This window comes from Pelodiscus sinensis, chromosome 26, assembly GCF_049634645.1.
Source record: "Pelodiscus sinensis isolate JC-2024 chromosome 26, ASM4963464v1, whole genome shotgun sequence".
Classification (NCBI taxonomy): domain Eukaryota; kingdom Metazoa; phylum Chordata; order Testudines; family Trionychidae; genus Pelodiscus; species Pelodiscus sinensis.
Window position 1 is genome coordinate 5,198,606 of NC_134736.1, and position 144,179 is coordinate 5,342,784.

At 48.6% G+C, this 144,179-nt stretch overlaps 1 protein-coding gene across 1 annotated transcript; it reads right to left on the reverse strand.

The window, feature by feature from the left end:
- Positions 1–48,160: 48,160 nt before the first annotated feature.
- LOC142820446 (uncharacterized) lies at positions 48,161–116,081 on the reverse strand. The gene is made up of 3 exons (XM_075909266.1): positions 115,668–116,081; positions 115,177–115,472; positions 48,161–48,238 (listed from the first exon to the last, which is right to left on the reverse strand). Exons 1-3 carry the CDS (start codon positions 116,011–116,013, stop codon positions 48,161–48,163), a joined length of 720 nt encoding a protein of 239 aa, XP_075765381.1. The 5' UTR covers positions 116,014–116,081.
- Positions 116,082–144,179: the final 28,098 nt, after the last annotated feature.

Genomic DNA, 144,179 nt, shown 5'->3' on the forward strand with positions numbered 1-144,179 from the left:
CCACAAAGATCTTGGGACCATGCATGGAAGGTCCTGTCTGTTTGCTGGATCAGGAAACAGCCTCAGAGTCAATATAAAACTCAGGCTAGTTATTGAAAAATTATTTTTTGTCAGTCTCTGGGGTATCTCCTTTGCAAGACTCTCTGGCTGATGCCACATCTCTGCAACTGCTACAATCCCAAGTGAATTTGCCTGTGCACCCCCTGCTTCTCTTAGCTCCCAAAGGAGCTGCATCACCAGCTCTCATAAAATTACACACAATCTCGGGCCTACAATGATACATACATTTAACACAATAAGATCTCCCAAAGACATAGCTGGACATGGCTGTATCTTCCACAGTGATGTCTGTTTCAGCTTGTGATGGCAAAATGCAGTAATATTAGGCTGGGTTTATAGATGGAAAACAGTGTTGCCTAGTGGACAGAGCACTGTGCTGGGACTCAGATCTGGGTTCTGCCAATGACCTACTGGAGCAAGTCATTCTGTACCTCAGTTTCCCAACCTTTTCAATGGGGATATTGACATTCATTTGGTAGAGAGCTTTGAGGTCTACTGGTGAAAAGAGCGATGTATTGTAATGTATTGCCTTTCAGCTCAAAGGATCTCAGAGTCCTTGACCAGTTGCTAATATACAAGGATCATTCCTGAATGTAACCACATCTGGGGTGGAACACAACAGCTGTTTAACAGCCCATGACAACACAATGGTTAGGACAAGGCAGAACAGAATGATCCATAGTGAAAACTCAGTTCTTAGAAAGGTGCCATGGGATCATGAATGGCAATAAGAAGTCAAGAGTTCAGTTTTACATACTCCCTCCTCCCTTCCAAAACAACACCTTCCAGCAGAACCGCACAGCCTGAGTCAGAGAAAAGAACACCAACTACTGAATGAGCATGAGGATGTCAAAGCCAGGGAAAAACAATCCAGGATAGTATGAACATTGGCCCGTGAACGTTTGACACTGTGCTGCATTTCAAGCCCACTTGGAACCTCACAGGAACAACAGATAGAATGCAGACCCACCTACTGCAAAAGAGCGCTTCCAGGAAAGGAGAATCTACTGTCACTATTTGCAATACAGGGCTTAGGACACATGGAGAATCAGTTCTGATTCCACAGACACACTAGCCAGTAAATTACAGTATTGAGAGTCTGTCTGTTACTGGCCTTGCACAGGGGAAGGGGAAGGGTGCAATTAAGAACATAAGAACGGCCATACTGGGTCAGATCAAAGACCTCTCTAGCCTAGTATCCTGTCTTCCAATAGTGGCCATTGTTAGGTGATCCAGAAGGAATGAATAGAACAGGTAATCATCAAATGATCCACCCCCGTTGCCCAATCCCACAGCGGCTAGGGACACCATCCCTGCCCATCCTGGCTAATAGCCATTGATGGACCTATCCGCCATGAATTTATCTAGCTCTTTTTTGAACCCTGTGAAAGTCTTGGCCTTCACAACATCCTCTGGCAAGGAGTTCCACAGGTTGACTGAAGAAATACGTCCTTCTGTTTGTTTTAAATCTGCTACCTTAAAGTTAGGGTCCCTCCTTCCCCATCAGTGTTGTTCCCCTATCACTCCTGAGTGCAATGCACTGTGTGGAAAGCCGCTCATGCAAACACTGGTGAAGCTGCAGGTAGAGTCTTCCCAGGTGGGCATGGAAGAATATAACTTCCCATCTAAAGCTGCAGCACATCTAACTTTAAGCAGAATTCCACTGATGTCAGTGGGACCACTCACCTATTTCCACCCACTACATTGTCTTGCTGGTTAACGTTCTAACTTTAAAAAGTTGCAAATTCTGGGTGCGGAACAACCTTACCTGGCCAATCAATGTTCACTCGACCGTATTCTGTGTTAATCCCATGCTAGCCCAAGGTATTAGAGGCAAGCACTGCTCTGCTTTATAGGTCACAGACACTACAAAATCTTTGCGAGGAGGGGCAGTAAATAAGCTCTGAGTGACACACTTGTTCACAACAATTTCATTCTATGAACTAGGTGCATAACGAGATCCTGTCAAAGCAACTTATGGAGGAATAATTTCCTAGTCCCCCTGAGCTCACTTCTGGTTCAATGGATGCTTTTTACTCCAAGGTGGTGGATTAATTTGAGCATCATGTCATCAGGGGGAGAAGGATGCTGGCTATAAAAGAGAAAATTTGAAACATTTGATGCCCCACACACCTTGTGCTTGGGAAACAAAGCGGGACAACATGACATGGCTGGTGGTACAAATCTCTGGAATATCCCCCAGCGCTTTCATAGCATGGGGTAGAGCTGCAAGAGACAGATAAACGCTGGGAACGTTACATGATGCAGGGTACAAAGAAGGCTCCCACATTACCAAAGAGGATTAAAGAAATGCCGAGGGTCCATGTGTCATGCTGCGTCTCCATATGCCATCGCTGTAAAGTGAAGGTACCAGCACCTGCAGCAGGAAAAAGGTCTACAGGGCTCATGCTGGGCTGTGCCACATTGCTGCCCTGACCCATTGGCTGTGTGCTGTGTCTTCATGCAGCACGTTAGCCTAACTGAGGGTACATCGTCCGAAAAAACGTCTTCCGAAAGGAAGTGACCACACTGCCAAAGTGCACCGAAAAAGCGATGTGCTTTTTCGAAAGATAGAGTCCACACTGAATGGACGCTATCTCACATGTAAGCTGTGATTCCTATGGATGGAGTGGCCACCAGAGCACCTGTGATTTTTCCTCTTTCCTCTTCTTTCGAAAAAACTCCCTCTTCCGCGTCCACACACGCCTTTTTCCAGAAGAGCTCTTTCGGAAAAGGCATTCTTCCTCGTAGAATGAGGTTTACCAATGTCGGGAAAACTCCTCTGTTCTTTCGATTTTCTTTTGAAAGAATGCAATAACAGTGTGGACGTAAGTGAAGTTTTTTCGGAAAAACGCATGTTTTTCCGAAAAAACCCTGCAGTCTAGACACATCCTAGGAAATAATTTCTCTGGAAAACCCCAAAGTGACAGTAAAATAAAAGGAAGGTTACATCTCCACTGCAGCGCTATTTTGGGATACTTCCGGTATCCCAAAATAGCTATTCTGCGTCTTTTGAGCATGCCCATTATTTCTAAATAGAACGTGCTCACTATTTCAATGTCCCTGTAAACATTGCTCAAGGAGTAAGAGATGTTTCGGAATAGCAATTTATTTCAAAATAAGTGCTGTGTAGACAGCGCCAAATTTCAAAATAAGCTATTTCGAAATTGACTCAAAATAAGCTCCTCAATATGCGTTGCTCAAATGGCGAAGTTTATTTTGAGCTATGGGTGCAGTGTAGATGCACTTGAGAAGAGTACAAGGACTGGAAAGAGTTCTGCCTTATGTGCTATTCACTGTACATCTAGCACGGACATACTCCAGTAATAAGTGCGAGATAGGTTTGCTGGCCGCATCTCTCTTTCTGTTGCATGTCCTTACCGTTCAGATCTGCTCTCGCTTTTGCCTATGTTCTATATCGAGTTCAATGACATTTTTCATCCCACTTCAAAGGAAAGTTTTGGTTTTAATTTTAAGCATTTTAAAAAGTTTGATATTTTAGGAAAAAGGCAAAGTAATTTTCACACTAAAAATAAGTTAACAGCAACACAAACCAGAATCTTTCTGATTTTCTCCACATTGTCTCCTCTAACTGAATAATTCAGTGACATCAACACAAACTGATGAAACATTTCAGCATTCCCAAGTCCTTTTTGCACACACACACACAATGTTCTGGTTGAAATGTTGTGCCCTTTGTGATGGCGTGTTGGGGTTTTCCTGTCTCCTGCACCCCCGTAATGGCATGGACAGACTCCACCAGCCAGTAGAATAGAGGGAGTTTATTGCTTCTCCAGGATACAGCACAGCACAGATGTAATCTAGTTACAGGGCAGGCCTAGGATGCCTCAGCCCCCCTTGAGATGGGGGACACTGGGCCCCTAAATTCCAACCCCTTTCCCTAGGCTGCTTCCTCCATGCTCCCAGACAGAAACTCTCACTTCCAGCCTTGCCCCCAGCCAGGGCTCCACTCCCTTTCTTCCCATTGTTCCGCTCCCTGGGAGATAACTGGTCAGACAGGTTCAAAGCCCCCTTGCATAACGACTCATCCCCTGCCCTGCTTGGCCATGCTGCAGACAGCAGCCAGTGGAGGTCACTCACAACCCAAGCCTAGCAACCAGCAAGGTACCCCCACTACGTCACACCCCTCCCTGCTTTTAAGGCCCTCACTTTATTGTGTGACCACAAAAGAGAGAAATAAAACCTACTTAAGCAGTGGTGGGCAGCTTGTGGGCTCTTTCGGCAGCCCATGAAACATTTTGTTTACCGCTGCCCACGTGCAGGGTTACCAGATTCCGCTGGTGCCATCTGTGTAGTTTTTTCCCCACACGTATTACTCAAGTGACACACCCGCAAAGCAAGGGCATGCGACGTGAGGTATGCGCTGATTGCACACAACATGGACTGAGAGACACGCGCTCCTTCTGAATCCACAGCACTGCTACTGTTCGGCTGGCACACCCTGCAAATTCCAGGTACGCAAGCGCAGATAGCAAAGCTACCCTACCCTGGGACATCCTCTTGCTTATGACAATCTTGCAGGCCACTGAAATGAAGGAGGCTGCTCATGTGGCCCACTCAGTTGCCTAGGTCACCCATCATAACCCTCTGACAAATGCTAGAGTCCCCAGAAGCGCTGTCCTTGTCTCCACCCACCAGGGGAAGATTGGTCACTACCTTGCTTTGAATTCAGGTTTTTCTTCCTTCTGTATCCAAGTCAGTCCTAGGTGAGGCAGGACTTCCCTTAGCCTTCTCCAGTCACCCTTATTTCTTGCCTTTATTCTACACGTCTCCCAGGAATCTCCCAAAGCCTCAGCAAATGACAAAGATGAGGCAGATTCTCAAAGGCTGCAGATCTCAGTGTTCTTTGAGTTTGAGTAATTTCTTCCTCTGGGACTCTCCATGTAGTCTTTCTCTATCTGTCTTCTAGACGGTGAGCTCTCTGTTCTCATGTCCTCTCTGGAACGCTTCCTGAAGAATACAACGGATCCAGCCTGCGAGGTTCGGCCCCACCTCTGCAACGGGAAGCTGGCGCTCCAACCTCACGGAGAGTGGGGGGCAGAGCGGGGCTGGGGTGCCAGCACAGGCTCCCTTCTGCAGTGGGCGGGGGGGGCGAGCCTCAAGCCCGCAGTCCCCCTGTAAGGCGGTCGCACTTTGAGAACCACTGTCCTAGTGCCATGCTGTGGTTAGGACCAGTGGAGTGTAACTAGCTACCAGTTCTTAGGAATGATTAGGTGGCATGCCCAGTATCCTCACTATCTTACACACCCTCTAGCTTAGTGATAGTTCTTGGGTCAGTCAGGAAGAAAGAAACCACTGCCCCAGGAACCAGTGGACTAAAAAAAACCAACCACTGAAACCTACACTGCTTGTGCTTTCTCTCACACACAGACACTCAAGGGCAACATCTAGATTGCATCCCTTTTTCGTAAAAGGGATGCAAATTAGACGTATCGCAAGTGCTAATGAAGCGGGGATTTAAATCTCCCCCGCTTCACTAGCATAAAAATGGCTGCCGCTTTTTTTTCGGCACGGAGCTTTGCCGGAAAAAAGCGCCAGTCTAGATGCGGATCTTGCGGAAAATAAAGCCTTTTCCGAAAGATCCCTTATCTACATCTAGACTGGCGCTTTTTTCTGGCAAAGCTCCGTGCCGAAAAAAAAGCGGCAGCCATTTTTATGCTAATGAAGCGGGGGAGATTTAAATCCCTGCTTTATTAGCAATTGCGATACGTCTAATTTGCATCCCTTTTACGAAAAAGGGATGTAGTCTAGACGTCCGTGCCAATGGTATTACCTGATATCACTTAATACTTCTGTACCATCATCCAGACACGGATAATAATATAATATATACTGATCTCATAGAGCTGGAAGGGACCTTGAGAGATCATCAAATCCAGTCCCCTGCCCGGACCAAGCACCATCCCTGACAGATTTGCCCCAGATCCTTAATTGGACCCCTTAAAGATTGAGCTTACAACACTGGGTTTAAGCAAGCCAATGCTCAAACCACTGGGCTATCCCTCCCCCAGGATGGTCCTGAGCCTAATAAATAGAGCTTTGCCCTCTGCTGGGTAAGGCTGTATTGTTTTCCTTATTTTACCGAGGTGACGTGACCTAGCCAAAGGGAAAGTGACAAAGAGTCAGGCATAGATCCAAGGAATCCTGACACCCTAATCCAGGGGTTCTCTAACTTTGTGATACCACGACTCCCTTCTAAGTTGCTGCAACTCCCCTCTAAGTTGCTCGTGACCCCGCAGGGGGTTGGAGCTCACAGTTTGAGAAACGTGGCCCTAATCGATAGAGTAGATATCTTCACAGCATGCTGCCAGTCCCCTGCTCTGCCCACTAGACACTCTCCCACCCAAACCAACAAAGGAAACCTGGAAAGTGATTTAGCCACCAAATAATGCTTCTTTCCAGACTGATGACAGAGAAAGCTACTCAGAGAACAATTTGGGCTGTGTGAACAGCCGGCAGGATAGGACAGGGCTTCTTAATTACCAGTAGTAAATAGCACAAAAAACAACCCAGTTTTGACCAGCTTCACAACTTCACTCTCTATTGCCAATAAAGTTGCCCAGGATGAAAATTCACTGGAAAGAATGACAAAACTTGGCTAGTATGGGGTGCTCATCAGTAACTCAGACGCTGAGTAATGAGCTCCTGACAAATGCTTCGGAGAGACTGAGAACAAAAAGCTACAAGGAAGAGACGGATACATAGTTTAAATGGTCCTCAGCAGCTGACGGTGGAAACCATGTCTTTGGGTGGTTATTACTACAGGCAGTCCCCGAGTTACGCGGATCCGACTTATGTCGGATCCGCACTTATGAACGGGGCTTTCTCGCCCCGGAGGTCGCAGGCAGCGGGACTGCCCAGAGCGCAGCGGTCCCGCCACCTCGACCTCCGGGGCGAGAAAAGCTGCTCCGGGTGCCCCTGGTCTGCTGGGGACCGTCTCCAGCAGACCAGGGACACCTGGAGCAAAGCTGGGGAGGCGGAGGGATCCCGCGCCTCTAAGGCTTTGCTGTGGCAAAGCCTCAGAGGCGCAGGACTCCGCCGCCGCTGCCGCTTTGCTCCTGGTGCCTCTGGTCTGCTGGGGACTGTCTCCAGCAGACCAGGGACACCAGGAGCAAAGCCGGGGAGGCGGAGGGGTCCCGCGCCTCTGAGGCTTTGCCAGAGCAAAGCCTCCTCAGAGGCACTGCACCCCGCCGCCGCTGCGGCTTTGCTCCCCGTGTCCCTGGTCTGCTGGGTGGGGGGGGGGGGGGGCGCAGCTAGTGCCCCCGCCCCCCAGCAGACCAGGGAGACGTGGAGCAAAGCCCCGGGCCTGTGGTAGAGCAGGTTGGGCGCTGCTGGTTGGTCCTGCAGCACCGCTCCTTGGCGCTACTGGACCAACCCGGCAGCACCCCAGCTGCTCTGCCCCAGGAGTCCTGATTCAGCCGCTGCTGAAACTGACCAGTGGCTGACTACAGGAAGCCCCTGCCCCGGGCTTCCTGGAATCAGCTGCTGATCAGTTTCAGCAGCAGCTGACTTGGGGACGCCTGGGGTTTTTAAGTTGAATCTGTATGTAAGTCAGAACTGGCGTCCAGATTCAGCCGCTGTTGAAACTGATCAGTTTCAGCAGCGGCTGAATCTGGACGCCAGTTCCGACTTACATACAGATTCAACTTAAGAACAAACCTACAGTCCCTATCTTGTACGTAACCCGGGGACTGCCTGTACTTCAGGCCTCTCATTCTCACACCTGTGGTCCTCAGTTTTGCTGGAGAAAGGTTCAGCCTGGTTCAGAGAAGAGTCTGAAAGCATCTCGTTCGCTCTCTGTTCCATTCCACCTCTTTCCATCATATTTTGGATTGTGCCAATCAGCACATCCTTTGTGCAACGTGGCTTTGTCTAGATCCTCTCTAGGTCTCCCCTTTAGGCCTCAGTGTCATTGTTTCATGGCTGCCACAATCCACGGCATTAGCTTAGCACTAGCTAAGTGGGTAGAACCTGTTTATTGCTTTTCATAGTGAGATGGGATAGAAATTATTGGCTAATTAAGTCACAGACAGATTCAACAGCATTTGGCTGGAATCATAAGTGCTATTATAACAGTAAAAGGCCAGATATGACAGATGGTGCTTATTCAAGATCATGTAGCACCAGCCCTTTCTTTACCTGTGATGGTCCCTTCTGTAGATTTCAGAGACAGTCACAATTAAATTCCTGCTGAGCGCCAAGAAAACTCATTGATACATTTCAAAAGAAAACATGTTTATAGGGACATGGCAAGATGCATAGACTCATCACATAGGTGTGATTAAAAATAAACAGATGAATGTGACTAGAAAGGAAGCGCCACAGTGCAAGACGTGAGATGCGAACAGTGATATGGACTTAGGGGCTCTTGGGACCATGCCCCCCTTAGGAAAGCAAGAAAATAAATTCAAGGGGGGGCATTTACCTCCAGCATAAACTAAGGGACCACGGGAGCAATAGCATACTCATAAACATCAATGTAGCTTCTAGGCACGAGAGGGAGACAAAATGCTACCTGGAATTAGATCCTGTGAGCATGTAAGAGGGGGTCGACTCATCACCGCGGTGCCTCCTGCTGGTCACACGGGGAATTAGCTCTGACCACTGAGTGCACTGCCTTGTGGCCAGTCGCCACTGTCTGCTCTGATGTTTCCACCATCTGGACCCATGTCACACCCTGGACTGCGGTGTCAGGACACTGCCCTCTGGCAGTGCCCACCAGTCTGTTCTGCCCCATCTGGGCGGTATCAGCACTCCTCAGCCCCACACCTGCCACCGTGGCCCACTGCAGCCAAGGTCTATCCCTGCATCTCAGGGGCAAGCCAAAGTCTATAAAGGCAACAGTTTGTGGTGGCGAGATGTGGTGCAAGGGGAAGGGGGAGGACCCCAGCCTTCCCACTACTGTGGGCCCTGAACCAGGGAACCTCCGGAAGCAGCCTTGCCCCGTCCTTCTTCACTCCCCCTTGGCTGCGCACGCTCCTGGACCACTTCCCCGTGAGTCTTGCACCTTCACGGCCCTTGTGACAAGGCGACAGCCTGGCAGGAATCAGATGGGAGCCCTTCTCTCTGCAACCGTGAGCCTGCCTAGCCTGCTCCACCTAAGGTGCTTCTCTCAGGGAGTCAGCCCTGCCCTCTGCCTGGTCAGGACCCAAATGCCCTCTGCTCTACTGAGCAGCTCCTTATAAACAGGGCTACCCCAGTAAGCCAGCCTCTGATTGGCTCCCTATGAACCTTTTCCTGATTGGCCGGGGCTCCGCACAGACGACTTTAACCTCTCTTGGCTGGAGTGGGGCAGCTGCCCCCATTACAGAATGTCTTAGGAAGTAAGCTACCACTCAGGGTGGGCAGAACTAGTTAGCTCTGCCAAATGCAGGATGCATGCTGCAAGGCAGCTGCGTACATATGCTGGACATGTGTCTTTGCCAGGCGGGCACTCCAGTATTGTCCATCTGCATCCAGGTGTTGTCTCTTGAGAGGATCAGCTCTTTGGGGCTCAGGGACCATCTCTGTGTGTACAGCGCCTAGAGCAATGGGGTATGGGGCTACATCTGGGCCTTCTAGGGCTGACAATAGTACAAACAACCAATGGTAATAACAACCATAATGGTGCCAACAGGCTGGGACCTGGGAGAGGCAATGGGAGCTCAGATGATGCCGGTGGGATACAGGCTAGTGAGAGAAGTTGCGGTGCAGAGTGTGGAATGGGGCCAGGCAGCCCGGGACCCTCAGGCTAGAACTTTGTTCTCTCCTTCCCCTTTGGCCCAATGACTTCCAAGGTCACCCCCCGGCACCTTCCAACACACGAGGCTCTGAAGTGATGTGACATGCCATGCCAATTGTCTCACCCACGCCAAGGACCAGCGGCACAGAGGAGCATCTGCCCCCGCGGCATGGGAAGACTAGTGAGGCAAGGAGCATTTGAATCACAGCAGTGACTCCGGGCCAACAAATGCCAACGCGATCAAGTTAAAAGGCTGCAGCACCAGAGGGGGAGTTACCCGCCACGGACCTGGGCGCCCTCAGAGGCCAGAGAGTTTATTGAGAATGAAACATTTAATCATTTCATTGAAAGAGTAACTTGAAACCCGATCCTTCAGCCCCCGCTCCGGGCAACGTCCGTGCGGCAGGCCAAGCCCACGGAGTCTGTTTCCAAACCTTCCTTGTTAACTCAACCCTTCATACCCAGAGCCTGAAGGTGGGTCCCCTGCATTTTTGCGCCAGTGTTTGAATACAGCAGAAGTCCTGCACTCCAGTGTGAGGGGATAGAGCATTCCCCCCCCTGCTCAGAGGGGAAGAAAAAAATCTCCCCAGAGACTCCCACACTGCAGGAGGAGTTAGCTGTCTCTGTCAGACCCAGCAACTCAGAAACACCTCCTGCTGATTAACTTGTGGTCCAGCTTCTAAAAGATGCAACAGGGAGCTGCAGCATTGGGGGATGTGTCCTGCTTCTGCCTCAGCATTGGGGGATGTGTCCTGCTTCTGCCTCATTCAGCAGAGGGCTCTCTCTTTATCCTCATTCACTTTCTTTCTTTCTTTCTTTCTTTCTTTCTTTCTTTCTTTCTTTCTTTCTTTCTTTCTTTCTTTCTTTCTTTCTTTCTTTCTTTCTTTCTTTCTATTCCTGCTCCACCTATATCAGTGGTCTCCAACTTTTTAAAGCATGAAAACACTTTTTGAATTTAAATACAGTCCAGGACCTACTTCAGACTCAAATACCCTGGCCCCGCCTCCTTCCTGCTCCTTCTCCGAGGCCCTGCCCTTGCTCACTCCTCCCTCCCACCCCATTGTCCCTCCCTTCCACCAGGCTGAGGCAGAGGGTTGCAGCACAGGCTCTGGTCTTTGGGTTTTGCAGTGTGAGGGGGCTCTGAGCTGAGCCTGGGGCAGGTGCTAGGGTGCAGGAGGGGGTTCATGACTGGGGCAGGAGATTGGAGCTGGTTCCAGCTGGACACTGCTTACCTCAGGTGGCTCCTGGGGGGCGGTGCAGTGGTGCTAAGGCATGCTCATCCCTGCCTAGCCATGCACCACTCTTGAAAGCAGCCAGCAAACTCCTTCCATCCCAAGCCCTATCGTACCCACCCCTCTGTTCTGTGGAGATAGAATACAGGCTGGGGGGGCACCCTGACATCAGCACCTTCCTCTCCCTCCCCTGATCTGCACAAGCAGGAGGCTCCCAGGGGGAGGGGCAGCTCCAAGGCAAAGGGCAGGAGGTGCACAGCAGTGGGAGCAGGGGCAGCTGCCATGCTGCACTTAATACCCTCTTGGCCAAACCAGTCAGGATCACCTTTTCAAAGGCTCCAAGATCGACCAAGAGATCCCGATTGACTGGTTGGTGACCACTGACCTATATTGAGAATGCTCTGAAAATGCTGCTAATGCATCACCACCCTCCCAGACATGCAAGTTGCGTTCATGCTATCTATCTATCTATCTATCTATCTATCTATCTATCTATCTATCTATCTATCTATCTATCTATCTATCTATCTATCTATCTATCTATCTATCTATCTATCTATCTATCTATCTATCTATCCATCCCCATACACCCCCCTCTATCTATCTATCTATCTATCTATCTATCTATCTATCTATCTATCTATCTATCTATCTATCTATCTATCTATCTATCTATCTATCTATCTATCTATCTATCTATCTATCTATCTATCTATCCATCCCCATACACCCCCCTCTATCTATCTATCTATCTATCTATCTATCTATCTATCTATCTATCTATCTATCTATCTATCTATCTATCTATCTATCTATCCCCATACACCCCCCTCTATCTATCTATCTATCTATCTATCTATCTATCTATCTATCTATCTATCTATCTATCTATCTATCTATCTATCTATCTATCTATCTATCTATCTATCTATCTATCTATCTATCCCCATACACCCCCCTCTATCTATCTATCTATCTATCTATCTATCTATCTATCTATCTATCTATCTATCTATCTATCTATCTATCTATCTATCTATCTATCTACGGGTGTGTCTAAACTACATGGCTCCGTCGATGGAGCCATGTAGATTAGGCTGATCGGCAGAGGGTAAACCTGGTTTCACGAGGCATACCTGCGCCGGTCGATAAAGGCTTCCTTGTCGACAGCGGCGCATCCAGATTGCCCCGATCTGCCGACAAACAGCTGATCATCAGCTGGTCGTCAGAGCGCGGCAGCCATTTAATTTTAAATGAAGCTGCGATTATTTAAATCGCGGCTTCATTTCCCTCTGCCGATCAGCCTAATCTACATGGCTCCATTGATGGAGCCATGTAGTTTAGACACACCCTATCTGTCTCCACACATACTTGTCTATCCATCAATCATCTCCATCCATACTCATCCTTCTGGTCTATATGTTATCTCTGAAGGCAATGCTTTTCCTTAGGAACAGGCTGAATTCCATTCCTTGAAACCCCTGCCCAGATTTGAAGTCATGCACCTGACAAAACTCCCTGGCACATGGTTGTTCTCTGCCTTCGAAGGCCCCCAGCGTCAAACCATCGGAGATTAAAATCTAATCCCCTTCCCCACCCCCACACTATCCCTTTCTGATCCCCGACTCTACGCTAAGTTCCTGTTAGAGTAAGCGGCTGCTTTTAATCAGCTGGCTCCCGGCAGCCTCCACCCACTGCCCCTCTCCTGTGAATGGGCTGTGTTTGGAGCTGCTTCGCTGTTAACCACTAACGTTGTGGAGCAAAAAGACACATCTCTATATTCCTCTCACCCCTGACACCTTTCTCCAGGGCATTCCCTGTGATAAGATCTCCACACACCCTAGAAACGCCTCTTAAGAGAATGGAACAGGCTGCTTGCGTCCATGCTCCGCTTGGTTTCTCTCCTTTCCCCCAACTCCGTTATTTTGCCGCTGCTCTGAAGGACACAGAAATCTAATTTGGTTCCGATAACTCCCAGTCACCCCTAGGGTCATTTCCCTCCTTGCTGTACCGGCCTTCCAAGAGACAATGGCACATAGGAGCCATTCTGCTCCCAGACGGGGAAGCAATACCATGCTCAGCCAGCTGCCCGCTGATCCATCTGCGAGCCGGTCGCTCCGTCCGCTGAGACGTGTCGGTCAGCGGCAGCACAATTCCCTGACTCCACAGCATGCAGGAACAAAACCTTGTGTGAGCATAGCAGGGCCCACCAGCTTCCTAGCTGGGTCTTGCTTTGATACAGCCCCATTCCCCTTACACTAACACAGAGATTGTAAGTTCTTCGGGGGCAAGGACGGTCTCTTCTTCTGTGTTTGTGTTGCACCTAACACACTGGGGCAGTTGGAGGGTTTTCCTGTAGAGCACCTCCCCTTTAGGCCTGGGCCAGAGCCCATTCCATTGTTCCTGCACCTCCCCTCAGCCCCAGGGGTTCTGACAGTCAGTCTGAAGGGTCACACACGTACCAAGGGAGTTCAGCTTTCCCCAATGGTCGTCCAAGTGAAAGGAGCAATGGGAGAACACTCTTGCAACCCCAAAGCTGTGCACACAGGGCCGGTCTTAACCAATTGGCAGCCTGGTTTAAAAAAAAATACTGGACAAAAATTTGTCAAGCCAAAAAAAACCCAAAAAACGCCAGGGAAAATGTGTAGAGCAAAATAACGGGTCAGGGAGTAACCAGGGAAACCTGGGGAGGATTCAGGAGGTCGGGCCGAAATGCGGTCATGGCCTGCCCCTAAGACCGGCTATGTCAGCAGCTAGGGTTGCCAGGTGTCCAGTATTGCTCCGGACAGTCCGGTATTTTTGCCTCCTGTCTGGTAAAAAATTCAGAAAATACCGGACACCAAAAATGTCTGGTATTTTCTGATTTTTTTTCCCTTCCAGGAGGCAAAAATACCAGACACCTGGCAACCGTATGACACACTTGGCAACTGGGCCCAGCTCCCGGCATGCCCCCCCTCTCCGGGGCCAGCCCCCGCCCCCCCAGGCTTACATGGTTCTGCAGGGAAGCTGTGTTCTGGCTCCATGAAGAAAACAAAATGGTTGCTGTCAAAAAGCCTAAAGAACTGAAGCCTTCCCTGGGTCTTAGTGCTCAACCTTTCCCCTCTTGCTATCCCTACTCTGACTCTGCAGGCATTTAAAGCTGTTTTAATGTTTTTGTGCGGTTTTTTTTGGTTTTTTGCTTAATAACTTTGGTCTCCCCCTGTTTTCCCTCAACAGAATATTTTCCCAGGTCTTTTTTTGGGGAAGGAGAGGGGTTGCCCTGAAGGAACGATGTGAGCATGTTTTAAACATGACTGAATAGATGAGGATTCTGAGAGCAGGTCCTGTTGAAGCAGAAGTGAACTGGAGTAATGTGTCTACACAGCACCGTTATTTCGGAATATCTAGCATTATTCTGAAATAACAATGCGAGCACCTATACAGCAATTCCATTATTTTGAAATAATACTGAAATAATGGGAGGCTTATTCCAACTTCTGTAAACCTCATTCCACAAGGACTAACTCCTCTTCCGAAATAGCTATTTTGAAATAGCAGTAGTGTGGACGCTCCAGTGCTGCTATTTCGAAATAGCTCCTCCCCAGGGCCATTCAGAGTTATTCCTCCCCAGTGCCTCCCTAGGCTCTAAATTGAGGTACCACATCCACATTACGGGAGCCTGCCTCGGACTAATTTTGAGGTTTCCCTGTAGTGTGGAGGCTCTATTTTGAAATAAGCTATTTTGGAAGATATCTTCCAGAATAGCTTATTCTGAAATAAGTGTGCAGTGTTCACGTACCCTTGGAGAGAACTGTTGAGGACTGTGGACAGCATGTGATCAACACTGGGCCTATTGCTCAGTAAATATGGGCCCATGCAAAAGTAAATCTCACATGAATAAAGTTCCAGCATGGAGGCCAAACTGACTGGTCAGAGGTCCCTCCTCACCTGGAAGCCAGAGTGAATGATTAACAAGTGTGTGGATGTGAGGTGATTTTGGGTACCTCTTCCTCTAGCTGCCACTGAAGTACTGACGAGGTGGGAGATTAGTAATTAGACACCCACTGGGCACGCTCTTAGACATGCGACTCGTGTAAGGAGTGAGAATATAAAACTATAACTAGATCCAATCAGTGGGGAGTTGGGATTCTTTAACTGTGATGCTTGAGGCACATATAACATTGTATCTATGGGCCTAAGCAGAGCGGTGGGAGGACATTCAAGACCTCACCTTGGGAGGACAGACCAGAAGGCTGAGAAGACCAGACCAGGAGAAGACACCCATGAATTGGTAACCTTCCCTGTTAGACAGTGTGGGGCCAGCACAGGTACTGTTTGTGTATGTTTGTGAAACACATTCGTGTGCAGTTTCTAATGTATCGCTGCGTCGAACACCGAATCTATGTGCTTGAGGTAACTCTTTGTTATATCATGCAAGCAAGGTACTAACAAACTTCAACAGGACTTTATTTACCAAAAGTGGAACCTCTTTACAAAGTTGCTGCATCCCTCTGTAGCTCTCACTCAGCCCCCTGCCTATCTTCTCCCCCCTCCTTCCTGTTTCCTGTGCTTCCAGACTTCCAACAGCCAATGCTCCCAGTTCTAATAATTACAAGCAGCATCTAAAACACCACGGCTACGTCTACACTGGCATGATTTTCCGGAAATGCTTTTAATGGAAAAGTTTTCCGTTAAAAGCATTTTCGGAAAAGCGCATCTAGATTGGCAGGATGCTTTTCCGGAAAAGCACTTTTTCCGGAAAAGCATCTGTGGCCCAATCTAGACGCACTTTTCCGCAAAAAAGCCCCAATCGTCATTTTCGCGATCGAGGCTCTTTTGCGGAAAACACTACTGTGCTGTCTACACTGGCCCTTTTCTGGAACAGTTTTCCGGAAAAAGACTTTTGCCTGAACGGGAGCAGCATAGTTTTTCCGAAAAAGCACTGATGATTTTACATTAGATCGTCAGTGCTTTTCCGGAAATTCAAGCGGCCAGTGTAGACAGCTGGCAAGTTTTTCCGGAAAAGCGGCTGATTTTCCGGAATAACTTACCAGTGTAGACACAGCCCACATTCCCTCCTCTCTTAAGAAGCGCTTTAATTATAAAATAAACATTGTTGTTCTAACCACTGTAACAAATATGGAACAAGCCACTATACTGTTGGCAGAAATATTACACTGTAAATGCTACATAACATAGTCTCTAGTCCAGACAGGTGGTCTCTCAAACCCCAGTTCTAGGGCAATGTCTTGTTTTGTTGGTACTATAATGAAATCATCCAACACGGGCTGGGTGTTGGCCTCATCTCCTCTTGGTGCATAGGCAGGTGCAAGATAAGAAGCATTCCATACACGCCCATCAGAAAGTCGATAGGTGCAAGGTTCCCTCTTCTCAATGATTTTAAGAGGCAATGTGAAATTTATAACCCCCTTTGCACAGAATTCCAGGTTTTCTTACTCTAAAGAAGGAACCACACTCAAAACTTCAGTTCCTTAGCACCCTGCTGTTTGTGAAAGCCTTATACTTTGCTTGTTTCAACTGTTTTTCTCACATCATCCTCTTTTGGTGCATCAGGTCTGGACTTTAACAATCCAGCAATGTTCAGTTTAGTTTTCATCTGTTTTCCATGCAGTAACTCTGCGGGTGATCTTTGCATTGTGGCATATCGTGTAGCCCTGTATGCTTGCAAGAAATCAGTAGTGAAGTTTAGCCACGATCACCCTTCCAGTTTAGCAGTTTGCAAACTCTTTTTCAAGCTTCTGTTAAACCTTTCAATTTCCCCATTGGCTTGAGGGTAATACAGGGATGATCTTCTATATAAAATGTTCCTCTCTGCTAGAAAAGTTTCAAATTCCAGGGAAGTAAATTGACTCCCACTATCCAAAACCAGTTCTTTGGAGTTACCTTCCCTGCTAAAAACTGTAGAGAGGAACTTAATTACTGTAGCAGAAGAGATTTGTGATGTAAATGCTACTTCAGGCCATTTACTGAAATAGTCTATTAAAGTAATGGCATAAAGACAGTCAATTGGTGACGTATCAAAGGGTCTTACGATGTCAATCACAACTTTTTCTCATGCAGAATTAAGAAGAGGAACAGGCTGTAATGGTGGGGTACATGTCACTGCTGTCTTATCATGCATTTGGAAAGTGACACAGGATTTTATGATTGCTTCAGTTTGGGAGTCCATCCCTGGCCTCCAATACAGATCCCGTAGTCGTTGTTTGGTTCTGACAATTCCTTGATGAGTATCATGTGCCAGGAGTATAAGTTTTGACTGTAATTCTTCTGGCACAAGTCGCCAGTGTGTACCTCGTAGTACACAGCCATCAATCAAAGAAAGTTCATCCCGAATTCTAAAATAAGGCAGCAAAACTGGATCAAGGTTTTTAGAGTTACTGGGCCTTCTCTTTGTCAGAAATTCCCATAGCTTTTGTTGAATTGGACATGCCAAACAAGCAGCTTGGAATTGCTCTCTTGTTATTGCAGTAAGAGTGTTTGTAATAAGAGCAACTACTTCATCCTCATCCTCCGGTGAACCATCTGGTGAAGACAAAGGCAGGTAAGAAAGGCAATCAGCTATCACATTTTGGTTTCCAGGCTTATATTCCAGTTCATAATTGAAAGAGAATAGTCTCGCAGACCAACTAGCAATACGATTTCCTACTCTTCCTAGGCATTTTGTGGTTAGCAATGTTGTCAAAGGGCTGTGGTCTGTGCGCAACTTGAACGTGCGGCCCTACAAGTAAGTTCTCCATTTTTCAGTAGTCCAGACACAAGGAAGTGCTTCTTTTTCAACTGTAGAATATTTTCTCTCAGCAACACTCAGTGTCCTTGAAACAAATGCAACAGTCCTCTCCGTGTTGTCCTCATGAAGTTGTGTGAGGACAGCCCCAAGTCCGTAATCGGAAGCATCAATAGTCACAATTGTGGGCAATGCAGGACTGAATAGTGCAAGTACTAGACTATGTACAATCAAGTCTTTCACAGTTTCCAAGCTAGCTTGTGCATCCATTGTCCACACCAAAGTTTTGCTGTGCTTTGCATTTGCCAATTCTGTGGGTTTTGATTAACTTCCTCCTTGTAATTGTTTGTCTTCAGTGACAGTGGACTTTTCTGCAAAGGAGTCACAGACTGGACAGGTCCTCCTGTATCCATGCTCATTATTTTGGCTTCTTCTATAGCTGACTCAATTTGGGTAGCAATGGTTATTGCTTTTTCCAGTGTAAGTTGTGGTTCTAGAAGCAAGCGTTCTCTTACACGAAGCATGGTAGTTTTCTCAATGAGCTGGTCTCTAACCATCTCATCTGCCATATTCCCAAAGTCACAAGTTACAATCAGAGAAGAAATATACTGCATTCTAGTCTCCCCTGGTTTTTGCTCACGCTGGCAAAATCTGTAGCGATTAGCTATTACATTCACTTTTGGCACAAAAAAGTTCTTTAATGCAGTGAGTGCAGTCTCATATTTATCGTCTGCAAGGGGAAAAGTGTAAAATATACACTGCCCTTCTGCTCCAACAAAAAGAAAAGCTATGTAGCACTTTAAAGACTAACAAGATGGTTTAATAGGTGATGAGCTTTCGTGGGCCAGACCCACTTCCTCAGATCATATTCTGGAAGAGAATTGGCATGACCATATATACCAAAGGAATACAATGAAAAAAGTGACACGTTATTAAACTGACAAATCAGATTTAGTATAGAAGGTGGGGTGAGGGAGAGCGAGGGAGGGAATAGCTATTTATGAGTCAATGAATGGCTAATCAGGGGTGATAAATGGGAAGCTATCTTTGTAATGGTTAAGATAATTAGCATCTTTGTTAAGGCTCTTTCATAAAGTGTCAAATTTAAGCATGAAAGGAAGTTCTGAAGTTTCCCTCTGTAATCTGGTGTTAAAGTCTCTTTGAATAAGATGCATGTAGTAAGGTCGTTAAGACTATGTCCAGGTAGGTTGAAATGAAAAGCAGCTGGTTTTTCCTTGTGAAGATTTCTGATGTCTGATTTGTGGGCATTAATTCTTTGGCGAAGTGTCTGAGAAATCTGTCCAATATACATAGCAGAAGGTCGCTGTTGGCACATGATGGCATAAATTATATTTCTGGATGGACAGGATCTGTGTTCTTGATCATACAACTGACATTGTTAGGTCCAGTGATGGTGTCACTAGAGTAAATATGTGGACAAAGTTGGCAACAAGGCCCTGGATTAGTAGAGCACGCTTTCTTATTTCAGAAATCTCTGTAGCTCTGATTGCAAGCAGATAAGTCTCTAAGGGTATGTCTACACTGCAAAGTTAATTCGAAATAACAGCCGTTATTTCAAATTAACTTTAATAGCGTCTATACATGCAAACTGCTATTTCGAATTTAATTTCTATGAGGAGTAATGCCAATTTCCAAATAGCTATTTCGAATTAAGTGTTGTGTAGATACTTAATTCGAAATAGGGGGCCTCCAGCCCTTCCCAGGGAGCCCTGGTGGCCACTCTGGGCACAACCAGGAAAACTTACTCTCTTCTCCTCCAGCCCCGGAGCCATTAAAGGGTTAGACTCTGGCCACAGTGCCTGTGCCAGCTACAAGCCTGCCATCCCAGAGCCAGCAGTCACTGCCCCTGACCCAATGGCCCCAAAACATGAGAAGCCACTGTCAGCCAGCCCTTCACCGCTCCCCAGGAGCAGTCTGCCAGCTCCCAGGAGCCCGACAGGGGCTGGAGAAGGTGGGTGCCTTCCTGGTCCAGGGTGGAGATCATGGACCTTCTTCAGGTTTGGGGGAGATGCCCCAATGTCCATGAGCTCGGCACTAGATGGAGGAATGCGGCCATCTATGGCAGGATAGCTGCCAGCCTGGCCACCAAAGGCCACATGCGAACCCAAGACCAGGTTTGCATGAAAATAAAATTGGTCCGGCGAGACCCCCCAACCCTAGGCCCTGAGCTTCCCCTCCTCCTTCTTCCCCTGGCTTCCCCCTTCCAGCTCCCTCCTCCCAGGTTTCCCCCTCCCCTCTCCCATGCTCTCTCTTCCCTTCTCCCACCTCCTTTTCCCAGTCTCCCCAGAGGTTCAATCCCCCCCTTGTTTTGTTCAATAAACCCAGTTTCTATTTTTGAACATACGTGTCTTTTGTTTGATATCAGGAAGGGGGCTAGGGAGGGGTAAGTGGAAGGACGTGAGGGAGGAATGGGGCACAAGTCCCCGGTGGGGAGGACTGGGGTGGCTCTGAGGGCTCCTCAGGGTGGACGCTCTCCCTCAGGGCCTCCTGAATCCTGACAGCCCCCCGATGGAGACCCCGGATGGCAGCCTGCAGCAAGTGCAGCCAGGCTGATGGCAACGACCCCACGAGACGCACCGGCATACCCAGGGGCAGCTCTGGCTCCATGTGGCCAAGTGCTGTGGTGTCCCAAGTGCAGGCACTCAGGGCACTCCAAGACAGGACTGCTTTGCTGTCCCTCATCGAGGTAGACAAGCAAGCGGGGAATCCTGAGAACTGTCTGTCCAGGGTAGGGGTAGGGTCACTTTAAACACGGAGCTCAGTTAGCCTCAGGCAGCAGCCCCACACACTAAGTCCTAACCTGATGCACTGGTTCCGGCCAGCCTTAACTTCAGTTCAGGGTCCACTCAGTGTGGACATGCTATTTCAAAATAGTTTTTTGTATAGATGGGTTATTTTGAATTAGCTTAATTCAAATTAACTATTTCAAATTAAGTTAATTTGAATTAATGCTGTGGTGTAGACATACCCAAACATATGAATCCAGGCAGTAAAAGCAATTGGAGACTCACCTGCAGGTGGATTCAGAGGCAGAAGATCCATCCTCGTTGCCAAAATGTTGTATCATGCAAGCAAGGTACTAACAAACTTCAACTGGCCTTTATTTACCAAAAGTGGAGCCTCTTTACAAAGCTGCTGCATTCCTCAGTAGCTCTCACTCAGCCCCCTGCCTATCTTCTCTCCCCTCCTTCCTGTTTCCTGTGCTTCCAGACTCCCAACAGCCAATGCTCCTAGCCAGGGCTGGACGAAGGGGTGGGCTAGCCGGGCAGCTGCCCAGAGCACCAACCTATACGGGGCGCCCAGGTCCCAGCAGGCTGCAGCAGCTGCCCGGGGCGGGGGCTGTGTTAACCCCCGCAGCACCGGCCAGCAGCGCCTTTCCCCCCACGGCTGCAGGGCCCTGCATGGCCAGGCGCAGCTCGCCCTGGGCGGTCCTGGGCTGCGCGCCATCGGCGGTGGCCAGGCCGACTGGACAGCGCATGCACCGTGCGTCAGCCCATGCACCCCGGAGGTGGGCCCGCGCATGCGTCGAGCACCCGGAGGCGGGGCTGTGTGTCCCGGGGGCGGGCCCATGTGCCCGGAGGTGGGGCCATGCGCCCTGGGGGCGGCGCCACACATCTGGGGCCCAGGGCACCAAAATGGCTCGGTCCGGCCCTACTCCCAGTTCTAATAATTACAAGCAGCATCTAAAACACCACACTCTTACCGCTTGTATAATCTTGTCTCAATAAACTGCCATAAAGGCTTGTCATTAATTCCTCTCTGGACTTTTTCACTGTCAGGAGCCATGAAAAAAAATCCAGTACAGGGGTGGGGGCGTAAAGCCCCGTACAGCCCAACCAAAGGCACCCCATGTGACCATGGGCAAGTCGCTGCCTCGTGCCATGTCTCTGTAAAACGTGGATAACGCTATTCTCCTACCTCCCTGAAGTGCTGTGAAGATCAATTCATTCATGTCTGTGAGCGGCTCGGAGACAGTGGTGATGGGAGCCATATCAGCAAGCAGATTGACTTCGGCCCAGGTGGCCAGTACATGATGCATTATTAACAGGGACAGGATGTATTAATTTTGGCAACGCCTGTGTGTTTTGTCATGCCAATAAAGTTATTGAGATGGAACTAAAAGTTGTTCTTGTCAGGCAGATGGCCTGGGCGCTGTGGGAAGGATGCCGGTTACCCTGTTACTGTTCTGTTGCCGTCTTGTCCAGAAGTCCACACAGAGTTCAAAGCTCTTTTGGACAAGGCACTGTACATGGACACAACATAGCGGCAATTGTTGCCTCATGGCACTGCGGTGCAGAATCTTCCAAGTTCTTTTTCTTCATGTGCAAGAAAATGATCCATCTTGGGGAGACGTGCTGTGTTCTTGTTAGTGTTGGGTACACAAGGTAGAGGCAGCGGTCCTGGGGGAGGAAGCTGGGGACGCAGCAAAAGCATTTCTCCTTGTCTTGGTTTCTGATTACAGCCAGTTCTTGAGGCAGGGTTACTTCTGGGGAACCGGGCATTGGGACGGAGCTGTAAGTGAGCTGTAAGAGATGAAGTGAGTTCCCCAAGGTCACACAGTGGGGGCAGTGGCAGAGTCAGGATCTAACTTTCATTCCAGTGTCTACCCGTTAGACTTTACTGCCTCCCAGCCCAATGCCTGACAGAGACATGCCTGCACAGCACATCCTCGCTGTCACAGAGACCAAACAACCCTCTTGTTACCTTCCTGACAGGGTCGAGACACATTTGTTCTCCAAGGCAGTATGTGGAAGAAGTTTAAAGTGTCTCCGCCCAGACGGCATGTAGGGAATAGAGAATCACTTCACCCATTGCTGAAAGGCAGCCATTTCTGGGGTGGAAACTGCTAGCGGTTTTACAGGACCGGGCAGCGCTGCCCAACCATGTAGAACAGAAAGCGTAAAGGAATCTTGTATCCGTTCCATGCTGGAGTGGGATGCCACTTAACTGCTTTTCCGGAGCACTCAACCTCACCTCACTTATGCGTGTGGTTGCGAGGAAAGACGTCGGCTTCTTCTTGATGGCTGGGCAGAACCTTGGTGTCTTGCCCCCCCGGGAGGTGTGAGCATAGATCCCAGATAACCTGATTCAGCATGCCCCGAGGAGAGAAATGAGGTTGAACTTTATATTTATTGATTACCGTTTCTCCAGACCTTTCCTGTCATCAGACCCTTACTTCACACCCAATCCCTTTATCTCTCCCTCCCTCTCTCTCTCTTTTTTTTAAAACTATGCTGCCAGGAATAATTTTTCTCGGCTTATAAACACATTTCCATTTAACAGAGGAAAGTAACCTTTGCTGCTAGGCCACTTCATTCTTCCCTCTGCGAGAGGTTTGCTTCCTTTGTCTGCACAGACAGGAGCATTCCAAGGGCAGGCAAGAAACAGGGATGAGGAAGGAGTTTGGGGCAGCCGGGAAACAGCTGCCTCTCCACAAAATAATTCTGATGCCCCAGTGTATCTTAAAGAATAATTCTGCAAAAGGAGATAATGATCAATCCTTATCCTTGCTCCTTAGGATCCCATTGCACTATGTATTGGAATAGGAAGAGACAGTCCCTGCCCCCAGAAAGCCTGATGAAGGGAGTTATATTACAGTAAAACCTATGTTATCCGGCACGTTCAGGGATTAGGGCATTCCGGTTATCTAAAATTCCGGTTATCTGAGAGTCCCATCAAACTAGGAAAAACCAGTGGACAATAATATTAAAACTCAAGTTTTTTTAATATTGGTAGTTTTGTAGTGTGAGGCAATTGGTCTCACATTTCTATTTTGTGTTAAAGATGATTAGTACTTCTTAAATAAAAAATTGTTAAGCCAATCTTGGTAAACCAAGCTATACCTGTGCGCCTGAAGAAGTGACAGTATTGTGGCTGGGGGCAATGCTGGTTAACAAGTTTTCTGGGTAACAGAGTGCTGGATAACAAAGGTTTCACTAGCTTCAGGGGGTAGCTGAATGAGTCTGTTACAGAAAAAAACAACAAATGGTCTGGTAGCACGCTATAGACTAACAAAACATCTAGGCTACGTCTACACTGGCACCCTTTTCTGGAAATGCTTAAAACGGAACAGTTTTTCTGTTATAAGTATTTCCGGAAAAGCGCGTCTACATTGGCAGGATGCTTTTCCGGAAAAGCATCCGTGCCAATGTAGACGCGCTTTTCCAGAAAAAAGCCCCAATCGTCATTTTCATGATCGGGGCTTTTTTTTGGAAAAGACTACTGTGCTGTCTACACTGTCCCTTTTCTGGAACAGTTTTTCCGGAAAAGGACTTTTGCCCAAACGGGAGCAGCATAGTTTTTCCGGAAAAACAATGACGATTTTACATTAGATCATCATTGCTTTTCCGGAAAAGCAAGCGGCCAGTGTAGACAGCTCGCAGCTTATTCCAGAAAAGCGGCTGCTTTTCCAGAATAAGTGGCCCAGTGTAGACACAGCCGTAGATGGTATCATGAGCTTTCGTGGGCACAGCCCACTTCTTCAGATGACCGGAGTTTTGAGTAGGGAATATGAAAACTGGAAAGGTTTCATTGTATCCCCATTTTAAAAATGGGAAATTGAAATACAACAGAATTAATAACAAGAAGTCCTGTGGCACCTTATAGACTAACAGATTTAGTGCTGCAGGTCTTCTCATTATTTACACAGATTCAGACGAACACAGCTACCCCTCTGATACTTAACAGAATTAACATGGCAGAGCTGGGATTCGAACTCAGCTCTCCAGAGTCCTATCAGACCAGCCTGGATTTAACAAAGCACTTTAGAGTTTTGCACACTGCAGAATTAATCCCACACAATGGTATCTAGTAAAGTGATGATGGAGTGACATAGGACATACTTTAAGGATGCCACCAATACCACTTCCACGGCTGAGGATAATACGGGCGCCATCTGGGAAGAGAAAAAGAGGGCAACCTAAAGAAACATTACATAGAACAACAAAGCAGCCAAACCTGCCCCCATGACACTAAGAAGCCTGAACAGACCAGCGCAAGATCAAAATAAACAGGCGGAGGCCCTCTGCCTGGGAGGATGTGGAAGGGCAATGAAAGAACAGTTCTAGGAAAGACGCTGCAATCAAGTATCAGAGCCAGACTGAAACATCCAGGGGAATTTTGGGGGTAGCTAGATGCTGATGCTGCTCCAGCCTCATGCACATCGGAGGACTGTGAGTTTGTGGGAAGAAAGAGATCTTGCAGCTGTCCATGCCTCAAACACCTCTTGCTGGAAGCAAGCATGACCATCCAAGGGAAGACTGAAAAACTGGGTTTGTTTAGTTTGAAAAAGAGATCACGGAGAGAGGACATGAGAGCAGCTTTCAAATACATGCAAGGGTGTCACAAGGAGGCCGGAGAAAATGATTTTCCGTAACCTCCGAGGACACGACAAGAAGCAATGGGCTTAAACTGCAGCAAGGGAGGTTTAGGTTGGACAGTAGGAAAAACTTCCTAACTGTCAGGGTGGTTAAACACTGGAATAAATTGCCTAGGGAGGCTGTGGAATCTCCATCACCAATTATCACCTCTAATATCATTAACTCACAGACATTTACCTTCCCCCCCTCCCTATCCCCCTTCTCTTCTGAAATTTGATTTGTCCTTTTCACATGCGTTCATTTTTTTTAAATTGTATCCTTTCGTATATATGGTTGTGACAATTTTCTTCCACTATTTGATCTGAGGAAGTGGGTCTGGCCCACGAAAGCTCATCACCTAATAAACCATCTTGTTAGTCTTTAAAGTGCTACATAGTCCTGTATTTTGTTTCAGCTGCACCAGACTAACACGGCTACATTTCTATCACCATCACTGTAGAAATTGAAGAGCAGGTTAGATAGTCCTCTATTAGAGATGATTTAGATCAAGGCTACTCAACTTTGGAATCCCGGGGGCCACAATGATACTCATAGCACATGCCGAGGGCTGCAACTTAAGTGTGGTTGCATAGACATGTACATATATATGCAAATATATGCAAATAGCTTCTTTCACTGATGGGCATGAATACAAAGATTAAGGCACGATTACACAACACACAGGCCCAATTTAAGTCAGTTCTGCTGATACTAATAAAATGCGATATTTACCCCATTTCCACGCATAGTACAGCACTTTTAATGAGCAATGACAGTCCAGGAATTTAACTACTAAAACACATGTCAACAGAAGACCATTCTATTGACTGGTTCTTTGTTTTGGCTCCCACCTATGGATCATGTTGAGTCCCATGTAAACCCAAACCGCACTGTGGGCCACAAACAAACGTGCCATTGGCTGCATGCGGCCTGTGGGCTGCATGTTGAGTAGCCCTGATCTAGATGGTGCTTGGCCCTGTTGTGAGGGCAGGGGACTGGACTTGATGACCTCTCGAGGTCCCTTCCAGATCTAAGATTCTATAATACGAGGTGTCCGATGAACTAGACTCCAGGCTGTTGGGTTCTTTCTTGTACCTGTCACTTAAACCCTGATTTCTCACGGGAGCTGAGCTCCTTCCATTCCAGCTGATGTCAAAGGGAATGTTACCCATTCTGGGTCTCTGTCAGATGAAGATCATAACTCTTGCCTCCCTTGTGGGGGATCGTGATGCTTAATCAGACTCAGATTCAGGTTCAGGTTCAGATTCAGGTTCATGCTTTGTTATAGACAGCTGAAAGATGCTGACAACGTGCAATGTATCAATGCCCCCAGCTTCTCTCCCCCAGATATCAGCTCTACTGGACCCCAGAAAGACTCCCTGCATCCCCTTTCTTGATGCCTTGCTCAATGCAGCAAGCTCTGAAAGCAACCAGGCCACTCTGGATTCTTTGTCTTGTGTTTAGAGACAGTGATGAAATGCATTCATTACCCCATCTACAAGGGGCTGAAAAGGAGGGGAAAGTGATTGTTTATTAGACAACAAGATACACCAAAATCTTTTTACTTTCACTAAAAAAAAATAAAAAGCAGGAAGGTAATTTGCCAGGAAGCTCCTGTCACCATTTGAAAAGGGGAAAAAAGGAGGCTGCTTTTATTATCTGCTTTATTTATGGATGCATCATAACGACACAGACAAGTACATTAGTTGTGCAGTGACTTCACTGCTGCCTGGGCAAAGACAAAGGAGCAATCAAATGGAGGCATGTTTGCTAAATGCCGAACTCAATAGTCAACTGGAAAAATCTTTTCATGTGTCTGAGTCCGGGAAGGGAAGCTGCATCCTCGGGAGTTAATACAGATCTACATGTCCCTTTCACGTTAGCAGCAGGGTTGCAGTGAGCATGCAGGCAAGAGAGCTTCCTGCAGAGAATAACAGAGAGGTATGGATTAAGGCAGTGTTTCAAAACCCTTTTTTATAAAGTACCCCCTTTATATATATATATATATATATATATATATATATATATATAAGTACCCCCAGTACTTACAGTTTTCAGACACACAAAATTTTTTCTACCATTGCAACACATTTGTTTAAACAACTTAATGGTAGCCGAGGGGGTGATGAAATTTGTGGGTGTAAAAAGTACAAAAATACTAAAGTGCTGTAAAACTTAAAACAAAAATTCAGTTTTCTCCAAATTTCAGTTGTGCCGACGTACCCCCCAGATTTCTCTCAAGGTCCCCTAAGGGGACTCGTACCACTGGTTGAGAAACACTGGATTAAGGGTCACCTGCCTCTGTTGATGCGGTTCTATTGCTGCCATGGCTATTGTTTCAGAGAGCCCACAGAAGTTATCTCACCCTGGCGAAGCGAGCTTACTATCTCCAGGTGAGGAACAAAGCATGGAGAGATTAAATGACTTCTCCAAGGTCACCCGGGGTCAGGGGCGGACTGGTCCAGCGGGATACCGGGAATTTCCCGGGGGTCCATCGTCCGGTGGGCTGTTGTGTCCTCACGCCGTTGCCCCTCACTCCGAGTGGCTCCACGTCTGCACTGTACGCGGCACGCAGAGCCCGATCTGCCGCCTGCACCGCATGCTGGACATGACGCAGGGGGCAGGGCTTCAGGGCCACGCATGGGTGACGTCATGAGGAGGGCCTTTCTCAACCCATTTCCCGGGCCTATTTTCATTGCCAGTACGCTCCTGCCCGGGGTTGTCTGTGGCAGACCAGGAAACTGAATCTAGATTCCCTGAGTCTCCCTATGAGGCCACACTGCCTTGGTGGTAAGGATTGGTTAGGCTTGTGGTCAGCACAGGATGGAGTGATTCAGAAGGGATCTGTCAGATGAGGCTGGGAAGTCGGATCAGAAATACACTAGGGGCCTTGGGTTCTGACAGGAAATGCCAGGCTACGGGAGAGTTGAAATCACGTGGTACCCACCCCAAGGCCGGGATTGTCTCTCCCTCTTGTAAGTCCCCAGAGATGGGCTAACGAGATGGAGTTCTGAGCTGGATCCAAAGGGGGAGCCAGGACTCAAGGTTCATGCTGCGGCAGGGTGGAGGTTTGGTTCCATTATTCTAGATGACAACCCAACAAGGACCAAGACATAAGCCCTCTTCATGGTCTGGAGCAGCCCTCAACTATAGAGATGGGATGGGGCTCTTTGCTCTGCACCATAAACCTGTGACTTTTCAGTGCCATCTCTCCATAGGCAAATACCAGGCCACAAGACACGTGAATGGGGGAGACAGCGACCCTACCCCTATCTTAGTCAGTGCTCTTCATGTTCCTGTCCACATATAAATCACCGGTGTGCAGTCCATGTCATAATCCGAGCAGAACCCAATTGCTGTGTTGGGCTGGGAAAAATCCCTCCTTCCCTCTCTTGCATCCACCTGGGTCCCAGATGGAGATGAAAGGACAGGTCTGCGTCTCATCAACATGTTTCCGCAGAGACAGGGCAGACATGAGGATGACCTTTAAGGCAGGACGGTGTTAACTGTAATCCTAACCTTTTGGTTTACCCTGGGTGGCACCCTGCCTCCAGCTGGGCCCAAGGAACTGATACTGCACGGAAGGGTAACAGTGTGTGTGGCCAGTTGGGCAAAGCTGCACCTGGAGAGGAAGAGGGAGGCTGTAATATTCCTTCCTGACCTCTACTGATGAGCAGCCAGGAACCTGAAACATGAGATTTGACACGGAGGCTTGGTAGCTGACACAGACTTTGGTGCACTCAGATACGGCGTAAGCCTTTTGCTGCTGAGCACAGATAGCTCTGAATTTAGCAGTGTATGCTCGGATTGCTGGCCCCAGCATTGTATCCGCTGGGTGCTGCTGGCCTTTTGCAGCAGGTCACTGAACCGATTTGAGCTCTTTGTTATCTTTGAGGCAGCAGTTTGAGCTGGATGGTCTATACATCCTAGGAGCCGTGGCGCATCTTAGCACTGAGGTGGGGGGGAATAGTGTCTATTAAATCCTCCAGAGTTTTAGTTATCACGGACTCAGAATGCCCCAAAGAATTCTCACTCCTGCCACAAGTCCAGAGTGTTAATCTGCTCTGATCCAGAGCACCGGGGAAGGATTGGGTTCAGAAACATAAGCAGAAAATGGAGGTTCATTTGGTTGTGATGGGTTCCTGTGAGTGTCGCCTGCCAGGAGAAAAGGGTAACAGGTTGTCACCGCTTTGGTCACCTGGTTAGCATCTCGCTTCCCACCACAATCTGTCTGACACTAATTTACTCAAGCACAATAAGAGCCAAGCTGTTGCCTCATAAGCTCCATCTGGCCTGACGTGGTTCAGACAGTTTACTGGGGAGGAAAAGGAGAAACGTCCTCTAGCAGCACGTAGGAAGCATGCTCCGCAACGACCTTCCTCGGGGCCAGTGACATGGAGGAGAAGGTAAAACCAGAGAGCTGGAAAAGAACAGGGTGAGAGGGGAAAGGGAACCCTGGTATTAGTGTCCCAGCCAGGTACACTCGGAGTGGAGATCAGTTCCTGCTGGGACTCTACCCAGGGTGACACAGTTCAGCCAGGGATGCTCTGGGTGTGAGGGATAGTCAGAGATGGAGGAAGTCGCTGGGAGTTTGTCCTTGGATGAGCCAGCCTGCTGTTTGTCTGCCTTAGATGAGATGGCTGGCCTGGTGGCTAAGGTGACTGGACAGGACCCTTCCTTTCAACTGCCCGGTTCGATGTTCGGGGCAGGGCATCATTCCGTGCTGTGTTTGTACAGCAGCTAGCCCAGTGGGGTTCTGTCTCGGAGTGGGGCCCCGTGTGTTACAAATAATAATTTAATCTCACGGTGCCTGCTTTCCCCAGCTTTACATTCAGAGTTGTCCTCCTTCCTTTGTCGGTCGTGTTTGTTTCAGTTGCAAGCACTTTGGACTGTCCCTCCCTATAGTATCCTTACTAACAGCACACAGCTCTTCTCCCACACTTTCCAGCCATAGATCTCAAAGCACTTTTGAAATGAGGACAGTATCATTATCCCCATTTTATAGGTGGGCAAACTGAGGCACAGAATGTTGAGGTGACTTGCCCAAGGTCACCCAGCAGTGGCAGAGCTTGGAGTAAAACTCAGCTTTTCTGAGTCCCTGTCCAGTGATCTTTTCCTGAGGATTTGCTGCCCTCCATGTAGGAGTAGACAAAGCACAATGAGGCCCCCATCTTTGTTGGGGGGGGGGCCAGGAATACAAAACATAACAACAGGCACACCCCCATGGCAGACCCACAATCGCCTGGCCAGGAGATACCTTTACCTGCAAAGCGATCGCTAGCACAGCAGGCACACTTGCACGGAGGGATGGAGCCGTGCATCAAACAAAGAATGTGTTGGAAAAAACGCTTCCCAGGTACCATGTCCCCCTGAGGGAATTAATGACGGCATGTTGTGGCATACATCCACCCGGGCCCACCGGGCTGCTGCTGATTACAGCAAATACACAGCTACCAACCAGCGAAACGGTGTTAGTACCACACAGAGCATTGCAGACAGCAGAGAGGCAGTAGCAAGAGAACAGTATCGTTAGGTGTAATATTGTAACTCCTGGAGCAGGGGTGGAGAACCTACAGACCGCGGGCTGGGCCCAGCCCCCAGGTGACCTTGATCTGGCCTGGAGCGGGACAAGCCGGCACTTGTGCTCCAGCCCTGTGGCAAATCTCCATGCCCCTGTGCCCTCTCCACCCCGCAGGGCTGCAATGGGAGCTCACCCCAGTGCCGGGGGAAGCCCTGACCCTCAGCGCCCTCGGGCTGGAGTGCGGGTGAAACCCCAGCACCCCGAGTTGAGTGTCTTTTTTGTGTTTGTTTGTGTGTGTGACAGTATGTGCCAAGCACCCTCACAAACTTCCCCAGAGCTACCTCAGAAAGGGGACAATCTTGAGAAAAACTGGATAGGGGACACCACTAGCCCCGTTGTGCCAGGCACTGCACACACACACACAAACACACACACACACACACGGCGGAGCTTACAAGCTCCACACACCTCGCGAGGGAGCGAGGCAGATTGACACATCTGTTTTAAAGATGAGGGAAACTGAGGCGCGGCACGCTGAAGAGACACCCTCACCAAACGGGTGTACTGTAACAGTCCTTTCTGATGGCCCAACGTCACCTCACAGGGCAATAGGTTCTCTGGGGAATGCCTTCCAGGTGTAGGTGGTAGGAATGCTCCCCAAATTCTCCCCTGCCTGTGTCAATCCTGACAGAGTGCCTTAGGCCTGCTCTCCTCGGCCTCCCTCACAGCCTTGCAGAGAGGGCCGCAGTCTTTGGGCAGACAATGGGCACATAATGGGCTGGAGACATGCTCCTCTTCTATGGCACTGCCCTGAGTGGGGTCTAGTATAGGAGGTGCAGGCCTCCTGCTCCTGGAATTCTAATGCCTTCTTTTAGCTGCCCTGTGTAACTTCATCCCGTTCTTTGCCAGCGCACAGAGCAACCCCTCCTGGTTTCCACAGCTGCGTTGTGTGAAGCAGCCTTCATTTGCCACAGCCTGTGGGTTCTGTTTGCAGGCTCTGAACATGGGGGATAAGGGGCTGGTGAGAGAGAAAAGCCACTTCTCAAAGGTTTCAAGTGGGCTGGCCTGCCCCAGAAAGCAGGGGGAGGGGGAAATGATGCAGGACTTGAGGAGAATGGTAAAAAAGTACATGTAGCTGAGAGTCCCTGCAAAGCACTGCAGACCCATCTGTCTCTGACAGGAGCGGGTACGTTAGGCACTAAGGAGTTTTTCCTCTGCTGATGGATAGTATTTCCAGAGGGTTATTAACTGTGCTGGACCTTAACACTTTTGGGTGATCTATGGACCAAGAACAGTTTCCAAGTATTTGGCACTCCAGCCATGGACTGTAAAAAAGAGAAAAAATGTGAAGCAGTCACTCACAACATCACCATCTGTCAAGGCACACACGTGTGTGTGGCGTGTGCGTGCGTGTGTGTGTGTGTGTGTGTGTGTTCCTCCGGTGGAATGATGGAGGAAGGCCAGCTGGCTGGCTCAACGCATCATTTCTCTTAGAAATGAAGACGCTTCAATTTGTTTCCACAAGCTCCAGCTGCTCAAAACAATTCAGAACAAGATGACCAGGTTTAGGAAACAGAAAAAAAAAAAAAAGGCACGGAAAGAGCAGCAGAGGTTTCCACGATAGAAATGTCAAAGAGTGGGATGCAATAAATTGGTTAGATATTGTCATTCGGTATGATCTGTACTTTGCCGGACTGAACTGTTTTCGGTCCATGTGAAAGCCAACAATCAGCAAGCGGCCAGTTCCTTTCCTTCATCTGTATGCCAAGCAGCTGTTTTCCTTGTGTCTCTGCCCTCCTGTGTTTCAAAGGCATAGCAAGAAATGATCAAGCCAGATTCTGATCTCAGTTACACCATGTTTCATTAGCAATATGCAATGTGGGAAGTAGGAAACAGAACTGAATGAGCATATTAAGAATCCTTGGTTACAATACTGCCTCTACAATTTTCCTCGCAGCAGTCAGCCCTTGCTTGCATTTCCAACCCCCTGATCTTTTGCAACCTAGATGTCCCCGGAAACCAGCTTTAGTATTGCTAATTTCACGTATTTCAAAATCAAGAAGCAGGTCCCAAATGACGATATTCTCTTTGGCTAGGTCTACACGACAGCTTTTTCGGATTTTTTTTTCTAAAGAGGCTTTTCTAAAATTTGGCCTGTCTAAACTGGGCCAAATTTCAGAACCGCCCCCCTCTTTCAGAAGATCCCTTCTTCCTCATAGAATGAGGAAGACAGGGCTTCTGAAAGAGCGCATTTGCACTTCCTCAAAAAAAAAAAAAAAGCAGGAAAGAAAACTCGTTCTCTGGATGCGGCAGAGTTTTTCCAGGATACCGGAAAACCCCCACAGGGTAGATGAACCATAAAACAAGATTTGGGGTTCTTTTTATTTGCATGCGGGGCACTGAAATGTTAGGGTTCACAAGTTTCATATTTCTGAGCTTGTATCTGAAACCAGGAGACTTAGAAACTTCCTTAAAAAAACAAAACAAAACAAAGCAACAAGGGATACTGAGATTTCCATATGTTCACCTGACTCCAGGAGCTGGGAGTTGAAGAAGCATGTTATATATTACAAGCCTCATCATGAGAGTTGGCAACACTGCTGACTTGCATGCTCCTTCCAGTCGGGTGTAAACCTTTCCAAAGGGCACTGAAATCAGTGCAGTTACTGCAGACTGGGCCCTGACATAATGCAGATCAGAATCTGGCCCACTTTCACAAAGCCAGCCTATCAATAGAGCCCTGCCAAGCTGCAGGTATCTGCAGCCATGGCTGTGAATATCCCCGGCTCATCTTTGCATATACAGATGCTGCCAATACAAATTTTGTACCTGTGCAGGGCTCTCTCTTGCCGCTGTCTTCTGTGAGCACACAAACCCACCACTAGGGAAAACAACAAATAGTCTGGTAGCACTTTATAGACAAACTAAACATGTAGATGGGATCAGAGGGGTTTGCTAGGACTGCCCTTGGACTAATGCATATCAGAGTCAGAATTCAATGAAGATGCAGAGTACGGAGTAGATGAAATGACTTGCTCCAGGTCATATAGGAAGTCTGTGGCTAAGCCAACAATTGCATGAAGATCTCCTGAGTCCCAAACTATTGCTGGGCCCATTAAACCATCCTTTGTACCCAGGAATTATGTCTCAGGTTACTGGAGATCTAGTTACGCCAAGATGTGGACATCTATCTGGTAATTACACTGAACTCCTCAATGCATCCCCTACTGACAGCTGGGAACCATTGCTGGATTCGAACCCAACACCTAGAGGTGAAAGGCTCAGTGCATCCTGAGGCCAGTCCCCTGAGGGCAATGCCCCCCTTTCCAAAGGGTTACTTTTGCCTGGAGAACTTCCTCAGCATCTTTTCTGTGTGGCATCTCTGGGCTCAGTGGAGCAGCTACAGATCCCCCTCGCCGAGACCTGTGAGCCGTGGAAAGAGCGGACCTGCTCCATAAAGGAAACCAGGGCTTTTTGCAGGGAAGCCGTGAAGTGATTTGATGGGAGCCCAAAGTAGCATTATGAAAGGCGACAGCTACTGCTGTTGGACAGCGTTTGAAAATGTGAGTGATAATCAAGGTGTCATTTGTATTCCCCTTTCTCCGATCAAAGCCAGAACCCAATGGACAGCAAAACATCGGCTTCTGGGGAGTGGGGGCGATGCAACACTGCCAGAGCACCCACTGGACTGTTAAAACCCACAGCACTTCCCAGCTGTCAAGAGAAATTTAACTGTTTATGGCCTTGCATTCCTTTGGGCCTTGAACAAACAAACAAACAAACACACACACAAACAAACAAACAGATGCTCCCTTCTGTTGCTTGGTATTTATTAGGATCCATTTTAGTCACAATTTGCCTTTTTATTTAGTGGTGCTGGTGGAAGTAGCAGCTGCAAGCCCCAGATACGGACCAGAGCACCATAGTGTGAAGCACCGTCTACACCCAAATTAAATAGACAGTCCCCAAATCAAAGACCTTACGCTCGAAGTAGACGTATGAGTATCTGCATTAATAATAATACCTTGCCCCTCGTGGGTCTCAACGCATTTTGCAAAGGAGTAGTACATAGCATATGCATGTTACAGCGGTAGAACAGAGCCCCCATTTCACAGATGGGGAAAGAGAGGCACAGAACAGCAAAGTGACTTGCCCAAGGTTACCCAATGGCAAAGCTAGGCCCAGAGCCAAGGCAGCTGAAGTTCCAAGCCAGTGTGCTATCCATCAGGCTACACGGCCTCCTACATGCTTCCCAGGCCTATTGGTACCAGTTGGTCTTTATGCTTTTCTCCCTCATGCTGGTGTAAATCAGCTGTCATGCTGGCAAGGACAAAGAAGTTATCCTGGCATAAGTGAGAGGACTCATTAGTGGTACTGCCAGAGCACCGCAGCATGCCATTGTGCTAGGCACTGTACAAGCACAGAGTAAAAAGGGGCCAGGATCGTGGAAGGGAGTAGCAGGGAGAGTGCGTTGGAGTGTATGAATGGCTTTGGATTTCTCAGCGATATTCCATGCAAAGAAAAAGCAGTGGGTGAGATTTTAGGCTGCACTTCTGAAGGACCTAAGGAGTCCACCCCTGCTGAGTTAAAAGCACCTATCGCCCTTATGCTCTTTGGAAAACGCCAGCCTCAGCCCCAGTGGGAAATATAAACCCCAGCCCAGCTGAGTTTCCAACACCCCAGTCTCAGGCTGGGGCCAAGCAAGCCAGCAGCCGCTTGTGCTGGTGAGTTAGTTTGGTGGAGGGCGAGTGGTTGAAACGGACTGATGGCTGGGCTAAATTTCCCATGTGCGGCTCCCTCCTGCTGGGACTCTGAAAGTAGGCGAGGGGTTTCTGCTTGCTCTCCAGGCATGCACATCCTGGGCCCCTCTGCTTTTCTCAATCAGAAGCATGAAATATTGAATCTGGGATTGCCTGAGACGGCTGCATCTCGCTCATCCCTGGCATGGGGAGTGCAGGCCAGGAAAGCGTAAGTCCTAATGCCAGGTGTGGGGGTGAGGGGAATTCCGGTTGCTGCCTAATCCAGGGGAAAAGGCTCCCCATTCACAAAGGCTCCCTGTGCCTAGTCTCCTTCACCTGGGTTTATATACCAGTGGGTGCAGGCGAAGGACTTGGAGAGCTTAGCCAGCGCTATGGGGATTCCTGGGCAGTGCAGAGGGAAGGAGTTAGATTCTCCGCTGGCTGGACTCTTGTGTTGTCATTTACACATCCAGGCAAAGCGGGTGTGAACCGCTACCCAGCATACGCTCTCCCCTCGGTCCAACCTCACCCCCCGCTTTGCCCAGGCAGGACACACAGCGCAAGGGAATCGGGTCTTTGCTGCAAAGAGCACCCTGATAACCAGCATAATGCCCTGAATGTGGACACCTGGACCCAGCTCCCGATTGTGCAGCCTGTGCCTAGCTGTGTAACAGGCTGACCTGTAGGATGTGAGCCGGTTCCAGCAGCAGCGAAGATGCTTGTCGTTTAGCTCCAGGTGTAGATGCTGGTGCTTTTAGCTCAAGCAGTCCCTGGTTCCATCCCCAGTACGAAGCAGGAAGGCAGCTGTGTGACAGCGCGTCGGGGACCCTCCGACCCTGCACCCCCGTCTGCAGCAAGATGTGACTCTGCCAGCCAGTAGAATAGAGAGGGTTTATTGCTTTTCTGAGGTACAGCACAGCCTGGGTTCGATGTGTGCATCTAAGTAGGGGGGCAGGCAGCCTCAGACCCTTCGGGGTAGGGGTCCACAGGCCCCTGAACCCCCAGTACTCAGCTTAGTCACTTCTCTCCATGATTGCCCAGCCAAGACTGCCTCGTCTCCAAAACCACCGAACGCACGTCCCCCAGATAGCCACACCCCTCCCTTTGTTTACACCCCTTCTCCTGGTCAGGCGAGAATCAGTTGGGCCATTGTCTAGACATGAGGGCCTGCAGGGCCCACCCCCCGCTGGGCAGTGCTTACAGACTGAGGCCAGTAGGGGTCACTCACAGCACACACAGCAACCAGTGTGTGCCCAACGGAGTGGGCTCAGGGCCGCTAGCGTAGACAGCCCCCCAGCTATTTCACAAACTGCCACAAAAATTAGGGTGTGCCTGGAACTAGAACTGTTGTGGACTGGACAGGGTGCATGGGCTTATTTTAAAATCACGCCATTCGGTGCCTCTCTGACACACAGCGGCAGCCACGCCCCTTCCAGAAGCAGATGCTGAAAAATAACAGCTTGGTCCAACTCCTCTTTCGCATCTCCCCCCCGCTTGGTGGAGTATCCGAGTCTTACTAAGTGCTCTCCACGTCTCCTCCTCTCCTTGACCCACCCCAGCTATGGCTGGGGGAGTTTCTCCACCACTTTCTTCTGAGTCAGTGAAAACAGTCTTGGGAATATCCATCATTCTGACACATTCCTTTCCCAGAGACTCCATATGAAGCAGCCATCCATCTTCCGTGCTCCACACAGATACCTTCCTTCAGGCCTGGGGTCTGGGCTTACCTTGGAGAAACAAGGCAGGGGCACAGTTCACCTTGATTTATCACCTGCGCAGGAGGATGGAAAGGGGGGGATGCTGAGTTCTTTCCTTCAGGATAGGTGCTGGGAGCGCTGTGGGGAGACGAGGACGAAGCCAGTCCGGCTCTAGCCTGACGGATCTGCATGTCGCTCCCTGCCCACGTGGAAGCAGATTCGGGTCTCTTTAAACAAAATTCCTTTTGCTGGTTAACTGCGTGCCTAATTTTTTTTATCACCTCATTTCCATTCTACCTGATCTTCTGTCTGTCCCATGGGGAAAGAGACATAAAGTGGCTTGATATAGAACATGAGGCATTTGACACTGTATTTCTTGTCCTGATGAAGGGCTATTAGAATAAGTAAAGAGGAGGCTGTTCTGCTCAAGAATGGCGCTAAATAGTAGAAAGAGGCCAGCCCCAGATTTTGCCAGTGCTCAGAATAAACTGATGCAACACCCCAAACTATGTTTGTTCCTACAAGAGGTGCAAACCCAGACTACTCTTGCCTGCGAATTTGCAAGCAGAGGCTATTCTAAAATACCTGCAGCGGGCTACAGACCTACAAATGTGACTTGTGCTAATCTCTAGCAGCATCAATAGCTAATACACCTGTGAGTGCACTATATTTCCTAATGCATGTGCAGAAGGGGCTGGATTTCAAAAGAGCTCAGAGTGAGACTTTCTAGGCCACAGCGCCTTCAAGAGAGCCTGATTTTTAAAAGTGCTCAGCCGTCCCTGGGACCCCAATGGACAAGCGCGCTTGAAAATCTGTCTCTATGGGTACGTCTACACGGCAACATTATTTTGAAATAATGAGAGTTATTTCGTAATTACTTAGTCCGCGTATACACAGCAGGCAGTAATTTTGAAATAATGTCGAAATACTGTCACGCTGGAGGCCTTCTTACTTCGACTCCTGTAACCCTCATTGTACGAGATGTAAGGGAAGTCAGAGGCAGAGTGCTCTATTTCAAAAGGAGTGCTGTGTAGAGGTTCCCAATTTCAATTTCAAAATAAGTTACACAATTGACGTAGCTCAGTTGGGGTAGCTTATTTCGAATTATGCCCTGCTGTGTAGATGCACCATGTGTTCAGGATTACTTCCCTGTCCTCGGCACCTGTCCTCCGAGTGCACTAACATAACCCAAATCAGCTGCAAATTGGCCTTCTCCATGGGAATGTAGCCAGGTGCAGTAGGAGTGGAGGGATCATGGAACATCCAGGCCCAACAGAGAGAGGATGGACAGCAAGCTCTGGAACAGCCAGTGAGTGATTATGTAGAGCATGGGTTCCCAAACTGGGGGGTATGAAGAAATTCCAGGGGGGGTGCGAGGCGACCCAGCCCTGCCCCCTCCCCCAAGCTTTGTTGCTATTTTTGTTTTTCGGCCCCATTCAGTTCCTCTTTTTTTTTGCTCAACAAGTTTTGCTGGGGTGGGGGTGGGGCATGAGGGTTTCTCAAAAATCAAAAAGGGGGGCGTGATGCCGAAAAGTTTGGGAAGCACTGATATAGAGCTTCTGCTCGGGAGCTGATTCTCACATTTTCCTCGGCTAAGGAGAAGGCTCTGCCCCAAACCAATGGATCTAGATTCAATCTGTATTTACACGTCTGTCTGTCTACACAGCATTGTCGGAGCACCGACGCTTAATGGCCTTTGGATCAAGGGTTTAAGATGAACCCGTCTTCTTCGGAAATATCTGGGACTGACCACGGTTAGAGAGAGGGATGCAGAATTAGTCCAGTCCTGCGTGTGATCTGGTTTGGAAATGGTGTGTGCCTAGATTCCATTCTCAAGGCAGGGGCTGCTTGAGGTGCTTAATTTTTAATAAAAGAGGGGCTGGATCGCAAGCAATTTTTTTTCTCTTTTCATGTTGGAAGCCCAGAGGTGCTGATGTTATGAAATGCCACCTAGAGGTGCAGGTTCAGTTCTTGCAAGCTCTGGCACAAATTAAGCCTTGGTGATTTGCATCTGGATCCTGGCTTGGAAGCCAATGGCCCATTTGTGAGTGCCCAGAGCTTAGTTTGAGTTTGGAGCCCAGCCTTGCAGCTGGGAGGAGAAAGGAACTGCAAGCTTACCCCCAAAATCACAGACAGGATGCTCTTCCCTTTTCCAGACTGCAGGATGTCACCCATTAGCTGTTCAGGAGGAAGCCACCAGGAAGCAGCATCCGAGGCTGGTGCGAACGGTTGCTCAGGGCTCTCTTCTCCGGCAGCTTGCCTTGGCCTCTTCAACAAGGTGGGATCAGTGAAGCGGAAGAGGGAAGATAACTCCAGAGACCCCCCAGCATGTTCTACTCGGCGGGGTGGAAAGTGACTGTCACCAAGACGTGCACTCACTCAGGTCCCAACTGCACTTCAGCTGGAAAGAGGGCAGAGGGAGGAGGAAGGAGTTAGACTCGGTGCGGAGCAGAGGGGAAAAGCAGCCAGCGCCAGCAGTAGCTGCAAAGCTCCCCCTGCGCACGTTAGAAAACGCAGGCGAGTTCAAGATTTGGGCCTCGCCCTGCTCTTGCTGAACAAAACTTGTGAACCAGCCCCTGGAATCCAGTCTGGGGGCTACCTTGGCTGTAACCAGGGCATGCTGGAAAGGGGCAGCGGCAGAGGCGTAGCGAGGGAGTTAGGCCCCTGGGGGCAAAGGAAAAATTGGTGCTCCCCCCGCCACCGCTGTGCGGTGGGGACCCGAATCTGGGAGGAGACGGGGAAGCTTGTACCCGCCCCCTCCAGTTTGAGGCCTGGCCCCCTCATGCACTAACCCGCCAGCGGAGATGGTGGAGGGTCGGGCTGGGGATGGAGGGTCAGGGAGGAGGCTCCAGCTGGTGGTGGCGGGCGGAGGAGGAGCAGGAGAGCCGAGGGATGACAGGGAGACAGGGGGGACTAAATTGGGGCTGCCCTACCCTGGTGCCCGGGGGCAACAGGCCTCCCCCGCCCCCTTGCTACGCCACTGGGCAGCTGCTGCTGTTCCTGCGAGGCACCAAAAGCGGCTCCCATCTCAGTAAAGGTCTTTCCCATGGGAGGCTCATGAGGCTTTCCTCTCAGCACCGGGGTGCCCGGGAACTCCCTTTGAAAGACCCACGGCTCATCCCCTGGTTCCGCTCTAAATTCTCCCTGGCAGGTGCACGCTCCCAACACCGTGTGTGCAGAACCCTGGAGAATGCCCCAGAGCTGCCCTGGAGTCGTTCCCAGTCAGAGCCAGGGTTACCCAGTTCCTTTCTACAGTCCCTCCCTCGCCACCATCAGCCGGCAGGGAAAACTCCTGAACAAAACATCACTTCTGTCCTAGTCACCACCAGTTTTGCTCCCCAGGCGCCACGTCCCAGCTAGATTCTCCAGTGGCTCATACAGCGCTGGTGCCCCCCCCTCCCCCCCCCCCCCGGGCTTGCCAAGAGGATCCCGTTATGCAGCACCGTGTGCCGCGGCCCAGGGTGCCTGCAGCTGGCCCAGCTGCCCAGTCTAGTTCTCCAGGCAGCCAAAAGGTCAGTGGGAGACTGGTTCGTCAGCGCCCTAGGAGCCATGGGATCATGGAGCTCTCCTTGTCACAGAGCTAGGGACTGGGAAGCAGAAGTTATGCACATTGCAAGCCAGAGCTCAGTGCAGGTTGGGAGCCTTTTGGCTCACTGAGCAAAGAGGCCAGTGGTTGGGTGGCCCGTGGAGACAGAAGTCCCTGCCATGGCGTCTTTCCGGGCTACATTGCGAGGGGGGTTTGCCATGGGAAGCAAAGGCACCAGATGCTGTCTCGTGTAGGTCGGAAGCAGTGAGAGGATAAGGCCTACGGGGTCCGAAACTCCAAGTATATCGGAGGGAAAGCTACATAAAGTAGGTGAGGAGCAGCCCGTGGGCTGGACGTGGAACACCAGGGTTAGCCCCTGGTGGGACAGCAGATGCTTTATTTACCTGAGTGTCAGCAGGTATGGCTGCTTGTAGCGCCCATTGGCCACGGATTCAAGGCCAATGGGAGCTGCAGAAAGCAGTGTCCTGGTCTGCACCACTTCCTACAGATGTTATTGGCTGGAAATGGTGAACCGTGGCCAACGAGAGGTGCAAGTGGCCATACCTAGGCACGTGCAGGCAAATAAAGCATCCAGTGGCCTGCCAGGAGCTAACAGTCCTTGGGCCACTTACTGGCTCACCCCTGAAGTAGACTGTCCCCGCAGTACAGAGACCAGGATTCACAGTAGACAGGGGATATGAGGTTTCAGGCTCCCCCAAACTCACAGCCCCTAGCTAAACCAACATCACCATGCCGGGTTTAAACCAACCTCAGAGCCTCCACCTGGCAGCTGTTTCGTTAAACCAGTTCAGCCTTTAAACTGGTGTCGCTCCTTTGCGTAGCCCAAAGCAGGGGACGAGGCTTTTGGTTTGGGCTGTCTGGCAGAACTGCTAATAGAAATCGCCTCCCTCCAGTAGCAATGAGACAGGAGAGCCAACGGGGCTGCTCCGTGCCTGCCCAGTGCTACGACTTTTCAGTCCTCACTGCCTTCCCTCTCCCTCGCTCCCAGCAATCAGCCCCCGAGGTTCCGGAGGTGAATGCTGGAGTTAAAACCCCTTGTGGGATCCCCTGTTGCATTGGATCTAGCAGGGCCCCCCTTGGACTGATGATCCCTCCAGCCTGCTCCTGTGCATCCCTCGCCCCAAACGGGATTTCACAGACAACTGGAGGAGGATGGATTTCCTCTCGACGTTCTCCCAAGTGGTGGCCATTAAAGGCATCTGTGCTTCTCTGAGTCTTTCTGCTCTCCATCGCCAGTGCCGTCTTCTCAAGACACCTCCTTTGATGTGCCTGCCAATTCCCAGCGACACAGTCAGAAAGGCACACATGCCCTACCTGCGCCTGTCAGTTTGAGAGCGTGTGTGACAGGCTGCACCTCTGTGATTTTACCCTACACATTATTGTCATCATGATGCCGTGTAAGGTATCATTTCAAAACTGATAATTTTCTGGTCAGTATTATCCTGGCAAAATGTGTGTCTGTGAAGTTATAAGAGTCCCTGCCTGTGGAGTTATTAACCCATTGTCCAAACCCACCATCTCTTCACGGACAGAAGCTGGTTAACAGGTATGTCCTAAGCAAAGGAATATGTGCTCTGCTTAATTTACATTTTAGTAGTAAACAGCAGGAAGGGAAGACAAATGAAGTTCAAAGAGGTGAAAAAACCATCAAGGAACCTCCTTCCACATAGACACGTTGGCTCCTGGTTCTCACCTGTGTACGTTTTTCAAGAGGAGGATTGAAACTAAGGCCAAGTCTACACTGGCACCTAACAGCACTGTAACTTCACTGCTCGGCGTTGTGTGAAACTGTCCCCCTTCGCCCAAGTGCAGCAAGTCACAGCACTGGAAAGCGGCGGTGTGAAATAATAAATTTTAAGAGGGATAAGGGATCTTTTGGAAAAGGCTTTATTTTCTGCAAGATCAGCGTCTAGACTGGCGCTTTTTTTCCGGCAAAGCTCCGTGCCGAAAAAAAGCGGCAGCCATTTTTATGCTAGTGAAGCGGGGGAGATATAAATCCCCACTTCATTAGCAATTGCGATACGTCTAATTTGCATCCCTTTTACGAAAAAGGGATGTAGTCTAGAGGTAGCCCTATAGTATAAGATCACTGGGAGTCCTGCAACTCTGTGACTTTCACCAGGAACCTAGACCTCGAAGGCACGTCCAGATCAGCTAGCCTCATCCTCCCCGATTGGATCCACCCCGTCATCTCTAACCTGATTCTGGCCGGCATATTTATACCTGCCTTTGGAAAGTTCCACTACCTGCATCTGACGAAGTGGGTCTTTGCCTACGAAAGCTTCTGCTCCGACACTTCTGTTAGTTTATAAGGTGCCACAGGACTCCTCGCCGCTTTTGTAGATTCAGACCTCGAAGGGTGTCCTGAATCCCCCCAGCTGGAGCCATGTCCGCTGCGGCCGGGTGCGAGGTGACCGGAATGGGACTTCCCGCAGACTAAACAGGCGCAAACATTTCCAAGTGCCGGTTACTCTTACGTGCTTTGCCTGTGCTGATTGTTGTATTACGTTGCAGTAGCTGTGTAACCATCTGGCAGGATTAAGCCTGTAATAGTAGTGACGTAGTGAGATTAATACAAGCAGCTGTCTATCCCTAATTGACTTTGTCTTGAAGCGAATCCACAACCCTGTTGGGCCCTGGCCTTGTGACTTGACAGTAGGAGCCAGGGGTGGGTGGGTGGCCACAGCGCACACAGACCTAGCTGGGAGTGACTGTGGTACTGGGAAATGTCTCTGAGCTGCAAAGGAGCATCCCACATTAGAGGGCAGAGGTGACCCGGCTACTCATTACGTCGGGCTGTCCCCCGGCACCCGACAGTGGATATAAAGGAAACCTCTGGCCAGAGGGTGAATCAACAAGGCTAGATCCTGCAAAGACTTGCCCTGCTGCACAGTCCTATTGAAAACCGTCGGGAGAGCGAGAACAAGGCTTCGATTTACTCATCCCTGGGCCACGTTACTTGCTGGCAATTTGGATCATCCATCCAGAAAGCCGGGGCCCTGATCACACGCTCTGCTGGAGTGAAAACAGCGGGGGGAGTCTCAGAAGAGCAGAGACTAAGGGGCAAAGAGGAGGGCGGAGCGGGAGGCTCAGGCAGGGTTTACAGCGCCGTGCTGCGTGCAGCCTACTCTGGTGAAAGCCTTGAACATGATGGCAACAGCCAGAAGAGACAAACCTTTGGCAATGGAGGAAAGAAAGCCAGATAGGGACTGGCCAAGTCTCTTACGAGGAGGAGATTATCATCCCAGTTGTGCAGAGAGGTGACTGCAAGGGAGATGCCCAAAGTCACCCCTGATTTTCCTGGGGCCTTTCCCCCCAGCTCTCCTGACCCCTGGTCTTGTGCTTTCACAGCTCAACATTTTGATGCCATGTAGAGCACAGAGCCGGGCACTATATTAGCTCAGGACGAAGAGCTGGCTCCTGCCCCAAGGAGCTTACAGTTCAAGGACGGCTCTGGAGCTGCCCTCGGAGGACGTCTCACCTGTAATTCCTCTCAAAGGGGAACACACCCAGTCCCTTTTCCCTGCCCCCGGTTCCTGCGAAAGCACCCCATTATCTGGGGAGAACGTGAGACGTCAATGCAAAAAGCGTCTCCACTGGGGAGGAGCAGCTGCGGCACAATCAGGCATAAAAAGCCAGCTCCCAAGGCCATTGCTGATGCGCTGGGCCCTGCCCGAACCTCCCTGGGATCGACCGATTTACCCTGTGTCACTGAATAGTCTTGCAGAGCAAATGGGCCCGGAGCTGGGAAAGGTATTTACATTGTCCCAAAAATACAGTCCGGAGCCCTGCAAATGCTCCTTGTTATTCCTCTCTCAGCAGGCTGGTTTTTTAGTGGAATGTGTTTCTTCCCTCCTTTATCCAGGGGCAGGTAAGATGCTGCTGCCCTACCCAGGAAACCATGCTGCCTCTCTGATGGACTAGGCCAGGAGCAAGCAAAATATGGCCTGTAGGTCAGATCTAGTCTGCCAAGCCATTGGATCTGTCCCACGGCCCAGCAGGAGCCTTGGACAGGTTCCCTGCCTCCCACACCCCACACACCACTCAGAGTAGCCGGCTGCTGGGACAATGTGTTCTCTGAACACTGCTTGCCGGCAGAAGGCTCTCCATGCACTGCACCCACCCCCAGCACAATCTCGCAGCTCCCATTGGCCGGAAACCATCCAATGGGAACTGCCTGGTGCTTGAGGTGCAGGCAGTATGTGAAGAATCCCCTCCAACGAGCTTGGAGTGGTCCCACATCAAAAATTACTGCCTACTCCTGGACGAGGCCTATTTTTTCCTATGTTGTTTTTTGTACTGGGCCCATCCCCCTGGTATCTCAGCAGCAAAACATGAACAGACCAAGGCCCAGGCAGGATCCATGCAGGTGAACAGTTGCACGAATGGAGAGTCCAAGTATCTAAGAAGGGACTTCTGTCCTTGCAAAGCCCCAGCAGGGACAACTAAAGGGTCCGGCAGAGACCCCACTACAGGAGCAAGGCCATAGCTGGGACCAGTCATTTGACGGATACAACATCTCCCATGGAGGTGCACCCTCAAAGAGGCAAAATTGGCTCCCAAACAAACATATTTGTCTGCAACCTGGGAGGACAAACCAGGAAGGAAATTCCAGAGAAAGCTTCACAGGGCAGGAAGAATGTTTTTTTTCCCCACCCTTCCTCTAAGTCTTTTACAAGCAAAGCAAGTTGAACTTCATCTATTGTCAATTCTCCTTGCCATCGTCAGCACTCGGGCAGTTCACATCCCTAACTCTCCTGCACACACTGTAGTAATGTCTGTTTTATCCTTTCTGTAATGACTCCCCTCTCCTGGGCTCCATCACGATCGATCCCATCCTGATACCTCGGTTTGTTTCCTGCTGGCTCAGACATTCACCCTGCATCTGGCCGGGAACTTTCCCCTCTCTTCTCTGTAATTTCTTCTCTCATTACTGTTGGATTCGTTCTCAGACTCAGTTTTGCCACCTGCCGAAATGACTCCAGGGTTTTTCTTTGTATTAACGCGGTGGTGCTCTCTTAGACACTGCCTGACGGGGTGAGCGATGAGCAGACCGTGATGGGATGAAGATGGACGAGGGTGTGAGGGAAGGCAAGGGACTGCTTTTCTCCCTTCTTGGACTCTTGCATTGCCTCGACTCCTCTTCGCTTGACACTATTTCACCAGTGCAAAGTGCGACTGGTGACTTGGTGATGCACGTACGTGAAAAGACTTTACACAATGCATTCACCTCCCTGGTGCATTGTTCCTAATGCGCAGCTTCCGGACCGTAACATGCTGCATAGCACAGTGTTGTGGCAGGGTATTAATTAAATATGAGACTGAGCAAGAACATGGTAGGGCCTGTGGGTACAACATACTCCCGAGTTTTGGGTGCATGAGAGAGACTCCAGTGCACACGCATTGTAGGAAGTGCGCACTCTAGGAGACTCATGCACATGGCCTTCGTGTTTCAAATTCACGTCTCTCACGCAAAATGCCCCCTTCCTGACGAAGGTTCAGAGGCCACTGGCTGTGCCAACTTCTCCTGCTCCTGGGAGGAGCCAGCTAGCTGGGATCAGAGACCTTTCCGGAGCTCACAGAGGGAACACACGGCTGCTGCACATCACCTTGTCGTATTACCTTCCACAGACGTTACAACAGGGGCACCGAGCTGAACGCACGTTCCGGGCAGCTCCCGCCCCTTCCTGCATCAAACCTGGGGAGGTTCATCTTGCAGTTCATTGCATTTAATTTGCAAAGCAGGGCTGAGGCGGGAGGCGGACGTTACAGCCATTCGACATGTCGAGGACAAGTAGCAGCGACGTGAGGCGACTCCCCGTGCTCTTCTCCAGTGTCCCCGTAAGTTCCTTGGCAGGGTTATTTGCCTGTGCCACTCTGCATTAGGGAAGCGCTCTCTGCAGAGTATTAGCCATCACTCCAGCTCTCCAGGACTCCCTCTGCACTGAATGTGCTAAAAGCAGAGCGGAGTGGGGAGAAGAGGGAGGATAGGGAGGGGGAGAGAGCAGAGAATCAAAAAGTCCCCCGCCCAAAAAATAAGAGGAAGTAGAGGTTTTTTGGGGTCAGACGAATAGTTTCAGCTGAAACATTTTGTTTCCATTCTGAGCATTTTTAAAAAGCTTTTACAAATTTTAAAACTAAAAGGAAAGGGTGCAGAAAAAATCGCAGTTTCCATGTGTTTGGATTTGGGGCCCCTCCCCTCCAGAATTGATGAACTCCACCCCAATTCAGACAATGTTTCGCTGTCACCAAATCTGAATTTTTCTTTGCAAAAAAAAGGTTTGTTGAAAAATATTCTGGCAGGTGGAATTACAGGCCCTCGTGCGTGTCTGATCCACCCATGGCGGGGAAAGGCTTCTGCAGAAGGATACTACAATGCTAAAAACGGGAGCATGGACATGGGAGGAGAGGCCCTGCTGGGGCGGGCAGAGAGCTGACTAATGTACATACCCTCAAGCTGGGATGTGTCTGCTCTCCTGAGTGATGCCTCGCTGCCATTTCTATCCAGACCAGGAGGACGTGTAGCGTCCACAATCCATATGCCACCATAGAGAAAACCAGGCTACGTCTACACTGCTGGTTTTGCCAGCAGTTGATATGCAAATGAGGTATGGATTAGCATATCGTCATACCCCATTTGCATAATTTATGCAAGCCTTTTTTTTGCACAAAGGGTTTTTGTGGGGGAAAAAGCAGTGTGGACGTTTTCTTTTTGTGCAAAAACCCCTTTTTCCGCCAGATCTTTATGCCCCAAAAGAGGAGGTTGATCAACCTGGTGGGAAAAGGATGTTTTGTGCGCAAAAACCCCAGCGAAAAAAGGGACTGGCAGAAAATATGCAAATCAGATCGCAACTCATGCAAATGAGTCCCTTATTAGCATATTTTTTGCTGAGAAAACTCGTAGTGTAGACGAAGACACATCCCCCCTTCAAACTCTTCAGTCTGGCTTTTCTCTGGCTTTTTGCATTGCCTGAAGGCTCCTTTCTTCCCCGGCAGACTCCATTATACACAGCACTGTCCCGTCCATGACAGAAGGCTCCAGTCAACTAACGCATGTTCTCGGGAGACCCAGATCGCATGGAAAGATCCATTGGTTTTGCCAGTCTCCTCCGATATACTTCGGGTTGAGCCTTCCCTCCAGCATTTAAAGCAACGGTGCTTTTTTGTTTGTCTCCCTTTTAGAGCTGTAGCATGAGAGACGATGGTGGCTCAGACACACAAGGCCTGATTCTGACCCCATTCACACTGGGATAATTCTAGGGCCATCACTGGAGTTACTCCCGATTGACTCAGGAATGAGTATGAACAGAAGCATGGCCCTGGAATTTCGCCTGGAAACATTCTTTGGGATCACTTAACCTCGGAGGCTTGCGATGAGCAATGAATGGCTTCTGCAAACACTCTCCTGACGCCAAGGGGACAAAAGCGGAAATGTAGCATCACGGTGGGGGAGAAGCCAGGCAGGGTCCCACTACAGACAGTGCGTTGACCGGAGAGTGAGCTCCCTGGAGAAGTGGCCTCATGCCTTTAGATCTGGACCTTGAATATTGAAGACAGTGTAAGGATATTCGTACACCGGCTTTCTGATGGCACCATTCTGAAGGGAGACATTGGGAGCAGGATTTGGGTTGGAGCCGATATCACCGTATCACAACCCACTGCTCCATACACTGAGAGGGACTGCAGCCACAGGGCTCTACCACTTAATCGAAAGGAATACGCCCTGAGTGTAAATAGCAGGCTGCCCTAGTCTGCATGGAAGTCTCCAGAGGGAGACAGCGTACACTGTAGACCAGTGGTCACCAACCAGTCCATCGGGATCTCCTGGTAGACCTTGGAGCCTTTGACAGGGGATCCTGACTGGTTTGGCCAGGAGGCTGTCAAGTGCCGGCACATCAGCTGCCCCTTCCCCCCATTGCTGCACATCTCCTGCCCTTTGCCTTGGAGCTGCCCCCACCCCGGGGGACCCTCCTACTTTCTGTGCAGGGCAGAGGAGGGAGAGGAAGGTGCTGATGTCAAGGCCCACTCTGTATCCTATCTCCACAGAGCAGAGAGGGGCCACAACAGGACTCAGGAGGGAGTCTGCTGGCTGCTTTAGGGAGTGGTGCAGGGCCAGGGTAGGGGTGAACCTGCCTTAACCCCACTGCCCCACCACCCAGGAGCCACCTGAAGTAAGCAGGGCCCAGCTGGAGCCTGCATTCTGAACTCCTACCCCAGTCATGAACCCCCTCCTGGACCCCAAGCCTCTGCCCTAGCCCCAAGCACCCCTGCATCCAAACACCTCCCAGAGCCTGCACCTAGAACCTCCTCCCCCTAAAGCAGCTCAGAGCCCCTCTACACTCCAGATCCCTTAATCCAAGACCAGAGCCTGCACTCCAACCCTCTGCCCCAGCCTGGTGAAAGTGATGAGGATGGGCAAGAGAGAGAGGATGGATGGCGTGAGCAGGGGCAGGGCCTCAGAGAAGGGGTGGGAAGGAGGTGGGGCAAGGGCATTTATATTTAAGGTAGATCCTGGACTGCACTTAAATTCAAAAAGTGATCTCATGCTTAAAAAGGTCAGAGACCGCTGCTGTAGATTTACCCAGTGTTGCACAAATTGGGTCAGGATTCTCTGGCTAGTTCGCAGTGACCCCCTTTTATCTCCCCAACTACCACCTGCAGTACATAGGCTACATCTTCACTAAATGGGAGATTGAAATTGCTATGATTGATCATCTGGAGTTTGATTTAGCGAGTCTAGTTAAGACTCGCTAAATCAAACTCAGAGAGTACTCCCACCAGAGGCCGGTACTCTTGCTTCTGCTCCCATCGGCCTCCCTTTGTGGAGAAAGTAGGGAAACTTGAAACAAGGTACGGCAACTCCAGCTACATAATTAATGTAGCTGGAGTTGCATATCTCGATTCGAGCTTCCTTTTAGTGTAGACCTGGCCTAAGTGTCAATTTATCGGTCGTTTCTGCAAGCCCAGGTTGGATCAAAGAGCCATGGAATGGACTGTGCATCAGGACACAGCACACATTCCAGCTTCCATGGGGCACTCCAACACCTCCTTTAAGCACAACAATTCAGGATCCTCCCACATACCAACCCAGTACAGGTTGCTAGGCCCTGTGTCTGAACTTTTAGGATGCTTCCTGTGAGCCCTTTTGTGATGTAGCGGGGGTGCTGTCTACTTTGCAACCCAGTGTTCCCTCCTGGCTGTGTTGTTTGATTCACTCCCCATGTTGTATTGGCCCAGACAACTGGTCCCAGCCTGAGCAGTTAAGAAAGGAGAGGAAGAGACAAAGGAAGGGAGGCAAAGACGGCCACCTGGCTGGTGGGGTAGGGCCTGGGGGCTGGGCAGACTTGGCTGGGGGAAGCATGAAGAAAGCAGACTAAGTCCAGTACAGGGGGGTTCAGGAGCCTGTGAACCCCTTCCCCCCAAGAGGTCTAAGGGGTATGTCTAGACTACAGGCTTTTGTCAACAAAAGTGGACTTTTGTCGACAAAACTATACCTGGGCCTACACTACCACCGAGTTCTGTTGACATAACGTCGACAGAACGCGGCAGTTTTGTCGACAGCGGTAAACCTCATTCTACGAGGAATAACACCTTTTGTCGACAGAGTTATGTCACCAGAAGGCGCTATTGCATCTACACTGTCCTTTGCGTCTACACTCTCATGTTGACAAAGAACTGGCTGTTGTCTAGACGCTCTTTGTTGACAGAGGCTTTGTTGACAGTATCCATTGACAAAGCCTCTGTTAACAAAAGCCTGTAGTCTAGACGTCTGCTGTCTGCCCTGGCTCCTATGTCAACATCAAGCCTACACTGAACTGTATATCTGAGAACCAATACAATCTCCTATTCTACTGGCTGACTGAGAGCCACATCTGGCTGCGGACGGGGGCGCAGGGTTGGGGGGCGTTGTCAGGCCTTTATCCTGGCATCCCAATGGAAATGGAGTATTCAGCCGCAGGGTTATTGCCTTGATAGTCCCCTCGAGTTATGCACCTTCTATTCCCCCACAAATGGACATTAAGCCAACACGCAGTAACGCACAATGTGAGTATCTTCAACTCCCCTACGCGAAGCTCTAGTATTTTCATGCCAAGATTCATTTCTCTATGTGTTCTTCTTGCCATTCCAAGCACACACCGTACACACAGGAGAGTGAACGATAGGCTTGTGCTTAACGCACTGGGCTATTCCCAGCGCTGCTGTATACTTGGTGTGTGATCCTGGGCAAGTCATTTCATCTCTCTGCCTCTCATTTTTTTTTATATCATCATTTATTTGTATTACAGTTGCAGCGAGAAGCCTTGATCCGGGATCAGAGCTTTATGTATATGGTCCAAAGACAGGCCGTGCCCTAGAGAGCATGTGATTTGGTTAACGACCAGATGCAAGAGGTAGATTTGGATAATTGACTTTCTATAGTCTACCGCCAACTCACCTTGGGGTTATTTATCAATGTTCTATCTAAAGTTTTAGGCATCCGCTAACACATTGGATATTTCTAGGCTAAGAGGGACTATGTATTCTACTCTGTTTGCCACCCTTCCCTTAAACACAAGGAAAAACAAGGCCTGGGTCTTGCTAAATAAGGACACAGTAACAGATGTGCCTCTGACAACATAACAGGTTAAAGTTGCAAGCAGGTAATTTTCTGTCACTTCAGATTCCCCATCCAGTCCACCCTTATCAGTCACTCTACATGAAGGTGTTCAATTGACTGGGGAGAAGAGAGCCTACTGCTAAATCTTCAATTCCTACAGCTGCTTCTCAAATCACGGTAGAGGTTGTTTTTTTTTTAAGTCACATAAAGCGTACAAGCCCCACTTTGATTCTTTTGAGAGTAAATTAGACTCATTATCTGTTAAAGTGGCTGACTTGGAGAGAAAATCCAAATTGGCTGAAAAAACATTAATGAGATCCAAGAAATATTAGCAACTCAAGAAACTAAGGCGGAGGGGACATGGGAGTGTTAATTAAAGACACTGAGCTCTTCCGTAGGACGATTTCTTTCCGATGCAGAAATTAGACTATTTCTCTCCAATGCAGAATGCGTGAGGTTCGGGTTCTCCTGAGGATTGTGAAAAGGGAAGGATTTGTACAATACTGGGATCATTTTGCAAAAATCTTGTCAGTAATTTGAATCCTCCCCTTGCAAATATTTAAATGTTCCAGGGTTGCTCGAACACGTGTCCAGTTGAGGGATATTCTCTTAAGATGAGGATTGCTGGAGAACAGACCTCCCCCCACACCTCGTGCTCTGTAAATAAAAAAAAAAGAATCAGAATGACAAAAATGTAGCTCTTCTCTGCTGCTTCACCTCTAGATATACAAAGGTGGGGGGAGGGCAGAATCATTGGCCTTATTTTACAGGTTGGGAAACTGAGGCACGGAGCAGGGATATGACTAAGCATTGTTATGTGGGGTGATAGTCATTGGAAAAGGAGAGGAAATGGGCCAATTTTCCCCCGAGTGAGTCTGTGTTTTGGGTTCAGTTTAGTCATGGCTAAGAGTTCTAAAATCTCCCCGACTTATTTGGTCACCCCTACTCCTAAGCTAAAAAGATGCTCAGCCCATGCGTCTCAACCCACGTGCTGGGATGTGCCAGAACGTATCTCTCAGGAGTTATCAAGTGCATCAACTTCCTCACCCAACCTCCACCACACACACCCTTGGCCCTCCTCGAGGATAAATCCGGATGGGCTGAAACATTAAACAAAAAAATGTTACCGTAAAGCCCACTGAGATTAAAGAAGAGACTGTGTAATTCCAGAAATGTGAAGAGCAAAAATCCATAAAGGTTACATTTAATGTCAAGGAGATGAAATTTCATCTCACTAGAGCTGCCTATCATCTGAAGGCCAGGAGAATTCTTCAAGGAAACCGAAAACACAAATGCCTGCTTCTTGCTTCAGTGCAATGGATCGCCCTTGCCGCTTGCCATCGGGCGACTGCGCTTGCCCTTTTCATGCCAGCACAAGAACCAGCTGATTCAAGACATGAGCTGGCTGCAGACACCTTGAAATGTGCTTAAGCAGCGAGCCCAGAAAGGATTAAAGCCACGTTCTCTAGCTGTGAAACTGATGAGAAATGGGACGATTGTTCAAAGCAATTATCTCTGGATGGGCCCAACCCCAGATATCACAGCCTGGATGGGCTGATGCAAGACAAAGGTTCCCACCTTTGCGGAAATGTATTTGACACTGGAATCTGAAATCCTGTCAGTTTAGATGAACATAAGAACATAAGAACGGCCAGACTGGGTCAGAACAATGGTCCATCCAGCTCAGTGTCCTGTCTGCCGACAGTGGCCAATGCCAGATGCCCCAGAGGGAGGGAACACAACAGATAATCCTCAGGTGATCCCTCCCCTGTTACCCACCTCCAGAGAAATAGAGGCTACAAACACCATTCCTAGCCATCCTGGCTAATAGCCATTGATGGACCTAACCTCCATGAATCTATCTAGCCTTTACCACATCCTCTGGCAAGGAGTTCCACAGGTTGACGGTGCGCTGAGTAAAGAAAAACTTCCTTTGGTTTGTTTTAAACCTGCTGCCTATTAATTTCATTTGGTGACCCCTAATTCTTCTATTGCAGGAATAAGTAAATAACTTTTCCTTATTCACTTTTTCCACACCAGTCATGATTTTATAGACCTCGGTCATATTCCCCCTTCGTCTCCTCTTTTCTAAACTGAAAAGTCCAAGTCTCTTTAATCTCTCTTCATATGGGACTTCTTCCAAACACCTACTCATTTTTGTTGCCCTTTTCTGAACCTTTCCTAATGCCAAAATATCTTTTCTGAGATGAGGTGACCACATCTGTACGCAGTATTCAAGATGTGGGCGTATCATTTTTTTAAATAGATGCATTTAGTTTAGATCTCAATCCAAATCTAGAGTTTTGCATCCCGCCGATAGTTACCAGTTCCCCAAATGGGAGAAGTAGCGGCATGGGTGGAAGGCAGCCAGTCCAAACTGTTTCACACCAGGGCTGTTATATAAGCTAATTTCCATGCTTAGTAGAATAAAGGGCCAATAGCACAGGAGATGGACCAGAAGAGGTGCGTCAGACACGACACAGGTTCTCGACAATGCACCACAACTGTCCCTCGCTGTCATCCCTCTTGCTACTCTAGATAGTGTGATAATACCAACAAGAGCAACATGGGTGTGTATTAGAACCTCCCCATTATCAATATAGCTCTTCTGCTCCTTGGGGTCTCCTCCTTCCAGTCTAACCAGGTGGTTTTTCTCCCTGGGATCAGTTCAACAAGGGACTTAGATTCACTACATTAAAACCAGATCGCCTGCCCTGACCACTGAAAAGCGTTTAACATCCAGCCGTTGGTCCAGTGTCTTGCTGGCCCACATACAGCGCTCAAGGCATTAAATGGGAGCAACCGCAGCTGCTGAGGCCTCATATTCTGCAAGTGTAGACGGTGCAGAATCTGACCTGGGTTCATGGGTGGCGGGTCATGTAGGCAAGGGAGGCATTGCCTTCCTAAAACTGTCGACGCTGCCCAGCCGCCCAGGAGGGGCTGGGGCTGTGCCATGTGGCAGCCCTGGGCCTCAGCTGGGGTGGGCGGAGCTTGGGTGGGGGGAGGTTGTTGAAGGGACATAGTCAGGGGGAAGGGGCAGGGCTTTGGGCAGAAGGGGCGGGGCTTCATGTTGCCTTCCCCAGCTGGGCCTTCACCCACTGCCCATGCCTGGGTTCCTAGGATCGCATCCTCCTGGGAGCCTGGAACAGCTTAGCAGGGCTCTGTAGTAAGAGGTGTAACACGCTGCTTCTTGCTGCCTTAATAGATAGGCTTCCTTTGATAGGGAGACAGGATTACAGATGAGTTTGGGAACTGCTGGTTGCGGAGCTTAATCACTGCACACATGACATAATTCTTGAGCGCTCCGACTTCTGCTGCTGCCCATGACACATCTGAGAGTATGCGGGGAGGGGAAAGAGAGCGCATCGATCCCAGTCTACCAGTAAGGGGGCCCTGCTAGATCTTTTGCATAAAGGATTTTGCTGGGGTCGATACCCGGCTCGGAGACACTTTCATTTGCCATCTCAGCCTTGTAGCTGAAGAAATAAGTAACAAATTTCTCCATCTCCATTGATGACTGAGAAATAGCTACAAGCAGATCCATAATGCAGACCTTTATTGCTTGTGCTAAAATGAGCAAGTCCATTAGCTGTCCGGAGTAGTAGGCTATTATCCTTGGTGGGGATGATACATTACAGGAAGATGTGGCATTTAGTTGGGATTGGTCCTGCCTTGGGCAGGGGACTGGACTTGATGACTCCTGAGGTCTCTTCCAGATCTAGGATTCTATGATGATGGCTGATACACCAAGCAAGCAGATAGAGGTGTTTGATAAATTACTATTAGTAGTGGTTACTCGTATTGCTGTAGTGCCAGGAGGCCCAGTCACGGACTTCGTTATGCTCGGTGTTGTACAGACAAAGAATCAAAAGGCAATTCCTGCCTTTTATTGTGTTTTTCCTTTTACTCTATGGACTCCTGATCATGAGGAGTTTTCTGTCAGTATACAATATGCATTAGCTGTGCTGGACTGGCTATCAGGGATTGATCAGATGGCTCGCATGGTCCTGTTTCTACCCTCTGATCTGATCAGTGTGAGGAGAACTTTATATGCCAATACACTCCCATGTGATTTTGAAATTGACCATCAGCGGAAGTGCATACAACTCATTGGCACACATCCCCCCGCCGGAGGAGGGCATAAATGGAACATGAATGCTGCCAAAGCAAAGCCACACAAAAGAGTGGTTCTCCACTATTTCCCCACTGGGATTTTCACACCAGGAGCCTCCATTCCCATCACGATGGGCCCTCCTTCCCCTTGAGCTACTGGGAATCAGGGATGGATTGGGGGGGGGGGGGGACTAGCTGGGCAGCTGCCCGGGGCGCCACCTATGGGGGGCGCCCAATTACAGCTGTAAGGTGCGCAGCGCACCGGAAGGCAGGGCCGCACATGAGCCGTGCACCTGGGAGTGGAGCTGTGCATGCGTCGCGCACCCGCTGCCCGGGGCGCAGAATGGCTCGAGCTGGCCCTGCTGGGAACGTGCAGGCAGGTTGCAACCCCTGATGCCCGGTAGCCAGCTCGTGCCAAAGCACTCTGATTTGAGACATGCAAGCGACTAGCCGTGCGCCAGCCCAGCTCTGCCTGCCTGCATGTCTCCGTTTCCAACGCCGCAGAGGGAGGGAGAGAAGTGGAGAGACTTGGGCAGAGCTACAGAGACAGCAAGAGAGAAGGGACAGCAGAGCAGCAGAGACTCGCTAAATAACCATCTTTATTATCCACGGGGAAATTGCTGAGGGCTTGCGACTCCTGTTTTGTGGGGCGCTTTGCCACCTGACGGTGCCAGGCGAACTTTTGGCAACTCTGGGTGAGCTCTGCCACAGGGAGGAAGCAGAGTAGTTCTTAGCTCTGACTTTCTCCTGTCACCCTCACCTATATTTGCTGCCCCACCGTAGAATCCCTTCCTGGCAGCTGTGAAGCTCTCCCCAACCTCTTTTGCTACCAAAGAGTCCCACAGCTGAAGCCTGCTGCTCACTCTGAAGCCACAAAACCAGCGTTCCCTGTAAGCTGTGCGCTTGGGCGACCGCCCAGGAGTCAGTCAAATGCTGCTCCGCTGAATAGCAGAGCGTCCGCAGCTGAGCGCATGTGTTTCTTCCGGTGGTGCACAGAACAAAATTTATTCTGCACATGAATGGGAAAACTTAGAGGGAATACTGCATGAAACCCTTGTGATCCCACCTTTCCTGTGCACACAGAATGGGTCAGACACAGCCCTTTGCTCCTCTGCTTTGTGCTGCCCGGAAGGGTTGATCGTCTTGCCATAACAGTAACCCCTGGGCACTGAAAGCCTCCTGCCCAAGAAGGGTTCACAGGCTGAGAGCATGGTCGAGTGGTCCGAGCAGGGGGACCAGGAAACAAGAACCTACAGTTCTCCTGACTCTGCCACTGACAGGAGTGAAACTGAGTCATGTTGCTTAACCTTAGAGGGGGCCGGTTGTGTTTCCAGGGCACAGCCCGTAGTAATGAGGGAGGGCACAGAGCTCTGTTCCCAGAGAATGGCCCGGGGAATCTTCTGTCTCCAGGGAGGAGTGTAGGCGGCTGGTCTATAGTAATGGTAAATTTCTGCCCAACGCAGCTCTGGCCATTACCCGCTCTGAGGAAGGGAGGATGTGTTAGGGGGTGCCTGGACTCCTCTGCAGACATGCACCCCTGAGCACTGTCTGCCCCACGGGGCTCCAGTGAACTTCCCAGTACGCTGGAGATAATTCTGCTCCTCTCCCCCGTAGCAGTGTGCTCTTTAACCCGCATCAGAAAAGCTCTTTGAGGCCCTTCCCTGCAAGGTGGCTGGGTATTTGCAGCAGGCATGGAATCAGTTACGCAGGCTGATCAGAAGGGGAAGCTGGAAGATGCGTAACAAAAGGAAGAATGGAGGCTATCTGTTCACTGACTGCACTATTTAGAAGAGCTTCCTGGCTTGCATCCCTGGAGAATATTGTGTCCAAAACCTGTAAAACCTGCTAATCTATCCTTCCATTCCCCCCCGCCCGTCCTCTCTCCTGCAGCGTTTGCCCAACACGCTACAGAATCCAAAGGCACTGCCTGTGATTTTTGTGTGGCTACAGCCTCCCTCTTGCAGCATCTCTAATGCAATGTGAATCTGCCCAAGCCAACAAAGGAACCCAACAGGAAACACTGCCGTGGATGGAGAACAAGGCTATGTCTAGGCTGCAGGTTTCTTTTGGAAGAAGCTTTTCCAGAAGAGATCTGCTGCAAAAACTTCTTCCGAAAGAGCGTGTCCACACTGCCAAAGCACATTGAAAAGCGATCTGCTTTTTCGAAAGATAGCATCCACACTGAATGAACGCTCTCTCGCATTTAAACTGTGATTGCTATGGGCAGAGTGGCCACCAGGGCACCTGTACTTTTTCCTCTTTCCTCTTCTTCCAAAAGAATTCCCTCTTCCCCGTCCACACACGCCTTTTTCCGAATGAGCTCTTTTGGAAAAAGGCTTCTTCCTCATAGAATGAGGATTACCAACGCTGGAACCCCCCCTTTGTTCTTTCAATTTTCTTTCGAAAGAATGCGATTGCAGTGTGGACGTAATTGAAGTTTTTTCGGGAAAACTACTGTTTTTCCGACAAAACTCTGTCGTGTACACATAGCCCAAGAAAGAAAGAACCCTTTCCCTTGAAGACAAAAATGTATCAGTTTGCTTGAGCGGCTGTTCCCGGCTATTGGCTGTTACAGGCCGTAACAGGAAGGAGGCAAATCAGAGGCTGAGGCTGCTAGCAGAACAGCAGCCAGCTCCGTGCTAGAGCAGCGAACAAAAGGGGAGAAATCAGAGTACGGAACTTCATCAGCAACTCTCTTTGTGTGGAACCTACAGTCACCATCCCCCCCGGATGCTCCCTGCATCCTTGGCACAGAGTCAGAAGGCTCGGAAAGGCCTGGGGCACATGGTAGTAGGGCACACAAGGCCGGTTGTAGCTCTCCATATCTGTGGCTGGGAATCTCTGCACTGAAGGGGTGAGGAATCGCTGGCATGGGCTGGCGAGGGCACTATATCAACCTGGTCAGTAGTCTTGAGCTTTCCTGGGTACAACACACTTCTTCAGATGAGTGGTGCACTAAAAGTCCAGAACCAAGAATAAATAAGGGAAAGGGGGGAGGGAGGGAAGGGAGAGAAAAAAACAGTGAATTAGAGTGTTCAAGTTACAAAAAGCTGATAAGAACAATTAGCACCTTGTCTAAATACCCATTGTTTGGTTAAGTTGGTTAAATAATTAGGATGTGGAATGTGTGTTGTGCGAGCCAGCCAATGGCTATGTCTTCACTCGCGGCTTCTTGTCAAGTACGGCTGTTCTTGCGCAAGTATCCACAGAGCGTCTACACTGCCCGCCTGCTCTTGCGCAAGGAAATTTACAGTTGGGCGTGGTAAGAGAGGGCGTCTTGCGCAAGAGCTAAGCTCTTTTTAAACAGGAGTATGCCCTCTTGCGCAAGAGGGCAGTGTGGATGCTCAGCAGGGATTTCTTGCACAAGAAAGCCCTTTGGCTAAAATGGCCGTCCGAGCTTTCTTGCACAAGAGAGCGTCCACATGGCCATGGGAGCTCTTGTGCAAAAGCACAGCTCGCACACGGTAGTGTGGACGTTTTCTTGTGCAAGATTTCTTCCACAAGAACCCTTGCGTATGATTTTCTTGCGCAAGAAGCCGCGAGTGTAGACATAGCCAATGTGTTTATTCATACCTCTATGATAGGACTCAAACTTGTAAATGAAGCTCAGTTCCAACCCTTCCCAGTGTATTTGGCTTGTGGAATTGGACTGAAACAACATGGAGACTTTGAGATCCATTAATGAGTCCGGGGCAGGTTAAAGTGTTCTCCAGCAGGTTAAAGTGTTCTCCAGCAGGTTAAAGGTGCTGCAAGACTATTGGTTGTTTTAAAAGTTTTTCCCGTTACAGACTAATTCGGCTCTCCCCTCGGAAGCTTTTGGTCAGTGGTCGTTAGGCTGTTGGTGGGCTCAGACCACTGCTTGTCCTGATGAGCAGCATTGCCTCATGGTTTCCTCCCCTTCCCTCTGTGGCCTCTTGTCCTACTCGTCGGGGTCAGGTTCCTCTCTTCGTTGTATTTGCGCTGGGTGCCAACAGCCTCCCCTGGGTTAGGTGTGTGTGTGGGAATCCACACTCTCAGAAAAGGTGGGGCTTTGGAGAGAAGGGCTGGGGCTGGGGGGTCGCCAGCCTTCTGTGCTGCCTGGAGTCTGCCCCATGCCACGGCCACCTCCCACCCTTAGAGCTGCCTGGAGCATGTAAAGGGCCACTGTCCCTGCTGCTATGTATCACCCGGACAACTGTATCACCGGGGCAACTGCCTCCCCACCCCCATTGGTTGGCCTGATTTGTACACCACCTACCACAGTGGTACCCTGGTCTATGGCAGGGGCTATTAGATGCTACGATGATGCCGTGGAGTAAGAGAGAATATTAGCATGTTGCGTTGTAGGTGGTCTTGTGAAGGCACTGGGCCTCCCCCGAGGAGCTAAGTTCAGCTCTGCCACAGACTCCCAGTGCGACCTCTGGCAAGTCACTAAGGGTATGTCTACACTGTAGGCGGCTTCCCAGTGTGAAATGACTCAAGTAGCAGAGCTATAAAGTTGCAACACAGACATCAGGCTTGGGTCGGAGACTGGGCTCGGGGCCATAGCCTTAATTGCTTAATCCAGGCTCCAATTTTCCACCAGTGGGAGAAAGAACAATCCAGCCTTCCCCGCACCAGGTGTCGGCCTTGCCAAGATTCTCAGCACAGAAAGGGATGGTTTCTTACAACACACCTCTACATATTGTACACCAAGGGGCCGAGCGTGGTGGGACCCCCCTGGGCCCTGCCCTACTACGAATAATGATTAGAACCTTTCGTCCAACGGTCTGGAAGCCCTTTGCAATGTGCAGCGAGGCCTCATGATACCGCAGCCAGGGCCGGCTCGAGCCTTTCCTGCTCCCTGGGCAGCAGGTGCGTGGTGTATGCGCGGTGCATGGTGCATGTGCGGCCCCGCCCCCCAGCGGGCTGCACACCTTGCAGCTGCAATCGGGGCCAGAGGCCGCACGTGCAGCGCCCCTGACAGCTGCCATCAGGTGCCCCCCATAGGTTGGAGTCCCGGGCAGCTGCCCGGCTAGCCCCCCCACCAATCCGGTCCTGTCCTCAGCATGGGGGTGAACAATTATTGCACCCCATTAAACAGATGACCCAGAAAGTAGCTTTCCAGGTAGGAAGAGAACCCTGAACTGGACCAGCATTCCTCAAATTTTTCTGGGCAGGGGACAACGGAGAAATGGGATCACAGCCGATGGAGGCTAACCAATCACCTTCAACAGGAGAGAGTGGAACATATCGGTCCCCGCAGCAACTCCATGGACTCTGAAGATTCTCTAGTTCTTCAGGGGGAAAGCAGCCAGTAGATAACAGGAGCGCACCCTCCAGCAAGGGGAATTCTGTTCCTACATGTTTGTTCTGTTGCATGCTGGCTCACCTGCAGCTTTGAGCTAATACACTGTATGCTCAACATTAGGGGGAAGAGACAGCTCTTCTAACGGACCCTGTTGGACCTTGGCTGTGCTGCATGCCAAATAATTAGCTATGACCAGATCCTTAAACTAGCCTGGGAGAGAACTTAAGGGTGTTTTCAAGTGCATTTTCCCACCCGGGCCCATAGAGGGTCTCCTGGTCCAAATTTCCTTTCCTCTGTAATGAAAGTGAATGGAGATGGCGGGGAAGTAAGGTTAGTTTCCTCCCATCCTGTGTGAGCATTCACATGACTCCACTTCACACCTGTCCCTCACACTGGGAAGGAGCAGTCACTACATTTTAATCATGGCAGTAATGGACTTCCAGCCACTCTCCCTCTTGCAGCCTGCACTGTAACCATTTTAACACAGGGTCAATTTGCTCACAGTGACACAAACCACAGCGGCTCTTTAATTCTGCAATGTGTTCTGTTCCAGATAGACACTTTTTCCTCTCTCCAGCAGCCTAAGGAGGCCATATGGGAGCTACCGTCAGAAGCCAAATCAAAAACCTGTTCCACCAGGATCATCAAAAAAAGTCCTGCTCTGGAACTGTCCAAATTCTGCCGAGTGGGAGTTTAATTTCCAGTTTAAAAGGCTGAGATATCATTCCAAGCCTGACAACTTTTTTGGATAAGGAAAGAGGGATTGGAGTGCAAGCCAGAGAGCAAAAGAGAGTGGTTATAGATAGTCAAACCATTTGAAGGCCACCTATATATCAAAGGGAATTGTGATGGAGTAATGTGGAGAGCTCCTTTATGTGGAAAGTAATGTAATTCTAAATGCTCAGGGCTTGGAGATTTATTAATATAATAAGATCACTAGAAGTAATCAGAGCAATGTGAAGAGGGATAAAATGGCAGAGTTGGAAAGATAAGGAGGGAGGGAGAGATGGATAAGAAAAGAAACTACAGAGGGGAATAAAGCAAGAGAGACAGGCAAGCTAGCAGCTACAATGTTCTCTGGAATTATTTATATTCATGTGTGGAATATTTTTTTTACGTGCACCAAGGCAAGTGCCAGTGTGCACCACCCATACGTTGGCAGTTATGGGTGCTCTGCTAATCAGCTACTCCTGGGCTGCCTGAGCGCTCATCTTACAGGGAATGTTGGCAGCTGTGGCCATTTTAAAAAAGCACCTCGTGGTTTATGGTGCTTGATTTTTGAGGCAACCTCCTAAAGGGTCTGGAAGTTCAGAGGACGCGGAGCCTCCTCCGTCTGAAATCAGGCCTCTCCACAGCGTCTAAGGCTGAGCCCCAGAATCACTAGCCACATCGGACGGTCGTGAGGAAAAGCAAATCAGGCCATTTCTTCCCCCTTGCCAGAAGCGGGAGCGGCGATCTCAGAAGGCGGCACCTGGCTCGGGATCATATTTGCAGAGTGCGCGGGGCAAGGGAAGTCGGACACAATCTCTCCTTCTTATAATACAGCAGCTGGGTGGCCCCAGCATTGCCCCCCAATGCGCACAGGACTCAAAACTCCCCTGCTTCTCTGTATCGACCACATGCTATTTGGGCCAGTCTGCAAAGGCCGGCAGGCGATCCCATTGGAAGGTATACGGGGCCCTCCTTTTCAGACACCTGTATTGATTCTGGCCACCAATCACAGGGGGCGCTTTCTAAGCTCCGAATGAGCCCCCCCCCCACCCCGGGGCTAAAAAGCAGGAAAGGGGGCACACATTAAGACCAGGTCCCAGGTGCCCGGTGTGCACCGGTCAATTACCAAGCTGCAGTCAGGAGATAAACAGGTCCAGCTGGTTGGGGGAATGAGTCAGGCACCAGGCTAGAGAACAAACAAGGAGCAGAGTTGGGGATGAACCAAAGCCAGGAGCTGCCATCTGTGGGTCAGGGCAAGGCGAGGTGCAAACAGGTGATCTTGCCGCAATGCTCCCCGCCATGAGGATTTATAGCGAATCAGGCGGTCACCACACAGGACTTCCTATAGCATGTAGCTTTCCGGGCTCCTCAAAAACCTACCTAAGCCTGCAATGGCAATGCAGAAGCCTGGGCATCCCCAAAACCCCATAATCTTACTGTCCTGTCGGTTCTTATGGCACTTGGCAAACAGGCTGAGTGGCGCAGGTCAAGCTTCAGAATCCTTAGCCAAACTGTGAGGCTGGTTATGAGGTGGCTAAATGTTGGATTTCACAGCCGTCTGATTGCCAAGTCAATGCTTCCTTTCAGCCCACGTGACTCCTTTATGCAGGAACTCACAGGGCAGAACAAGGAGCAGTGGTCTCAAGTTGCGGTGGGGGAGGTCCAGGTTGGATATTAGGAAAAACTATTTCCCTAGGAGGGTGGTGAAGCACTGGAATGTGTTCCCTAGGGAAGTAGTGGAGTCTCCATCCCTAGAGGGGTTTAAGTCTCGGCTTGACAAAGCCCTGGCCGGGTTGATTTAGTTGGGATTGGTCCTGCCTAGAGCAGGGGGCTGGACTTGATGACCTTCTGAGGTCTCTTCCAGCTCTGTGGTTCTGTGATTCCTGCTGTGCAGACTCAGCTGCAGCTTGCAGGAATTTTGCCCCGAACAGCAGGCTCCAGCTTTTCCTGGAGAAGGGACAGAAAAGCAACTAACCGCCAGTCATTTGAGGCTCTACGGCTGCCTGTCTAAGTGGCAGCGTTGTTTTGGAGTAACTGACGTTATTCCAAAACCAACAAAGTGTGCGTCTTCACTACAAGCCGTTATTTCGAAAGAATGTCGAGCTGGAGGACTTCTTACTCCGACTCCTGTAACCCTCATTTCACGAGGAGGAAGGGAAGTGGAAGGAAGAGTGTTCTCCCTTCGACTTCCTGCTGTGTAGACAGCGCCAAAAGCCGAAATGAGCTATTTCGACTTCAGCTGAAGTTGTGTCGCTTAATTGGACATGATCCCTGCTGTGTAGATGACCCCTGGGGCTAGTTCTACACTGCCCCCTCTTGTGCCAAAACATATGCAAATGAGGCAAAGCGTGGAATATCGCTGCGCCTCATTTGCATAATTAACAAGGCTCCGTTTTTGCGCAAAACCCCCCTCTTGTGCAAGAGCCATACTTCCTCTTTTTTCAGGAAGAACGATTCTTGTGCAAGAGGGGCTTTTTGCGCAAAAGCCTCTTGTGCAAAAACAGAGCCTCGTTAATTATGCAAATGAGGTGCGGCAATATTCCACACGTCGCCTCATTTGCATATGTTTTGGCGCAAGAGGGGGCAGTGTAGACATAGACTTGGTGCCTAGTTATCCCTCCTCCGTGGATGCCTGGAGCCTCCATGTCTTCCAGAAATCTCAGCAAATGCCAGGATCTCTGGTTTGTTTCCAGGTGCAGGGGAAAGAAAGGGAACTGACAGATATTCCCCAGGGGACCTTGGCGCTTCCTTCCCCAGCTGCACTGCGTTCTCATCCAGAGTTTCTAGCAACAGGGAAACCTCCTCCCCTCCCCCACGCCCAGCAAGGTTCTGGCAACCCTTCGTCCAGGTGCAACCCCACCTCTCCAGCTTGGGCTGGCTCTGAGCAGGTGGCACAAGAAGGTGCACGTTTCCCCTCCCTCCCCCCGACAGGGGGCTGCCTGCCAGTCACGCCTCACACTGCTTTTTCCAACCACCCAGCTTTTTGGGGCGGGAGAGGCTCATCTCCGCAGAAGCCTGTAATTTACAGCGGTCTCCCCTGTAGAGTAAGCGCTGCCGCGTCGGAGGCCAGCTCTGAAGACAACGGAGCGGGCGAGAGACACGACTTCAGGCCCCTCGCCTCCCCAGCCTCTCATCCTTATTCGTTTTTAATATTCATGAGCGCTCCCAGCAGGCGAGCTAAAGAGTGCGCCGTTCCTAAATCTAAACGCTTTAGAGAAGCCTAATTAAATTCTTGGGTGGAAATAAAGTGACCTTCAGAACCAATGTTTCCATTTGCGGTGCCACGTCCCGGAAAGTGCCCCCAGATAATAACTCCCCTGACCCAAGAACTTCCCTGCAGCCGGCACAGGCTGGCTCTCCTCGCTCAGCCTCCTCCTTCCAGTGAGCCGCTGCAAGGATAACATGCTGGGCTGGCGGAGCGCAGCCCTGTCGAAGGGGCGGAGAGGCACATGCAGCACATGGGTCGAACTGGCATTTGAACAGCTGAGTGTTGCGGTAAAGCAAGGCAGTTCCACCAAGGACCACGGCGTGGCCACAGCTCTGTGGGTGCCCATCACTGCCTACCGCTGGAGGGGGATGGGTCATCTCAGCTCATGACGGTTCCTTCATTCATGCCGGGCAAATGCGCTTAGTTTAGCCTCGTGTTATAGGGGTGTAACATTCACAATCTGATTTGGGGAAAAATATTGACTTGTGCTATTACAGAACCATAGCAAGGTAGGGCCGGAAGGAACCAGCAGGCGGGGATGGGAGGGTGACAGCTTCCGCAAGCCCCTGGGCAAGGTGGGGGGTGGCTCCTGGCTTCTGGAAGGGGCATAGCTTTGAGTGGAAGGGACAAGAGAAGCCCCCCCGCAAGTGCTGCCTGAAGCACAGTGCACCCCCTTCCCCCGCCCTCAGAGCCATACGGTGCACGCCACACAGTGCTCCGGCACCAATTTATAGGGCATGGGGCCAGCCGGGACCCCCAGGCTCCTTCGAATCGCTGGGCCCCAGGGCAACTATCCTCTTTGCTCCCACCCATTGGGGGGCCTGCCTCAAGGACTCAGCCAGAGCAGTGTTTCTCAACCAGGGGTACGAGTCCCCTTAGGGGTACTCGAGAGACGTCTGGGGGGTACGTCGACCCAACTGACATTGGAGAAAATGGAGTTTTTGTGTTAAGTTTTACAACGTTTTATTATTTTTGTACTTTTTACATCCAAACATTTCATCGCCCGCCCGGCTACGATTAAGTTATTTACACAAATGCATTGCAACGGTAGAAAAATGTTTTGTGTGTGTCTGAAAACTGTAGATACTGGGGATATCTACATAAAAACATAAGAATGGCCATACTGGGTCAGACCAAAGGTCCATCTAGCCCAGTAGCCGGTCTGCTGACAGTGGCCAGCACCAGGTGCCCCAGAGAGGGTGGACTGAAGAAAATGATCAAGCGATTTGTTTCATGCCATCCATCTCCAGCCTCTGACAAACAGAGGCCAGGGACACCATTTATGGACCTAACCTCCATGAAATTATCTAGCTTCTCTTTAAACTCTGTTATAGTCCTAGCCTTCACAGCCTCCTCTGGCAAGGAGTTCCACAGGTTGACGGTGCGCTGAGTAAAGAAAAACTTCCTTTGGTTTGTTTTAAACCTGCTGCCTATTAATTTCATTTGGTGACCCCTAATTCTTCTATTGCAGGAATAAGTAAATAACTTTTCCTTATTCACTTTTTCCACACCAGTCATGATTTTATAGACCTCGGTCATATTCCCCCTTCGTCTCCTCTTTTCTAAGCTGAAAAGTCCAAGTCTCTTTAATCTCTCTTCATATGGGACCCGTTCCAAACCCTTAATCATTTCAGTTGCCCTTTTCTGAACCCTTTCCAAGGTTTCACTTATTTTTTTAAAGGGATACTTTATAAAAAAAGGTCGAGAAACACTAAGCTAGAACACATACGCACATACACTCACTCTCTGTATTGAGGCAGGGCTATGTAAGTCTAGAATGCCCCTGAAAGGGCTTTGACTTGCAAGTCCTTGAAAATCTCCAGTGATGGGTATTCTACAACCTCCATAGGTAACCTGTTCTAGCTCTTGACTGGCATCGTTTGAAAGTCTAATCTAAATCGCCCTTGTACAAACAAAAATAGTTGCTTCTTGTCCTACCCAGAGAACAACTGATCACCACTCTCGTTAGAACAACCTTTTTATATATTCGAAGATGCATTCTGTTCCCCAGAAGTCTTTTCTTTGCGGTACCCAAGCCCATTCTTTCAATCTTTCCTCTGTCTGAGGTTGTGTTTTTAAACTCTTTTATCCTTCTAGACTCTCTCCGACTTGTTCAAAACTGGGCCTCGTACTCCAGGCGAGATGGCCCAGTTGCAGAGTAGAATGGAACAATTGCCTCCAGTGTCACGTTGCATGTTCAGGTGCATTTCTGGAGTTTGATACCTTTGTCAGGGCTATCTAGCACCTGGTGAAAGCAAATAGGAGTACAACTGGTCTCCTGCAGTTTGGCCGTTCCTAGTAGACAAAGGTTCCTGGTTTCCACGCTCAAGACTTTGGTTTTGAATGCCCAGCTGTTATGAAGTTGGCTAACCACTCTGGCATCTGGCTGGCTGGTGCTGCAGAGCATGACAGTACCTCCATATGCTAAACCTTAAGGGTGCGTCTACACAGCAGCACTATTTCGGAATAATGGCATTCGGCATATTCCGAAATAACAATGCGAGAGTCTACACAGAAATTCCGTTATTTCAACATCAATTCGAAATAATGGATAGCTTATTCCGACTTCTGTAAACCTCATTCCATGAGTATTAGCGCCTATTCTGAAATAGCTATTTCGAAATAGCAGTAGTATGGACTCTCCGCTGCTGCTATTTCGAAATAGCTCCTCCCCAGGGCCATTCAAAGTAATGACTCCCCAATGCCTCCTGGGGCTCTAAATTGAGTTAGCGCGTCCACTTTAGTGGAGCCTGCCTCAGACTAATTTCGAGGCTTCCTTATAGTGTAGACCTGCTACTTCAAAATAAGCTATTTGGGAGTATTTCTTCCAGAATAGCTTATTCTGAAATAAGCATGCAGTGTCAACATACCCTAAGGGATTACATGAGTGCCTAGACAAAATACAGGACTATGTAGCACTTTATAGACTAACAAGATGGTTTATTTGATGATGAGCCTTTCTGGCCCATGAAGGCTCATCATCTAATAAACCATCTTGTTAGTCTTTAAAGTGCTACATAGTCCTGTCTTTTGTTTCAGCTACACCAGACTAACACGGCTACATTTCTATCACTATTCATGAGTGCCTAGGACTGTCTTGCCACAGAAAAGTAACAGCAATGTGTACCATCCCCAAAACAGCTGGGTTAGCAGAGCCCTTGGCCATGCTCTGGGCAAGGAGCCCACTAAAGCAAGCTGGGGGTAGATGTTTTCTCCAGGTTATTCCCACCGAGTGTAGACAAGGGCAAAGGAAATGGAAGCAGAGCTTGGGAAACCAGAGCTGGATCTGCTAGTTCAGCAGCGTGACAGCCATCTAGTCTATGATGCTGGGGAGCAAGGTCAGTTAAACGCTTGGGAATCATACTGCACATTTACATGGAGATTGTATAATCGCTGTTTTCGTGTCACCAGCTCTAGAACCTCTCTGCTGGGAGTGAATTTAGCATGGGGGAGAGGGGCTGGATCAGTGACTCCGGGGAATGAAGCTTTCTGTTTTCCTCCAGGTACAACGTGGAAGCTACACAATCTGCTGGAGCAGCTCAGAACACTGTTCTGCGACTCCTTCCCGAGAGTCCATCCTGCCCCAGACTCTGCTGAAACTGCAGGCCAGAACGCAGGAGGTACCACCAGAGTCAAAAAAATGCACTTTCCATGCTGACCTCATCACTGTTTGCAGCACATTGTTCACTCCGCGCTAGTCCATTAACTGCAATGGAAATCAAAGTTGAATTCCCAGTCTCCCATGAGCAAGCCATTTCTTATCCCTGCACCTCAGGTCCCCAGCTGCAAGGGGGCTAATACTGCTTCCTTTCTCCCATGTGGATTGCAGTGACCGTCTCTCATGAGACCTCGCACTGGGAGGCTCTGCCGCAAGGCGCTGCGGAAATAGAAATAGTCATGAGTTGTCCATCGCTAGTCATTGGTAGCTAAGTAGCAACCTCAAAGAGGGCCAAAGACACGACTGTAGGAGAATCCCCTTTGTTTCTCCTTCTCTGCCTCTCCTCTCCAGCCTGGATCTGGCTGTCTGAGGGTCTGAGGGTACGTCTAGACTGCAGGCTGCTTTCGGGAGAAGCTTTTTCAGAAGAGATCTTCCAAAAAAACTTCCTCCGAAAGAGCGTGTCCGTACTGCCAAAGCGCATCGAAAAAGCAACCTGCTTTTTTGAAAGAGAACGTCCACACTGAATGGATGCTCTCTTGCATTTCAGCTGTGATTACTATGGGCGGAGTGGCCACCAGGGCACCTGTGCTTTTTCCTCTTTCCACTTCTTGCGAAAGAACTCCCTCTTCCCCGTCCACACACGACTTTTTCCAAAAGAGCTCTTTCAGTAAAAGCTTCTTTCTTATAGAATGAGGTTCACCAATGTCAGAAAAACCCCTGTGTTCTTTCGATTTTTCTTTCAAAAGAACGCAGCAGCAGTGTGGACGTAAGTGAAGTTTTTTCAGAAAAATGGCCATTTTTTCTGAAACAAACCTGCAGTCTAGATGCAACTTGAGTCTCCCTTTGCCCAACAATTGTCTGTCTGTCTCCGCCCCTGTATTCATGCTTTCAGCTTTTCATGCAGTGCATTAATTCCCCTCCCACCTTGGCCCTGGCTGCTCTGACGGCAGCACCAGCTTTCTCCATAAATCTTATTTCACTCTTTCCTTTTCTCTCTAAGGTTGCTGCATGTTCTCACTCTTTGCACTCCCCCCAACTTCCTTGGGAAAAAAGAAGTGCTGAATCAAATTAAAGAATATCACACACAGCTCCCCCCTCCCCCGGTGCTGCAGCTATATCACAGCTAAGCTAAGTAAGGTCAGCTCAGGTGAGTGCCTGAATAGGAGACCTTGGCACTGCAAGAAGTGGCATCAGCAGCAAAATTGGCGGAGCTATGTTCACATGGAGGAATGAGGGGCGGGGGAGAAACTGAGCCGGTGGATTTACCAGCTTTCTGGGAGGGAGGTAAAAACCAAAGTATACTGAGCATTTGTGTTAAAGAGCTGAAGTTAATTTGTCATGAGATTAACCCTCAAGTCACAGCATTCATCCTCCCTAAACTGTGGTCACCTTTCACCTACCTGCCTCCTTCTGCTCCCATTCAAGCCCCATCTGGGAGCACTTCCCAGCATCCCTATAAGGGTGAGCTTATGATCCCGATTTGGCATGAGGCACAAAGAGATTAAGTAACGCACCCAAGGCTATAGAGGAAATCTGTGGCAGAGTCAGGAACTGCTCTTGGGCTGCCTTGCAATGAAACCACAAGACAACCCTTCACCTCAGAGGCAGCTATGCTTAAATATTGAGCAATGCCTCTACACAGCGTGTGAATCAGTCCACAAAGCTCTTTGGAATCCCTTGGGACAGAAGATCATAGAATCATAGAACAATAGAACTGGAAGGTCATCGAGTCCAGTCCTCTGCCCTCACGGCAGCACCAAGCACCATCTAGATCATCCCTGACAGGTGTTTGTCTGACCTGCTCTTAAATATCCCAGTGACGGAAATTCCCCCCTAGGTAATTCATTCCAGTATTTAACCACCCTGACAGGAAGTTTTTCCTAATGTCTAACTTACACCTCCCTTGCTGCAATTTAAGCCCATTGCTGCTTGTCCTGTCCTCAGAGGCCAAGGAGAACAATTTTTCCTCCTCCTCCTTGTAACACCCTTTTAGATACTTGAAAACTATCATGTCTCCCCTCGGTCTTCTCTTTTCTAAACTAAACAAGCCCAGTTCTTTCCATCTTCCCCTCATAGCTCATGTTCTTTAGACCTTTCATCATTTTTGTTGCTCTTCTCTGGACCTTCTCCACTTTCTCCAAATCTTTCTTGACATGTGGTGCCCAGAACTGGACACAATACTCCAACTGAGGCCTAACCAGCACAGAGCAGAGCGGAAAAATGATTTCTTGCATCTTGCTCACAACACTCCTGTTAATGCCTCCCAGAATCGTGTTTGCTTTTTTTTTTTGCAACAGTGTCACAGCGTTGACTCATGTTTAACTTGTCATCCACTATGACCCCTAAATTCCTTTCAGCAGTACTCCTTCCTAGACAATCTCTTTCCATTCTGTATGTTATAGAAGAAGATGCTATAGAAGTCATCATTATTTCAATTGAGTTAAAAATCCCCCCCTCTTGTCCACCCAAGATGTGTCGTGAATTTCCCATGAGTTATTCCACATGGACACTTGGCTTCATGTAGCCGCCCCTCCACTTGTCACTGGGAACAGATTCATTCTTCTGCTGACCTTTTACTAGGAGTCAGACAGCTAACATCTGGCTATTGCCTTTTGCTCTCTGCTCATCCCCATCCTCTTCATCCTCCGCAGTGAAGCTCGACCACTCGCCCTCTCCTCTGCAGCCATTAACAAACACCACCTCTTTGTGGCCAGCTACCAGGCGCACCTGGCTCAATCCGCCTCGACAGGTCACGTTGACACCCGGCGTGAGGCGAGTTAAACTAATCAATCGCAGAGCTGCAGATTAAGGGGCCTGGTTTGTAGCCATCCATCAGCGTCATTTACACAGGGGTCTGTCAGTCCACAAATAGAAAAAGAGATGATGTGAAACAATCCTGTCTGAAGGGTTTTAACACTCTTTACAAATTGCTGTGGTGAATAACTTGTTGCCTGTATTTATCCCTTTTCAAATTGTGTCTTCGCTACAGTCATCCATCTTCATTCCTCACTGCCCGTTCCAGACACTCCTGGCTGCTACCTCATTATTTTACATTTCTGCACGCTACTGCCAGAATGTGGCTGGTTCAGAGATGCAGGGGGAGCTGCAGTGGGCCAGCCCACCCCTGGTGTAAATCCATTAACTTCCAAATGGAATTCAGCCGGGTCGGCCTGATATTTCCCCTCAGGGGGGTAGCGTGTTCTGTAGAGGGGCTGCTGAGTTCTATCATCTCATTGCTCTGTGCCTTAGTTTACCTATTTTGTCAAATGGGGATGACAGCTCTTTATGGAGAGGAAAAACACTGGCCATTCAACTACACAACCACACTGCGGTGGCTTCACTGTGATCCTCCTGCTCGGCTAGCACAAGCTTGATCCACAGTAGACTCTCCAGAGACTGGTAGCTGTACAGGGCCTATGACAAGTACTTGAACAGTCCCACTTCTACTCAGCCAAGGAAGTGGCACACACAGTCAAAGCATGACTGAATTATAGCCCAAATTAAAGATCTTGCTGCTGCCACTGGGGTCCCCCAGACTATAACTCTTCCCCAGAGCCTATCCAGGTATTTACATGGTCCCCACAACTGAGCCGCTCATTTGCATTACTGTATTTTATCCTTAAAACATCTCCACTAGACAGAGACGTAGCACTTCCTTTCATTAGGGGGATGTAGCACAGGGCAGTCGCCGAGCTTGCAAAGTGAGCCTGTGGGAGAATGAAGACTTGAACCCACATCTCCTCAATCCAAGGCCCTTGTCATTCAAGGTAAGTCTGGCTCCACATACGCACGGTCTGGCTACGGCCTGCCAAAGGCTAGCCAAGAGGTCAAGTCCAAGGCAGCTTTCTCCTCCACTAGCAGAGCTCCCACCTCTGCCCCTTCTCCAAGCAGACTTCTGCTGCTCCCCTCCTTTGTGAGCATGCAGAAATGGACTTGTCTCACCTCTGCCCATCCTCTTCCTCCTCAGGACACAATTAAAAAGGGCTTGTTTGGGAGGGGAGTGGCAGATCTTTAGCTGGTGTAAACTGGCATGATTCCATTGGTGCTGATTTACACCAGTTGCCGATCTGGCCCCTTGGTTTTAAATCCCTCCCCGCTAAATCCTGTCTCCTCTCCCTCTCTTCTCCACTCCTTCTGCTTGCCTACCACCAACACTCTTTGCTCATCTCTTCACGCCTCCCTGCTGCTCTTTGGAGTCGTCTCCCTCAATTCCCTCCACCTAGCCAGCACTCCCTTTCATTCCCAAGCACAGCCTAAAAGTGGAATGTACCCATGCTGCCTGTGAATTTCTCTACCTCATTTGCCGGCCTTACGACTGACTGCTTCAATTTATTCACTCTCCAATGTCTCGAAACCACTGCTTCCTGTAATTTATGCCTGGCACTGTCTCGTTTTTATTTGACTCTGAAATGTGTTCTGGGGATAGAGTTTCTATGAAAGATGCTGTACAAAATAAACTTGTATTGTGCTATAAATCTTGGGCAAACTACGACGACGATAGGGATAAAATTACAGACTACAAGTCGGGGGGGGGGGGAGGTTGATTGAATTCACTTACATAGCACGGAAGACTCATTCCCCTCCACTGCTGGAATCAGTGGGTGAAATCCTACGGCCCCACGCTTCACAAAACATCAGACTAGATACTCACAGTGATCTCATCTGTCCTTAAAATCCATGAATCTGAAGGAAGCCTTGTTACTAAAATAGCACCTAGAGTTCCCAGTCAAGATCAGGGTCACGTTATGGTACGGTGGTGTATGTATAGGTACAGAGTAAGACACAACCCCTGCCTCCAAGAGCTTGACATCTAACTGGACAGGATAGATGACAGGTTGGGGGGGGGGGGGGGAGGAAAGGCACAGACAGCAGTGAAAGTAACTTAAAATTTCTTACAGGTACTATCCTATTGCAACCCAGGTCCCTGCCAGCTCTTTCAATAGCTCCCTGCTGGCTTTTTGCCATAGCTCAGCCATCTCTTGCCAGAGCTGCGCATCAAGACGCACCCGCTTACTTTCATCTCTGGGCATAGAGTGGGAAAGTGACTTTGCCATGGTCACATGGTCAATCAATGGCAGAGCCAAGGTCACAAGAACGGCCGTACTGGGTCAGACCAAAGGTCTGTCTAGCCCAGCATCCTATTTTATGACAGGGTCAGTCTACGCTGCAAACTTATTGCAGAAAAAACAATTACAGAAGATATCTTCCGGAACAGCTTATTTCGAAATAGAGCATCCAAACTACAAGGAAGCCTCCAAATTAGACCGAGGCAGGAAAAAGCCCTCTGTTATTTCGATTTTTCTTCGAAATAACACAATTACTGTGTGGACGCTAGTAATGTTTTTTCCGGAACAATGGACGTTATTCCAGAATAACGGTGTCGTGTAGACGCACCCACAGTGGCAAATGCCAGGTGCCCCAGAGGGAATGAACAGAACAGGGAATCAGTAGCCCATGCCCAGCTTCTGGCAAACAGAGACTCAGGATCCCATCCCTGCCCATCCCGGCTAGTAGCCATTGATGGACCCCTGCTCCATGAATTTAGCCAGTTCTTTTTTGAACCCTGTTAATAGTCAAGGTCCCCAGAGTCCTAATACGTTGCCCTTTCTATTAGAGTACGGTGCCTCATCTGGACCAAAAGAATCACCTAGGGTATGTCTAGACTACAGGCTTTTGTCGACAAAGCTTCTGTCGACAAAGAGTGTCTAGACTACATCCAGTTCTGTCGATAAAGCAAGCCGCTTAATCGACATAACAATGTAGACGCAAAGGACAGTGTAGAAGCAATAATGCCTTTTGTCGACAGAATTCTGTCGACAAAAGGTGTTTTTCCTCGTAGAATGAGGTTTATCACCATCGACAAAATGCCGAGTTCTGTCAACAGAACTTGGCAGTAGTGTAGAATTATTAGGCAGTCAGTAACAGTGCATGTCCAGCAGCAGCTCTCCACTTATTTAATTGCACATAGTTAGAATCTTTTTCTTTTCCCTTTCCAAAGGACAGGAATCATTTGAAATGCCATCATTCTCAATAGCAACTCTCAGGCTCACTACCAACCAGTTCCAGTCCATGCGCCTGGCTAACCCTGCGCCAGTTGAGGAGGGGCTAGCTTGCTATCTTCCCTGCTAAAGCATAGCAGCTGCTCAGCAGTGCTTCCCAGATAATAAAAGGACTTCTTCAGCCGTGTTCCCTGTAAGCTGACCATTTGGGCATCCCTCAGGGGTGAGTCTACACTGCAGCACTAGTTCAAAATAAGCTACACAATTTGAGCTATGCAAAATGGGTCACTTATTTCGAGATCGTCTATTTCGAAATTTGGAGCTCTCTACATAGCGCCAAAATTTCTAAATAGATGGCAGTTCCAACAACTCCCTTAATCCTCATGGAACGAGGTTTACTAGGATGTCAGAATAGCATGCCCATTATTTCAATTGCATTTAGAAAAAACAGGTGTGCTGGAAGTAGCAGAAAACAGTATTTCGGGATACCGGATATCCCGAAATAGTCCCGCAGTCTAGATGTACCTTAGCAGAGATTCAAATGCTGCTCAGTTAATTAGCAGAGCACCCACAGCCATCAGCATATGCTTCTACTGGTGGTGCACATCTGTATATGTGTCAGTGCACATAAAATTTATTCCACACATGGATGGAGAAGATTAAAGGGAACGTTGTCCTCCAGAGTTTTTGCTCTGTTTAGTCTTTGGTAGGCCAGCACCTGCTGCTTGAGAGCATTGAAAGAGAAACTCTGCAGTTATGGGATAAACAGACAGCAGGAAAAGTTTCCTCCCAACCTCCAACTGTTAAAATCCCTGGCCTTAACACACTAGCCTGCATTTGCATGGTGTAACATTGCTCCGAACAGAACAGGCCCCAACCTGAAAAGCCTTTCGTATGACAGATGAGTGCTCTAGCAGGGCCTTTTTGTTCCTATTATGTTTCATTCACTTTTCTGTCGCCGCTTTCCCCGCTGTCCCATGTCTGATAGGAGCCCATGTCTCAGCACTTCACTGTGTGCCGCAGCCTACGTGGATGTCAGACTTCATAAACAACACAAATTACTAGGCATGCTGATGGAACTGCCAAGCAATACTAATCTACTGTGATCCACCTCTAGAGACATGGATTTCTGGGGACATGTGAGATAAGCTGTTTCCACCTGCACTCCCCATTCAGCTGCATGCCAGACTCACTTTTCTCTACTCCCCCGCCTCACCCTTTATTCCTGGCATTATTAGTATTATTTATTAATACTACAATAGCAACAAGAGTCCCAAGAGAAGACCAGATCCCTATTGTGCTGCATGTGCTAGAGACATCCTGGAGAAAGAGACAGTCCCTGCCTTGAAGAACTTAATAGGCCACAAAGACAGAGGGCGGGATAAAGTAAGATTTATTACCCAACATTTGATGGTAAACTGAGGCACTGGGAGATTAAGTAACTTGGTAAAGCATCCTAAGGTGTCTGTGGCTGTGAATCTTATGCTACAATTACAAAGCTGGCCCTCCTATTGCAAAGTACCCTGTGCCCTTCGGCCAGGAGCAACACAGCACATTGTCGGCACGCGAGGCAAAACCCGGTTGTGCCATGCAAGCAATTTCCCAGCAATAAGAAAAGAGCTTCCCCACTAAGTTAGAAGCAGGGCGGAAGCCACGAGGGCCTAAAATACCTTTGAGGAGAGGCTGAGGGAGTTGGGTTTGTTTAGTCTTCAAAAGAGAAGAGTGAGGGAGGATTTGATAGCAGCCTTCAACTTCCTGAAGGGAGGTTCCAAAGAGGGTGGAGAAAGGCTGGTCACAGTAGTGACGGATGGCAGAACAAGGAGCAATGGTCTCAAGTTACAGTGGGAGAGGTCCAGGTTGGATATTAGGAAAAACTATTTCACTAGGAGGGTGGGGAAGCACTGGGATGGGTTCCCTAGGGAGGTGGTGGAATCTCCATTCCTAGAGGTGTTTAAGTCTCGGCTTGACAAAGCCCTGGCTGGGATGATTTAGTTGGGATTGGCCCTGCCTAGAACAGGGGGCTGGACTTGATGACTCCTGAGGTCTCTTCCAGCTCTATGATTCTATGTTCAGTTCACAGCTATTTCACACTCAGAAATTACCAGGCTGAAAGCTAAACTAGAGCATCCATTGGAACTGAAGAGCATGAGAATGGAAGAAGTGCCAGAAACTTCCTCAGAGATGGAAGGATGGGTTGCAACCAGTGAACCAGCAGGGGGAAAAAAAAGAAGCTAGTGTCAGACAATTTAAGACCTGTCATGGATGAGGGCCAAAGGGAACATCATCGGGCGTCAATGAGGGAATGAGGCAAAGCTCTTCCGCCAACTATAGCTTACTGCTGCACTAAAAATGCCAGGGCTAGATTAAAACTGAGCAGACATACAGAACTGAGGTAGCTTCTGGAACATTCCGCCTCTGCCCCCAGCCCTCTCCCTGGCACATAACCCTCCTTGCCTTCTCCCGTGTACACCCCAGGATGGCTTGTGAAGGAGTCAGCAATGCAAAGAGCGCCCCGGTACAAGGGGAATCCTCCACTCATGACCTCCAGCCAGCATGGGTCCTCTCTGCTCTGCATGAGAGGTACGAAAAGGTTCTGGAGAACCAGAAAAATCTAGTCCACACGATAAAAATTGCTTCCTAAAACTTTGTGTGATTTGCAGAATCATAATAATTGTACACTGTGGCTGTGTCTAGACTGGCATGATTTTCCGCAAATGCTTTTAACGGAAAAGTTTTCTGTTAAAAGCATTTTCGGAACAGAGCATCTAAATTGGCATGGATGCTTTTCCGCAAAAGCACTTTTTGCGGAAAAGCGTCCGTGCCAATCTAGACGCGCTTTTCCGCAAAAAAGCCCCGATGGCCATTTTCGCGATTGGGGCTTTTTTGCGGAAAACAAATCTCAGCTGTCTACACTGGCCCTTTTGCCCGAATGGGAGCAGCATAGTATTTCCGCAAGAACATTGACAATCTTACATGAGATCGTCAGTGCTTTTGCGGAAATTCAAGTGGCCAGTGTAGACAGCTGGCAAGTTTTTCCGGAAAAGCGGCTGATTTTCCGGAAAAACTGGCCAGTCTAGACACAGCCTCTTTCTTTGGGGCAGTATCACAGAGTGCAGTATTTGCTGCGTGTCTGGTGCCTCCTTCTGGTCTCTCTGGGGATTAGCTCTCAAGGTCAGCACCCTCCCAATGGTTCCCGCTCTCTGCTTCTGTTCACTATAAGGGTGTGTCTAGACTACCTAGTTTTGTCGACAAAAGTGGACTTTTGTCGACAAAACAATACCAGCGTCTACACTACCGCGGAGTTCTGTCGACATAACGTCGACAGAACTCAGCAGTTTTGTCGACGCTGGTATACCTCATTTTACGAGGCATAACACTTTCTGTCGACAGAACTCTGTCGACAGAAGGTGTTATTGCCTGTAACACTGCGTCCAGACTACGGAGTTCTGTCGACAAAGCGGCTTGCTTTGTCGACAGAACTCCATGTGTCTGGATGCAAATTGTCGACAGAAGTTTTGTCGACAGTATCTGTCGACAAAACTTCCGTCGACAAAACGCGGTAGTCTAGACGTACCCTTAGGATTCCCAGTTTGCTCAGAAGACACTATCAGTGGCATCCAAATGGAGAGGTGGCTCAGACGCTACCGGATGGATAGATAATTATCTACTTTTGTTTCTTTGAAATCTACCCCAGCCAAGTGGCAATACTCATTAAAATAATTAGCTCAAATCATCAGGTAACCTTTTAGAGAGCAACAGAATACAGAATGGTTTCACAGCTCCACATCCAGATTTTTGGATAAAATATATTAGAATTAAATTGCCTTCATATCTCAAAACAACAAGCCATCCATCAGCTCTCCAATAACTGAATGCCGAATCAATAATACAATAGTTGAGATCAGAAGATCTAGGTAGGTGGGCAAATCTCCCCTTCAGACAGAGCTGCCCTAATAAATATGAATCTATTTTCCTCACCTCTTAAATTGAGTGTAAATGTTCTTATCTGGATTTAAGCCAGTGCTCTTTACAATTCATTTACCATTGCTCACTTCCTAGAATAAGAAGTCTAGCTTGCCTTCAAAACTTTCTGTGTAGAGAAGAACAACTGAGGACTTAATTTGTCCATGTTTATTGTTTTAATTATGCCTATTGTTGCTGTTGTTCTTATCACAGTTGTGCCTAGATGGCCTTGTGAAATTGTGCTAGTCTAGGCACTGTGCAAACACGTGAGAAACATGGCACATGGCTACAGAGAGTGGAGAGTCTAACTAAACAGAGACAAAGGGTGAAATGGGAAACTGAGGCACAGAAAAAAGTAATGTGGCCAAAGACGCCCCACAGACATTTAAATAAATGTTGTTTGAAAACAAAAAAACACCACCAAAAAGGCTATTTATAATCCATGGGATATATGTATTTCCATTATTTATAATCCACAGAACATATGTATCTTTGTATCTTTTAAATATTTGAATTGAGTTACAATTAATTATTATTATTATTATTATTTGCACAACCTAAGAGCCCTCAGCATGGACCTCCATTATGTCAGACACTGTGCAAAGAAAGAGAAAACAAAATGGGTTATCTGGGCTTAAGTCAAGAGAAAATAGATGGGTATAGACAGACTGAGGAGTACAGGAAAAAACACCAGCCAACATATAGACAGGGATATTTGAACACCAGTGGCCTGTTGCCAGTTTTTGTAGGCACCAATATGTATATGCTGGTAGTACTCCAAAAGCTTCAATCAGGATTGGAGCCCCATTGTGCTAGGAGCTGTACAAAGAGAATTGGAGCCCTGTTGTGCTAGGTGCTGTACAAACATGCCCCAGAGAGATTATGAGCTAAAGACACAAACAAACAAGAAGAAAGGGAGGAGAATGCAGCATTCCGGCAAACAAAGCTGGTGAAGAATTGAGCCAGCTTGATGGGGTTCTGTTTGGTTGGTTTGTGTTTACAAATATTACAGGGTAGAAGGAGGGGAAGGAAGGGAATAGGGAAAGAAAAGGAGACAAACACTCCAGCTGAAGCCTCACCAGTGCCAAGTTGAGTGGGACAATTATCTCTCATATCTTATATGGCATTGCTTATATGACACCCCAGAATAATATTAGCCTTCTTTGCACCTGCAATGGATGATTCCACACCTGCATCATGACAGGAGAGTATGAAAGAAGGGTCTGGAGGAGGACGGGGGTATGGCAAAGGACAGAGACCAGAGACTTCATACACTCAGACTATGTCTACATGGGCAGGTTCTTGTGCCAGAAATATGCAAATAAGGCTGAACGTGGAATATTGCGGAGCCTCATTTGCATATCTAATGAGCTACCTCTTTTGCGGAAGAGGCTCTTGCACCAGAAGGAGCGTCTACACTGCCCCTTCGTGTGCAAAAAAACCCTCTTGCGCAATGCAGCTACGCTGATTATTTTCAGGAATAACGGTGTTGTGCAAGAGGGTTTTTCTTGCACAAGAAGGGGCCATGTAGACAGCTCCTTCTGGCGCAAGAGCCTCTTCCATGAAAATGGCGACTCATTAGATATGCAAATGAGGCTCGGCGATATTCCACGCTTAGCCTCATTTGCATATTTATGGTGCAAGAACCCGCCAGTGTAGACATAGCCTCAGTGTGGCCAAGCCATAAGATCCACTTCAACGGGATAACAACAAGCGCTTCTGGGTGAGATGCCTTCCCATTATCCTCTCCTGAGAATACAAGACATTTGCTTGTGAGGGGCCCGAATTTCAAAAGTATGTCCATTACAAAAATCACAGGATCCAAAGCCAATGTGGCACATATGAAAATCTTATCCACATGTCCCCCAGTGAAAGTCAATGAGACTTGTGCTTCCAAGCCACTATGGTGTAGACATGGGAAGGTAATTACCATAGGGAATTAAGCTTTAAAAATTTAGTCCCTGGGTGCTTCTGACAATGCCCACAGTACATTGCAAACAATGAAAGTTGAAGAAAATCAGTCTGCTTAATTCATTGTCTTAAATGGGGTGGAGGTCTTTTGGCTTTGAAAAAGAAAAGAGACAGAAAAATCTGTTCAACAAAATGTGAATTTGTATTCTCCTTGTTATGCACTGTAGCAAAAACTGTAGATCGGATAATTGGACCACTGAATCCATGTGCAGATATTGACTGCAGCTCTTCTTAACATAATAATATTTACCTATGGGCCAAATGAGACAGTATTTTAGAGCACAAGATGAAATTTGAGGGTAAATGGGCCTCGGCGCTAAAATAATTCAACTTGTTTCATTTTTTTTTCTGTTATAAGGTGAAGATGGTTTTGTTTTGTATTCTTACAATTGCAGGCCGAGGAGATACAACACGCCATGCTTTACTTCTGATGGTTGTGTAATCTGGGAATGAGTTAATAAATTACACTGAGCGTGCACATATGTGTGCACACATGCAAGGCAATTCTCTACGACTTACAATGCGAGTGAGAGCCAATCTCATTTCCCCTATGTCTCATTAAAGGAAAGGCGCTTCTTTACCTTAGCCAGCTCCTGGATTAGCTTTCAATTACCCCTGTACACTTTAAACTCTTCCACAATTCTCTTTGTCGCTTCTCTTCCTCTTACTATCAGGGATCGATATGGAAGCTGCATTCCTGGCCCCTACCCCTACATAATTAAAAATAACCTAGATGCCAACTACGCCGTTGGGCATAATTCTGGGCAGAGCGGATTTATCCCGTTACCCCCCAAAGCACACTCTCCGCAGTTCAGCCTTTCCTCTCTGGAACTGGATTTCATTCCAACTTGCTAATGATTATTATCTCCTCTAGCAATAAATAGAAAGACGGGCTCAATTCTGCCAGGATATTTATTACCCAGAGTGCCCTTTGATCCTGTTTAGTCTAATTGAGCCTGGCATGCAACTCCAGGTTGCTAATGTATTTCCACCATAAACTGTATTTGCAGACAGATGGAAGTTACACAATTGCCGCCTTTCTCTGCTATTAGGAAGCAGTCAACTCCTTGCTTTTACTCGCAATTTAATTACAAGGCATATGGAAATGTCGAGCAATGTTGGAGCCGGGGCCCTCGCTCAGATCACAGCGTTTGTTTCTTCTTGGTTTTTGTTTTTCTCTTGTCAAGGACGCAACAAGCTTCTAGAAGGGAGCCTCCACACAATCATTCAGAAGCACATGGATCATGTTGAGAACAGCACTTGGGCAGTCGCCTTCAGGGATGTTCCCAGCTCCTGTGAGTTCTGTGTTGCTCATGCCACCCTCCCCGGCACACTGTGGGATGGGAGGTAGGGCTGCTTGTGGGAAACATGCCCCTTTGCCATGAACATTGGCCAAACCAGACTATCTCCACAAAGGAATAAATGGGACACAAATCAGACATCAAGAACGGTAATATACAAAAACCAGTCGAAGAGCACTTCAGTCTCCTAGGTTATGTCTACACTACAAGGTTTTTGCACAAAAACAGATGGAGCATCCACACCTCAAGCGTGTTTTTGTGCAACTTCCCCCCCCCCCCCCCCCCGAGTGAATCGACAGGACAGAGAGCTTTTATCGGTAGAGTTATTTTCCTTTCCCCATGAAGAATAACTCCTTTTTTCACTACAGCTCTTGCGCAAATAGGTAGGTGTGGACGCTCTGCAGGGGTTTCTTGTGCAAAAAGAGCCTATCGGAAAAAGCACAGGTGCTCTGATGGCCATTCTGTTAATGGCAATCAGAGCTTTCTTGCACAAGAGCATCCATGCAGGGCGGACACTCTCTTGTGCAAAAGCACATGGCTTTTGCAATGCTCTTTTGAGGTGTGCATGCGCTTTTGCGCAAGAGGTTTTTGCAGAAGATCTCTTCCGCAAAAAGCTTCTTGCGCAAAAACCCTGCAGTGTAGACAAAGCCCTTGGGTGCTTGGGAACAGACCTGAAAGTTGCCCGACTTGAGCAAAAAAACTTTACAGACTGCAGCGTGAAACCACAGACCTGGAATTCGTATGCTGATCTGACACCGTCAGACTGGGTCTGAATAGGGCCTGGGAATGGCTTGCTCATTACAAAAAAGTAATTTCCCCCTTTTAGGTGTCCTCATCTTCTCCTCATCTGTTGGAAGAAGGCCACATCCACCCTGATTGAATTAGCCTCATTAGTACTCAACTTCTACATAGTAATGTAACACTCTCATCTCTGTATGTGGGTATAACTCCCTGCCTTGGGGATGCTTCCACTCGAGGCATCTGATGAAGCAGGCTCCAGCCCATGAAAGCTGATGCCCTAATACATTTGTTAGTCTTTAAGGTGCCACAGGATTCCTTGTTGTTTTTGCTGAAACATGGCGACTCCTCTGAGATCTGTCATTCTCTCTCTCAGCATTTCTGGGGCTAGGGACTGGTTTGTCTTGTCAGCATCTGATCTGCTAAACTCTCCCCACCCAATCCTACTGGAACAGCGGCGGGCAAAGATCGGCTTATGGGTCAGATCCAGGCTGCCAGGGTAGGCCCCTAGCAGGCCCCCACCACTATATTTACCTGTGTTTCCACAGGGATGGGTGATCGCAGCTCCTCATGGCCCTAGCTCGCCATTCCCAGCCAGCGACAGCTGCAGGAAACGGTGTCCTACTCTACGCTGCATCCTGACGCTCCCATTGGCCAGGAACAGCAATCGGCGGCCAATGGGAGCTGCAGTCATCAGTACCTGCAGAGTCACGGGTAAACATGGTAGCAGCCACTCGCCTGGGGCTACCCTGGTGAACCACTGCCGTTTTATTGCCCACCCCCGTGCTCGGAGGAGAGGCTGACTCAGTCCAAGATTCCAAATATGAACCCTCCCACCTCCTTCTGCTTGAAGTGTTGGAGGTTTTAAAGTCCAGCTCCAAGTCTGCATTTCTTGGCTGCCCCGGATCCCTAAAATGGCCCTTGCTGGTTAAGGGCAGCCACCGGGAAAGGGAGGAGGAGTGGGGACTGGAGATCCTGCAGTGCACCTTGCAGTTCAGCCTCATGTCTGCACTGTGTGGCTGATGGGAAATGCCTGCTCCATCAGCAGCTCACCCGTGTAGGCCTAGCACACCGATCTGGGGGCTCCAGCCCTTCTCCCCCTCAGCCTTGACAGATGAGGCCTTCCCAGGGAAATGTCCGCTAACACGCAGTGCCAGATGCTCAGTGGCGCTCCGTCAGCAACCCCCCATTTACACCAGCTAAGGATTTCCCTCCGCCCCCGTTCCTAGTCCACTCTGTGAGGAAATTCCCTCAGCTCTGACGTAGCCCCTCCCCCATGCCTGATGGGACTGGAAAGAACGAGGCAGTCCCTCGTTAGGATTGTTTCCACTGCAGGAGATGGCCCAGGGCGCTTCTTTCTCTGGTCCGGTTTGGTGTGTAACAGCAGGTCCGGGAAGGCCCCCTCCCTCTCACACGCCCTCTGGCTCACACTTTGAAATGTCACAGGGTCAGTGAAATCCAAGAGGCTGAAGTGCCTGGCTGCTTTTAAATATCAGAATGAGGCACTGGCAGCATTGCCTGCCCTCCTGCAGGTAAATTGGGGAGACCATGGCAGCCCCAGGCTCCGTGTCTTTGCCTCCAGCCTTCTGTCCCCCAATGCCTCAACAGGATAGAATTTCAGGGGAAACCAGAGAGCCAGTGAAGGGAGTTAAACCGTCTGTGGAGCTGAAGCGCCGTTACATTCACTGATACAACCGACACAGATCTGGGGCAAACTGATGGATTATGTCCCCCTAGCTCCAAGTTGCATCGGGGCTCAGGTACAGCTGCACCAAGTGCATCTCTATGGGTTGTCTTCCTCCCGAAGCACTTTACCAGCTATGTGGTAGGTTTGCCCCCGAAGCAACCTGCCCCCCAACCATTTAGGAAACTCAAGACCGAATCTGAATTGAGCGACCGGTCCATGTTAGACTGTGCGGGAGAGATTTTCTACAGGGCACAGTGAGGCCTCAATGAACTCGATGGGAGTGCAGGTAGGTGACAGGTCCTGTTAGAAAGCAAGAGGTGAAGAGTGCCTATGACTGATTACCAGCTGCTTAAGGGAAGGACAGCAGGGTAATGGCTGCTGCTTATAGAGCTCTCTCAGACCAGGGCAGTAAGGGAAAAATGCTTTAGCGATCGGCTGGATGAGTTCCTGATGGCAGAGGAGTTGCTGAGAACCCAGCAGTGCAGGCCCCGAGAAGGAAGGCTGTGCAAACTTCAACCCGACAAGAGAGACTGCAGCCCAGGGAGACTTTATTTTTAGTCTGGGAAGCCACAGAGGTTGATTTTATTTGAACCTAACAAAGTAGAACGCCCACAGAGGAATTTTGTCTGATACCTTTTAATCCGTGTCTTTCCAGGGCCCTGAGAAAAGAGGAAACTGAGGCAGAGCCACGCTTGGCCAGCAAGGGGCACTACAGGAAAGACACTTGATTTTTCAGGGAGTGTTGGCACCAACTTCAATGAAGGCAGGGTTTGGCCTATGCTGATAGCTTTAGAAATTCTGCCCTGAACTCTTTCTGGACAGAGAGTGTGTCTTTTTCTGTGTTTGTGCACTATCCAGCATAGCGTGATATGGCCTTAGTTCCCACTGGGGACTTAGGATGCTACTGCAGTACAAATCATAAAACCATGACTGAGCAGATCCTCTAAGGCAAGACCTCTCTGATGTAGCTCGTCCCTTCCTGCCATTAGCCTTTTCTGCTCTTCCCTGTGCTTTATTTTACTGTTTTAAAATTAAATCAACAATACAAGAAACTCGCAAAAGGAAAATAACCAAAGCAAGGGGGAAATGTGTAGTTAATTTTCCTAATCAAATTCAACTGACAAACCCGTCACCAAGTAAATTATGATTGTATCAGCGAGGATAATTTAATCCCTGTCAAATAAAGAGAAGAACAAGATCAAACCCACAAAAAGATCACTACCAAAAATAATACAAGGAAGAGACAATGAAACCAAATGAGTATAACAAGCCTGAATTTTCCCAGCCTGTCATTCACTCTGGCTTAATTGTGGTTCATGTAATGTAGCGTCTGATTGTGTAATTGAGGTCAATTAAAAGATTCCTGTGGTGGGGTGGACCAGCCCCTTGCTGATGGCCCTGCCACTCCTGGCCCAGTAAAGCAACAGAGAAGTCTTCCAAGCAGGCTAGAGTGGCAGTGGAGGAAGCAGCCAATAACAGGCCAGGAAGCTCCTATAAAAGGAGCTTCAGGACCAGACAGCAGTCAGTGTCTCTGGAGACCTCAAGTTATACAGACTGGGAGACTGTCTCGGTGAGAGACAGGCAGCACTGTGGATACCTCCATGTGAAGGGCCATTGGAGACTGCAGAACTTTGATGGTACTTTGAGATAAAGCCCTGAGCGAAGGGCAAAGACACTGTCTCCAGGAAAGGAAGTCCTGAGGGCACCACTCTCTCTTAGTGGGGAAAAGAATCAGGACACTAGAGATAGTCCCCTGTTAAAGGTATATGCTGGAAGGGGGGTGTGTGCTTTGCACATGGGACGTGTGACTTGGCCGGAGGGCTGAGTGTCCAAAGGTAAGTTGCTAAAGAGAGCTTCAGACAGGAGAGTGCAGGCACATGCACATGGCCAGTGGGGGGCACCTATAGGAGGTGAATGCAACCCCCATTTCAATTCTCTTCTGGTAAAATAGGCTTGGACCACACTTCCATGAAGTACAAGTTAACATGAGTTAGGGTGAGAGAATATGGCACTTTTAATGTGAGGGGCTTAGTCCGCATGGCGATGAGGACCATGTAAAAACAAGCAGAGAAGAATGGATGAATGCACAGTTGGATGCTCAGTTGTGTGGCCAGAGGGATGGGTGTGTGGATACACAGATGTGTGGACGGATACACAGAGGCTGACTGGATATTTGAGCAACTCTTAACTCCATTTTTGTCTTGGGACTTTCAGAACGTTTTCCCCAAATGTTGTCCTGTGTCATTCTGAAGGCTGAAAGTGAATTGGACTTGTGCTCCTAAGTCACATCTGTGCTTCTGAAAATGCCACTCAATGAGGCTTAGCCTGATACCCTTGAATTCAATAATAAAATCTCACTACATTTGATGGGAGCATAATCAGCACTTAAGTGTTCATCTCTGGGTTTACTGCTGTATCTGTTTATCAGACACTAATAACTGATTCCGGCATGCTTTCCTCTGGATAGATAGACAAATCTGTGTTATCCCCCTTCACTTTGAATTTTCTTTCCTCACCTTTGCTTTTCCTCTGCCTCTCTTCCCTCCTCCTCCCACCCCTCTTTTGATTTATCCTTCTATCTTCCCTTCATCACAGTCCCTTCTCTATTCCTTTGCTTCCTCTGGGGGGTGTGTGCATAAACACACTCACACACAATTTTCCTCATCTCTTCTCTATCCCCATCCCCCTTGTTTCGCTGAGTTCAGTTTAATTTAATCCAAATTGCTTTATTGGTGGAAAGACAAGGCTTGCACAAGCTATTATAAACGTGTACAATACGCATTATGTAAAAAAATATATTTAAGGAAGGGATACTTCCGCAAATGGAATCAATGCACTCCACCATAAAGCATTATGAGAAATAAAATATAATAAGTCAAACTCTTGTTAAGTGCATCACAAGCCTACTCAAAATTCAGGACTGGTAACATGTTTGCACATAATCAACAGCATTCCAGCTACGGCTGCTGTGTATGCCCTGACTAACAGCTATCCTGCCTTGCAAGAACCTATAATCTCTTGCTTTTTCAAGGATTCTGGACCAAGAGAACCTTTGGATCTCTCTTTCCAGCACTGCTTAGCCAAAGATTTCCATCTCTGTCCTTTCTGAATGACATTCCAGAGATGATCCAGTCAGGTCTTGATAGCAGGGAGGAGAAGGAGAGAGTTTTACAGGGTAATTTTAAACCTAAGTAAGAATAAATCTCCAGCCATTTTTAGGAGACAGCACTGCAGCAAACAGTGCTCATCCTGGCTCTATGGGAGGTGTTGCCTTTTTATCTTAGTGTCCTCTCCATAAATAATAATTAGAAGTAGAGGAGCATTCAAAGGAAGGGAGATACTTAGGATGTAGCTAAACGATCCATGGGAATAGCAAGCCACAAATTACAGTCTAGCTGCCTTGAAATTCTACTCTCCCTGAAGGAGTTCTAGTTTGTCTCCACCAAGAGCTATTTAGTAAAATCTTTTCCTTCATCTTCCCAACCTAGGGCTACGTACTGATCCTCTTGCTTATTCTGCCACAAAGAGTCACTTGGAAGCACATGGGTCTTGTCACGGAGTGCAGTGCTACTCAGGTCAAGGAAGGCCATTGGAATCTGCCCTTTAAACCAAGGCCACAGTTGCAAAATCAGTGAAGCCTAAAGTTAGGCAGCTCATTAAGGCTATATCTAGACTGCGGGGTTTTATCGGAAAAAGGTATGCAAATTGCGGAATGCAATTTGTGTACCTTTTTCTGATCGTTTTGTTGGAAGAGGCTTTTCCAAAATTTAGCCCATCTACATTGGGCCAAATTTCGGAAAAAACTCCTCTTTCGGAAGAGCCCTTCTTCCTCATGGAAGAAGGAAGACAGGGCTTCTGAAAGAGCGCATCTGCTCTTCTGCAAAAAAACAAAGAAAAAAAACGGAAGAACAGACGCATTCCCTGGACGTGACAGAGATTTTCCAGGATACCTCCAGTATCCGGCAACCCCCGCATAGTCTAGCCCCCCATAGCCTTAGACTGGGTTTCCAGAAGGGCTGAGACACCAGAAGGGCCCTTCAGCTGTTGTGGAGGGGACGGGAGGGATTCTGGATGCTTCAGAGGATCTGGTGGGGTGGGGAAAACCCACCAAAACAAAAAAACAAAGCCGGGGCAAGATGTCACAGGACCCTTTCCTCCTGACCCCCACATTTCAAGTATTAAAATTTAGTCTGAAGTTTTTGATTGTCAGAAAATGTTGACCAGATGGTTTAAAAACTAAAATAACGTAAGAAGCCAGCAGTATTCAGAAAACTGGAAAAAAAAAATCAGCAAATGAACTGGTTGTCATACTCAGTGATTCTGAAAATCTAGGCACATATTCAGATGCCTAGTTATGGAAGTAGGAGCCTTAAACTTGCATCTTATTGTATGAACAATAAGAGTCCTAAGTTGGCTATCGGAGATGGCAGAGAGCCAGGACTCCTGGACTGTATCCTGGCTTTCATGCTGTTTGCAAAGCATGACTTAGCGCGAATCACGCACTTTGCTGACGCCTCCTCTGTCAAATGGGTGCAGGGATACTCTGGTGCAGGCTCACAGGTGCTAAGGAGATGAGTGAAGACACAAACCCCTTTTCCTGGGGACAGGTGATTCCATAGCTCTGTGTTATTGCAGGGTTTCTTCCTCCTTCGTCTGGAGCAGCTGGTTGGAGACAAGGTGCTGGATGTGACAACTGCTACATTCCTAAAATAGATAGATAATGTTTGTCTTCCTCACAAGGCGGCTCTGAGGCTGAGGCCCACAAAGAACTTTGAAACCCTCAGGTTCTAGATAAATACCACATACCAGCTTTCCCCCATGCATTCCTGCTCTGTCCCATTTTCATTGTCCAGAGCCTTAAGCTCTACTCCCTCCTCCACAGTACCCCACTTTAGAAGCATCTCCTAGAATGTCATCATTACCCTAAAACCCAAGGGCTACTTCCTTGTGTTTTCCTTCCTCCTCAGTCTCTCTGCTTTCAAATAAACCTCCAGGACTAGGGATGCACCAGAGTATGGCTGGATGGCTGCCACCGGGGGCAGTTTTTGGCTGCAAAATCCATCACAAACCACATTAAAGTCAATGAGGCTGCCAAGCACCTTTGCCAGCTCCACAGAAGGAGCAATCAAGCCCTCCAATGTAGCAGAGGCAGCTGGCAACCATGAAAGGACTGCCCAAGGCAATAGGTCCAGTGGCACATCAAAGTGAGGCCATGAGTTCTGAGGGGTTTCTCTTGCTGCAAATACAGTACAAAGACTCAGAGCCAGGATTGTAGCCGTTGGGTATTGAGGGTGGAGATTCTGGCGTAGAAGCTGAACAAGCCCCTGGGGGGAAACAAAGAAAGAGCTTCTTGGGCACAGAGTGGCAGACACGGGGATTTCTGACCAAGGAAACTGCTGTTGCTTCTGTCTACTGTTTTGGGGAAAACAGAACTCTGTGTAGAGATATTTATTTTAAAATAAACAAAGCTTCCATCAGGTATACACCTGACTTGGACCACTGATTTCTCATCCTAAACAACGTGGCCAGGCTCCAAATGGTGGCTATCCCTCATTAAAGAATCCACCTGCCCCCTGGCACAGTCCCTGCAAAAGTAAAATACGCAGGGAAGCATCCTCTGCGCTATTAAAGCATCTCGTTACATGTAGCCAACCTGGGGTGATCCTGGCGTTGCAAAGTTCTTTGTTTACCCTTCTCCCCAGTGGTTGTTGTCAGATTATCAACTCATTTTCCTGGATGCCATGAGAATCCCAATATAGATAAAAAACTCTCACCTCCCTTAGAAGAAGTAAAGTTTCCTAGGAGGAAGCAATCAGTCAAAGCGTGTTCCACTTATAGCCGAGATTAAGAGGGCTCGGCTCATAGTTTACCTTCCAGAACAGAACATGTCAATGCTAGCTTCCCTTTCATTGAGTTCCCTCTGCAGACTAATAGCACCTCGGGGGGTGCCTGAAAATAGCACAGCTTTTAAAAGTTTGCTTCACTTTCAAATCATGTGAAATATACCAGCGAGTCGGGCAGGGAGAAGGGGTGACGGGGAAGCAGTTAGAGAGGCACAATGGTAATCTGGATCCAGGGTATTCCTTTGAACAAAGAATTAGCGACAGCTTTGTCACCCACAGGTGTCCGGTCATCCTCTAACTGGATTAGAGTTGGGTATGATTGAATTTTCAGGGGCTGCCATCAATTATAGTGACATTGAAGGGCCTTTCAGCTCCAGGTTGCTAGTTGGAAGCCAATCTTTTAAAGCTATTTGCTCTAGCATGTATAGAGTACTCCTCACCAAGCTGTCTCAGGACCTCAGAGCCAGACCAGCGGGGACCACACATCGCGTGGTGCCCTGCACCAGACAAATGGGTGTTCTCATTTCATTTCCTCATGGGGGCAAGTGATCCCATGTTATCAGCCTCTATCACAACAGCTGCCTTTGTCAGAAACCTGGGCGGAGAGACCTGAAAAGCACTGGACATGAAGAATGACCTCACTTTCTCTCCAAGGCTATGTCTAGACTGCAAGCCTCTTTCGAAAGATACTTTCGAAAGAGGCTCTTTCGAAAGAGCGCGTCTAGACTGCACGCGGAATTTCGAAAAAGCAAGCCGCTTTTTCGAAAGAAAGCACCCAGTGAGTCTGGATGCTCTCTTTCTAAAAAGCATGTTTGCAGTCAAGAACGCCTTCTTTCGAAAGAGCACTTTCGAAAGAAGGCGTTCTTCCTCGTGGAATTAGGTTTACCACCGTCGAAAGAAAAGCCGCATTCTTTCGATTTAATTTCGAAAGAATGCGGCTGCAGTCTAGACGCAGGTGAAGTTTTTTCGAAAAAAGGCTACTTTTTTCGAAAAAACCCCTCAGTCTGGACACAGCCCTAGAAGGGTGTCCTTCTAAGGGAGTGCTCCATCTATCTGTGGAGAAACCTGGGCTCTTCTTTCCATGCTAAAACTGTCCCAGAGTGAAAGAAAGGACTTTGGTCTTAGTTGGCACCTTTCATAAGCTGTCGGGAGAGTCACTCAGTTATCCCCCTAATAATTTCATTTTCTTTTATCGATTATCAGCTGATAAAGGTGATTACGGGACCTATTTTCTGCTGCTGACTGGCGCTGCAGATTCCCTGCCTTTCCCTCAGCCATCATTTACTATCAGATGTAATTTACAAAGGGGGTAAGAGAGTAATCTGCAGCAAGCAAGGGCCAGGATTAAAAGGCAAACCCCATCAGGGAACCAATTGGCAAGAATTGCTCAGCTGACAGCCCCACCCATCGACGTCTTCTGTCACATTCTGGGAGCACTAGAAATTGTTTAATCTCTGCTGCAGCAGATGAGCGTGTGATCGGCAAAGCACTCACTCCTGAAATGGAAAAGATTATTGATAATATTTGTCAAGGCAATACATTAGAGAGAGGGAGAAAAAATGGTGATAAACGATAATGGTTCTTAAATCTTGAACTGGGAAGTAACTATGCTTACAGCTTCTGATTTAAAGCGGTATTTAAGTGCACACCTGTCAAAAAAATAACCATTTATCTGATACAGAATGCAATGGGGGGGGGGAGGTATTTTTTTCTGATTTGTACAGCACCTAACACACCATGGTTCTGGTCCACAGCTAGGTCTTCTGGGTGCTATGGTAACATAAATCATCCGCAGCTCGCATGCTGGGTTGATCCCAGTAGAATTCACGTGATGAGCTGCTGAATATGAGGTGTTGACTCAAACTGAGAAATATCATACACGGTACAGGTCACTGGGTGCTCCAGGTATGAGGCACATCGAAGTGGAATGATCGTGCCAGGCATAAAGTACCAGAATATTTCCGATAAGGTATACCCACATTGATAAATGCTATTGGACACGGGACACTGCATGAAGCTGTGCATATTCAGTGTACCTCTCTGTTCCAGGTGTGGTACAAAATTAAGAAGAATGTTACTATCACACAGGTATAAATTGCATGAAGAGGGATTTCTGTGACATGCTGCTGAATGTGCCAGGTTTGTCATATCCTGTTATGGGCGTAGCACAGCCTGAGAAAATGTGTCTGCCATTTAGCTGCTCATTCCAGGTGTAACAAAAGTTCTCCCTGAACTCATCCGTACTGCTGGTCTTTTTCTATCATCTGCTGGGTTATGTCCTCTTTTGATTATCGTCTCTCTGGGGCAGAAACCTGAGTTTCAGATAGCACCACGTATTGCTTAAATAAGCATGTTCTTTTGGTTTTAAAGAAGAAAGCTTCACTGCTGAAAACAAGAGCTCATAGAATCATAGAACTGGAAGGGATCTCAAGAGGTCATCAAGTCCAGTCCTCTGTACTCATGTCAGGACAAAGCACCATCTAGACCAGGGGTGGCCAATCCATTACAACTGAAGAGCTAAACTAGTGGTGGATACAGTGCAAAGAGCCGAGGGAAAAAAGTTGTTGAGCAAAAAAACCACCACCAACAACAAAAGCCCAGAGGCCATTTTGAAGGCAGCCATTTTGAAGTCTGCACTGGCGTCCCATGCTGACAGAAACACACTGACCCTTTCAGAGCAAGGAGCTGCAGGTGCGGGAGCCACAATTTTTTTTTAAAAGCTGCATATGGCTTGTGGGTTGGCCACCCCTGATCTAGACCATCCCTGACAGATATTTATCTAACCTGCTCTTAAAAATCTCCAGTGATGGAGAGTCCACAACTTACTTAGGCGAATTATTCCAGTGCCGAACCATTCTGACAGGAATTTTTTTCTAATGTCCAACCTAAACCTACCTTGGTTTAAGCAGTTTAAGCCCATTGCTTTTTGTCCTGTCATTAGAGGTTAAGGAGAATATTTTTTTCTCCTTCCTTAAATACTCTTTTAGGTACTTGAAAGCTGCTATCATGTCCTCTCTCCGCCTTCTCTTTTCCATACTAAACAAACCCACTTCTGTCAATCTTCCCTCATAGGCCATGTTTTTAGGACCTTTCATCATTTTTGTTATGCTTCTCTGGACTTTTTCCCAATTTGCCCACATCTTTCTTGAAATGTGGCACCCAGAACTGCACATAATACTCCAGTTGAGGCCCTAATTAGTCTGGAGAATTATGAGCTAATGATAATTAAGAATTAAAAATCTGGCAGGAAATATTTTTAATCTGAAAAAAAAAAAATAGCATTCGCTTCAGCTTCTCTGTGAAGGCTGCTTCAGTTACCTGGTGTGACTACAAGTGAAGGTGAGATTGTGACTGTAGTATGCATAGGCATTGAGAGGCATGCCCTATCAGCTCCTGGCTTTTTTGTTCTGGTTTTGTACAGAGCCTAGCACAATGGGGCCTAACCCATGGACTGGGGCTCTAAGGTGCTAAGATAATACTACTAATAAAAAATCAAATAATTGCCCAGGCTACACATAGGTGCTGTGTTGCTAGCCTATGCCTCCATGGCTACATTACTATTGCTACCCATGCTACCTAGATTAGAGCTAACCCCTATGCATGGCTAGCATCATAGCTCCATTTACAGTATAGACAGACCATTACAGCATGCATAGGGCAAATGGTCTCAGGGGGACTATGAAATTCACACACAGTTCCATCTGTGACTGTCAAGTCCAGGGCAGGATTTAGGGGAGACCTTTGGTCTACACTAGGACCTTAGTCTGAAATAACGCCCCCAAGGTTGAATTAGTAAAAGGTGCATTCACACTACCAAGCCTGTTATTTCGGATTAACGGGCTGCGGAATTTGAATGCTTTTCATCAGGAATAACGCTAATTCCAAACTTGTAAGTCCAAAATAATGTTAGTGTGGATGCTCTGGTGCCACTAATTTGAACTCCTCGGTGTTTCTGGGGTTCTGAGTCTGAGGTAGTGCGTCCATATTAACGGAGCCTGCCTCGGACTCATTTCAAGGCTTTCCCGTAATGAGATCACCCGCATTTGAATTTGTTAAATCAGAGGTTCTTAAGTCAAATTTAGTAATTTTGAAATACTTCCCTAGTGTCGACGTGGCCCATGGGGTGAACAGTGTCCAGCAGCCCAATAAAAAAGCCCCTTTCTATTCACTGCAACCAAGTGCTTTCTCTCTTGCAAGGAACGAGACAACCCCAACAAATCAGAAACGATGCAGAAAAGTGGAAGGGAAACTCGGGGCTGGCCTTACCATGAGGTGAACTGAGATGGCCGCTTCAGGTGCCAGACTGGTGCGGGGGGAGTGCCACTAGACTCAGAGTGTAGAACATTGTGTCTGCTGCTGGTGTATATGTATTCTCTCTGCTCTAGATTCACAGAGATGGTGGAGTGCTGTGCTGGAGAAAGGAGGGAACAAGGGACATAACAGGCAGGCAGGAGAAAAGGGGCATGGGGGCATCATTTGAGCTCCCCACCTCAGGTGCCAAAATGTTGTGGGCCGGCCCTGGGAAAACTAGCCACCAAATACTGAGGATGATTTACTAAATCCCTTCCTAGGTGAGGTTCTGGGTGTGGTTTTTGTGGGGTCCAAAGCTTCCAGCTGGGTGGGAAATTGCAGTTTGTGAAAGGCAACCTAACACTTGCTGATTTAACAATTTAAAGCAAGATTCTGCACGTGGGGAAGAAGCAAGCCCCTTAGCCTATAATCGCTTCTTCAGATATATAATGGTCTAATCAATATTAATAGGAATAGTTATCTCCTTTCCCCAGCTTCCGTGTCCTTAACAGTAGATAAAAGGCCTGTGAAATAGATTCCTATTCAGCATATACTGATTGCTTGCTTCCAAAATGCATTATTTCTCTGAGCGATCGCTGAGTGGGGCTCATTACAGGGAAGGCTTTGGTCATTGACAAATCTGGTGGACTCTGTGATGACTTGAATGTGGGTTCGTGATGGAGCTTTTGTTTGAACTTTTCTATGGCTGTATTTGTTTCCTATTGTTCTCCCTCCGCAAACCTTGAAAGAAAAATGGATTTTGTTGCATAATGAGAACAAAGAATGACCCAAAAAGGCCTCAGATGAAGTTAGGGAGGGTGATCTGAGTTTAAATGGCAACTCCCTGGCTGCTTTTAGCAAACTGACCTATGTTGTGGAAAGAATGAAACCAGATGGTACAGCCTTTGGAGCAGAATCTATCTATCACGTTCTGTCTACCTCTCTGCCCCTCTTCCGCCCCCATCACTGCCCTAATGGAACTCCTTCAGAACAGATGAAACAGAAAGCCCCATGCCATAAGACAGGTTCCATCAGACAGGAGATGAGAGACATGTATCTTCCTGGTTGGCCATGGCATAGTGAGTGTCTTACAAGAAGAGCCTATTGCACATGGCGTCCAATGTTAATAAAGAGCAGAGAACGGCAAGAGAAGAAATGAACAGGAAGAGGTAAACAATGGAGGAAGAAACGCTGTGTGCGGGCAAAGAACAAGGAACTGGTTCCAAATATCTAGGGGTGCAGAAAAATGTGCTGGCAGTCTTTATTGGGGGGGGACAAATTGCCAGCTGGCTTGGTGTTGTGGAAGGTGGGCCTCAGCCACCCTTGTGGAAACATGCCATATGCAGGACTTTTGGTAAACAATCTCTTGTTTCACAAGAGGGCGTACTGTTAGCGGCGTTCAGGTGCTAGGATGCGCATCAAGGTTCTGTTTTAAGTGCACTCCTTTGAGTACCTTTCTGGCTGCTAACGCTCTGTTCTTTGCTGCATGAACATACACTTGCTTTCTCCCCGAACAAGTCCGGGGTTGCTCTGTGCCTTTGGGGACCACAGGTGACTCTGCGAATTCCAGTGGATTAGGAGCTGAACGTGGCAGGGGATGCTCGGGAGTTGGAGGGCGTCTGTCGCTCGCTGGCATGAGGACTGGAAGAGTCTGTGGCTGCGGGATTCAGGGAGCTGGTCCCCAGACAAGGCCTCCTGCACAGCCCAGGCAGCATCACACCGATTCTGCACATTTTATTCACGTCCAGCAGGAGCACAGGGAAGGACACTCAGCTAGAATGAAGATTTACTCCACTTACTTCCTCCACTTAACTTATTCCACTTAATTACTCCAGTTAGCCAGGCTTCATTTACAAGCTCTTCCGAGTCACTAGCTCAGGTAGGACTGGGGCAATGTTTCAATGCCTGCCCTGGTGTCAGGAAGCTGCTCCCCCTCTACAAGCCTCCTCTCTTCCTCACTCTAATGGAGCTTCTGTACGGCAGCAGGACACAGAAATCTGCCATCCGCTGGGAGCAGGTGGCCAAACCCGCTAGTGCCCCGAGCTCCCATAGCAAGTGAGCCGCTCTGCACCCCACAAATGACGGGCTCCCCTCATGAGCGGACTTTGGCTCACAGTCCAGGCGAAGCACCAAGAGAACAAACAGCTGCAAAAGAACCCCCCAGGTGGGCCAGCAACAACATCTGACTCGTTGCTTGTTCTGCCTCCTGCAGGCTATTTTTTTGCTGGCACAGGTGTCAGGGCCAGCCCCACTGAGGCTCTGTACGTGCCCCACGGGGCCTGATTTCAAACTACCCAGAGGTTCCCATGCTTCATTGCACAGGAACCCCCTTCTGACCACAACACTTACTGCCCAGCCCCAGGAGGGGTTCAGCCCCCCTGAGTATTGCTGACCCCCAGTGGGGAGGCCTAAGCCCAAGCCACGCTGCTGGGGGGAAGGGCAGGCCAAAATCAAAGTCCCAGGACATCAGCTCCAGGCAGGGGCCTGTAACCTGAGGCTGTCAGCCCTGGCCAGGGCCGTTCTTATGCTGCCCTACGCGGCGGGGAGAGCTGGAGCAGTGACCATTCTGCGGCATGGACAGGGCGGTGGAGGCAGTGCAGGGCTGTGGAGGCATAGACACAGGAGCTGGGGGGGGGGGTGCTGCAGCACCCCTACCTTTTATGTGGGTTCCCAGCTGCCATCAGTCTCACAACTGAGGTTCTGGCTACCACCTGGGGCAGCCCCATGCCCAGGGTCCTAGCTGATGCCCTGCAGCTGCCCCCAGCCCTATGGCTTTCCCCACCTCCCAGAGACATGGCTCTGCTCCTGGAGCCAGCGAGGGAGAGCAGGTGAGTGGCAGCTGGGTGCAGCCAGCGGGCGGGGGAGGGAGAGGGAACTAGGGCTGGCTACTGGAGCCAGCACAGCCTGTGCCCTGCTGTTCCATCCATATGCATAGCAGGGGTCCTACATACACAGCATGCAGCTGCCTCAGGCACCACTATGGTTGGGGCATCTGGGGCCCTGTATGTAGTGGTGCCCTATCCAGCTGTGCATTCTACAGATGCCCCAGCCAGTCTAACTCAGCCCTGGAACCCCATTAAAATGGCTTTGGGATCCCCACAGTCTGAGAGTCGCTGAACAAACCCAAATCCTCCCTTGAAGAACTTGATCAGCAAGCTGGAAGAACTTCCTCTCCCTTCCCATACAAAGTTGCTTCCCCACCAGCAGGCCAGCCACACTGCATTGGCTGATAGCAGCTGAATGCAAAGGATTCACAGACAGGGCTCTGTCAGGTCCATTGTAATCCCACCCCCTCAGACATCTCTGCTAAGGGGGCGATCACAAAACACCCCACTCCATGCCCTGCAGCGCGGCACAAGGGACGCGCTCGCTCTCGGGTCGGTGAAACCGTGGTCATGCTGCTAAAATAAAAGGAGGCTTTTAAGACCCATTTCAATCCCCCTTCTCCCCCCAAGTCAGATACCCCCATGACTGAGCCCTTCCTTCCTTTTTATAGCTCAGAGCACCTGGTGGCCAACTGCTAATTGAAGCTTGTTTTAGCTCCCAATTATCACCAACTCCATTATCACCTGTTCCTCTCACAGCTCCCTGGAACTTCCAGTCTGTCCAATTATCAGGCACCGGATCCCCTCTTCTCCAGGAGAAAAGGCTCTTCCTTAAGGAAATTTAACTCTTCTTTCCTGTCTGTGACTCATCTCTTTGCCTACCAGGGTCAGGACCATTCCCCCACCCATGGGAACACAGGCCTCAGACCATGCCTGTGTTAAATGTGACTCCCTCGTCTCTGGCTCTGAGGGTGACAGACGAGTATGTGACAGCGTGAGATGCCCCGTGGGAGCCAGGACTCTTGGGTTCAGTACCCGGTTTTGCCAGTCTTATTGTGTGATGGGGCTCAAGTTGCTGAACCGTTCGGTGACTTAGTCTCCCCTAGGCATATGCGAAATATGCAGCGGCACTGGGCCCTAGACCATGTGGGGCACCGCATTATCCTGTGTCCCTAGGCAGCTGCGTGTGCTTGTGTGCTCACATGTGGCCCTATCACCTCCGCTGAAGCCTGCCTGGCTCACCTCCGCCTGCCCCCGCTGCTCTCTCCTGCAGGCAGCAGAGTTGCCTTGTCCCTGCCTCCTCCCCCACCACATGCTCCTCGCGCCCACTAGTGAGGGATCCCTGCTGCTGAGGAGCTCTCGGCCTCTGCAGCTCTGCTCCAGCCCCAGGGAAGCCCATGAGCCCAGGCACAAGCCATGCTGGGAGTCAGGGGAGGGCAGAAGTCCCAAGCAGGAGCCATACGCGGGGCAGTGGTGGGGGGGAGGCAGCCTCAGTTGTGTTGGGCCCCATAAAGTCTACGGACTGTCCTGAGTCTTCCCATAGCTAACATGGAGCTAATGATACAGACATATTACCACGGGCTATTTTTTGGCTTTCTTAAGGGCTGTGTCTAGACTGGCAAGTTTTTCCGCAAAAGCAGCTGCTTTTGCGAAAAAACGTGCCAGCTGTCTACACGGGCCGCTTGAATTGCCGCAAGAACTCAAGTAAGAAATCAGTGCTTCTTGCGGAAATACTATGCTGCTCCTGTTTGCGCAAAAGGGCCAGTGTAGACAGCTCAAATTTGTTTTGTGCAAAAAAGCCCCGATTGCAGCAACCCAGAACAGCATCTCAGTAATCCAGGGTGTGCTCCCGTGCCTGCTTGCCGTGATGTAGGGATCTCCTGCTCTGGTCAGGACAAAGTCCTTCGAAAGCATCAGACTCCATGTGAAATTAGAGAAGGGCAGTGGATTTTCCTGATGAGTTTTGCAGGTTTTAAATATCAAATCTGACTACATTTCTATGCTTATGTTCTTCTCTGGCATTCATTTCTGAGCAGGCAGAGCAGAACTCATGGGATCAGGTGGTTCAAGAATAGGCCTGCCCAACTGGCTAGATTTTCCCCTTTACCCTATGGCTGTATCTAGACTGGCTTTTTTTTTTCCGGAAAATCAGCTGCTTTTGTGGAAAAACTTGCCAGCTGTCTACACTGGCCGCTTGAATTTCCGCAAGAACACTGACTTCCTACTGTCTGAAATCAGTGCTTCTTGTGGAAATACTATGCTGCTCCCGTTCAGGCAAAAGTCCCTTTTGTGAAAGCTTTTGCGCAAAAGGGCCAGTGTAGACAGCTCAGATTTGTTTTCCGCAAAAAAGCCCCGATCCCAAAAATGGCGATCAGGGCTTTTTTATGGAAAAGCGCGTCTAGATTGGCCACGGACGCTTTGCCGCAAAAAGTGCTTTTGTGGAAAAGCATCTGTGCCAATCTAGACACTCTTTTCCGCAAATGCTTTTAACAGAAAACTTTTCCGTTAAAAGCATTTGCGGAAAATCATGCCAGTCTAGACATAGACAAGGAGTTTGGAAAGTCCTTAATTAAAGATCCTAAGTTTCATGTGGGACAGACATTCTAACTCAGCACAGGTCAGCTTGTTCTGGGATATGAAGGATGAATCTGGCCCAGTGTCTGTAGTTGCACAGAGCCCAGGATATCATTTTCAGGTATTAAATATTATTATCACTACTGCATGATTGCACAGGGAGATCAAAGAGAGATCAGGACCCTGCAGTACAAATTAATAATATAAAGAGAGAACTCACCAGTGCAGCTAAATACCTTAGAGTCAGGGATTTCGGTAGTGCATAATAGGTGAAGACAGGGAGTGGAAAAAACTAGTGTAAATGCGTAAGTGTGCATCCATAGGTCATTTAAAGCCAAGCTTTTCAAGCTCCTTATGTGCCTAACTCCCATGGATTTGGCTCTCAGAGATTGATCCAAAGACTACTGCTGTCAATGAGAATCTTTCCATTCTTTTGGATGGGTTCTAAATCAAGTCCTTCATGCCAAACTCAGCAAGAGACGTAAGCATGGGTATAACTTCAACTCGCATTTTAGGCACTGTATGAACACACTGTCAGTCAGGCTATGTGCCCATAGCGATCCCTTCTGGCTTTACAATCGATTAATTTGAAAGGAGTTTTATTATTAAAGTAGGGTCCAGGAACCCCACATGAGATCAGAGACCTCTGGTGCGAGGAGCTGTACATAAACATGGTAAGAGACCCTCCATGCTACTACTTACAATCTAAAGAGACAGGAGGCAAGAAGAGAAACAGAGGCGCAAAGAGAAGAAGTGACTTTCCAAGGGCCTCACAGCAGATCAGTGGCAGAGCTGGGACTAGACCTTAAGTCTGCTGACTCCTAATTCAGGGTCCCAGCCAACAGATCATTTCACCTCCTGTGCAAAATGTTACTCCCATGCTCAACTGTCTTACTGAATCCAGGCCAATTCACTATACAATGAACAAAAATGAAACCATTAGAAGAGATGGACAAAATCCATCATAAATATAAACTCATTACAATGAATGCAGTGATACTGAAGGTGAGTCTTGCTCATTGAGTCTATGAGGTTTGATTTTCCTTCAATTTACCAATGCAACTTGTAGTAATCTGAGGAAATAAAGTTTCTAGAAGATTCTCTGCAACCTGCATTTGGCTCGCTCCCTGTTTATATTCACCCTCGAATAAACTGTGACTATATCTCCCCCAACCCCAACTTCCCAATTTTATCATCCACCTCCAATGTCATTTATGCACAATACTGCCAAGATGGGACTCTGGGAGTTTTATTTTTATTTTTTATTCCAGCACTTCACCTTAACGTGTTATAATACAAAACATAACAGCCGCTACCGGGTTGGATAGGAAAGTTAATATTTCATTTTGTGCATGTTTTATGTCCAGATAGCTTCCAACCACCGTCGGCGGTAATTCATACATATTTCACTGGGAAATGTAATGGTGTGGAAAGACATTCCCCAGCTATGTGATCACTATGCTAGCCGCGACACAGATGAAATAAGGAGTCACAAAAATGTGCTGGCAGTGTCTACTTTAAACTGACTCGCTGCAATTTAAATAAGCTCTTAATATATTTGTCGTTGAGGCAACACAGATTTTTCCCCCTTCTTTTGTTTATTCTTTTGCAACTCAAATATAGAGGAAAAGAATGGTTGGTGATGGTTTTGCAGGGGCGAAGTGGGGTTGTTTTTTTAACCAGGAAGCAATCTTTAAGCCAGTGGTGTGGAAAATTGCATTGATACCTCCTGAGCAAAATGATCAACTTTATTGAACAGTAGCAAATGCCAAACATCTGCATGACGCTTTTAAAAAGAAATCTCCATCTTCCCAGTATGACAGCCAAAAAGGGAACCCAAAAAGGAAGCAGCAATTTCATCTGGATGATCTGCAACGCAATAGGAATGGAATTGAAGGCTGATCTATTTTGAGGTTGAAGAGAAAGTATCTAGAGGATGGACTGCATAGAGCTGATAGGGGATGTGAACAGGAGGCAAATCAAAGCTGAATGCAAGAGGCGGCTCAGGAGATTGGAAGTGGGATGCAGGGTTTTACATCTCCCCGACATCCGTTTGAATCTAGGTCCTGCTGGCAGCGAGATGCTAGTCGTTACCAGCTAATGGCCCATGTAAAAGGATGCGATAGGTCTCAGTCCAGTTCGGTGTGGAACACTGTCCACCTAGAAACACAACTGGTCACTGTGACAGACTCAGCAGAAAGACTGAATAAGCCATGGGAAAAAAATCCAACACTCCCGGGCAGAACAGAACGCAGGGCAGTGTGGAAGGAGCTGGCGCACAGCTCCAGGACTGCTTTGTATCTTCTCTTCTGGCCTTTGTTCTTCAGCAAGCCCCATGGGCAGGGTTGACTCATTGTCACAGTGCCTCCTGCTGTCCACACAGAGAAGTAGCTCTGATACTCGGCAGAATGCCCTCTTCTGGCCGGTGTCTCGCTCGTCGCTCTCCATGGACCTGCATAGCCCTCAGGACGTCCCTGTGATGCACTCTCTCAGACTGCAGCCTCTCCCCCACTCCCCTGAGCCTACCCAGAACTGCTCCCGCGCCCTCCCCAGGCGGTTCTCCCTCACTGGGAGCCAGTTCTGTGCCTCCCTGGTCCGGACCCAACTACTCACTACTGTGCTGAGCAGCGGCTTGTAACAGGGCTGCCCCAGCAAGCTGCTCTCCAGTTGGTTTCTTACAAGCCCTTTCCTAAATAGCCAGGGCTCTTCACAGGCTCCCTCCAGCCTGCATTAACCCCTTCCCTGCAGGAGTGGGGTAGCCACCCCCCCTCAGCCCCTTTCCCCAGCTCTAACAAGGGCACAGTGAGAGAGGCACCGACCAACGATGGAGTCCAAAGACCATTCTACAGCCACAGATGGTGCGAAGTGCTTGTGTAACACAGGTCACCAAGGTGTGTTCCCTGTTAAGGACTCTGGTGCCACTCTGGAGCCAAGTTAAGACAGGTGCGTGCATAATCCCAAATGTCCTTTCTCCTGTAACAACCCTTGACAGTACAAGGATCTGGCTTTTATTTTCAAACAACTTTAGGTTTCCTTTTCTCCCGCCCAAACAGTGTTTCTCTAACTCACCTGGCAAACCCCTTCCTACTCCTCTCCTTTTGTCGGTATGCACCTCATCGGTGGGTCTCTGCATGCCTCTGGTCCCTCTCCCTCACCATCAGCATCACCAAACCGATTTCCTTTTGTGCGGGTGCATGCGTATGTCTCCACTTTGAAAAGATCTTGGAACAGGAGAGCTGCCAGACTGATTTCAAGGAGCCACAGGGCTGAATGAACCTTGTATTCCCCCTTAGATCTGTGTCTGGAGCATTGTGGACAGATAATGATTAAAAATGGACCTATGACTACTTTAATTACAATCCCCCCATACCCTTTAAAAAGCCAGCAACATTGCCAGGGCTTTCACTGTGATTCAAAAGAGCTTTCTGCAACTGCTTTCATCAGCAGGGGCAGCATTTTAACACTCCTTAAAAGAGAATACTGAAAAAGGGGGGAGGGGGAGATCCAACAGTCCCATGGACACAAGTTCCGCCAATCAGCTGGAGTCATGTTTCTCCGCTCCCTTCCCCAGATCAGAGGCAGCCGCACTGCACGCTGCAACATGAAAGCCACTGTCCTTCCTCTCTTAGCTTGAAAGCCTTTTTTTCCCCCTGCTTGGTATCCCTCCTGCTTCTCCTCCTCTTGCTCCCTGCTTGCATTTTGGGTCCCTCCCTAACTCATTGACTCAATTGTTCATCAAGAGAAGTTCTAAGCCCTCGAGTTAATCTCTGGCTCCCTTGTTTTCTCCCCAGCTGAGGTGAGTGGTAAAGCCGCTGTGATGCGCACACGGTGTTGATTAGAGTATCGATCGGCCTGCAGCCCTTGCTGGCTTAAATCAGAGTATCAATCAATGGCAGTTGGACCCTGAAAGCATGCCTCAGATGTCCTCGCCGGTCCAACCCTGCCACACAGGTTCTACTTGCAAAGTACGCCTATGCCCATGCCCGGAGAAGGCGCTCGATGGTAGGCAGCATATCATCCCCGCCAGAGGTGGATGCTGGACTGTGGCAGTGTGTCACAAGTGGGGAGAGGAGCTTGACAGTTCTGCAAAATCATCTCGTTCCTCTCAGAGCGGCTACAGAGAGGGCCGCAAAGCCTTCCTGCAGGACTGACCTCCACCCCGAACTGAAGACGTCACCACCAAGGAGGTTCAGTCTGAATCTTTTGTTTCTTGACCTCTCTGCTGAGGTGACCAACAAAAAGTGCCGGTTAGAGATCCAAGACCTTCCGCCACCACAGAGCTCAGTGTGCTTCAGACAGAAGCTACAGCATCAAAGGAAAAGGGGAGTTTCATCCCTGGATGACTCATAGATCTGGGGTCTGTCTCCGAGGCCACATTGCAAAATGGTGCAGACCTATTAACTAAGCATCTGGCTGTCCAGTATTTTCTGATTTTTTTTCCCTGCCAGGAGGCGAAAATACCGGACACCTGGCAACCCTACAACACTCAACAACCAGGCCCAGCCCCTGAGCCCCCTACGCCAGCCCCCTCCTGGATCTCCTCTAGGCCCCCCTCCCCTCTGCTTACCTGGTTCCACAGGGAAGCTCTCTTGTGGCATGGAGGAAGAAAACAAGATGGCTGCTGGCAAAAAACGCCCCACAGGACTTAAAGCGGCCAAGCTGGGTTTTTTGTATTTTTTAATTACTTTTTTTTTTGCTTAATAATTGTCGGGGTCCCTTTCTTTTTCCTCAACAACTTTGGTCTCCCCCCCTTTTTTTCTCAACTGAGTTTTTTGCGCGGGGGGGGGGGGGGGGTCTGTAATTTTGGTTAAACCATCTGGTAACCCTATACCGGAGGTATCCCGAAATAGCTATCCTGTGTCTGAACAGCAAAATATATTTCAAATATATATTTCAAAATATAACAGGCTTGCTATTCCCATGTCCCTGTAAACCTCATTCCATGAGGAGTAAGTAGACAGCACCAAATTACAAAATAAGCAATTTTGAAATTGCCTTGAAATAAGCTGCACCATTTGCGTAACTCAAATTGTGTAGCTTATTTTGAGCTACGGGTGCAGTGTGTAGATGCACCGTAAGAGCCCATCAGATGGGCTCAGCTTCCAGTCACCAGTAAGGGTTGCCGGATGGTTTCAACAAAAATACCGGACACACTTGACTTTACATCACAATCTACATTACATCTGATTTAGAAAATACGGGACAGTTCTATTTTCTCAATTTGTTTCCCAAACAGAAAGCTCAAATACTGGACTGTCTGGTTCAAAACTGGACACCTGGCAACACTAGTCACCACGCACCTGTACCAGTTTCAGATGAACAATCAAAAGGTAAAAGGCTTGCAAACGTCTCAGCTCTGGTCTAGTCACAATCAGGGAATGGCTGCTCAGTGCAAAGGGGAATTCTAAACAAAATAAAGCCCCAGGACTCTCAAGACATCCCCGGTTTTACAGCCTGTAGTTGTTGGCGATGGGGGGGGGGGGGCGTATGGCGTGGCAGCTCGGATTGTGGATTGATCTGCCATGGTCAGGACGTGAATCAAACTGCCACAAAGGCACTCGTGGGATCAGGTTGCAGGCCATCTTGTACTTGGGAGCAGTGGACTTGCAATCTCAGTGTGGTAGAGGGTAGTTACCACATGAGTTTACATAGCGACCAAGTTCTCAGTTTCCAAGCTTTGTATCTGCTGTGAGCCTGGAAAATTACACAAGTCCAAAGGGAGGAGGGTGTTGGCTGAAGTCGGATGGGAGCATACAAGGAGATGGGTGAGTGACCCAGAGACTTCTAGGTGCCTACTTGTAGTAGACACTGGGGGTGCACAAGGTTTTATGGGACCTGGTATTGCCATAATATTTCACCAAAGGGTGGCAAAGAGTCAAAATCCCATTGGTTCTGATAACTGTTGCTGCATGGGAAATAGTTTAAGAGATATGTAATGAGTTGTGACTTCTGGCTGTGTCTAGACTGGCAAGTTTTTCCACAAAAGCAGCTGCTTTTGTGGAAAAACTTGCCAGCTGTCTACACTGGCCGCTTGAATTTCCGCAAGAACATTGACTTCCTACTGTCTGAAATCAGTGCTTCTTGAAGAAATACTGTGCTGCTCCCGTTCAGGCAAAAGGGCCAGTGTAGACAGCTCAGATTTGTTTTCCACAAAAAAGCCCTGATCACAAAAATGCTCCCAAGACCACAGTATCCTCTTCAGGGCACTGCTAGGGCCCTCCGGCAATGTCCATTACTCTAGTCTCTTGCCCCCTTCTGGGGGTATTAGCAGTCCTCCGTCTTGCAGCTGCCACAGTGGGCAACTGAAGCCAATGGCTAGCCCCTCACATCAGGGGCAAGCTGCTGCCTGCATAGGCCACACTCCTGGGTGGGGGACAGGCCTGCCCACTACTCTGAGTCCCAGCCCAGGGACCCTCTGGCAGCAGCCTTTTCCCGCCCTTCTTCAGTCCCCTCTAATGCCTCTCGTTCTGTGACAACTTGCACCTCCTTGGCCTCTGTATCAAGACCAACAGCCTGGCAGGTGTCAGGCCGGGTAGCTCCCTTGAGCCTGCCCAGCACTGCTCTATCCAAGGCTCTTTCTTTCAGAGAACCTGTTGTGCACACTCCCTGGTCAGGACTCAACTGCCCTCTGCTCTTCTGAGCTGCTCTTTATAAACAAGGCTGCCAAAGCAATCTGCCCTCTCATTGGCTCCCCTATGAGTCCTTTCCTCATTGGCTAGGGCTCTGCGTAGGCTCTCTCCGGCCTACTTTTATCCCTTCTGGCCAGACTGGGTCAGCCGCCTTGCTACAACATATGACAAATGTAAAATATTCTGTTCCAAAACTGTGGAAGGAAAGTGAGTCAAGATGAGCCTAAGGATTAACTCAATCCGCACACAGAAGAATGGATATTGGTGGAGACAGGCTGTGTGTATGGCCTCAGCCATGTACTGGCCCAGAGAAAGAAAACCAAAGAGAAGTCTCTGAAGAGAGGACAATAATGCCTAACTGCATAGAAGGAGAAGGGGCAAGATTTTATCCTTCACCTGTAGGACAAGCTGTCTCTTGAAAAGAGACTGGTAATCAGGAATACTGCTGAGAAAGGCTGGACAGACAAGTTCACAGTGCACAATCCTGACCCTGGTGTGGCGTTACAATGCCCCAGACTTTAGACACTCAGGATAGATTGTTAAAAGTATTTGGGTATAAATACAGAGAGGCGTCTAGTGGGATTTTCACAAGCATTTATCAGGTCGGGCACCTAAGTCCCATTGAAATCAATGAAAGTAAGGCCAGATCTATGCTAGACTTAGCTGGTGTTACGTACCTTAAGTCGACCTTCCATGTAAATAACGAAGCTGGAGTCGACATATCTTAAGCCGAACTTGGTGCTGTCTTCACAGCAGGTGGTTGATGGGAGCAAACACTCCTGTCCATTTCCCTTACTCCTCACAAATCGAGGAGAAGCGGCAATGACCGGGAGTGCCCTCAGGATTCCATTTAGCGGGTCTTCACTAGACCTACTAAATCAAACACTAGAAAATCGATCTCCAGTGCAGTAAGTATGGACGTGGCCTCCGATACCAAATCTGTGTAGGCACTGTCGAGGCTTCTTTCCATTGTTCAGCACCCAAATATCTTTGAAAATCTGGCTCTTGCTTCAGACCCATTCTTTAGAGGGCCATATGCAAAATTCAGGTCTTGATTTTGAACACCCACTAAGTCCTGGGGGTGGGTGGCTTTAGGTTTGGGCCCAATTTGAACCAACCAGCCATAGATCACACTGCATAATAGTGAGAAATTAGCAAGACTCATTTACCTCAGGAATGTCCATTCCTGTCAGCAAGAGGACTAAGCTAGGCAGCCAGACACACATACACACACACACACACACACAGCCTCATGATGGCCAGCAGCTTTTGAAAGGCACCTATGGTCTGACTAATGAAGTCCCTGCTTCCACATTCATTAAAGGCTGTTTGATCTGGCACTTGTAGGCTCTGCAGCCTTGGTGTTTTCTACCAAGAGAAGAGACGTGTCCTGAAGCCAGCTAGGGAGGAAGGTGGAAGGGACAACAATGCATTTTGAAGCTAGAGGTCAGAAGTCCCTGGTCATAATGTAGCTAAAAGCAGCAGGAGAAAGAATCTCTTTGCACCTGCTATTTTTGACACATAGAATGCGATAATCTCCTGCCCCTGTACAATCCCTTTGTGCCTGTTTCACTCTGCTCTTTGAAGAGACTTTAAAGGTTAGCTGCAAAGAACAAAAAAAAAAAAGTTTCAATCCCAAATTAGTATCTGGAGCTGTCTGACAACTTAGAAATTACCACTAAATGCCAGCAGAGAAGACAGGCTGGTTCAGGCTGCTGAAAAACAGCTGTTTGGGGAAAGGGTTTTCTCTGTTTGAAAAATGTCAGTCCACAGAAATGGAAAGTGTTCACGGAAAAGGAACATGCCTGAGGAATTTCTCAGCTTCAAAAAAATCTGGTTGAAAGCAATTTTGTTTAGAAATTTAAGGTAATGCTGTCCTTTTAAAACAAAATTTAAATGCTAAAAATCAAAACACATTTTTTGAAAGGACCAAAGGGAAACATTTTGATTGACTCAATGCAAACGATCGTGCACTTGTTTTTCTGTTTGCAAAAATGTCTGACATTTCAACACGTGGACACAATCTGGGCTGGGAAAAATTTCAGACGTTTTGAAAACTTTTGAAGGATGGGGGAACCATTTCCTACCCAACTCAAAACATCCTACCGTGTTTGAAAAATGGCTTGGATTTCTACACTATGGAGGTGTCCGTGATCTTTTAAAATCCAATAGATAATAATGCTGTGCTGCCCTGCCCCTTAAAACAGGCAGTGTTCGTTTTCCTGTGAATCACAGCAGCCTTCCCTAATTTTGATGGTTCATGTATTTTCAGGCCTTACAGTTTATCTCCTGGTTTCTGGGCTGGTAGGATAACAAGTAGCACAGCCAGTATGCTTGGGGCTAATGGAACTCCAGGAGTTCCATTCTAATGAGCAACCAAAAATACACAGAAAAACCTCCTCCAAAGTTACTGAATCTCTTACACTTGCAAACACAGGATAGAAATCACAGGAGATGAGACTTCCTCCTATGGTCTTCTATCAGATCTACAGTATCAGGACAACAACCTTCCTTGTGATACTCTTCTGCTTCATGTACCCGCTGGGGCCCAGAAGTGTGGATGTTACCATGAAGCATACTTGTGGGCATAGGAAGTACATACACATTTTAGAAATTACATTACAAGTTTGGAGCAAAGGTTCTGGTCAGAGCTTGATTTATCCAAATTGATTCTCCTGTCCTCCTAATACTTTGGAAGAGTAAATGTATTAAGGATTTGGATATTACAGAGACAGGCAACAATATAATAACCTATAATACAGAATGGGAAGTGATTGTCTAGGAAGGAATACTGCTGAAAGGGATTTAGGGGTCATAGAGGACCACAAATTAAACATGAGTCTGTTGCAAAAAAAGCAAACATGATTCTGGGATGTATTAACAGAAGTGTTATGAGAAACACAAGGGAAGTCATTCCTCAGCTTTACCCTACACTGATTAGGCTCCAATTGGAGTACTGTGTCCAGTTCTGGGTGCCACATTTCAAAAAAGATGTGGAGAAATTGGAGAAGGTCCAGAGAAGAGCAACAAAAATGATTAAAGTCTAGAAAACATGAGCTATGAGGGAAGGCTGAAAGAATTGGGCTTGTTTAGTTTAGAAAAGAGAAGACGGAGAGGGGACATGATAGCAGTTTTCAAGTACAGGCAGTCCCCGGGTTACATGGATCCGACTTACATCGGATCCCTACTTACAAACAGGGTGAGGCAACCCCGCACAAGCTGCTTCCCCCCAGCAGACCAGGGAGATGCGAAGCTAGCGCGCCCCCGCCCCCCCAGCAGACCAGGGAGACGTGGAGCGGCTTTTCTCAGCAGACACCTCAGCTTGAGAATAAAGGACTGAGGGAAGTGAGGTGTGGGAGAATAAAACTGAGCTCTGGAGAAATGTTTGGCTAGAGTTTCCCCTACAATATGTACCAGTTCCGACTTACGTACAAATTCAACTTAAGAACAAACCTACAGTCCCTATCTTGTACGTAACCCGGGGACTGCCTGTATCTAAAAGGGTGTCATGAGAAGGGAGAAAAATTGTTCTCCTTGGCCTCTGATGATAGGACAAGAAGCAATGGGCTTAAATTGCAGCAAGGGAGGTTTGGGTTGGACATTAGAAAAAAATTCCTGCCTGTCAGGGTGGTTAAACACTGGAGTAAATTTCTTAGGGAGGTTGTGGAATCTCCATCACTGGAGATATTTAAGAGAAGGATGGATAGACACCTGTCAGGGATGAAGATGGTGCTTGGTCCTGCCATGAGGGCAGGGGACTGGACTCGATGACCTCTCGAGGTCCCTTCCATTTCTAAGATTCTATGATTCTATAACCTAGATACATCAATAGATAGATAATAACAGTCATGAGCCTGCCTCTACGGAAATCAATGTGCACCTTTGGCAATCAGGATGCTTAGCTGCAGTGCTTCAATAGGAATGTAAGTGTCTAACTTTAGGCACCTATGTTTGAGCCTATTGACAAGTGGGATGTGCCCATGGTCACATGGGAAGTCAGTAGCAGAGGCAGGAAGAGAAGCCAGGGGTCCTGACTCCCACTTTCAGGCCCTTGCCACTGGATCATGTTTTATAAAACTCTCAAAGCATTAAACAACTCAGGGCGTGACAGGTGAGAAAATGAGGAGCTGATTTGCCCACGTTTGCTTTTTACTCTCAACACATCCATATTATATTCCCTTAGCACCTCATTGAGAGCTCCTGAGTAATCCCACCATCCACTGACTTCACATGAGAGCTTGGGACATGGGTACCCCGTCTGGATAATCTCTAAAGGTTTGGGATTGACTCAGTTTACCTTCATAATACAAACACTGTAGGAGGGTTTTCTCTCTGAGGCCAGTAGGCCACAGAAGGAAGCGTGTAAACAGATTGCTCCGCAGCTTTGAAACCCTTTTGGTCTGCGGGCTTTTTATTGATTATTATTCTTTTAAAAGCTGTATTCCCTCCTGAGCTATTAACTCAGAGAAGGTACCACTGGAGACAGACACACACAAGGACCCATGGAGATTGCAACGCGGCAATATCATTCCAGTGCCAGCTGTATTCTCACCTTTGATGTCAAAGTAACTTCAATAGACTGAGAATTTAAAAAAAAATGGGTGGGGGAAGAAATCAAACCTAAGGTACAACGAATTCATAACATCAACAACATATAATTTTTATTTCTTCACTCTTTCATCTCAGACACCACTGCACCATCGTAGGGATCTAAGGCGAGGCCTCCGATTGTGTGTCTAGCTACTTCTTTTCACCTGATCACTGCTGAGAGCACAGCAGGGCTTTTCAGATCTTTGAATAAAACAACTAACCCTGTTGGCCAGCTGGTCCAACCTCTCTTTCTTGCTCTGCTTTCAGAGGAAGGGAGAGCCTGAGATTCCAAGCGGAGCCAGCCACGAGTATCGACAGCTGAAAGTTTGGACTTCTCACATCATGCCAGGGCTGTTGCCTGTGGACACCCATTTCTCCCTCCAGGGGACATGGAGGATGAATTCACTTCCACATGCAACCCATCACGAGCTGAGGAAGCAACAGGTGTCAGTCCGGCACTGAGTTAAGGCAGGGTTTCAGGGCCCACTCTCAAGGGGGCAGGTTTGGGTTTGACGGTGCTGGAATCTCATCCCCATTTGGATACACAATACTTAGCGCTGACAGCGCTAAGGGAAATCCTTACCCTGTCCCAGTTCACTCCAGGAATAGGGCAGGAGCTCACTATGGATCTGTGACCAGTTCAACTCACCACCACACTTGGCACTACCTCAGATGCACCTAGCAAGACCTTTGTCTGGGTGCGGGTCAGGCTTAAGCGCCCATCTCTCCCTGCCTTTCCCCTAGCACTGTTCTGCCTGTGGCACCTTTACCTGTAGGCAGCAAGTCGTCCCCTCACCAGGTCAGGACCAAGACTGCACTCTTCCAGGTGAACAGCCCTTATATACTGTCTCACTGGTCCATGATTGGCTGCTGCATGTCTTCTCCCAATTGGCTCCTGGGACAGCTCTCTACTAGCGCTGTTTTTAACCCCTTCTGCTCTAGAGCATGGCAACACCCCACCACAGGGACCCACTGAGGGATTACCCCAAACTGGGCAGAAAAAGGCCTAAAGGGGTGAGTCATTGGTAGGCAGTTTGGCTTAGGAGATAGGGCACTGGATTGAGAGTCAGATGTAGGGTCTCTTCCCGCCTCTGCCACAGACCGGCTGGGTAACCTCAGGAAATCACTTATCCTCTGTTTCACTTGTCAATCAGTTCAGATTAACTTTCTGAGCTATTTCTTGCCCAGTGCATTGAGAGGGCCTAACAGATGGGGCCCTCACCTTAACTGGGAGCTCTAAGTATGGCTGTAACACAAATAATAACGCATACACTGGGCCAAACTCATGCTCAGTGTAACTCCACTGACTTTGGCTCTTAATATTATTCTTGTACTTCTTGGAGCAAATTGCTTGCCCTCGTATGTCTCGCCTTGCGAACGTGGGACTGTCCGCGTGGAATGCATTGGGGATCTGGGCCCACTGCCTGTTCACAGGGGGATTGTGAGGAGCGACATGAATGGGTAACTTAGTGGGGGGTGCTTACCAGGCAATGGTTAACTGCTACCCAGGAATAGCTCGAGCAGAAGGCAGCTCCAGTCGTGTGGGGCTGCTGACTCCCAGCTCATGCAGGCTGGCAGTGGGCAGCCTCATGCGGGGCCAGAAGTGACAGGAGCGGGGGAAAAGGGGTTGTTGGTTCTTTTATGGCTATCCAGGCTGGGCCATGCTTTCCCGACGCCGGTCCAGCCAGGGTGCATGGAAGAGGAGAAAAAGCAGTTTTACATGCAATCCAGGTCCATTTTGCGGTTTACCTCTCAGGACAGGACATAATCTCTGCTTCCCAGGATGTCTCAGTGGTTTTCTATAGCCTGACGCCTGATGAATTTTGTATTGGAGCTTGCAGCTAGGAGGCATGAGTTGAATAAGCTACAAAGTCAGAGGCTGATACCCATTTCAATTCTCTGGTAACATACAAGTGAAAGCCATTTCATTGAATCATCGGCCGATTCTCCAAGGACTCTGTCTCTCTCCGTCTCCTCTTTCTGGAGAGGGTCCCTGTGCATGCTAACGTAACTCTGACAGACTCTCGTGCTCTGCAGGCAGAACCGAACGTGGGCCCTCTGGAGCGTAGTACGTGAGCCTCTACTGCATGGGCTAAAAGCCAGACGGCTAGTAGCGAAGGCTGCAGAGCAGATTCATTATTCTCTCTGTACGTGGTCTCGGTGCCACTAGACTGGACAGTGCACCCCACCCAGGAGGAGTGTAGGTCACACAAACAGACTTTAAAGAGGAAAACTATCTCGGGGTACGTCTACACTACAGCGCTAGTTCGAACTAACTTAGTTCGAATTAGTTAATTCGAACTAAGCTAGTTCGAACTAGCGCATCTAGAACTAAAAACTAGTTCGAACTAGCGTTTTGCTAGTTCGAACTAGCGCGTCCACACTGATTGGACGCAGGGGGGCATTTAAGGGCAGCTGAAACCGGTTCTGGCAGGGCATCAGGTCAGCAGTTGCTTTGTGTGGCTGCTGTCTGAGGCTATCTGAGGCTCGTGCTTAAAGGGACCCCCCCTGGACAGCCGGTTCTCAGCTTTTCCTGCTTGCTTGCCAACCTCGCCGAGGGACAGCAAAGCGTCGGTCTCTGTGCCCGTCTGTGTCGGTGCTTCCCTTCGGGGGGGCCGCCGCAGGTGGCAACATGGAGCCACGGCTCGCCCTGCACCTTCTGGTGCACGTTCTGGACTTGCTGCTGCAAGCCTGCCAGCAATGGCTCGAGGCTGCCTGGCACCACCTGGGGAACGTCAGCCCCCTGCCTCTCCGCCTGGCCGCCCTGGGGGCCGTGGAGGAGCCGCGGCGGCGCCCCGGCACCGGCGTGCCCCGCCGCATCTGGCGTCTGGACACCAGCAGCGACTGGTGGGACCGCATCGTCCTGGAGCGCTGGGACGACCGACAGTGGACCCAGAACTTTAGGATGAGGAGGGACACCTTCCTGGAGCTCTGCGAGTGGCTCGCCCCTGCCCTGCAAAGAAGGGACACTCGCATGAGGCCCGCCATCCCCCTCCAGAAGCGGGTGGCCATCGCCCTCTGGAAGCTCTCCACGCCGGACAGCTACCGATCCGTCGGGAACCAGTTCGGCGTGGGGAGATCCACTGTCGGAGCAGTGCTCATGCAGGTACGGCGCTCGTCGGCCACCGAGCCGGGGGGGAGGGGGGCTGCGAGGAGGGGATGGGCCGCCCCAGGGACAAAGGGGGGGGCGGGAGGAGGCGAAGGCGCCCCGCACCGGAGGGGTCGGGCTGTCCCGGCCGTACTACACGCCGCCAGGGGGGTTGCTTCCGGGAGTGGGGCGCGGGGCACTGCCAGGGCACGCACGCTCCCAGCCACCCGGGCGCCCCACTGATTGACGCTTTGCTGTGTCTCTCTCCGCAGGTGGTCAAGGCCATCAACCGGGTGCTGCTCCGCAGGGTGGTCCGCCTCGCCAACCCGGATGCCGTCATCCGGGGATTCGGCGCCCTCGGCTTCCCCAACTGCGGGGGGGCCATCGACGGGACGCACATCCCCATCCGTGCCCCGGAACACCAGGTGTCCCGGTACGTGAACCGCAAGGGGTACTTCTCCGTCATCCTGCAGGCCGTATGTGACCACCGGGGACAGTTGACGGACATAAATGTGGGCTGGTCCGGCAAAGCACACGACGCCCGGGTGTACCGGAACTCCTCCGTGTGCCAGCGGCTGCAGGACGGGACCTTCTTCCCCGACCGCCACATCAGGGTCGGGGACGTGGACATGCCCGTCTGCCTGGTGGGGGATGCCGCCTACCCACTGCAGCCCTGGCTCATGAAGCCCTACACGGGACACCTCAATCCCTCCCGCCAGGCCTTCAATAACAGGCTGAGCAGGGCCCGCATCGTGGTGGAGGGGGCCTTCGGGCGACTGAAAGCCCGCTTTCGATGCCTCCTCACCCGTCTGGACCTGGCCGAGCACAACATCCCTCCCGTGGTGGCGGCATGTTGTGTGCTCCACAATTTGTGTGAGCGGAAGGGGGAGGCTTTCTTGCCAGCCTGGATGGCTGAGGCTGACCGCATGGCTGGACACTACGGTCAGCCCCGCACCGCCGCCGTCCGGGAAGCCCAGCGGGGGGCCATCCGGATCCGGGAAGCCCTGCGGGAGAGCTTCCAGGTGGAGGAGGAGGAGGACTGACCTCTCCCTGCATGCCCCACCGGGGCCTTCTTCCACCCTACCCCCCCCCTTCCCCTTTCCCCTCCCTATCTACTGTACAATAAAGACACCTGTTTTTCAAACAAAAACGTCTGTTTATTTCAGAGAACTGGGGTGGGGGAGGGAGGAATGAAGGTGGGAGAAGGGAGGGGGAAACCTGGGACGAGGGAGCTGGAAGGGGAGGGGAGGGAAGGGAGGAAGGGAAAGGAAAGCTCAGGGGTGGGAGTCTGGGTGCCTCTCCCGTCTCGCCACACTGCGGGTCCGGGGGCGTCGGTGGGGAATGGTTGTGGAGGGGGGGGCAGAGAGGACAGGGGGTGTGGAGGAAGCAGGAGCGGAAGCAGGAGGAGCAGGAGGAGCAGGAGGAGCAAGAGGGGGAGCAAGAGGAGCAAGAGGGGGAGCAGGAGGAGCAAGAGGGGGAGCAAGAGGGGGAGCGGGGGGAGCAAGAGGGGGAGCAGGGGGAGGAGGAAATGGAAAGCGGTCTAGCAGGCTCTGGAGGTGGCCTCGCAGGGCACGGCCCTGCTCCTCCAGGGCCTCCAGACTCCTCTGGCGCAGCCTGAGGTCCTCCTGGACCCAGTGGTCCTGGAGACGGAGCTGTCGGTCCAGGAACCGGAGATGCCGCCTCTGGTAGTCCTCCTGGTTCCTGGCTGTCCTGCTTGCCCGGGCGCGGGCGGCTGCTGCAGGCGGGGTGGTGCGCCCTGCAGTCCCCGGTGCTGCAGCTGTGGTGCAAGAAGACCAGCGGTCAATTACCCCAGGGGCCCAGGTGTGTGAAACCCAGCTCCCCTCTGCAAGGCCAGGGCCCCTGCAGGATCCCCAGCTGCTGCTCCGTAGTGGGCAAGGCCCAGGCGCACGGTCCCGGGGCTCCCTCTCACCCCAGCCCCCCGTACACATAAGGGGAACACGAGGGTACTCACAGGTGGACGCCTCCCCGGCCTCTGATGATGCAGGCGAGCGGCTCTGTGGGGTGCCTCGGGGGTCCCGGGTCCTGGGAAGGCTGGCAGCAGGCTCCTGGCTCTCAGAGCCCTCTTCCTCCTCCTCGGTGTCCAGGAGCGGTCCCTCTGCCCCGGGGTCAATCACGTCCCGGGGGGCAGGGACGGCATGAGGCCCCAGGATGCGGTCCAGGGCATGGAAGTGGGGGCAGGCCTCCGGGTCAGCCCCTGGCAGGCAGGCCCGGGAGTAGGACTGCCGCAAGTCTTTAATCTTGCAGCGCACCTGCTCCCGGCTGCGCTGGTGGCCCCTGGCGGCCAGGCTGGCAGCCATGCGTCCATAGACGGCCGCGTTCCGGTGGCTAGTGCGGAGATCGTGGACATTTGAGGCTTCCCCCCAAACCTCGATGAGGTCCACGATCTCCGCACTTGACCAGGCGGGCGCGCGCCTTTTGCGCCCCCGGGCAGGCTCCCGGGAGCCGCCAGGCTGGTCGTGGGGAGCAGTGGAGGGCTGGGAGCCCTCGGATGGCTGGCTCATAGTGTGGCAGGTGCAGGCTGTGCAGGCACGGGTGCTTGCAGCCTTGCAACTGGCACAAAGTGAGTAGCCAGCCCGTGGCCCTTTAAGGGCTCCGGGGCCGGGAGGGGGGCAATAGAGTTTCCCTGGTGTTGGCCAGAGTGGCCACCAGGGAAACCTGGGAAGCCTTAGCCTCCCACTAGTTCGAACTAAAGGGCTACACAGCCCTTAGTTCGAACTAGCTAGTTCGAACTAGGCGTTAGTCCTCGTAAAATGAGGTTTACCTAGTTCGAACTAAGCGCTCCGCTAGTTCGATTCAAATTCGAACTAGCGGAGCGCTAGTGTAGCACCTATTAAAGTTAGTTCGAACTAACGTCCGTTAGTTCGAACTAACTTTGTAGTGTAGACATACCCTAGGGCAAAAGCACGCACACATATACCCACATCCAAGGTTCCCTTGGTCCTGCCTGAGTGAAGGGGGTTGGACTTGATGACTTCTTGAAGTCCACTCTCACCCTACTTTTCCAGGACACACTCCAGCAGTTCCTGCCCCTTTTGACACACAGACAGGGGATGCCTACACTGCACTCAAGAGGTGTGTTTGCAGCACACATACACACATCTGAGCAAGCTTTGAACAGGCAGGCACCTGCATGGACTGGTTCTTCCCCCCCAGGAAACTGGGCACACGGTCAAGCAGCAAACCACCCATGTTAACACAGCTACCCTGTTATCATCACGAGGTGAAAGCCAGCTGGGGTAGGCCTCCGCCTGCTGTGGTCCTCTCATCCTCCTGACTGGAGGAACCACGCCAGGTGGAAGACAGTTGGATGAGTCCACACGTCAATTGCTATGCGGAGCCTTCTGCGTACAAACTGAGGAATGGCTGGTTTCGACTAGGGTGGTGCCATCTGGCTTTGGGGGGCAAGGCCTATGCCAGAATGTAAAAAATATCTGTCCTCTGTCATTACTATCTATACAAGTCTCAGGGTGGTGGCCACGTTAGTCTATAACTTAAAAAACCACGAGTGGTCCTGTGGCACCTTAGAGACTAACAATATATGTATATATAGGATCATGAACTTCCGTGGGCAAAACCCACTTCTTCAGATGAACCCTTTTTTCTCCACTCAAACTCATCTGAGGAAGTGGGTTGTTCCCACAAAAGCATATATATATATATATATATTTGTTAGTCTCTAAGGCTACTGTCAAAAAAGCCTCTTTCGAAAAAAAGCATCTAAACTACAAACAGTACTTTCAAAAAAGCAAGCCACTTTTTTGAAAGAGAGCACCCAGGCAGTCTGGATGCTCTCTTTTGGAAAACCACAGTTTGCATTACATAGCGCCTTATTTTGAAAGAGCACTTTTGAAAAAAGGCGTTCTTCCTCATAAAATGAGGTTTTCTGCGGTCAAAAAAACAGCCGCGTTCTTTTGATTTATTTTCGAAAGAACGAGGCAGCAGTCTAGATACAGGGGAAGTTTTTTTGAAAAAAGGCCACTTTAAAATAAACCTTTAGTGTAGACCACGGGTGGCCCATAACTGTAGGCGGACTCAGGCCTTCAATGGGGCGCCCACAGCACCCGATGATGACATCACGGGGTGCCCGATGATGATGTCAGTCCATTGATGGCTCTGCAGGCGGGGGAGCCGATCACGCATTCCGCCTGGGGCGCCAGCTGCCTCAGCCCGCCTCGGGCCGCTCCTGGTGTAGACACACCCTAAGATGCCACAGGACCACTGGTTATTACTATCTATAGTATGGTGGTACCCACAGGCCTCTCCTGCGACTGGGGTCTCAGTGTACTAGGTGCCATATTGATGCGGCCCCCAAAGTGTTCACAGCCCAACGAGACGAGATACTATCCCCTTTTTACAGCTGAGACAAACAGGGGAAGAAACTCGCCCAAAGCCACAGAGAGCTGGGAATTTCACCCAGATCTTCTGAGTCATAGGCCTGTGCTTTAACCACCGTGCATCCTCTCTGCTAACATTAGAGCTGCTACCAGATGTGCTGGTTGGCTCGAGAGAGCCGGGGCTGGCTCTGGTCTTGAGACCTCATATTTGGCCCATGGCCCTGCTGGCTTTCCAAAGCAAGTGAGCGTGGTGCTGGTTAAAGCTGTCAGTGCCTTCCAATGGGAGGATGGGGAGGAGGAGCTTCTATCAGAGAACCAGGTGTCTCTGTTGATCTGAACTGTGGCCACGGGATGGTCACAGGAGGGGAGCTCATTGTCATTTACAGTGTCGTGGTTCAATACCTTCCACTTCACTTGTCTGACAGCAAGTTCAAGGAAGTGGCTGTTGAGCAGGGACTGAAGGGGAGGGAGGTGTGGCGGAAGGGACCAGAAGAAGAGCTCCAGGAACCGAGCAAGTGCGCAAGTGGGGGTGAGAGATGTATACAAAGGGAGTCTCCAGACAGCAGTGTGGGTGGAGTGAAGCGGTCTTGAAGGCGAAGTAAAGGAGATAACGGCAGGAGGGAGCTACGCTTTGGAGAACACGTAAGGGGAAAATGAGGAGCCTGAGTCTGAGTCCTCCTAGCGTGGGACACAGATGCGGTCTCCATGACAACCCTTTGAGACCTATCAGCATCCTTTAAGGCTGTTGACCTGAAGGGTCCATTGATTCCTCTGCTGTTCATGGCCCAGGTGCACAGAGTGATGACATTTTAGTGATGCCATTTTCCTTCCCAGAGCACAGTGTCTGGCAATTCCTCTCCAGCCTGCAGAGCCTCACTCCTCCCATCTCTTATGGGGGCCCATGGCTGGGAGACAGCAAGACAATCTGAGCTGTCATGCCTTTGCACCCGTCTGACCCTGTACAGCCACACAGGGCAAAAGAGAAATCCTACACCTGTCTCCCTGCAGCATACAGCCCAGTGAAGGAGCGTGGAAGGTCTGAAGGTGTGATAGCGGCTGTATTGTGCCTCTTGCCTTGCCACAGTCAAGAAAAATAAACATGGATTCCTTCCCCCCTAGCTCTTTAAGTGTGACATCTGTCTGCTTGGAGGAAAAGGCTGTGAAGCAAAAGCTGGGTTTTTTTCTTCCCCTTTCATCCATTTGAAATGTCAATCAAATTGAGGCCGGTCCAAAGGGCTAAGGAACCAGTCCCCTCGCAGCTCTCACTTGCATCATTTCAGGGATCCAAGCACCTTGTTTTGTAAATAAATCGAGGGCAGTTGGAATAATATAGCTGTCAAACAACAGTGAGCTTCCAATTTCCCTTGTCAGCACCAGCTCACAGGCACAGCTTGCCTTCTGTGAGATGCTGCCTCAAGAAATCGATTCTTCAAACACGTGCCCAGGTGCAAATACATGCTCAGTAGATTTGCTAGGTTTTACCCACTGACCACAATGCCATAGGGACATCACCTCCAGACTTTTCTTCGCGGGTTGTTTTCAGGCTGATCCGGCCTTCCTTTGCTTTTAAGGATTCATTAAAGGTTGTGCAAGGTGGTATTTTTCTGGGCAACTCAAATAAGACACAAGGCGTCCACTTTGCAGAACAAGCAGAGCTTTTGTTGCTGCTAGTGAGGCCAGTGGGAGTTTTGCTGTGAATATATGAAGTGCTATAAAATGTAAAGTACTTTGAAAAAAACCCCAGAATCACTTCACACTTTTGACAGTGTTGGCCTCGATCCTCATGTGTCAGTTCCCCAGCTGTAAAATGGGAAAGAGAGCAGCACCTGTCCTCCCAGTGTTGTTATAAAGACAAATCTTCAATAGTTGTAAAACACGATAGCCCAAAAATATTTAAGCACCTACCACTCCCAACGTGTGTCTAAACTACATGGCTCCATCGACGGAGCCATGTAAAGTAGTTTACCTGACATAGTCAATGAAGCGGGGATTTAAAAAATCCCCTCTTCATTAAAATAAAAATGGCCACCGTGCTGTGCCGACAATCAGCTGATCCGGCACAGCGCGGCAGTCTAGATGTGGCGTGGTCGACAAGGGAAGCCTTTGTCGACCGCTCCTGTAAACCTCATTTCACGAGGCTTCCCTTGTCGACCGCGCCGCGTCTAGACCGCTGCGCTGTGCCGGATCAGCTGATTGTCGGCACAGAACAGTGGCCGTTTTTATTCTAATGAAGCGGGGATTATTTAAATCGACTATGTCGAGTAAACTACTTTACGTGGTTCCGTTGACAGAGCCATGTAGTCTAGATACACCCCCACTGACATCAGTAGGAGCTAGCCGCTGAAAAAATCTTTGAGGCACTGCTCCATAAATAATATGAGCACCATAGAAAATCCCAAGAGGAAATTAATAATTCTGTGTTTGGTTCAGGACTTGGACATTGTGCAGTAAATCATGGTTGGGGACACACGTTCAATGATGAGGATAAAACAAATGTTGACTAGTTATCCATTCAGTTCCCAACACTCATCCTGAGCACTGAAGGAGGAAGAAATTATATGTGATCACAACGAATGTCACAGTGCGCGCACACAAGTGGGGGAGTGAACTAAAATGGCATAGACCACTGGGCATTTCCTAAGGGCTTGGTTTTGTACCCTCAACATTTAAATGTCATTTTTGACATAATCAGCTATATTTTTGAGAGACTGTCTGTTTGATCAAGAACTCCTCCTAACTGGTAAGAGTTAGGACCACCAGATTTGAACTACAGCTTCTGCTTAGGCTCTTACCATAACTTAAAACACCACAAGGGTTTAGTTGTGCCAGGAAAATGGGATGTGCCTAGACTGGAACTTCTTCTCATCAAACCAAACAGAAACAAAACAGATTCACCAAAGCAACTACATCCCACAAAACTGACATAAATGAGTGAATGTTGAAAGAGGCTGAACCAAGATGAGACAGAAAAATAGGAAGACCCCAGAATAGGATTGCTTCTCAATAAACCTTACAAAAAAGAGATAAAATGGAAAAACCTGGAGTAGTGCTCTGTTTTTGCACAGCTAAATCAATGCATAAAGTTTAAAAAAATAGAAGAAAATGTTATTGACTATAGCCCTTTTTGATTAAACATAGGAAATGGTAAGAAGTTATAGGGATGATGAAAAAAATACACGATGGAATTCCATTTTTAAAAAATCAGAAAAATTTTAACAATCCCTTTTAAGAAATCCATAATAAAAATTAGCTTCATAAGAATTACACTGTATTGTTGAAAAAGACATTTAAATAAAGCATGTACATGTTCCTTTCATTTTTTAAAAAAAACCTTAATTGAGTTTCAAACCTGAGCAATGCTGGGTAAATCTGCTAATGTTATATATAGCTTGCATTTCCATTTGCCGATCTCCAACCACACTGAAAAAGCATCCCACAATATACCCTGCACAGATTCTGAAATACATATATGTATTATGTCCCTTTTACAAAGGGAGTAAGCTAAGCATAGAAAAGTGCAGTGACTTTCCTTGGATGTCTGTGATATAGCTGGGAATAGAACAGAAATCTTTTAATTTACTGTTGTTTGGTAGACAGAGTAGTCTTAGTTGCACTGAAGTGCCTCCTTGACATTAGCCACAAGATAAAACACTCCCTTCTATACATATACACCTATAAAAAAAGGAAACATGTAAAAATAACAACACAATAGCAGCGTAGTGTTAGGCACTAAACAATACAGCCAGTTAATGCGCCATGGAACAAAGGCAGAATACCTACTGAGTCCCAGATTATGAAAAGATGCTTTTTCATACACAAAGGGCCTAATTCGGAACTCCTGTAAAAAGATGGAAATCGATCCACTGAAATGAACGGTGTACAGCTGCACAAAATCAGCATGTCTCCACTTTGAGCTGAGGGGGAGTGTGATTCCCACAGGCCCACTGATGGAGAGGAAAGGAAGCAACTGCCCCTGGTGATTCTAAACGGCCCAGGGCTTTGGCCCCCACCACTCCTGTAATAGCGCTGGTGGCTTGCACCCCAGGGCCCTTTAAACCACTGCCAGAGCCCTGGGTGGCACACTCCAGGCAACGCTAAAGACTGGGGATGGGGAGTGCATCATGGTCCATGCAGTGCTGAGGACTGGCTGTTCCTGGCTCCGCCCCTTGCACATGAAGCTCCACCCCTTCCAGAAGCATGGAGCCAGGCCTCCCCCCCCACCTTGTCCAAGCACCTGAGCTATGTCTACACTCACGGCTTCTTCCGCGAGTAATATGCAAATGAGGCTAAGCATGGAATATCGCCGAGCCTCATTTGCATACCTGATGAGCCACCATTTTTTTCAGAAGAGGCTCTTGCACAAGAAGGAGCGTCTACACTGCCCCTCTTTGCGCAAGAAAAACCTTCTTGTGCAATGCCGTTACACCTACTACTTGACAGGAAGAACGGCATTGCACAAGAGGGTTTTTCTTGCGCAAGAAGGGGCAGTGTAGACGCTCCTTCTGGCACAAGAGCATCTTCTGAAAAAAATGGTGGCTCATTAGGTATGCAAATGAGGCTCGGCGATATTCCATATTACTTGCATATTACTCGCGCAAGAAGCCGTGAGTATAGACATAGCCCTGGTGTGGCTGCCAGCTCCCCTGGACTCGCTTCCTTGAGCTAACTGTGAGTGAGTTAGCATGCTAAAAACAGAGAGTGGCTGCAGCAGAGCAAGAACGAGAAGGGACTTGCTGCCTCCTGCAAGGAGGTTTAACAGGTAGTTTGATTTAGGGGCTTTAATTTAACCTCCTTGCAGGAGGAATTACAGGTAGTTCGATTTAGGGCTTTAATTCGAACTACTGGGTCCCTGCAGCATGTAGAAGCGGGCAGTTAGTCCGGACTTGTACATTTCAAAAATGGAGACCAGCCGGGAAGATGCAAATCAAGTGCGGGATATTTAAATCCCGGGCTTGATTTGTAACTTCAAATGCCTACATTAGCCTCCTTTGTTCGAACTAGGGGGCGAGGGTAGACAGACCCTATGAGTCTTAGCAAGCCATCTTTTGATGGCTTTTGAGACATCCTCACCGCTACATATCTTCGGCTGGGTTTAATCCTGCGAACATCAGCACCAAAGCACAGACAGTTATCATTTTGGCTAGCAGAATAACTCCATTAAATGCCAGCAGTAGTAGGCTGTTATCCTCTATGTAGTTGCGCCAGTGGAGTGGAATGTGAAGTGTGGCGTACAAGCAAAACATGTCAAGACCCTGGCATGAAAAGGGGTGCTCCAAGCATTACTGCAAAGAGACTGGCATCCCAGACGGCTGTGCCTAATGAGAACATTTTGCTGCCTGACCAAATGTTTCCGCTTGATGTCAGGAAACAAAACAAAAAAGTGCTGACAAATAAAAACACAAAGCCGGGAGGGCAATCAGCTCTGCAGTATTTCTCTGTGCGTGGCGTTTGCTTTCTAATATTGACACACGCAAATCCCTGCTGTGCCCCGAGTTGGGAACGCATCCCAGAGTGTGTGGAATGAGCCAACACTTCCAGAGCCATGTATTTTCCTGTCGCTGTTCCCTCGAAAGAACGACATGCAGAAGCTGTTGGAAAGCAGCAGACTCAACAGAATCTCCCTCTCTGGACCAGTTTTGCACTGTGCCTCCTCTTTGTCCTGCCGGGCTAATGGCTCCTGGGCTAGGAATAAGCCCCAGACAGTCCTTCTGCACCCTCCAAACTCTGCAGACCTGATTCTGTTTTGTATCTCTGAGCCTCTCGGTGCACAAGGAGTGAGATAAGGGAATCAGCTATGACCCCCTGAATCTTTGATCTGCCCTATGCTGACCCCAACTTCAGCCATGGTGCAGAGCTGGCACTGCTCTACCTTCCACTCACCGCAGGTGCGCCCTAAGGGCTTGTCTTCACTACGGAGAAGATCGACCCCCTGGAGGTCGATCTTCAAGCATTCGATTAAGCGGGTCTGGTGTAGACCTCCCAAATCAAATGCCGAGGCAGTCTCCGCCAGCATCCTGTACTCCTCATTCCGAGAGAAGGAAGGGAAGCCAACGGGAGTGTACATGCAGCTATGGCTCATCTTAAGGTAAATTGAATCCAGCTACACATTTCGCACAGCTGGATGGAGTCCCTTAAGCTGACTTGCCTTGTCTAATTTAGACTAGGCCTAAGTGTCCATATGCCACAGAATCGGAGAGCAGAGCTCTACAGTGTCTCTGGCACGCTCCCTCTTGCCTCCAACGCTGCTGGTAGCAGGACCTCGCTCTCGTGACTACATCAGCAGAACAGGGAGATTTCTCCACTGGCTAGTTAAGCCAGGACCTGGCTCCTAGGCACCCAGCTGGATCTGGCTCTGCAGCAGAAACCATTCAGCTCCCCGAGTCAATCTGTTCCAGGAAAAGGGCTCCCTGTGCTTTTCATGCTGGCAACACTCTGCATCACACAGCAGCCAAGGTAGCCTCACCTCAGATGAACACACCTCCACACCGTGGGCACCGGTCCATGATGTGCAGTGTCAGGTACTCACAATCAGAGAATTCTTCTCTTATCAAATCTCTTCTCAGGACAGGTGAGAGGGCTTGGAACCATTGGCAGAGACCAGACGGGCCCAGTGTGACAAGGTGGGCTGCAGCTGTGGAAGCATAATGCTTGCACATCTGGAGAGAATAAATTCTTTTTTCTTGCCATCTCTAAGTGGATCTGCTTTCTAAAGGCTTGGAAAATTTTCCTGACATACGTCAAGTGTGAAACTGTAGAGGCCTGCGAAAAGACCTGAATTAGTGTCTATCAGATTCTCTTTGGTATCCCAGTGCTGGACGAGGTTTTTGAAACAGTTCTCTTCTCTGATAATAACTGATTCTGCCAAAAATCTGGCTCTCAAAAGAATCTAGGTCTGAGTGGAAACCATGCAAAACCTAGTTGGCAGCTATCCACATTCCAGTATGGTGTAGAAAAAGTATTGGATTTCTGAGGCTTGTCAAATGTTTGAAGATCTGATGTGATAGGCATTTTTCAAATTTCAACAATACCAATAAGAAAACTTTTTATAATGAATGGATTTTTACCATAATTTTGACCAGTTCTTCCTATCATGCAACATACGGCATTATAATAATTTTTATAGTTAATAATACCCCATAATCTATACATCCAGGTTCTTACATGGGCCCCTCACCATGGAATCTGAGCACCTACCAAGATTAGGGCCTTGTCAACGTGGGAAATTGATTACAATAGCTATAATCTATTCTGAAATAACTCCCCAAGTAGGCACCACTCTGGACTGAAAGTCTAGAATATTTAGTGCGCTTGGATTAATAATTTTTATTTCAGAAGAGTATCCATATGAGGATACTCTGGAATAGTTTATTGCACAATCACTATTCTGGTTAATTTCCAAATGTAGACAAGCCCTAAGAATGATAATGATTTCTCTCCCTTTCTGCAGAGAAGCAGATTTAGGAGTGGAGCAGATTACACGTGTCATGCTTGCATTGCAGAAATGTAAATATTTTTAAAAACAATAAAAGAGATGTATAAAACAGCTAATATTTGCATATCAGTAAATATATGCTCAGCTACAGCCAATTCTGCTCCTTCTAACATAAAATACCACTGCTGTCAAAGGAATTATTCCCATTTTACACTAGCATATCAAAAGGCAGAATCTGTCCTTGAGCAATATATTTGCACACAACTCAGAGTGGAGTCCAAACTGTCGGCATGGCACCAGGTAGCTGAGTCTAAAAATGACCCGAATGATTTTATCATGAGCTGCATGTATCTGGAATGTATTGATCAGTCTTTGGAGTTCTTTAACCTATTTGCTCTGCTTATTTGCATACACAGATATAATCTGAACTCTCCAAGCAGAGTCCGGAGAAAATTAAAAACTTGAGCAAGGGAAAGAGAGAGAAATGCAGCTATTCAGTGTTTCAGGCCCAATTGTAGCTGACACATCTCAAAGCAAGGAGGCTTGCAAACATACAAGGGAAAAACACTGAAAACATGACAGGAGAGTCATGCTACTGTATGAGAAACAGATGTGTGTGTGGCTACTTTCTTACACATTCCACTCAGCTAATATAGAATCCCATGGAATCAGTAGGCAAGGATAGATAGATAGATAGATAGATAGATAGATAGATAGATAGATAGATAGATAGATAGATAGATAGATAGATAGATATACTGTGTTTTAAAGGTCTAATCCAAAAAACTTCCTTGAAATCTCTAGAACAATTCTTCAGTGTCCTTTAGAAGAGAGAATTAACTCCCTAACACTGCGATTGCCTGCCTTAGCGCACAGGAAGATATACTGAGGAGACAGAATAAGCAACTCCAGTCTCCATTGTTTCTGCTTCAGTTTAAAAAGAGTTTTGTGCTAGTTCCAATTTAAACAGGAGACACATTCTGTCTGCAAAGCTCGAGATGGAAAAGGCCAGTGAGATCAACTGGTCCATTGCCCTGCTAATGCAAGCAATGAGGGATGGGTGTCTATGTGGGTCGGGGGATTAAGAACGGGCTAAATGAGTCTCTCATCTCTCGGTCGTAAATTCTAATCTGGCTGTGAGCAGCATTTCCCCGTGTTACCCGAGGACCTGTTTGAAATGAGTAGACTGATCCAGTCTTTGTGAATAAAGGTCCACATGTGGATTGGCATTAACTGTGCTGCGTGAGCAGCCTAAGCAGAAAGGACAGGCATTGACTGAGCCGTAGGGAAGGAGCGGTGCTCTTTAGCCTTAAGGGTGGATGTGCCAAGGAAGACTTGAGCCCACGGTGGCCGGGCAGCTTGCCAGGCAATAATCATCCGCTGGATACTGCCTTGCTGATGTGCTGCCACAGCCTCCATTTAAAAAAGCTGGTGGCAAAATGCCCAAGAGAACAAATAAGACAGGAGCCAATCTGCCTTTCCCTTGGAGCTGAATGAGTCCCACAACCCCGGACTGTCCCAGGGACAGGGCAGGATGTTGGGGCCTCTGCTCTGGTGTGACAATGAAGATGCTATTCAAAGCCCTGCATGCTGTTGATGTCTTGCTCCTGGAGATGGGGGAGGTTGGGAGCAGCACCTTAAAGTTCTTGGATTCCTTGAGATCTCTTGGGCCCGTAATGCTGGACTTTAAACCTGGCTTCTGGCATGTCTTGCTTTCCACCCAAACCGTCCCTGCCCTGTAGGAAACATGCAGCAGGGAGCAACCCTGTGGAACTGCTTTCAAACCTGGGACCTCTAGAGCTTTGCATAGGAGCCTCTACAGCTGGAGATATAAAGCCAGCTGGCTCTCAGCCCCTGGTGTAGAGGTCTCTTGTTCTTAGCTGTTGCTGTGGTCTAGGTGCCACTGCATGGGACAGTGTGTGGGTGACATCTGCACGGGCCCCAAGCAGATGGATTGAATGGTCTAGCTCTTCCTTCTATCTAGACCAAACAGCCTGTGGGCAGCATTCCTCACAGCATCCTGGCCTTCCCATTCACTCGTGGAACCCAGGGGGCAGAGGGCATGGCCACTTTGGGGAAACGTAAGAAATGGTCTGACTAGTTCTGAACTCAGGAAAAGTTCCTCAGGGTGCAGGTGAGAATTGGGTCTTACTGGCCCCACACCGGCTCCCTAGCTCCTCCTCTGCTCTCCTCCGTGGGGTGGAAGCGACAAAGCCCTCTCAGCGGCCGTCGATCCCGCTTCCTCTGTGGACCAAAGCAGAGAAGAGGAGCACAGCTCAGACATGTCTCCAAACCTGCCTGTCCCGGCGTTTGCTTTTAGGCTACGAGCACGAAGAAGGATTTTTCTCAGCAAGAACAAAAGACAGGACTACGCTGCACTTGAAAGACTAACAAGATGGTTTATTAGGTGGTGAGCTTTCGTGGGCCAGACCCACTTAAGTGGGTCTGGCCCACGAAAGCTCACCACCTAATAAACCATCTTGTTAGTCTTTCAAGTGCAGCGTAGTCCTGTCTTTTGTTTCAGCTACACCAGACTAACACGGCTGCATCTCGATCACTTTTCTCAGCAAGGGCTCTCTCTTTGCGGGGAGAAATGCAGAGTCAGCATCTCTTTAGAGACAGAATTTTTTCCCTGTGGAAGCCACAAGCGAGGTGCCATTGGGACTCCAAATCTGCTCCTCTTCTTCGTTCCCCGTGAAAGGGGGGGGGGCTCTGAAGCTCCCTGCGCTGCTGACTTGGAGGAGGGAGAAATGTTATCCCTGACAGATTAGCAGGCAGGGAAGGTGGGGAGCCACGGGGGAAGGAGGGCACCTGCTCTTAAACTCCCTGCATTCCCCTGAGTGACAGGTTTATCACGCTGAGCCCGGAAAGGCGCTGGAGTATAGCTAGGGAGGCTGTGTGTGCTGTCTCAGGGGAGGGACAAAGGAGGCTGCATGGGCAAGGCCTTTTGTCAATCCATCTAATATGGCTGTTCTGCGAGACTCACTTGGACCTGTGCATTCACCACAGGCAGCTGAGACATGGGAGTGTTGGGCAAAGGGGGAGAGACAGACCCACCATGGTGCAACCCTGTTGGTCGAGTGCAGAAACAGGGCCCAACAGAACCTTGCGTCCACCCTCTCCCATGTGTCCTGGTCTTCAGTGGAGCTGATGAATTGGCGCCTGAATCACAAACACCACAGGGGTGTGTTTTACAGGACAGCCTTGGCCTACCCTGTATGGGGGATGGAGCCAGGTGTTGGAGGTCTAGATAAATCAACTTGTAGCCAAACTGCCCTCAGGTGTCAGCCAAAAGCCCAGCCTCCCCAATCCAGTGCAGGGTTAAGAACATAATGGCCATAGTGGGTCAGATCAAAGGTCCATCTAGCCCTGTATCCTGTCTGCCGACAGCGGCCAATACCAGATGCCCCAGAGGGAGGGATCACAACAGGTAATCTTCATGTGATCCCTCCCCTGTCACTTATTTCCAGACAAACACAGGCTAGGGACACCGTTCCTATCCATGCTGGCAATAGTTTTTGAACCTTGTTATAGTCCCCGCCTTCACCACATCCTCTGGCAAGGAGTTCCAGAGGTCGACTGTGCACTGAGTGAAGAAAAACTTCCTTTTGTTTGTTTTAAACCTGCTGCCTATTAATTTCATTTGGTGACCCCTAGTTCTTGTATTGTGGGAATAAGTAAATAACTTGTCCTTGTTCACTTTTTCTACACCAGTCATGATTTTATAGGCCTCTATCATATCTCCCTTTAGTCTCCTCTTTCCTTTAGCAACCTTTGAAGTCAATGCCAGATCTGCCAGCAACCTTGGGGAGAGCCAAATTGGTGCTTTAAACTCTTCAGCAGTGAGAGAGGCCAGGGACACATATGCAGCCCAATGACCCTGTTCTTCTATTCACCTTAGCACTGTGCCCTGACCTGTCATCCCCATGGACCCCTGCAGTCTGTGCTATTACTAAGGGAGTCTGTCTTCCCATCCCAACTATGTGCTCACTGTGGGTTCTGAATCGAGAGGCATGGAAGCTGCCAAAGGTTGCCTATCGAGTTGGAGCCAGGCCCCGAACCCTGGGGTCAGGATTCTCACATTGCCAGTCTCCGCTCATGAGCCGGATGATCTGAAACTCCTCATTCAAACAACCCTGAACTGCAGGAAAGTTTGGAGCCAGCTGAGAGACATAATAGGGAGAATGATACACGTGCTTACATTAACTTTACAGCCAGATCCCCAGCTGGTGTGAATCAGCAACAGCTTCCAGAGAGCCAATCCTCAGCTGGGATCTGTTCCTATATTTTCAAAGCCCTAGGTTAACCCAGGACTACTCACTACTGCCTGTGGAGACTGGCATTGTTCTCTCCATATGGGGAAACTGAGGCACAGAAAAGTCAGTCTAAGGAAACTCAGCATGAGCAGGGAAAAGAGCTCAGGACTTAAAGGCTTAATGTTGTTTGCCTTTGATCTGCTGAATGCTCTGTTGTCATCCTCAGTACTTTCCTGGAAAATTTTTGCAGGAAAGGGGACAGCTATAGAAAGATACCATTCCTCCCTCAACTGCAGCGCATCCCTGGAGCTGGAGTGCACAAGCAAGTGCAATAGATATGCATGGAGGATTGTCAAACACTGAGATGAGCAGCAGAATAAGGAATCTGCTTTGTACTGGGCATGTAACATTATAGCACCTGTCAGCTCTCATTTTACTTGACAACATAGGTAAATATCTCGGTTTCTTTGTCTTTTTTTTCTATTTTTCTTTTGTCTATTATTTTCCACAGAAATAGTTGACATGAAAAATGAGAAACAAGAAGTAGACATTGTAGTTTAGGGACACACATGTAATGAGCTATAACAAGACCTTACAGTCTATTCCTGCATATTGATTTTAACCAGAAAGGGAAAACCTGGATTGGTTTGCAGGGGCTGATAAAGGTATCAAGAGCCTTTTAGTTAAATTCCAGGAAGCTAGTTAAAGTTATTACCACTGGTTAGGAGCTGATTTGAACATTGCAACAAAGTTTTTCCACTGGGAAGCAAACAGCCTGGCTGTGTCCACATTGGCGCGGTCTTGCACCAAAGCGGCCACTTTTGCGCAAAAACATGCTGCCTGTCCACACTGGCGGGGAGTTCTTGCGCACGAACACTGACATTCTAATGTGTGAAATCAGTGCTTCTTGCACAAGAACTCTGATGCTCCTGCTCAGGAATAAGCCCTCTTGTGCAACTGTTCTTGCGCAAGAGGCCAGTGTAGACAGGCAACATGAATTTCTTGCCCAAGAAAGCCCTATGGTTAAAATGGCCATCAGAGCTTTCTTGCGCAAGAGAGCGTCTACACTGGCACGGATGCTCTTGCGCAAAAGCACATGCCAGTGTAGACACTCTCTTGCGCAAAATACTTTAACGCAAGAACTCTTGCGTTAAAAGAGTATTTGCGCAAGATCATGCCAATGTAGACATAGCCAGCCTTTGTTTCAAAACAATTTTTGTTGGTGAGGAAGTTGGACTTTCCCCACATTTCTCATTTATCACGACACGCATGATAAAACACAGCCTCGAAATCATCAGTGCGATTGTTAACAAACTGTTTCTCCATTTGCCTAAAACAGGATTTGTTGGTAAACTATAACTTCTTGATTCCGGGGGTGGGTGGGACCTGTCACTTTCAGTTAACAAAAAGAATGCCTGTAACCGTTTCCATGACATTTGGATTAAGAGCACCATGAAAAAAAAGTGTTAATAAATGAAAACTGGGCCTGTTTGGAAGCCTGTGAGGTAGAAACAGCTTCCCAATTTTGAAGACATTAATGGTTTTTTTTCCCCATGTCCCGTCTGTTTGGTGGCCTATGCACGTTGTCTGGTTTCTGTCTATCCTGAGGGTGCAAGACAGACCTCATTGAAATCAAAGGGTGCTTTGCCATTGACTTCACTGGAGGCAGCATTTCATCATGTTTCCTGTACCAAGGTCTGTACCGTGGTGCTTGATGCAGATGTACTGACCAGGGAGTGTGTAAAACTTGAGGCATGGGACTGTAAAGGCCCCTCTCTGTCTCTGACCTGCAGTATCATGTGAATCAAGCCATCTCCCCTCTCTGGGGCTCAGTTTCCCCCTATGTAAGACAAGATAATAAATGCAACAAGGAGCTGGGATTTTTTTCAGCAAACCTGCCTTCCAATCGAAATGAAACATTTTCATTACCATTAGTATTTTCCATTTTTTTCAAAACTCACAGAAAACCAGAAACCCCAAATCAGAAATCATGTAATCAAAGGCTATGTCTATACTGGCAAACGAACGCCAAAACTTGTGTAACTCACAAGTGTTAAAATGACACCCGGGTGACAAATGTTGCTGTGAACAGCACTCTCCTGCCGACAAAGTTCACACTGCCTGCCAGGCTACGTCTACACTACGAGTTTTCTCAGCAAAAAATATGCTAATGAGGAACTCATTTGTATGAGTCACGATCTCATTTGTATATTTCTAGTGAATCCGTTTTTGCTCAGAAACAAGCAGGCTATATCTACATTGTGCTCTCTTGTGCAAGAACATATGCAAATGAGCCACCCTTTTTGCTCAAGGGGCTTTTGCGCAAGAAGGAGCTGCTTATTTTCAGGCAGAACAGCTCTTGTGCAAGAGCGGTTTTTTGAATATTGCCGTGCCTCATTTGCATATGTTCTTGTGCAAGAGAGTGCAATGTAGACATAGCCATAGTGTGGACATTTTCTTTTTGTGCAAAAAACCCTTTTCCCGCAAGATCCTTATGCCTCAAAAAAGGAGGTATACTGATCTTGCAGAAAAAGGGGTTTTTGAGCAAAAAGAAAACGTCCATACTAGTTGTTTTTGCGCAAAAACCCCAGCGCAAAAACAGATCAGCAGAAAATATGCAAATGAGATCACGACTCATGCAAACGAGTCCCTCGTAGTGTAGACGTAACCCCAGGGATGAAAAGTTTTTGTCGGCAAAAAATCCGACAGTGGCTATCCGATGCAACCACCACGTTGCTATAAGCCAAAGCCAAACTGCCAGTAAACCAATGAAAAGAAAACCTATTTTTAAACAGGAAATAAAAAATGTTTGTTTTTCCGATGAAATATTTTCATCCAAAACAAAAGTTTAATGGAACATTTCCAGCCCCCCCAATTTTATGAACAAAATTCGAACAATAAAAATAATCTGCATTTTTCAAACAGCTGGGCTGTGTCCAGACTCAGGGTTTTTTTTGGGAAAAGTAGCCTTTTTCCGAAAAAACTTCACCTGCGTCTAGACTGCAGCCGCGTTCTTTCGAAATTAAATCGAAAGAACGCGGCTTTTCTTTCGACGGCGGTAAACCTCATTTCACGAGGAAGAACGCCTTCTTTCAAAAGTGCTTCTTTCGAAAGAAGGCGTTCTTGAATGTAAATAGGGCTTCTTCGAAAGAGAGCATCCAGACTCACTGGGTGCTTTCTTTCGAAAAAGCGGCTTGCTCTTTCGAAAGTTCCGCGTGCAGTCTAGACGCTCTCTTTTGAAAGAGGCTCTTTCGAAAGTATCTTTCGAAAGAGCCTCTTTCGAAAGAGGCTTGCAGTCTAGACATAGCCCTGGAGTAAGTCTTTCTCTTGTAATGATGCTCATGATGGATTTTGAGGCTATATGGGTATTTTACAGCCAGATCCTCAGCTGGTGTAAACCAGCATAGCTCCACTGAAACCAAGAAGTGGGCTTAACATGCTTTACACCAGTGCAGAAGCTGGCCTTTAACCTGTCACTGTTCCGAAACACTAAAAGCAATTACAAATGACATGTTCCCATCTAAATAATAATTGCAAAGTCATATCTGGGCAAACCTGTCCTGCTCGCACCTTTAAATGGATTCATTACCATCACTGCTGTTATTGTGCATTGCAAATTATTTGGAACAGGTAACAAAGCGATCCTGTAACTTCCCCTGTCATATGATGTATGTTGTTTGCACCATGGGGAAAGGCAGCCGATGATTGACTGTAAACGGTAGCACAAACCAAAGGACAGGTGCCGAAAGAAAAGACTTTTAAATGAATAAAGAAGCACCAAGTGAATTTCTACTGCAGAGATGCAGCTGGCAGGGTTTTTTTCACCCTCTTCCCCCCTCCCCGCATCGGTGCCAGTAAAAAGAACACTTGAAAGCTTCTGTAGCAAATATTGGGAACAATGAGGCTTGAATCTTGGCAACAAGCAATGTTAGGGAAGGAGAGGCAACTCAGAAAAAGCACACTGTGTCAAAATATGCATTCAGCTTGCCGCTTTTAATCATTGCTGCCTGCATAAAAGTGATGTGTTCTGAAGTGTTGGTTTTTTTTTTAAAGCCTACTTGTAAATATCTCTGTACCTGCCTTGCTTCAATCAACAAAACTGAAACTTGTTTCAGGAGTTTTGAGCAATGGAGCACCACCCATTTTTTTCTCTGTGATGGTTGCTTCACCTAGCATTGAAGTGCAGCTACCTCTGGGGGGAACATGGCAGCTGCTGACGGAACCAGCAGAAAAGTTACACAGCTGTTTAGAACGGGGAGTGAAGAATGGAGCACCACCCATTTTTTTCTCTGTGATGGTTGCTTCACCTAGCATTGAAGTGCAGCTACCTCTGGGGGGAACATGGCAGCTGCTGACGGAACCAGCAGAAAAGTTACACAGCTGTTTAGAACGGGGAGTGAAGAATTCGGTACCTACTCGGGAGGGCAGAGATTTTCAAGTAGACAAGTAACATTTGCCCAGGAAACAAGGGTTATTGTTCCTAGTCCTACAAAAAGCACAGTGGGATCTCCAATGACTGCAACATGGCTCCATGTGGGAAATGAAGAACACCCCATAATATCAGGCAGCGATGCTTGTTCAGTAATGACTCTCAGTGGACAGTGCCACCTACTGAATAACCAACACCATTGGTACCACGCTGCTGCTGCCGGAGGCAACCGAAAGTGGGACACCAGAGAGGGTAAGGTGCTGAGGGGAGTTTAGGTTCTGACAGAGCCTACAGGACAACAGGAGCAGGGGACGAGCTTGATGGAAGGTGCATTGGGGCAGTTAGGGGTGCCACTGTAGCTGGCATGGCCATCCTAGCAAAAACCTGATCCCTTTTGTCCCAGAAAACTGATTTGTTAATAGACCAGGAAACAGATTTCCCATTCGAGGAAACATGTTGCAATTAAATAAAAAAATCCTATCCCACATCTGATTGAAAAGACAAAATTTTGACCCCCCACCCCCCACCCCCCCAAGAATCTGAAAAAAATTGGTTCAGGTCAATCAAAGTGTTTCGTTGCAACATTTTCTTAACACTGTTTTGATTTTTACTTTTTTGGGGGGAGGGAGGGTTATAATTAGTTTACACTTCAGTTCCGAGGGAGCAGAAAGAATGAGAACTTTTCATGGAGGCAATGTTGAGATGCCTTCCTCCGACAATTTGGAGAGGAGAGATTCATCCGTCTTTCCTGCACACAGCCGCGGTTTCAACAAATCAGAATATTCTGTGCCTCTCAAAAAAGTTTAGTGGAAAGATTCCTGACCAGCCCTGCCTGTTAAACTCCAGGACGCCTCCTCTGAGCCATTCCTTCCTCTAGAGCAGACTAGTCAGTGGGATGCATGAGTGACCGTCCTTTGTCTGAGTGGGCTAATCCAAGGGTGGGCAACCCAGAGTCTGTGGCCCACTGCTGTTCCACCTGCAGTCCACACACCCTCCTCTTCCTCCTTTCCCCATGACTCTGATGCAATGAGGCACTGGAGTCGAGCATTTCCTATTCTTCTCTCTCCAGCCCTTTTGGAGCACCATGAATCCGCTGATCTGCGCTCTGTCCCTGCTTCTCCCTCTCAGAGCTTGAACAGCTGCAAGTCAGCTGATTCATGGCATTCTGGTGCTGGAAGGGAGGGATCTGGAGCCCAGATCAGTGGATTCATGGCGCTCCGAAAGGGCTGGGAGGGTGCGGGAAGAGTAGGACGTGTGGGGCTCCAATGCCCCAGTGCTCAAGTGGCACATGGGGGAGGGTGGCAAAGGAAGGTGCGCGGGCTGCCAGTGGAATCCCAGTGGGTTACAGGTTGCCCACCACTGCTCTAGACCAGTGTTTCTTAAACAGTGTGCCGCGAGGCAGTCGGAGGTGTGCTGCGGAGAACAACAGAGTTCAAAATGGCTGCCCTTAAAGGGGCAGGCAATCTTTTTTTCTCAATAAATTTCCCCTGACCCCCCCTTTTTTTTAACTCAATAACTTTCCCCCGACCCTTCCCCCCCTGACTTTTTTCATGTTCCTTATAAAATAAATTATTGTTTGGTGTTCCTCTGTCTTAAAAAGTTTAAGAAACACTGCTCTAGACTCATGCTAGTAGTTTCTCCTCAGCTGTCAACAGTGGGAATCCCTAGCACCTAAAAGTGGCTCCTGCAAAGGATTCTGGGCACGCTGAAGTTCTGCATGGTCCAACTGCACTTGACTGAGCAAAACACATGTCAGACAAGTTGTATGTCTTCATATTGGCTGAATCTGACAAAATACACCTTAGCATACTTAAGGAATGGGCTGAAGAAATCCGAGCCATTTCTGATTATCTCTGAGCACTCACAGAGGATGGGAGAATTCCCAAGAGGACTGGTCAAGGACAAATAGAGTAACTAGCTACACAAAGGGTAATAAGGACACCCTAGAGAAATATAGATTAGTCATCTTAACTATGGTACCAAACAGATAACGGAGAAATAATCAATCTGTAAACACCTGGAAGATAATAAGGTGACAAGTAACAGTCAACATGAATTTGTCAAGCACAAATCATGTACAATCAACCTAATATCCTTCATTGACAGTGTAACTAGCTTCTGGATTGAGGGGAAACGGTAGATGTGACATATGCTGACTTTTGATAATGTCTCACATGACCTTCTCATAAACAAACTAGAAATAGAACCTAAGGTGAATCTGCTATGTGGTGTGTTCATACTAGTTGGAAACTCTATTCAGGGAGCAGTTATCAATGGTTCACAGTTAAGCTGGAAGGCCATAGCGAGTGGTATCCCACAGAAATCTGTCCTGCATGCAATTCTATTCAATACTGTCATAAGTGATTTGAATAATGGCCCAGCAAGTACACTTATAAAGTTTATATACGATTCCAAGCTGGGTGGAGTTGCAGTGCTTCAAAGGGCAGTATTAGAATTCAAAATTATCTTGACACAGTGGAGAAAAGGTCTGAAATAAATAGGATGAAATTCAGTAAGAACAAATGCAAAGCACGACACATATGAAGGACTAATCACTTGCACAAATACAAAACGGGAAATGACTGTTAGGGAGGAATGCAGAAAGATCTGGAGTGGATAGTGGATCACAACCAAATATAGGAGTCAACAATGTCATCTTGTTTCAATAAAAGTGAACATCATGCCGGGATCATGTCATCTGAAGAAGTAGGTTTTGCCCGCGAAAGCTCATGATACACTGTATATATAAGTCCTTAGTTCGAATTAACGTTTCACTGCTGTGTGTTGCCGCACGGCAGTGTGTTTGGGCTAGTGAAATTTCAAAATGGCGACCGGACGGGAACATGCAAATAAAACCTGGGATATTTAAATCCCGGGCTTCATTTGCAACTTCAGTCGCCTCATTTGCCTACCTAGCTCGAATTAACGAGCTAGTGTAGACATACCCGAAGGGTGTGTCTAGACTACATGGCTTCATCCACAGAGCCATGTAAAGTAGTTTACTCGACATAGTCAATGAAGCGGGGATTTAAATAATCCCCGCTTCATTAAAATAAAAATGGCCGCCGTGCTGTGCCGACAATCAGCTGATCCAGCACAGAGCGGCAGTCTAGACACAGATCGGTCAACAAGGAAAGCCTTTGTCGACCGCTCCTGTAAGCCTCGTGAATGGAGCCATGTAGTCTAGACACACCCTAAGGTGCCACAGGACTACTTGTTTTTTTAAAAGATATTTTTATCATTCTGGGATGTATTAGTAGGAGTGTTGTGGGTAAGACACACAAAGTAATTCTACTATACTCCACGCTGATAAGGAGTATTGTGTCCAGTTCTGGGTACCACATTTCAAGGAAGACATGGACAAATTGGTAAAAGTCCAGGAGAGAGCAACAAAATTGATTAAAGTTCTTAAAAACCTGACCTAGAGGAAAGATTGTTAAAACTGTTTAGACTGGGGAAGGGAAAACTGACAAGGGACGTGATAACAGCTTTCAAATACATCCAAGATTGTTATAAAGATGAGGTAATAAATTGTTCTCCTTATCCACTGAGGACAGGACAAGAAGCAATGGACTTAAATCAGAGCAAGGAAGATTTAGGTTAGATATTAGGCAAAACTTCCTGCCGAGGTAATTAAGTGCAGGAACAAATTACCTAGAAAAGTTGTGGAATTTCCTTCAATGAAGCTTTTTAAGAACAAGATAGGCAAAACCCCAGTCAGGGATGGTCTAGATAATACTTTGTCCTGCCTCTCTGCAGGGGCCTGAATTAGATAATTCTATCAAGGTTCCTTCCAGTCCTACTTGTCTATGATTCTGTGAAAACTAATAAGGCCCTATAGAAAGTGAGCAGTAACTGCACAACCAGAAATGAGCCAGTTGGGCCTGGCCTATTGGAGACCCACAGTGAGCTCTATGCATTGGAGACTGGTGCCTGTGAGGGGAATGGATTCAGTGAGGGCCACCCAAAGGTAGGGTTACCAGGCATCCAGTATTGGCCCGGGCACTCCGGTATTTGTGGCCTCTGTCCGGTAAAAAAAATCCAGAAAATACTGGACATTTTATATGTCCGGTATTTTCTGTTTTTCTCGGATGGAAGACCTCTTGGGACATTCCTCCCCTGCCATGTCTGGTGGGAGCAGGGTGAGTGGGGAGCATGGGAATTTAAAGGCGCAGTGACTCTTTGCGCAGGTTTTTTTTTTTTTTTGCTCACTAACTTTGGTCTCAGTTTTTTCCTCCCACCATGTTCGGTATTTTTTTGTGAAAGTATCTGGCAACCCTACCCATAGGAACAGGGAGGGGGCGTGAGGGAGCACCCCATTTAGCAATCAACATTTTGGCAGGGGCACAGCGAAGCCTCTCCTGGGTGCTACCACAAGTTGCCGATGTCTCTACGGCACTTCAGCAAACGTCTCCTCAGATGCGGCGTTGGGGGAGTCTTCTACATAACTTCCCCCTCATCTCTAATCACAAATGCCTGACAGAGTTAAGGAGAGATGCGTCACTGGAAATAGAGTATGGGATGGCCACAGCATGACCTGTATGACCTAATGGTTGGTTATTTCTTTGATTGCCCAAACCTCAAATCAAAAGGTTTGATTCCCAAACTTTTTCCTCCTGCTACTGCACCCAGTATCTTCAATAGCCATATCTGCCTACTGCAAGATTCTTGCGCCTTCCTAGGAAACATCTAGTGCTGGTCACTGCCAAAGCCAGGACATGGGACAAGATGGATTTAGGGTCCGATCCAGTCTAGCAATGCCTAGGCTGCAATGAGACACCCGCACTTGACGTGGGCTCACTGTGGGGCTATTTCAATGCACTGCCGATGCTCCTGGCCCTCTCCCACAAGTAGCCCGGTCGTCCATTTAACCCATTCTCGGAGCCACTCGCAGACGTGCCGGGAGCAGTGAGAAATCCGCATGAAACAAGGGCGCAGAGGGAAAGTGCTGTCTCAGCTTCGCCGGGGCAGAGCAGGAGACAGGCTGGAAATGAATTACGGAGCAGCTGCCACCGCGCTGACTGATATCACCGCTCTTTAGAGCGTACTTATCATGCTGACAGATCAGCAGCACTTTTTTTCCCCGAGCTTTCCGCGTCAAGGCAAGCGGGGCGTGTGAGGGGTGCAAAGAAAATTGGTGTGGAGGGCCATTGAGGTGGAATATGTTTAACATGGAGAGCTCAGGTCCTGGGATAAGGCAGGCAGGTGTGGACAGAGAGAGAAATTCAACGCTGCCCGTGGGCACTGGGGTGGCACAAGCTAGCTCCCCCAGGAGATCTCAGTGAAGCATAGCACCGGTGCAGCACTGCACTGCACACACCAGTGAAAATCATTTAAAAATCTTCCCAGGATGGGGGGTTCGGCTACAGACTCCCAGAAGGGGAGGGGGCTGGGGGCCAGTTTTCCCCAGCTAGCCCTTCGGCATGCTCCAGTGACAATATAAAGGGCCCACGGTTCCGGCTGCTGGGAACCTACTGGGCCCTTATAAATGGCTAGACACCAGGGCAGCTGTCCCTACCGCCCCCAAACACTGGCCCTCACCACCCCCCACATCAACATCCCAGTGGGAGGCAAAAGAGTCAGGGACATTAAATCAGTGTACAGGCCGGTACTGGCAGCCACTTCTCACCGGTACATGTACACCGTTCCAGCCCACTTTCGCCACTAAGTCTACGACTAGACTGCTTTCCTCTTCCGAAAGAGGAAATGCAAATGAAGCATCTTCTCACGCTTCATTTGCATATCCTCTTCCGATCCTTTTTTCAGAGGAGGTTTTTGTGCAAAAACAAACAGTCTAGATGCGGGGTTTTTTGATCAACCCCCCTTTTATCAAAAGAACCCTTATTCCTCAAAAAATGAGGTTTATAGGTTCTTTCGAAAAAAGGGGGGGTTGCGTAAAAAAGCCACATCTAGACTGCTGGTTTTTGCATAGAAACCTCTTCCGAAAAAAGGATCGGAAGAGGATATGCAAATGAAGCACAAGATTTGCTTCGTTTGCATTTCCTCTTTCCTTATATGCATTTCCTCTTTCAGAAGAGGAAAGCAGTCTAGACATATCCCAAGTGCATTGGAGTCAGTGTAGGCATAGTGAGGAGGGAGAAGATGGTGCTTGGGGAGTAATTGAGTAATTTCTATGGCTGAAAAATTCTCCTGGTGCAGACAGAGATGTTATCTAGCTGGATATCAAGCCACTGGTGTAGCAGCCAAGTGGAGAATTCCTTTATGATCTCAGAGGTGGGTCGGTATCATTAGCCACATGTTTACAGAGGATGAAAACTGAGGCAAATACAAGGAAAGGTTGTTTGCCCAAGGATACACTTGATAAAAAAAGCAGATCATTCCCAACGTCAGTTACATGGCAAAGTCTTTCCAGGTGCATTTCATATTTCATTTAAAATACATTCAGATTTCCAAAGGGAGTCCACAGGAGAGCTGGGCTTTGACTCTAGGTCACTTGACTACCTGCTCAGTGCCCTACTCACTAGACATTATTCTCTTTTGTCTTTTTTCCTAATTCATTATTATTATTATTTGTATTCCAGTAGCACCCAGATACATTCCAATCCAAGGGGCCCCCCCTTGGATACTCCCCTCTCCAAGATGACAGTGATTGGACATATAGGTCCCATGGCAGGCTTGTGATCTCCCATTGAATGAAAGTGAATCTGAGGGCTCACAAATGCATCTGAGGAAAGACAGACAAAGGTGATTCTAAGCCAGCTTTCTACCTCTCCCAATCCCAGGGCTGGCCAGGGGCTAAACCAGCCTTGAGTGTAACTGAGAGCAACCTCTAGGCTGCTCTAGCTTACACCAGCTACAGCACTCTACATTCCAACAGCTGGGAATGTGTATGCTCTGACCACCTATTCTGTCCCATCACACACCTCCCTGCCTAGGAATGCCCCTTCTGTGGGAAGGGGGCAAGTGGCACAGTTTGGAGATTCCCCTATGTCAGGGAACTTCTCAGTTAAGAACATTCCTTATAGAATCAGGTTCCTGGTTTAGATAACAACAATTAGAACTTGAAACTTGGCTATCCGTCGATATGCTGCAACCCCAGTGAATTAAAACTCACTGGCTCCAAGAATATTCCTCAAATGTTTAAGGAAATACGTTAATTCATGTGTAAGTGTCCCATTATGATACTGGATTGGTACATCCGAGCGAGCTTGAATTGAACAAATACTGACAAGTTTAGATCCAGATCTGAGTTTCAAACACCATGGAGCTTAGGGCTCTTCTTCAGATCTGAGGTTTTGTTTCATGCCCCATCTCTTAAACAAACCAAGCAAGGGGAGAAAAAGAGGAGCAGCAAAAACTGGCCAAGAATGAAACTGGCAGTGAATTTTGGAAGAGAGTAGACTTCAGGTCAATCAGATGGGGAAAAAAACGGAAGGATAAACCATAAAGACAATTTATTACAATGGCTCTAGATGTTTATTCTAAACCAATTCATATTGAATGTGCATAACAAAGAAATCATAACTCCTTTTAGCATAATGCACTCACATGGACCTCGGGCAGTCTTCTGAATAAACTAGAAAGAAACTATAAGACTACACAAAAAAGAACCCCTGAACCTGATTAATCCAGACACAAAAATACTCTCTGTAATCTAGAACCTGCTCACTAGCCAATCTAGAAATAAATTGGCCTCTAAGGAATAGAATGTAGGATCCACTCAAACAATTAACATGTTTAGAATGGACTGATATTCTTAGCTATAAACCACCAAGTCACATAAACTGAGCACCTAATGAATTACTTAGTCCAAAACATACTCTTTCAGATAGTGTATGGAGAGCACAAGAGTTCAATAGATCAGGGTTGGAGTCCAAGCTCTCCTATTGCCACCCAGATAGTACAGAACCCTTATCAAGTTCAGGTACACAGGAGGGAGTATACCATAGTCTCGTTCAATGCATGTGATTGGTACATACAGTATCCATTCTAAAACCAATCATCTTCTGATCTAAAAAACCCCAGAGGGATTAATAGGAGTGTGTTCTATACCTATATACAATATACTTATCTAGAATACAAAGAACCAGATCTAACACACATCCAGAGAACTTGTCCAAATCATGACAAACCAGCCTAAATCTGATTTGTCTATTTTATATGTGTTCACTTTTTTTGATTGTATCCCTTTAGTATATATGGCCATGCCAATTTTCTTCCACAATTTGATCTGAGGAAGTGGGTCTGGCCCACGAAAGCTCATCATCTAATAAACCATCTTGTTAGTCTTTAAAGTGCTGCACAGTCCTGTCTTTTGTTTCAGCTAGACAAGACTAACACGGCTACATCTCTATTACCAGCCTCAGGTAGGATCTGCTAACACTCTGGTTCAGATTCTGCTAGTCAGAATCTGACTAGCGCATCAGGACTCGCACCCATCAGGACTCGCACCACCCTGTTTCGAGTCTACGATCAAAGGTAAAATGTCCAAATCGGTGTAAATTACCAAGGTGCCTATGTACCATTTTCAAATGTGATTTAACAACCTGAGTCATTTAGGCAGGGTTGGAGATTTGACCACAGCGCTAGAATTCTGTACGCAGTATAATATATGCCTGGCCCCTGGCGCACAGACAGTACTAAACCACAAGCAAAACTGCGACAGCAAAAATGTTACGGGTCCCCACTATCTTTTCAGGAAACTGCTTAATGTGCAAACCCTCTGCCTACTGCGAATGGATCCCTGCAATGCAGAGTCTCATTTGACTTTAGGCCCCAGGGTCTCCTTACAGTTGGATAACAGCTTAGGAAAACCACGAGAGAGACACTGACGGGAACAATGCAGGTTCTACGGAGGGCAAGAGCAGTCAATATAAATTGCCTCTAGGCAGTCGACAAAACAGGCCAGAATTGAAACCACGTAACCTGTGTTTGGATGCGGAGCGCCTCCGGGCTGCCGAGTGCTGACTCAATTCCAATTACAAGTGAGGGGACAAAGGTTCACCCTGTCAGCACTTTTACAGGTGCAATTAGTTTCCTGAACCGTCTCACAGAGAGGGTTGCGCCTGCCGCTCTCACTGATAGAAAAGCAGTGCTTTGTCCGTAAAAGAAAGACCGGGCATCGTGCTGTGCTCCTGTCATTGTCTCATCCAGGGGACTTGCCCTGCTATGATGCTAGGATCTTTGCCTTATTCCTTGGCCTAGTGTCTGGCTTCCTGCAGCAGACCCCTGCCACAAAGCGCGCGTGGCTATTCTGCACAAATGGGCTTCCGAAAGGAGTGACTGCATCCCATTGCCCAGGAAAATGCCGCAAGTGCCTGGGCAGGCACGCTTGTGCACTTGCTGGGTGTGTGTGTGTAAGAGAGACGTGCATGCAGGTGTGGGAAATGGTTGCACATGGGCGAAGCTGGCAGGGGGAGCTAGCTCTGTGTGTGTATGTGTCTGGCATGCCTGTCTGAAGCAGTGACCATACTGTGTGTGTGTGGGGGGAGAGAGCGTGCGTGTGCACCATTGCTAATTGTAGAAATGCATTCCGTGCCCCTCTGGAGTCATGCTTCCTGGCTCCACCCCACAGCTCAAGTTGCCTTCCTCTACCAGGGAAATTCCCCCAACTGCAGACCCCTGGGGAGCCCTCAGACCTCCCCACAGCTCTCCTCACTCAGCGAAGAGGCACGCATAGGAGCAGATTGGGTAGTCTCTGAACAGAGTGTTCAGGAGCCATGCTGCCAGGCCAGGGCAGGCTGACTAGGAGGCCAGAGGTGGCATCTGCTTCTGACTGCTGAGTATGGGGCTGTGGGCCTGCCCATGCACCTTTGCCAGCTGAGCTCAGCACATCGCTGGGATGACGGAGCCGCAGAGCATATTAACTGAGCCCTCAGCCTCGTGCACAATCCATCCCGTCCAGTGACTGCACTGGGGGGAGAAGAGACGCCTCCCTATGTCGCTTTCTATGGACCTGAACCAAAGCCCACCAATGCGAATGGGAGATGTTGGATCAGGCTCATGATGCCCTGCTGCATCACATGCCAGTGGCACAGGTGCCAAGGGAACC

What these genes read in the sequence shown, in the direction of transcription:
- LOC142820446 (XM_075909266.1), bottom strand. Translation starts at nt 116,013, where the DNA reads ATGGCTGCCAGCCTGGCCGCCAGGGGCCACCAGCGCAGCCGGGAGCAG. An exon ending in GGCCGGGGAGGCGTCCACCT is followed by an intron (nt 115,473 to 115,667) that starts GTGAGTACCCTC and finishes CTTGCACCACAG; the next exon opens with CTGCAGCACCGGGGACTGCA. An exon ending in CTCCCCCCGCTCCCCCTCTT is followed by an intron (nt 48,239 to 115,176) that starts GCTCCCCCTCTT and finishes GTCTCCCTTCAG; the next exon opens with AATGGTGCCATCAGAAAGCC.